Below are 112,265 nucleotides of genomic sequence, written 5' to 3' on the forward strand. Positions count from 1 at the left end.
TACTTCCTCTTTCCCTACAATTCTGTATGCATCATAGAGAGGAGGGATATTTTTCTGGAGTTAACACTGCTGTACTCAAAAACTAACAGCAGGTGGTGCAATATATAAGGTTCCTATTCGATCCTGTCAAGTTCATTGTGGCTGGGAGGGAAAGAGTACTTGAGTGCTCCAAACAGGCACAATGTTTCAGCAAGTTTTTTAAGGCTCCTTAAAAATACAGAATAGTCACCTGAGCATCGAACAGAGTTCAAGTACACCAATTATAGGCTTTGTACATGCAGGAGGTTGTCAACTGTGAGTAAAAGCAAAAGTTTAGAGACAGTTTCTAGTGTAATTTAAATAATACTGAAAATATTTCTTTGCAATGATAAGTTGCCCAGGTAATTCCACTAATGTTTTGTGCAAAAACTAGCTTTTAAGGGGGGTGAAGTGGGAGACAACTGGTTTTTCTGTATAGTTTCCTTATAGTTATGTAGAATTTTGTTTAGTTAATTGAAACTTGTGCTGCATTTAGGCAGCACAGATGGTGGTTCTCAATAACACGATCTCAACTCTTCAATTTTGCTGTATTTGCATGTAGAGCTGTGAAGTTATCTCCTTGTTGCAGCAGTTTGGGTAAGAGATCTCTGTGCACTCACCGTACTGACAGATAAAGTATTCTCAAGGCTGAAGGAAAGAGTACTTTGGTAAGCAATAAAATAATATTGTTATTAGCATGGGGACACACAGTGTATCTGCTTCTTGAATTTATGTAACAGCGACTGTAACAACAGCTTTTCCAAATGCAGGTAAGATGCTGCCTTCTCAGATTTCCTTCATGCACCCAAGAATTACAGCACAAATGTGCCTCCTCCAGGCATTGGTGTCACCAGCCGCAGCCAAGTAGGTGATTCTGCTTTTGTTACCTTTTGCATCCAGAACATCTATCTATTTGTTCATCTACCAATTGAAAGTCCTGATTTGTTATCATTTGAGTGTCAGCTGTTTCTGGGAGCACTCAAGTGCATAACAGATAACTGCAGTTAAATATTACTGCTACTATAATATAAATAATGTGGATGCAATGTTTGTGAGCCAGGTCCAGAAATGGAGCTGGTTTGTAAGACAGTTGTCTTGTTCTTGTTAGTCTCTGCTAGCTTTGGGAGAGATGGGGAATCAGCTCAGAACTTTGTTGCCATTGCTGGGCCTCTGCCTACCACATCAGCGCACAGATTGCATCTGCAGAGCCACATTCTACCCAAAGAAGCTTTGGACCCTACTGTGCCTGAAGCCCGTGATGACTTCTGTCAGCAAGATGCTGTGATTTCCCAACTGCCCCAGTACTTCTCCCACCTCCGTGAGATTGGGGTAACACATTACAAAGTCTTCCTGCCGTGGGCGCGCATCCTTCCTGACGGGGATGCCAAGAAGCCAGATGAAGCTCAAGTGCGATGCTACCAGGAGCTGCTCAAGATGCTGGTTGCTGCAGACCTCGGGCCAGTGGTCGTTCTCCATCACAGGGGTGTTCCTGATAGTGTGGCTGTGGGCAGGAAGGCGAGCTCTTTTGCTGACCTTTTTGTGGACTATGCAGAGTTCAGTTTCTATGTTTTTGGAGGCCTGGCTGATATGTGGCTCACCTTCAGTGACCTGCCTGAGCTCCTGGGAAGCCTGCCTTACAGTGACCTCCAGGCCCGTGTCCAGGCCCTGGCTGCTGCTCATGAAAGAGCTTACAGAGTTTACCATGAGAAATACTCTGTGTCAGGTAAGAACAGGGGGAGGGATTTTGTATATGACCTTCGCACAATTTGTTACGTGTGATCTCTGTGATTCTATCAGCAGAATTACTTAGAAATATTTGAGTAATGGATTTCTTCAAACACCTTATTTTCATAATTGTTCTTCAATTACTAGTAATGGCATTTTGCTTAAAATGACAGCCAAAGTAGTCAGGGAGAACATAGGTAAGTATCTCTGTGTGTATACTGACACGTATTCTTTTTAAGCATTAAGAAGGCTCAGGTTAATTTCAGCAGCAGAAACTGGTACTTTAAAAACAGATGTTACCATACTTGTACCTGCTTTGTCTCCGAAGGACTCATCTATGTGCTTATTGAGGGTCCTTATTAAAAGCCAGTTGGTACCCTGGAATAACAGTAGTCTTGTACTGCTTGTATATCAAACCTTAAATGTATTGTCTAGGAAAAATCCTTAATTCCTGATTAATCACCTCATTTTCAAAGTCTTCTTACATGTTTCAGTGTCACTGATTATTGAAATTGCAATTGCCACTGTTCCATTTTAGGGAGGGGAACATTTTGCCATCCATTTAAGTAGCTGTCTGTCTTCAGCATGATGGGAGTTGGCTTTTTCATTAAGATATTTCCCAAGGGATGCATCTTTAAAAGCCCAGATCTGAAGAATGTGGTCCAATTTATCTACCAGCTTTCTACCCAAGGGTGGAAAACTTTGAAAATGTACTTATAAAAGCCAGTGAAACAAACTGACTATGCTTTAAAATGGCATCTCTCATTTATTTCAAGTGAAATGTACTGACAAGATAAAAAAGAAAAAAAAAAAAAAGCATTTGTGAAGCAAGATGGTTACTTTTAAGATAAAGTATCTCGATAATAAAAAATGCTTTCAAATTATATGTCTTACTTGATTGTAAAATATCTACAGTGGTATTTTATTTCTATTTGCATTTCCTGCACTACTGATAGATCGTGCTTTTGTTTGGTTTGGTTTGGTTTCCCAAGGTGGAAAGCTGTCCATTGCTTTAGGAATGGATCTTCCCTTGGATAGGACTTCATCTGAGCTGCTTTCAGTTTCTCTTCAGGTAACACCTTAATGAGAATTATTTCCAATTTAAATTTGATTTTGTTGCACTTGATTTTTATGCAGAGGATTAAGTGATGTATTGCAAGCTATATACGAGTTTAGTTGTCCAATGTGGTACATTTTACTTTTTGATTTTCTCAATTATGTGAAGTTCTCTGATTTTAAGAATTACTTCAACATCCTTTCTTGGCTAGTAAGCACTGATTTAAAAACATGGAGGCATATTTTCTCTCATATATTTGGCAGTTTTAGCAGTATAGGTGCTTAAATACCAAGCTGTCTGCAAAAACTGTACCCACTGCTTTTTTATTTGCAGGTCTATTTAATGCACAACCAAATAAAAATTACTCCATTTAAAATAACTGCTATTTAAAAAAAAAATCTATTTAATGTGTTGAAGCACAGCCTGAGCTATGCTAAAAGTGGTCTAGAACCGAGATGGCGCAATGTGACTCATCTCCATAAAGGTGATGACATCCCTTCTTTGGTAAAGACCAAACCCCTCATTAGTAGTTCTTTTTGCCTAGAGCACGTTGATGTGGGATGCAGTGAACAAATGACAATGCAGGCATTTGGCTCGTCCTTCCAAATTTAATGATAGGACAAATAATGAGGAGAAATAGGTGTGACATTTCAAGGATATAGGCAAGGTGTGCTTCATAGGAGGAGGAAAGTTGTACTGAAGGAGCTGACTGAACTAGAAAAAACTCTTGGACTGAAAAATAAATGGAAGGCTTGTCAGTTTGTTTGTTCAATCCCAGCTTCAGCAACTGGTTGAATAAAAGAATGCTATCTATTCCTTTGAACTTGTGGACTTTTAGTAAAGTAACATCTGTAGTGTGCAATGACTAAAGATTTCTGAAATGGTCTTTCCCCAAAGGATTATTGATAAGGCCACCCTGAGTCATACGGCAACAAAGGTTTCTCTATCTGATTAATCAGAGACTCTTCAGTCTTGCCAATTTAAACAATCAATTGGAAATGAGGAATATTAAATGCATAAAATATTCTTACAATGATTTTTTAAACTCTAGTGCTTCTAAAATTTAGGTTTGTTTAGAAGGAAAGGCACAAAATGCATCTTCTCGTACAGCGTCCGCTTTGTACTCGTATTTTCCAGGGTTCTGTGTATCTTTCTGGCTTCTTACTCCAGCAGTGCCTGTATCAAACATCTAGCAACTTCTATATTTTGAAGAGAATGCCTGCAATAATTTTCCAATAGGATGATCATTTTCCCTTTCTTGTTTCCAGGATTCCGTGGACTTCCTGTCTCTTCGCCTTCAGTACAGGTGTGGAAATGAAACAGATTTCCACCTGAAAATGAGTGAATTCCAGGTAACATTATGCACAGTGTGAAAATGAACACTGAACTTCATGGATGTGGAGTTAAAACTCTAGTAATAGGGTAGAGCAGATAGGAGAAATCCATCATTGTTCTTACAGTTCTACTGAACTTTGCAAGCCATCTGTAACAGCTTATTTTGCAAAAAAGTAACTTAGAGGGGATCTCACGCTGAATTTGAAGTAATGGATAATTTGCAGTAGTAGACAACTAAGGTACTGTTGTAAGTCATTCAGCACCTAGGTGCACGTGTCTGCAGGGATGAGCACAGAGATGATCTGCCTTGCTCATGATTATGTAGCATATGCACTACCAGCCTGAGAAGGAGCATGTCAGGCTCTTTGTTAACAGTTTTGCTCTGTGTATCTGTAGCAGGACACTTATTCCCTATAAATCAGAGGGTGATGGCCTAGCCAGAAGTGAAGAGCAAGAAATGGAAACTTCCCACATGTCATCTTTGGAAAACCAATAAATATTTTTAAAAATAGAAATCTCTCTTTGAATTCTTGTTTTGCAGAAAGTCTGGAAGGACGTAGAAGTATTGCTTTTTAGTCTGAATTTCCTTGATTGTGATTCCTTGGAAGAGAATCCATTCGTACCAGTAGCTGCCATTGTCACTGGTAAGCGACATGGTTTAAGAAGTAGAAGAGTTCTGTAGCTGGGCTCTGAATGGAAAATTATGTAATTGTCCTTTCCAGACCATTGCTATTAAGTTAAATAATCTTACAGGTTTGTTTTGTTGTTGTTGTTGTTTTGGTTTTTTTGGGTTGTTTTTTTTTTTTTTTCCTGGCAAAAAACAACAAACAACACAACATACTAAATCTGAGAAAAACAGCTATTAGTTATTGGAAAAAAAAAAAAAAAAGCCTTGTTTCAAAAGATGTAATTGTATACACGAGTAATGTCATCCAGTCTGTGATATTTATCCATCTGTTGTTTGTTTTCAGCTATTAATAAAGAGAAGGCACGTACAATTGGATATGATGTGAATGAATTCTTGGACTTCTCATCTCATGCTTTAAGGTACCTAAAGTTCTTTTCCCTTAAATCACACACTGTAATACATTGGTATCCTTTAGAAGCAAGTGTGCTAGGCAGACAGAAGACGGTTGTAGTGGTAAAATCGCTGTCAGCTGCTTAAAGGAATGCAGGGGAAAGCCTTTGTGCCCAGTCCAGTCTCTTGCTGTTACAGGCCATCTTCTAACCTGCTATTTCAGGAAATGTAACTGTCTCTCCTTCATCCTTAGTTACCCAGATTGCACCTTCAAGACAGTAATAGCAGGCATATATTCCAAGCATACTGTTCTTTTTTCATCTACATAGTATATATGAATTTATATTATGTGTGTATATATATATATAAAATTAAATTAAAACCATAGAATAGTAACTGTCCTATGTGAGAAGCCAATTGTGCCTACAGAGTTGTAGGGAATGTCATTGCACAGGAAGAAGCTAGGGACCAGTGAGGCAGGATTGATTGGTTTTAGGTTATCCTGTGAAGACTTGTGAGCGTGTGAAATTGCTGCACACTGCAAGGATTTTGTTTGTGTCTTTGACCTAGTTTAATGAAATTTGAAAATCTATCTGCTGAGAAGTGCACGAGATACATAGCACTTGAGGTGCTCTGCAGGTAGTTTATTGCACTTCTCCTTCATCTGCCAGCTGGATGGCAGGAGGTTGGATTGGTTGGGTGACAAAGTGGCCGTTCCCTAACTGGCATATGTGAGCTGAATGAGAAGCCAACAATTATTTATGCTCCTTGTCTGCAAATTCTGTGGCACTGGCATCCACCTTGAGGTTGTAACTCTTTTTTATTCTATTTTCAGCAAAACATATACTCTACAAGAGAATGCAATTGCTGCCCCTCGCTCCTCCTATCAAACAATTTGGGAAATGTTTGCTAACCAGTCCGAATTGGAGAGGGATACTTTCCTGCAAGATGTTTTCCCAAGTGGTTTCCTCTGGGGCACGTCAACAGGTGCCTTTAATGTTGAAGGAGCCTGGGCAGAGGATGGGAAAGGAGAGAGCATCTGGGATCGGTTTGGGCACGAAGGTCATGTCTACATGAACCAAACAACAGATGTGGCATGTGACAGCTACCACAAAACTAGCTATGATGTTTATTTGCTTAGAGGTCTTCATCCCCAGCTGTACAAGTTTTCTATAGCCTGGCCTAGAATTTTCCCTGCTGGCACCAATGAAACCATCAGCATCAAGGGTGTGGATTATTACAACCAATTAATTGACAGGTTGCTAGAGGCTAACATTGAGCCCATGGTGACTCTTTTCCACTGGGACCTCCCCCAGGCTCTTCAGGTTCTTGGTGGCTGGCAGAATGACAGTATCATAGATGCTTTTGCAAGCTATGCAGACTTCTGCTTTGCCACTTTTGGGGATCGGGTCAAGTTTTGGGTTACGTTCCACGAGCCTTGGGTTATCAGCTATGCTGGCTATGGCACCGGAGAGCATCCTCCAGGAATCACCGATCCAGGAATAGCATCTTACAAGGTAGGGACATAGGATCCTACAGCTGCCGTCGTTGTGTTCCTCAGATTCTGCAAATTTTAACGATGCTTGAGCCTAATCTGAGACAGTTGTTTGCTTTCTGGACTTATGATGCTCCCAAGCAAACGCATTCCTTAATGTATTACTAATGGATGCTATGGATGTTATTTTCTGCTCTGAAATCAGCCAGATTCTTATACTTAATCCAAACCCTGCTGTACTCTCTGCCCACAATTATTTGTTTTGTCAAGTTCTCTTGTTTCACATGGGGATGTCTTTCTCACAAGGCAGTGTTAATGCAGTGTTGTGCAAAGCAGTGAGACACGTATTCCTCTGCTTTCTGCCCCCAGGTGGCTCACACAATTCTCAAGGCTCATGCTAAGGTCTGGCACCTGTATAATGACAGGCACCGTTCTCAGCAGCAGGGCAAGGTAGGGCTGGTGCTGAACTCGGATTGGGCTGAACCCCAGACTCCAACCAACTCTGAGGATGTGAAGGCATCAGAGAGGTACCTGCAGTTCACGCTTGGCTGGTTTGCTCACCCTGTATTTGTTGACGGTGACTACCCAGATATCCTGAAGGCTCAGATCCAGGAAGTAAACCAGCAGTGCTCCACCACAGTTGCGCAGCTGCCTGTGTTTACGGAGGAGGAGAAAACCTGGGTGAAAGGAACGGCAGACTTTTTTGGCCTTTCCCATTACACTTCCCACCTGGTTAGTGCTGTGGCTAGTGGTACCTGCACACCTGGATACGAAAGCATTGGGAACTTCTCTTTGCACGTAGATCCTTCGTGGCCAACGACTGCCTCTTCTTCAATCCATGTGGTCCCGTGGGGATTAAGAAGGCTGCTGAAGTTTGTGTCCCAGGAATATACAGGGGCAAAGGTCCCAATTTACATAGCAGGAAATGGTATGCCAACAGAAGCCACCGGGGACCTTATTAATGACACTCTGCGAGTGGATTATTTCCGCCGATACATCAATGAGGCTCTAAAAGGTATGCTTTTTGGTTTTCTTTTTTTTTTAAATTAAAATGTTGGCAACTAGTTATTCTGTCACTCCCACAGTGATTAGCTTTAAAACATCACCATTTGTATAGTAACCTGAGGTGGGCCACCTCTTATGTACAGTGTCATAAATTCCAGCCTATCCAGTGACCAGATATGGAGCTCTGTCTAGGTACTGGAAGAGGTTTTTCATAGGTACAAATACAACCTAAAGCCAGTCTCTCAGTGAAAACTGTTTACCTACTTCAGTACCTTTGAAAACAATTTGGCTCAAGGCAGGCTCTTACCTGCAGAGATCTCATAGATGGGACTGAATGATGTCTTTACTGATTCGGCAGATCTAACTGATAGCATCCTGCACCAGGGCAAGTTAGAATTTTTAGGGAGATACTTATATCTCAATTATTTTGGGAAAGATTCAGTCTATGCCTTTATCTTTGCAAACTGTGTATCAGCTTAACAAAAATTAATACTGGTAACTGAAGTCCTTTTCAAGTATAGAAATTTGAGATTTTGAATAGATATTTTAGTATGCTTTCTTCAGATACACAAATCAATAGCATTATATTGAATATAATGTATTCATTATGTTGATGATCACTGTACAGCTTTTGATCCTGTTGACCTAGTTCTCAGCATGCTGATAGAAGAGCTGCAGAAAACAGCATTTAGCATTGCTGTTTTGCCTCTGCAAAAGGAACATGGACTGCCTATGGAAAGTGAACTTTTCTGGAATAAGAAAGAGCGTGCTTTACTGTAGGCAGTATGAGGAAGGATGCTAGACTTGTCTCTGATGGTACTAAGTATTGTGTCCTGCAGAAATGAATTCCTGTGTGCCAAGGGAAGCTAGACAAGCACTACATACATATTATGTTTCAATTTAACTGCAGTGGTAAATATAAAAGAGCACTGTATACTTAAGCTGATGAGTTGTTCTTGAAAGCTAGAACATAGGGAAGGGAGTACTCATGGCACAAGTGGGCTTTACTCAAATACTTATTTTCTGGTATGTTTTTATCACGAAGTCTTTGACTGGCTCCTGATATAGTGATCATGGCTTTTCTTGCCAAATACTCTAATTGTTTTGTTTTCTTTTACCCGAACACAATTCGTAGATGTTTGGCTGTCACCCTGTTGTTATCCTCAGCTGTGTGCTTGTGTTCTGCTCTGCTGCATTCAGAGAGCGTTCGAGTGATTAACAGAGTCTTGTACTGTTTCTATGACAGCGGTAAAACTGGATGCAGTTGATGTTCAGTCATACATTGCTCGATCCCTGGTTGATGGCTTTGAAGGCCCAGAGGGCTACAGCCTAAAATTTGGGCTACATCACGTGAATTTTGAAGATAGCAACAGACCAAGGACTCCCAGGGCAAGTGCTTATTTCTATTCCACTGTTATTGAAAACAATGGTTTCCCGTCCCAAGCCTCAGACAGAAGTTCTGCATCGGTGGTATTTGGCCTACCCACACCATCAAAGTTGCCGAGTCTACCAGCATCAGAAGTTCCCTCCAAGTCAAAGGTTGTCTGGGAGAAGTTTTCATCCCAAACAGACTTTGAAAGAGACATGTACTTTTATGGGACGTTCCCAGAGGACTTCACATGGGGTGTGTCGTCTTCTGCATACCAGATTGAGGGAGGTTGGGATGCGGATGGCAAAGGACCCAGTGTTTGGGATAACTTCACCCATGTCCCAGGAAACATAAAAAACAATGACACTGGAGATATAGCTTGTAATAGCTACAACAAGGTAGAGGAAGACATTTACCTGCTGAGAGCCTTGGGGGTAAAGAACTATCGTTTCTCTCTGTCCTGGCCTCGAATCTTCCCCAACGGAAGGAACAATTCAGTAAACAGCCATGGTGTTGATTACTATAACCGTCTCATTGACGGGCTGGTGGCAAACAACATCACTCCAATCGTCACGCTGTACCACTGGGACCTGCCACAAGCTCTCCAGGACATTGGTGGCTGGGAGAGCAGTGAGCTCATTGAACTGTTTGACAGTTTTGCAGACTTCTGTTTCCAGACCTTTGGGGACAGGGTGAAGTTCTGGCTTACTTTCAACGAACCCCAAGTTATTGCTTGGGTTAGCTATGGGACGGGGGAATTCCCACCCAGTGTCAATAATCCTGGTGATGCTCCCTACGAAGTGGCACACACCTTACTGAAAGCCCACGCCAGAGTCTACCACACGTACGATGACAAATACAGAGCGAGTCAGGGAGGAATCATTTCTCTGTGTCTCAATATAGATTGGATTGAGCCAAAGACACCCAGCAACCCCAGGGACTTAGAAGCTGCAGACAGGTACATGCAGTTTTTGGCGGGGTGGTTTGCACATCCAGTTTTCAAAAATGGGGACTACCCTGAGGTCATGAAATGGAAAGTTGGAAACAGGAGTGAGCTCCAAAACCTGCCATCATCCCGCCTACCAGTTTTCACAGCTGAAGAGCGTGAGTACATCAGGGGCACAGCGGATGTTTTCTGTTTCAACACCTACACTGCCAAACTTGTAACCCATGCAACAACCCGCCTGAATCCCTTCTCTTATGAGTACGACCAGGAAATATCAACAGATGTTGACAGCTCCTGGCCTACGTCAGCTCTTGATGGCCATCGGGCTGTGGCCTGGGGGCTGAGGAGGCTGCTGAACTGGATCAAGGAAGAGTATGGCAATCCCCCAATGTACATCATTGAGAACGGAGTGGGGCTAAAGACCGAATCGGATGTTGATGACCAAACCAGGATACTTTACTACAAAACATACATAGATGAAGCTTTAAAAGGTACAAATGTTTGCTTTTATTTTGTGTTGTGTATCTCCCCTCTAGATTCCTGTCACAATTTTCCTCTGAGGTGTCGTTTTTAAAAGCATCTTCTGCTGTTCTTTTAATATTCTGAGTGCAATATAAACGTAGTGGGTTTTTTTATGATCTCCTTTGTGTAGCCATTTGTATTCTGTATCCTCCAGATGTGAAGTCTGTTGTGGTCCTTTTTGTTCAGAGATAGCTTGATGAAGCTGAAAGTGTGTATGTGTTTGCAAGTGAATTCCTTGTGGTTTGTTATATGTGTGAAACATCACTGATGTTCTCCCATTGTTTCTGGTCTTTCAGCTTACAAACTGGACGGTGTTAATCTGAGAGGATACAATGCGTGGTCTTTTATGGATTTCTTTGAATGGTTGAATGGTTATGAGCCAAGATTTGGATTGCACGAGGTTGATTTTGATGATCCCAACAGGCCGAGAACCCCAAGGCGCTCGGCTGTGTACTACGCAGAAATCATCCGCAACAATGGTATCCCATTGCCAAAAGAAGATGAATTCTTATATGGAGAGTTTCCAAAGAACTTTTTCTGGGGTGTAGCAACATCTGCATATCAGGTTAGGAAACAAAGACTGACTCTTCAGACACTCATGGACAGTTAATTCGTTTTGGATGAGACACAGCTTCTACATTAGGTTTTATGGTGATTTGAGGGTTACTGTAACAACTGCCTTAAACATCTCAAAGTTTTCCCTTATAATGGCGTGGTTATCCCACGGAAATTGAGAAAGCAGCAGAGATTTCACAAGGGGAAGCAAACACCGAGCAGCAGGTTGAAGGGAAACAACACCTTTCCTTTGACATTGTACTTTGGTAATACTTCTGTGCCTTGAGGCCCAAGAGACCTTACCAGTTTAGTACAGCAAAAAATGATACTGTTTCAAGGCTTACACAGAAGCCAAAATGTTATGTGGTGCCGCAAAGTCTGACGGGCAGAATTCTTTCCTAGGCCAAGATGTCAATTTGGAGTTTACTGATGATTTCTCCCTTCCCTCCCCCATCTTCATTTACAGATTGAGGGAGCATGGAGAGCAGATGGGAAAGGACTTAGCATTTGGGACAAATACTCTCACACTCCTTTGAAAATCAGCAATGGTGACAATGGAGATGTAGCTTGTGACAGCTACCACAAGATTGAGGAGGATGTGGAAATGCTGAAACGCCTCAAGGTGTCTCACTATCGCTTTTCAATCTCCTGGTCACGTGTTCTCCCAGATGGGACCACCAGATACGTCAATGAAATGGGATTGAACTACTATGAAAGGCTAATTGATGCTCTTCTGGCAGCCAATATTACGCCTCAGGTAACTGTAAAAAAGGACTGGAAATCCAACAGAGTGCAGGAGCTGAGAATTATCCTGATGTTGAAAGATCAGATCTCCACTTTCAGACTTGCCTGTGTGGTTCCTGTGTTGAGATTACTCAGCACAGTTCTTTGAAAGTTCTTTGTCCTTATGAATTCCCAGGCTGTTCAAGATCCCTCAAGAGCAGGTGTTGTACTGCTCTGTGCTTCATTTGAGAATCAGTGTAGCTGCAGCTGTTCTTTACTGACTTGAATTCCTGCTGTCACATGATTATTGTGGGCTTTAGTATGACTGAAAGTGAGAGACTCATCTTGACAGCTGGGCAGGCCCTGAAGGTTGAGTCGTTCCCCCTCATACTAAAGGAACTGGAACACTGGCAGAGTGGCATTTATCAGAGTGTGCAAGTGATCGCTATGACCTCAAACGACTACAGGACAGAAGGCACTGGGGTTACTGCAGATTTGTATGTGCCTGTTAGAAAAATGCAGATGGAGTTGGGCTTATGCCTGCAAACAAGGCCGTTATCTTGTCCTTCGTTGTGAAAGTGAATCAATGACTGGCTGAGCCCTTTCTCTCATTGCCATTCCCTACAGGTCACTCTCTATCACTGGGACCTCCCGCAGGCACTGCAGGACAACGGTGGGTGGGAGAATGATACCATAGTTCAGAGCTTTAAGGAATATGCTGAGCTCCTTTTCCAGAGATTGGGAGACAAAGTGAAATTTTGGATAACCATCAATGAACCCTACAACACTGCATATCTTGGGTATGGCTTTGGCACAGCTGCTCCAGGTAAGATTACTGAGCACAATTTTTGAGAAGGGAAGGGTTGGGATCTGGCCTGAACACACAGCTTTCTGCTCTCTGTGCTGACAGCAGAGCATGGGCAGGGGGGTGATGTGGGTTCCCCACAGCCTGTGCATGACAGCTGTGCCTTCAGCAGACCTGCTGTCACATACATCTCAGCCCATGGCTGGGCTCAAAGGCACCAGGTACTGCATGCTTGTTCATTTACTGGTGGGCAGCTCTGCATGTCCTGGGTGTTAAGCTGGGAAGCAGCAGATTGGAACTAGGAATTGCTGCTGCAGTGTCTGTGCTGTTCCTGCAGGCATCTCTGTTAGGCCTGGGCGAGCCCCCTATGTGGTGGGGCACAACCTAATCAAGGCCCATGCAGAAGCCTGGCACCTCTACAATGAGACTTACCGCGCAAAACAAGGAGGGCTGATCTCTATCACCATCAACTCTGACTGGGCTGAGCCAAGGAACCCCCACAAACAGGAGGATTTTGATGCTGCCAGACAATACTTACAGGTAGAGAAGAATCTGGTCACAGCTCTCTAGGCTGCTCGTTAAGTTTGCTGCCGTAATACAGGCATTCCTGCGTATCTCTGCTCATTATAGGGCCAGCTACTATACATAATGCAGCCTATGGAGAGGAACAGTTAAATCCTAGTTTTATCCCGTAGTTTATCCTTCTCCCTTATTTCCTGGGTTAGTTCCTTATAGGTTGGTTTGCTCATCCCATTTTCAAAAACGGCGATTACAATGAAGTGATGAAGACGAGGATTCGGGAACGCAGCCTGGCCCAGGGTCTGAGCAGCTCCCGGTAAGAGTGCAGGCACAAGCTTGCTTTGCTTCTACTTGCTGAGCTAAAACCTGCTTTTCTGATAAGAAGGAAGTATTCTGTTGAAAATGGCACTATAAAAATCTTAGCGCAGTCTCACAGAAAAACCAATTGTATATTTTTTCTCTCTTTACCTTTCTTGCAAATTAAGTTTACTAATATAAAAGAGATTTCTCCAAGCTTCTACCCTGGGGGTGGGCAGCATGTTGGCAGTTCAGAGTGATATAATAAATGTAATGCACTATATGTAGTGCTTTGCCTGCCTGGGGCAAATATATTTTAGTTGTTCTTAAAATGATGTACTACTGAACTCAAGCACTGAGCCTCATTCACACCTCTGAATTATATTTATTTGTCTTTCTCATTACTTTTAAATCTATCACATTGCCAGTGTTCTGCTAAGAATATTCTTCCTTTTTTCTTTCTTTCTAGACACATATAAGGAAAGGAAAGCTTGTGTTTTACCCTGTCTGTGCTTTAATAACAAATGGATGGGATTTTTCTGATGTTCCTCTAGAAAGATCGCAGTACCTTCTTTTGTGCTTATTGCATTTTGATGGCCTTATGCCTTTTTGTTTTCTGTTGCAGACTTCCAGAATTTACAGAAAGTGAAAAGCAAAGAATTAAAGGCACATATGACTACTTTGGTCTAAATCATTATACTACAGTTTTAACATACAAGTTTGAGTATTCTACTGCTATTCTATCGTATGATTCTGACAGGTAAGATGACTGTAAATTGTTGGTCAAGTAAAATATGCACATTTGGAAGCCTATGCCAACTGAGCAATGTACACTAATAGAAAATAAAGCCATGAGACATTCATATTAAGCTGTTACAACCAGCATTAGGGAAAATAGCCCCAGACAGTACTTGTGATACCGTGTTCAGAGTGGGCCAGCTACTTTGTTATGACCTGACTAAAAAATGAATTGTTAAGACGGAGCAAGGAAAACTTGAGCATCTAAAAATGAAGGAATCAGTCTCATAAGCATTTGGTATCAGCTGCATTTATCATTTTTCCTGCATTCATTCCCCAGTTTGAAATGGGAAAGTGGCCTGGTTTACAGATACTACTACTCCATTTGCTGTGTAAACGGTTGTTGGTTCCCTCCCCACACAGAGTAAACTTCATTAAGTTTAAAGCCAAACAGCTAAATGTAAATTTAACCGTGAAGTGATTAAGTGAAGCTTTTTATCTACAGGCAGAATATAACTTTAAAACAAAATATCAGAAGTGTTTTCTGGGGGCTTGTGAACACCAGCACTCTTCACCTCCCCCCAGCTCGGTGCTTTTCACAGCTTGCACCTGGGTGCACTTTTCTGTAGAGCTTGGTGTCAGATTTCCCAGCTGAGCAGTAATGCAGGGCCAGGCTTGGGGCTGTGCTGTGCTCAGTGTGTGCTCTTCTGCAGGGGTGTTGCTTCAGTAACCGACCGCAGCTGGCTGAACTCTGGCTCCTTCTGGCTAAAGGTGGTGCCCTTTGGCTTCCGAAAGCTCCTGAGGTGGATAAAGGAGGAGTACAACAACCCTCCTATCTATGTGACTGAAAATGGGATATCAGAGAGAGGAGCCATAGATCTCAATGACACTTGGCGAATGCATTACTATCAGAACTACATTAACGAAGCGCTGAAAGGTAAGATTGCTCATTTAAAGCTGCACGTCAGTCTTGTTGGGAGATGCTGCTGAGCAAAGCAACTTGTAAGGAGCTGACAGATCCCTGGCACCGGGTTTGTAAATTATACACAGGTTTATGCTGCAGCCATGTTGAAAGCCTTTGGGTTTTAGCAGAAACTGATCATTGCTGGCCAAGACTTTTTGCAGGGAACAGTGATCCAAAGGAAGAACAAACCACGGGTTTAACAGAAGTAAGATAAAGGCAGCTTCCATATTTAGCTGCATCTGACAAGAGAGGGTTCCATTACTTGACGGGTTAGTGGTTAAACTAGATAGTCCTAACTACTGCTGTTTCTAAAAACTGTACCTTGTTCACAACAGATGCACAGAAAAACCCTTGTTTTGCTTAAAGCAGTGGTTAAGCTTGTTTGTCTGCCTTAGAGGGAGCTGACTGCCAGCTGTTCAACTCCTTGTTACTTTGAGCAGCACAGATCCCCCCCCCCCCCCTAAACACATTTAAATACTCATCATTCTGTTAAACCTTCACTTCTTGAATGAAAGCTCTGACTTTTGGAGCCAACAGAAGCAGTCTTCATGGGCTGGCTGAGCTGCCCTGGCTCGTTACTAGCTGTAGCAACACACACCTGGTAGGGACAGGGAGATGGTGAGACAAACGTGGCAGTAACTGCACTGCACTCAGTGTGCCCTTCTGTAGTGCCCTGTTTGCACCACTGCTGGCGACTCCTGTCACCTGACTGCTCAACTAACCTGCTGTGCCTGCTCCTGCTAACAGCTCTCGTGCTTGATGGTGTTGACCTGCGTGGCTACACGGCATGGTCACTGATGGACAACTTTGAGTGGGCAGTAGGCTTTGATGAAAGGTTTGGGTTCTACTATGTGAATCACACGGATCCCACATTGCCACGGCTCCCCAAGGCCTCTGCCAGGTACTACTCACAGATCATCAGCTGCAATGGCTTTCCAGATCCTGCAGCAGGCCCACATCCCTGTCTGGAAACGGAGTCTGAAGGTAAGTGGTGCAGCAGAAATTGCACTTCCATGATGTGTCATCCTAAAAGACTATTTTCTGCGGTATTCTTTTAAAGAGCTGGGGTAGTAAACTGCCTAATCACCAGCCTTTATTAATGAAGACGTTCATGCGGAACATACTGTCATTTCTGTTTCCAAAACAGAATGTTATGTTAGCATAAAATCCAACACCTAGCTAAGCATCTGTCCTCAAAACAGACAAAAAAAGTTATTGCATTCTATTACGTTTTCCACATCCCACCCATTCAGCACTCCTGCACTGCATTTTTCTTAGAAATGATTTTGACTACTCTCTAAGAAGACTTTGGTAATATTCTTTTTTGTCTTGTGATCTCTGGACTAAGTATATTATTAACTGAGCCACAACCACTTCAGTTTGGGTGTTTAAAAGGAGGTTTTCTATCAGCATTTCTATCAGGAATTACTTGTGTCTCCTTCAGCCCCAGCAGCTCACTATAAGCCCTCAGCTGTACCATTACTCTGAGCTAGAGCTGTGTCAATTGCTGATCCCTGAGACCCACAGCTACTGCCAGAGCACTGAAGAGCCACGCTACAAAGCCGTGCAGAGTGAGGAAGAAGTGATGCACCTGTACACAGGAAAATGCTCCTGACAAGCCATGTACTAACTACTTCTTATTGTTTTCTCATGAACAGCGATACCAGACACCACACCAGGACTGGCTGCCAGTGTGCGCTTTCTGGGATTAGATTTAACATCACACAGTGCAGAAACAGCACTGTATGTGCTTTTTGCTCTTTCCGGAATTGGAGCACTGGGCCTGGCACTTATTTCATATAAATATGGAACATTATCCAAAAGATCTCATAAGCAATCATCCATAGAACTTACTAAAATGTAAAATGTAATTCATTTGAATATGTGGAACGGATTGAAACAGTATCTCTACTTGCTAAAATGCTTTTTTTTTTTCTTAACAAAGAATGCCTACAGAACTGTACTCTGTAGTACTGAAAGAGATACCTGGGGCTTATACTGCTGCACCTCAGTATCTTGCCTTGGAGGTGATTTCCAATCTTGCTGTTGGCTTAAAATATGAAGTAAAAAACACTGACTTTTTTTCCAGCTACTATTGATAATTTTTTTCAAGTCAAAATTGACTGTTCCAAGTTGTGTAAGGATTCTGAGCGTAAACCTTCATCTGCCCTCCTTCATGATCTTCCCTTGGATCCTTCTTGTCTTTCCAAGGGATCTGAGAGCATCCCACGAAGCTCTGCTGCTGCTTAATCTTTCGAAGACAAGCTAGTGCCAACACTGGCACAAACAGGGATAGCAGAATGTACTGTTCTATTGCAGCTACTGTGCAATAGTACATTCCCCCCCCCATTCCTTCATTTTATGGATAGTATTTTCTCAATTTTGTCATGAATTATTTTTTAACAAAAGCAAAAGCACTAAGCCTTTACATTTGAACAGTGCAATACTTACTGAAGTTCCTTTACAAAGAAGTCTGCAGCAGCACTGAACACCTGTAACTGTAAAAAATATAAATGCTCAATACCTGGGGAGGAAGACAAGTCAGCATTCTTCATATGTGAAAGCCATGTCCTCACCTTCAAAATAAAAGTTTCTGCGCTCTTGTATTGCAGTCTCTCTTCTCAACGTTTCCACTTCATGTGGCAAAGAAATGGGTTTTGTCCCACACCACCTTTTCAGACACTAAAAACTTTCATAGTGCTTTTACCAGATTTCAACAGGAACTCCCAAGCAAGGTCATGTAAACTGAAACAACTGTGACTTGTATTTTAAATATCAGCCTGTAAGTCTAGCCGCTTGCTTCTTTGTGACTATGTACCTCAGAGGAATGTTACAAGAAAAGACAGCCATGTTTTCTGGAAAATAGTTTATTGAGTGCTTGGGGAATTAAAAACTACAAGGTTTTGCTTGCAGTTGCAGAAGCAAGAAAAAAGTTAAACATAAATTAGTTACCTGATTTGCTACTTATAGTGCTTCTGACACCCTCATTTTAAATCAGTCATTCCCTACTATGGCCTTTATATTAATACCTGGTGCTTAAATTTAGGTAGCAGAATATTTAAAGATTAAAAAGTGCCTTACTAATGGCAGTAGGGAAATGATTATGAAAGCTGATGGAGATTTTCAATCTTTTCAACTCTTGACTTCTTAAGCCACAGCTATACCCACTTGATTGTTCTGAAATAATAGGCAACTTTATTCCATACTCCACTGTAGGAATAAGAATTAAGTAATTCAGTTGGTGAGAAAGAAGCCCCACTTCTCCAGAAGCTTTAGATGACTTCAATCAAATAAGGAAAAAAAAAAGAGCCTGACTCATTACTGCAATTACTCAAAACTACATTTGTTGTGTAGAATTTCCATTCCAAGTATTATTTTCATCTTCTCCATCATCTTGAGTCCTCAGTCTATATATTTTGCCTTCTTTTTTGAAGTCTTCCCCTCGTTTTTCTGTTACTCTTTTCCTGACAGTTTGCCTAGGGTACAAAAGGCAGTGTGTAAGTAGAGCATCCTTCCTTCTCTTATCCCCAAAAATAGGCTTCCTCAGCCCTTTCTTTCCCTGGGGAATGGTACCCAGCTACAAATATGGCATTTAGTGGTCAAACAGAACTTTGGTTCTCCTGGCACTGAGGTGATACGTGCCTACTTCGTGTGAAATAGCTCCGGTATAAGAGATTTTTCTTCCAACACAAAACCTCAACTCTCTCGTCGACTTCAGTTGCTCGTGTTCCTTATGTAACTACACCATAAGAGAACTTTACATCTTCAAAATTTACATTTTGAACATTTTTATCTTCCAAACAGTATCAGCTCAAGTGAAACCCATATTCATAGTTACAGCTGAATTCTGTGTTCATTACTGGCTGCAAAACTATGTTTTTTTTCTTGCTTTTTTTTTTTTTCCTACACTGTAGTTGGAAACTGAGGCAAGCAGTAAAGGGCTTGCTTAATCACACAAGTACAACCAGGATAGGCTTAATCAGGGCTGAGATGCAGTTTGCCTGCCCCCAGTTTGTCCTTCAGCCACACAGAAGGGTGGTTGCCCAAAACTGCAAGGACAGAGCAACGAGTATAAAAGAACAGATACGGTTCAGTTCAATAATATAAGACTGAGACAATTCTAGCAAGTGCTCAGAGACAGCTCCCGTAAGCAGCTTTGATTACCTGCTTTGCTCAACATTGTTAGAGTTTGAGGGATTCGAATGCTCTTGCTGATGGACTGTTCTCACAGTAGATTCTGAGGGGGGTGGACTCGTAAACAGAAAGTTGCTAATAAATCTCCACACTGCGAGGAGGGGATAAAGTATCGTGCCCAAGAACTTCCACAGGTCACCGCCTGAAGCCTGAACAACAGAAGTAGCAGGTCGTCCCGCCTGGATGCGAACACCAAAAGCAAACTTGTCAGGTATTCAAGCTGTATCCATTTAGGCAGAGTATTTCACACGTAATTTAGAAGCAGCTCAAGAGACACTAGAAAAGACCACATTTGGTTCCACGATAAACAAATATCTCTGTCAATCCCTTTCCTAATTAGTCCAAACAGAAATTATACCAATTTTGCAATATGTCTTAGAGACAGTAAAGAACAGAATTCAAACAAGTTTTATAACGGCTGACCAGAAGCACCTGCCAACCCCAAAGCAACACCTACCGGCAGCAGCACTACAGAAGCACTTGGTGCTAACTCTAACTCCAGTAATTTCTTTCCATAATCTTCTTTGGTAAATTCCCTTCTGGGAAACATTGTCGCCAGAGAAAAATTGCCATAAGCATTACCAACCGTCTGTGAAAACACAAAGAAAACATTTTAGTTAAAACGAACTGCTCACTTTTCACTTTCTACTGCGGAGCTGCCAGCTGAGCACACATTGCCTTACTGCCCAAGAGTTCTTATCAGAATTACAATCATCTTCATACGAAGAACAGCAGAACTTCTAATGTCCCTGACAAGTTCCATGCTGCAGCTGTATAAAGGCTGTTGGTGGTTCTGCTAACCAAAACTCACTTCGAATTAACACAAAGGAAAGCAGCTAACAACGATTCTGCCATGTTCAACTAGTTGCTGCTACATTAATCTGTAATTAGCACGTAGCTGAGAAAATGAAACACTGATTTACCTGTGCAGCAAACTGCCTCGCTTCTTCCAGCCGTGCTTCAGATGGGAACTGGTTAGTAAAGGAAGATCCATCTGGAAGGCGGAACTGAATCCTGGCTATTGCACTGCAGGACATTCACCATGGTCAGTTGGTTTATTAACAATCACAAACACTCGTGGGGCTTTAGCTTGGCAGTACTCAGGTGTGGAAGGGAGGGGCGGCCATCTTATTTATGGCAGTTCAGATAGCTTATGGATTTGGATTCGCAGTTGATAACCATCTTCTTTATATACCACCATGCATCTCTGCGTTTCACCAGACTCATCAGTATTCAAACAAGATGCTTGTATTAATCACACATAACAATGAATATCAGAAGGAAATATAAACCACACGCATTTTGTGTAGCCTGCATTACTTCTATTGGATTTTTTGGGAGTTATACTATGAGGGCACAGGTATTCACTCTAGCTTGGCAGGTAATGCTACATTCAGCTATCTAACAGGTTGCTCCTGCACTGTGCCCTTTCTTCCGGGGTTTTGATTCACAGTGGTTCAGTAACTATTTAAGGCCTCCATAAGTTAGGATATTTTCTGAAACAATAGCATCAGGCAGGACAGACGCCACGTCTGACTCTAATGCTGATGTGCATAAACAAGCCTTGCTGAATCCAAGCCAGCTGTGCACCCAGAGAAACAGCTGGGTCAGCAGCACACTCTCCACCGTAGTTCTGACACAGCCACCTCATCTAGTTCCCTACCTAGCCCCATCATACCTGGTATTCAAATCAAAGATCAGGAAGCAAATGTATCATTGTCAGGAATGTCTAAAGGATGGAAGTTCTCTGAGAACATAACATTAATGGAAATGGCCATGAGTTAATATCACAAAAGAAAGCTAATTTTTATGTCAGTATTCAAACACACCAGCGTAGCATCAATTAATAGGTTAGGACATACTATGAAATTTCTTAATGCTTACGCAAAGATTTTTTTAACCTTTCTTCCCGTGAGGACACATTTCTGCTTTCTCTAAAACTACCCACCTTCGCTCCTTTTGAGATGCTTCTTTTCTGGCTTCCATTTCAGCCTGTTTAGCCTGAAGAGCTGCAGCTTTTGCAGCTTCTGCTTCTTCCTTCGATTTCGCAAAGCGAGCTGCTCTCTCAGCACGATCCTTAGGAAAGGCCAAACATAAACCTTCATTTTCACTATGCACCTTAACTTAATACTCAAAAACCTCAGTCTGTACTGAGAACCCAACCGCTCTAAGTAAGTGGCACAGAGGAAAGGCAGCGGTGCTGCAAAGCTGTATTCACTGTCAAATAGGACTGTCTCTTGTCCCTAGGAAACATAAAATACACTTTTCACTGAGTTACTTCATCCAAGTAATCAGATAGCCTTCCATGATAGTGTAACTTCCCAGTGAAGAGAAAGGGAAAAATCTATGACAAGTCACACTGCTGTAGTTCTACATGTTCTAGGCAAAATTTGGAAACAAAGAGGAATTTCAGCTGTGAACTGTTCATATGCATACATAAACACCTATATATACAAACTTAAAAAAAAAAAAAAACAAACCTCCATTTTCAAACAATGAAGTATTTCCTGGGCTTCCCTTTCAGATCTCAGTTTGAATTGCAATTTTTTCAAGTTTAATTATAATTCATCACTGGGCTCAAGCTACATAGGAAAAAAAGCTAATGTATTAATTCTCACAGTCATCATCGTGATGCATATCAAAGTAGAAGCTTCACAGCAAATGCTACTAAAATGCGTAAGTTGTCACCATGCAAAGCCACAGAGGCTCCAAACAGAAAAACTGAAGATTTTTCAACATTTTACCAAATGAGAAAATGTATCCTGTTTGTACTAGCAGCCCTTGCAAGAAAGAAGCAGCAGGCTGTCATTCCAAATGAAGAAATTACCAATGCAATCTGTTGCCTGATACGCTCTCTAGCTGCCTTCTCTTCTGCTTTCTCTCTGTTCCTTTCCTCTAACATTCGTTTTGTCAGTTCTTCTTCCTGACGTCTTTTGTACTCCAACATTTCTTTACCAGTTTTTCTCCTTTCTATTTCTTTCTTAATTTCTTTCTGAGTAAACAAGAGAGACAATAAAAATGAGACCATAAAATTGCCTTGGGTAAGTGGTACAAGGCTGAAGTATATTCGTTTAAAAAGCAATTAAGCATTTATTCAAATGTGGGTGTCTAAAGAAATACTGCAAGCAGTTCCACATTTTCGCTTTACCTGTTCTTCTTCTTTCCTTTTCTCCTCTCGTCTTTCTTCAAGCTTTTTTGTGATTCTAAATTTAAAAGCAAAGGAAAAAAGTCTTAAAATGGCATTATCTACTATTAACATTTTTACTTTTAACGAAGCATTTCCCAGCACAGAAGCATAAAGCACATGAAAGAGAAGAGGAACTGTAACACACTGCTAACAGCTAATGTAAGAGTAACGATTCACTCACGTGTGGCTGTACCATCCATCACAACACGAGGTAGTGATTCAGCACCTAGCCTGCAGTTTTTAATGGTAGTTTTAACATATTCTGTTCTTTTCTGTTGACTAAATAAAGAGCCATAGATATTCTTGTTTGACATCTTGTAAGACATACAATAAGCAATACTATTTGTAAACTATGGTAACAGAAACACTAATCTCAACCTGTTCTCAACTATTTAAGCCATCTGGTTTCTTCTGCACATCACTTCCTAAAATGGAAAACAAACAAAATATAGCAAGTGCTGATATAGACACACATGTGTTTGTCCCACTGATCCAGACAGGTGCCTTAGAATAAGGACCAATGCACAAAATTTGCAATGTATTTTTAAGTCTGGGAAGAGGGCAGACATGACCAAATGCCACACATGGTCAGACAGGAGGAACTTTTTGTTTTTGTACAGTAGCTGCTGTTATACTTTTTAAAAGAGAAGCGCTACGTACCACATGGCTTTGCCTCCTTTTTTTTTCCCTGATAGAAAATACGTTGTACTTTATGCAAATATGGTGCAATTTAAGATTCACATGTATTTTATAAATGAATTTTATATCTACATTAACATCGTGACTTTGTCTTTTTAATACCATACTTTTTAGTCATGGAACTAGCATTGCTTACTGGTCTTGCTACAGTTCATTGATCAAATGAAAAGCAGAAGAGTCACAAAATAGAATTCCTCTGCCTTTTACAACATGCCTGGACTGCAGCCACCAAACAGACAAGAAAATGAGAGGACATCTCTCATAGGAAAGGAAGGTTTCGTAGGAAACCTAGGGTAGCATTACTAAACTAGTTTCAATGCTTGCAGTACAGTATTTTAACTCCTTCAAAATCTTTGCAGAAAGCATACTGTCTGAAAGAGACCAAAATAATGACATCGTATCAAAGTAATGACAATCTTCTTAATTTTCCAGATGACCTCTTTATCTCAGGGTATGGGAAAAATTAATTAAAAAGCTGATTTTTGTGTTCCTCCTAGTATTAATCTCAGACATCCAAACAAAAATAAGCCCACATGAAACGTCTGCCAGATGACAACAGAATCAGCACCAAAACCCTGTAATTCAGCCTGTCTGATTAAAATAAAATAAAATAGAACTACATCCTGAGAAACAAACAGAATACATTAGATAGACTACAAAGAAGAGTTACCTTTCTACTTTAAGAGCAAGATCATTCACAGGCTGAGCATTGCTCGCTTGCTCATCTGAAGACTGAGTTGCTTCCTGGCTTGCCTGACTTGAATTTGCTCCATCTGCAAGCGATTTACAAGAAAATAACGCATGAGAGAAAAGTTAAAGGTATATTTCTTCATACAAAAATATCAACCGTTTACTATTAGCCATAACTGGCAGGAACTAGGATATCTCTAGAAGAATCACAGAGTCAATCATAGAATCGCTCAGGTTGGAAAAGACCTTAAAGATCACAGAGTCCAACCACGACCTAACCACACTGCCCTAACAACCCTGCACTAAGTCATGTCCCTGAGCACCACATCCAAAGGGATTTTAAACACATCCAGGGATGGTGACTCAACCACCTCCCTGGGGAGCCGATCCCAGTGCTTAACAACCCTTTCAGTACAGAAGGTTTTCCTGATATCCAACCTAAACTTATCCTGGAAAAAAGAAAGGAGGTCCTGCTATTCAAACTTTTTATTTCCCCCTTTCCCCCTGCTTGATTTCAGGTTACTAATCCAGAGGAGCCTTTTCAGCTGAATCTTTAACACTGCTTTTTTTTTTGTATTACAAACCATGTATTTCTCACATTAGAACAGCACAGAATGACAAGATCTGCAAGAAGCATCTGGTATGTTCAAGTTTTTCAACAACTCCACTCAATATACAATCTTTTATGTAATATTACATAGCAATTAAGACAATTATTTAAAAGCACATCAGCTAGCATTTGTGTTAACATATTGGCCATTACCATCAGAAGGTCTTGTTTCAGACACAACAGGCTCAGGAGAGCCACAAGGACCTGCTGCTGCGCACTGAATGTTTTCTGGAGCACCATCGGATGGAGACGAGGGGCACGGAGCAGAGGACTGACATGGATTTTCCAGAGATTGCCCTTTTTCTGCGTGCATCTAAGAAATTGGGGGGAACAAGTGAGAGTATGATGTTTTCCTCATGTTCAAACATCAAGGCTACTGAACTGGTTTTGGAGACTTGGTCCTATTTAAAACATAAAACTAAAATTATCCCATGCTGTTGAATCTGACACAACCACATATATAACTTTTTTCTTAATTATAATCTTACACTCACATTCCCAGTGATAAAACTATGCTTATATTATATATAACCATATTTTTTTTTTATAAACCCACATCATAAAACAGTATTACAAAATCACATACAAATTACTGAAAGAGTAGTTGGTGTATCATTCAAGTTAAGGCTTCTTGACATGCCTCCTTTCTGTGGGGGTTACACAAGTGATTAAACAATCTGTGAAACAAAAGACAGCACAGCCTTTCTGCACAGGACTTTCACACCCATTCAACAGTATGTATTGAACTTAAACTTGCTGATTTTGTTGATGGAGGGAGATAAACACAATTATTCACATTTCTCCAAGGACTACGTTAAGGGCCTGTCTTAAGCATGCGAGCACACCTGTCCCAGTCTGAAAGATCCACCTGTCACAAGCATTACCTGTTTCACTTTATGGATTCTGGTAACAAGCTCCTCAGCAGAAACGCTGCCAGCAATTACTTCCAAAGGGATTCCATTGTCTCCTATAAAAAAACTGGATGGAACGCACACTACAGGATCTGCACAGCAGCAGTTAAGGGCAATGCCTGACAACAAATTCATAAAGTATCGTTATAAAGAAAAGAAATCTTTGGTGCTGAATATCTCCACTCAATATTCTATCTCCACCTGGTAACTAGTTGAATATATCAGGGGAGGAAGAAAAACAAAGCTACCAAATACGCTGGAAAACATCCCATACAACTGGTAAGTATTTCACCTTCTCCTTGAAATTGTTTGAGCCAAAGTTTTTTTCTCAGACAGACATACCCAACTACCAATTCCTCTTTGATTTGAAAGACTTCATGTTTGTGCAAGATGACTTCCTAAGTAGGTAATACTGAATGCTTTACAGCACTGCGAAAATCCAAGGACCAAGTTCTTTTTCAGCATCAGACAGAATTCCTGAGCTATAAGCAACAACCTACTTAAGGCAGGGGAAGCTTACCTAACCTCATGCCTGTGCTTCTGGCAAACCCAACTCAACTATTTGTCCCTCCTCCTCTCTAATTCTGAGCTTCAGATAACAGTTTAGAGGTTTTTTTGTTGTTGTTGTTTGTTTGTTTCTTAATGCTGATTAGCACCAATGAGTTATTCTGTTACATAAAGCTCTGGGTAACTTTCTATTGAGAGAACTGCACAGCACTAACATTAAACAAACTTGCTCACTTTCTTTAAGAACTAACGGTAAGCTGAATATGTAATGATACAATTTAATAACAGCTTATTATTTATTTCTGTGCAGTAAGATAGATTTTTTAATAATATTGTTTATATTTAAGAGCAGCCTTAACTTGTAGAGAGAAATTACCTGTAATCACAACATAGCTAAACTGTTTTCAAAGGATACAAATTTGAGAAAACTGCAGGCAGGCTTCACTGGGAAAAGAAAGAATCCATGTTGAGGAAGAGCAATCACTTTGCAACAACTTTAGATTAAGCCTTTGATCATAAAAATAACTGTTCTACCACCACACACGGAACTATTTAAATACTTGAGAGAACACTACAAGGAAACTCACATTGCATCTTCTCATTATAATTTTGCATAAGTGTTATCAATCCCTGCTGATCACAGTTGACTGCAGTAGATTATTTATGGAAGCAGTGCTAAGAAGCAATTGAGGAAAGAGACATCTAACCCACTGAGTGCAAACAATGCAGCATGTCTTCTAAAAGGTCTGCAGAGCCTTTTAAAATAACGCAACTTCTGGAAACGTCAACGCACTCTGCTCACTGGAACTGAAGTTCTTATTCTAACAAAATTGAGTAGTTTATCCAGAAGCCTCAACGCTTCTGTGCTGTGTGTTACAAAGGAGAGAATTTCTCTGGGGCCTTACAGACCTATCCTACTGAACAAAGGATTGCCTCGAGTGTACTTGCATCTTGATTCCACGTTATTTTTACTTGGCCTTTTTTGCATTTTCTTCTCTTGAAAGAGGACATCCTCAAGCATTCTTTTACTAATGCTGAAACCAGTAGGAAACATGCAAAAAAATATTTAGCACAACACTGCAGTACATTTGCAAATTTTCAGTTTTCTCAGATTCCAGTGGCTTTAGCAGTACTGATCTCACTTATGTTCTCAAACACTGCGTTCAGAATACCTCCAGAGCAGGGAGAGGACTTCCCTTGCCTCATACTTCCATCATCGTCAGTGAAAGATCGTGCAAGAGACAGAATTAGAGTTGAATCAAACCTTTTGGTGTCGATTTTAATAGCAACAAAGCCATCGGAGGCAGCCTCGGTCACCTGAGCGTCCTCCCACCTTGCAGCCATCTCAGCAGACTGTTCATCCTCACCTGCAAACACAACATGCATGAAGCTGAACAATCCGCTTCTGACTTCAGCTCTGCTTCAGCTGCTTGAAATTGTTGATGAAAGAGACTCTCTCAATTATTTTCAAATCAGTTAATCTTCTTTTCTTTCCTATAATCTGGAGGTAATTCACTCCAGCTGATTCATCTCGCTAACATGCCAAAAAAAGGCAAATATACCAAAAATCCTTCCAAGACAGCAAGCACGTAGCTTGCACACTCATTCAGCTGCATGGCAAGTTAGTCCAGGGAGCAGACGGGACTGGACCATACAGATGGAACAGGGATAAAGGAGCAGGAACTGATGGCAGCCTGGGGATTGGCTTGATTGCATCATCTCATTGCACAACTGCCCATGGGCCGCATTTTCACGTTACAGGGAGCATGTTTACGCTTTCGTGTCCTGTTTGCTATGCTCTTGTAATCTGCAAGGAGATCCCACAGCAGTTGGAATGAACCACTGCTTCTCCCTGCCTTTGGGCTTGATCTGCTATCCACTGCTTGTCCTTCCTAATAAATTTAAGTACATAGTAGTACTAAGTACAGCAGCTGCTAACGCAGGTAAAACTACACTTTTCATCTCTTAGAAATTCAGTACACAAGGCTTCAGAATTTGATAATTTAAAAAAAGCCTTGTTCACAGATTTATCACTTTTGTGTTCCAATTCTTGACATGAACAGTAACAGTGGGAATGGACGAAAAGGAGTCAGGAGCACCCAGGAACAGAAGAGCAGCTATGTCAGTAAAGGAAACTGAAGAAGGGCCACAAATTCACAACTGTTATTTTAATCACTTTTGTATTCTAAAGCACCAGTTTAGTGGGAATTTGGGTTAATCAATAAGCTCAGGTGAACGTTAATCAGTTTTCCACAAGTGCACCGGCCTACAAGTATTTGTTTATCTTTAATTTCTATTATTTCCTAGCAGCTTGGAACTGACTGCACTCTCGATGAAGAGTCACATACTGGCTTCCTAGTACAGAAGCCCCTTATTCAACAACAAACTGTTTCATGCCAGTCACTGTTTCACACAGTATCTTTTACTCGCGAATGACCAGGAGCACCCCTGCGAAGCCTTGCTCCCTTAAGGTAGGGACAGGTTGCAATGCTGCTCAGAAGGAAACCAATACAAAACACGCTGCTTTTCGAGAAGTGTTTTCCATCTGTACGTATTGATTTTTCCCTAGAAGCGCTAATCTCTGTTCCTGTCAGCCTATATACTCAAAGTTCACATTCAGGATATTTTTAGGGAACCAAGTGCAGCGGGTGGCCGCAGCTGTTCTGCCCAGTGGTGCAGCCTCTCCCCCCCAACACGCTCGGATGGAGCCGCTGTGCTGCACACACTTTCACATGTGCTCATCCGATTAGGCTACTAAAAATACCTCAAGACTTGCCTAATGGTAACTTTTCCAGACAAACAACTGCTGCAGTTGGCAAAAGAATGCTGAAGGACAAAAACAGGTCAGGTTATTCACCGTGCAGTCTCCAAGAGCTGTGATCCAGGAAGGAAAATGCTGATAAATCACCTTCTGTGAAACTGTACCTCATGAAGCACTTTAGCATAGGAACTACCCACAGAATAGCTACTTGGGTATCTTTTTGTTAATAACCCTCTCCCACTTGGGAGCTCATGTTCATTTATCCCAGTATCTGTATCCTGAAAACGAAATGTGAAAGGCATGGAGAAAGCTGAGAGGCCGCAATCAATGTTACTGGCAGAATTCAGATCTCAGCAAAACACCGAGTTATTACAAACTGCCTCGGATCTCTCGTTCCCAAGACCCTCAGATTTCCCACACTTAACTTGACTTCACTTAGCAGCAATCTACGAGCTGCACACAACTCTCAGTCACACGTGCCAATCTCTTCACTGTGGTCAGGTCAAGTGAGAGCTCCACACAGGGACAGGTATCCATCACCTCCCACTTGGTTCAGATCACTGAAAAGACTTCATCTGCAATGACCGAGTTCCTGTAAGAGGAATCTATTCAAAACCACCCCAGGTTGCCAAAGGACTTAATTCCCCTGTTCCTCAGTCCTAAAATAAAACCGACAAATCAAAATTTCAAAGCTTGTTCAGCACGCAGCCATCAGGGACAAATGTCTCCCTTACAGAAGAAGCTGGCTGGCTGCTGCTCATCAACCTGCATTTCCTAACTCCTCAGTGAGGGCAAGGACTGCCCATTCTGGAAATGACAGCAAGCTGGAATATGGGTCTGCTCACCTCCGCCTCATGTTACTTCACGTGTTTAACTTGAAAAGGGCTTGGATACAGCTTAGCAGGAAAGCACTAACAAATAACCAGCTGACTGCAAATCGCTTTTTTGTTAAAGAACAAAAAATCCTAAAAATAAAAGTTATAATCAAAGGGCTGTTCCTACAAATGTTTCTAAACAGAAACACAAACACTTTAGCTGGAAGTGTTTTTTTCTCTACCCCACAGCCCCTGCTTTTGCACTCCTGAAAAGGCACCTCTTAAAACACAGCCTGGTATTTTCGTATTAGAACACACCTAACATCTGGAAAGAAATAATCTTACCCACCCCAACCAGAACAGAGGAGGCATCCAAGGAAGTTTCACGTGGAAACAAACTATTAACTTAAGATTAAATATCTCAAAAACATTAAATGTTCATCCATACAGGATGGAAAGCCATCTACAGAACTCTACCAAGAAGATAGCAGAGACATCCATGAGATATGCCAGTGCATGTAAGATCCTAACTAAAACTATGCTAGGAAGGTTTAAAACTACACTACGAAGTCCATGAACAGAAATGCTGGAAAAAAAAAAAGCTGGTTGAACAACACGCAACTTCAGCTGCAAACACTGCCTCATTGTTAAGCTAAGCAGCCACATTACAGCTTGCCTGTAGGAAACAGAGTCAGAGGGAATAATCCAGTTCTTCATTCCAGGTGCTTGTCCAGAGAAGCAGCAAACTGGAAGAGACGGACAGGCAGATGGTAGTAGGAACCAAACAAAAAGCAATGAACCAAGCAGACTTCAATTATTTTCGTCAAGACTGAATCTAGTAGCTAGCTGTCCTTCACAGCGCTTGTACTACAATCACAGTTGATTTGCATTTACTATTTATCATTTTTCCATTTAATTGATGTTTTGTCCCCCATAGATCACTGAGCAAAGTGTACAAAGCACCTCCAAGGAACACTTCTGAAAGCACCTCTTCCTGCTCAGGCAGCTGAATTAGGAACGCTTGTCCTATGGGCCAGTCTGCAGCACGAAGATTCAACATCACCACCACGCAAGTGTTACAGTATCAAAGCAAGTCTACATCCCTGCAGTCACACACTTATCGCCAGCCTGAGTCACAGGTTCTGAACGCGACTAAAAATCTTTAAGAATGTGAGACATTCGAGAAATCCAACAGAACATGTCTAACCCTGGAGATGTGGAGCATCGCAGAGCAGCTGCCTTCCTCCTGCTTACCACCCGGCTTTGCACGTAGTTACATACAACCCGTCGGTAACGTCAATTCTGAAAGCAAACACGCTGAAGAATGCTTAAGGAAAAGACAGAGAAACGAACAGAACTAATAACGGCGAGTTAAAAGCCGTTCGGCACAGATGCCATCACGTTATCAGGGCTTTCAGACGCCGCCCGGAAGCTCGCAGCCCGCGTCCCCAGTCGGGCTGACAGCGCTCCGCAGCACGGCGAGCAGCACGGGACAGCCGCACTGCAGCGGCTCCTCCTCTCTCCTCTGCACCGAGACAGCGCGAGTTCACTTCCTCCAACGTGTCGGTTACGCGACTAACGGCACGGAGAGCCCAAAAGGGAAAGCTGGCGGATCGAGCGCGGCGCTCCACGGGATCAGCGGCGCCCCGCGCTGCCCGGCCCGGAGGCACGGCGCGCCGCCACGGCCCGCGCTGACACAGCACGGATGAGCGCCCGCCGCGGGGCGCAGCGCAGCTGGCGGAGGAGCGGCCGAGGAGAGGAGCGCGCGGGGCCGCGGACACGCCGGGCCGGGCTCGTCCCGCGCTTCGGTTCGGTTCGGCGGCCCCGTGAGGACGGCACCGGACCGGACCAGCTCCGCCCGCCGCTCGCGGGCCCGCAGGGCAGGGCAGGGCCCGGCGGCCGCGGGCGTCGTGTCAGCGCAGGGGAGGCCGAGACCCGGCGCTCGGCGCCGCCGCCCCGCTCCGACCGGCCGTACCTGACACAAACACGACGAAGACCGAACTCCGCTGCTTGGCGGCGGCGATGGCGGCCGGGATGGAGCCCCCGAACCACATCATGGTGACCGCCGGGCTCCGGAGCCGCGACAGCCGCCGTGCGCATGCGCCGCTACCTCCGTTCTGCTGCGCCGACCCCTCGTCACGCGCCTGCGCCGGGGGCCCGAGCCCCGCCTTCTGATTGGTGCCCGCCCTGGGTCGCGCGCTCGATGGCGGCAGATTCGCCTTGGTCTGTAGGGACGATGGGCGCCATGTTTGGCGCTTCGCGCGTCCCCTTCGGGCGGTTTGTACGCTCTGTCCCGGCGCTCGAGGCGGCTCTGGAGCTTTTCTGCTCTGTGGCTGCGGCAAGGAAAAGGGCCTGCGCACACGTGGTGTGTGGTACGGGGCTGTGCGGGCAGGGAGATGCAGCTCAGCCGGGAAGGCCAAGGGTGCGTGAGGGGGAACTGACAGAAAGCGGTGCTCAGTATGTGGAAAAGAACCGAGCGAGGCTCGCTGTGAGAAGGCGAGCGCAGCCGAGCCGTGAGGGAGCAGCGCTGCTCAGGGATGTGCCTTGGAAAGCGCGATTTTCTACAGTTCCTACACAGACAAAACAGAATTTTGTTGATGCATACCAAGGGAAGGGCCCGCGGATCATCTGGTAAGGGTTACATCTGGACATCAACAGGAATTATTGATGTTACGTTCTCAAGTAGGTACAACTTAACAAGTCTAACTGTCTAACCACAGGGTCGCCGAGCTGCTGCAGTTGCGACTATGCTGCCGTTAATCTGAGAGCTCCTGGAGCAACGGCCGTGTGAAGCTGCAAACACAGGGAGCATTTGTAGTGCAGGACAGGGATCAGGCTGGGCTGGTTGCACAGTGAAGGACCCCAGAGGGCAGAAAGCTGCACGTGGATTAAGGTACCTTCCAGAGCTTTGCTCTAAAAAGATTTTAAAGGGTTCTCTCATGTCCAAACAGTTTCCCAAGTTGCTTATGTATGTAATGTTGCGTAAGGTGTAAGGAAGCTTTGCAGCCCACCTCCAGAGCATTTGCTGCTGCAAGTCTAAGACTTCTGAGAACATACGGAGCCACATTTGATTGAAATTCCATCTGTCACTCTTGTGGAAATTTTAGCCAGTATCAGATAAACACACAAAATTGAATTTGGCAATCAATATGGAGGATAATGCAAGAAAGCTGTTTACATTTTAGGACATTGGTGATTCACACCTTCCCTCTCAAAAAACTCAACAAATCAGTGTAGATTCAGTTGGATTGTAAAGGAAAGTATTTTCACGAGTGAATTTCTTTTAATTGCACTGTTACTGAATTCTAATCAATGGTCTGTTAACAAATTAAAGTATCAGCTCCAGTTAAAAAGGATTTGAATTAACATGGAGACAAGCTGTGGTGTTTCCTAGCATCTGTAAATCAGTGCTGTGGATTATCCTAGCATTATTCTAGTGCTATTTCTTACAGTAACTAGTTTGGAAACTGTACAAACAGCAAGGCTGTGCTGCATACCAATTTCTCCAATTAATCTTATGACCACTGCAAGGAAGAATTACAAGGTAGGTGTTAGAAAGGTCTTCAAGTTCTGTAAGTTGAGTTTGATGTAATGCAACACTGCTTTTCTTCATTTTCTTTTTTAGTATAGTTTCTTTAAGTTAGCTATCAAGTACTGTTTGCAAACATTGGGAAATGTTGAAGCTAGTATGTAGCACCTTGTAGCATTTCTGTGCCTGAAAATTTTCGCTGCTCTCAGCATGATATATCATCATCAGTCCTTAGTCTAATTCAGATTCAAAGTCAACTGGGACATGGGAACTGAATTAAGAATGAACTTCACTGGTGAGCATTATATGCAGTAGTGGAGTTTATTTTTCTACCTGATAGCAGTTTTAATGCAAACAATTATCAGCAAGATAAAAGTTTTTCCTATATGGCTCTTTGGTTTACAGCACTAGTCTTTCTGACATCACATATCTCTTCAGAAGTGCAGAAACAATTCATTTTGCATGCATCCCACAGAATGACTGCTCTGTGCTTTACTGGTAAGACTGACAAAATAAAACAGCACATGTTAATGTGTTTGTGTCTTGTACCAATTTTAATGCTTCTTCATCTCTTATGCAAGATTCACTTTTACTTGACAAATTTTGACAGTCAGCAAACATTGCAAAGAAGTCAAGTAGTTACAAGCAGGAAAAAAAATAAGCTTTGCTAAAGAGGGCCCATCAGATAGGTCCAAACTCCAGTCCTACAAGTCTAAACATATGAGGCCGTCATTGAACGAAGGGGAGGTTCACACATCTCAGGTTAAGAACGTGACTGCATAATTTTCAAGTCAGCCAAGAGACACCTTCATTTACGTTGGACCTCACGTCTACAATTTTCAGGTGTGAATAATGGCTTTTCTCTTAATTTTCAAATAAAAGCACTAAAGGGGGATAACTTTCAAAAGGTTTTGGAAATTAGGACCTTTTAAGAGTTCTGGTTTACATGTGAGAATTAAGACTTCTAAAATGAAGTCACTTTAATGTTGTGCACTGTTTAATTTTATTTTATTGACATCAATAGCCAAAAATACCCAAACTGCAGGAGCAGGAATTTGAATAGAGGCAGCACATCAATATTCATGAAGACTGGACTGTAGAAACACCAAAGGGGACTGAAGTCAGTCCTTTCTGCACTGGTCATTTTTGATGACATTAAATTTAGAGGTGCTTTGATCAGTTTTCTCCAAAGCTTCATATAAGCATTCTTTGCCTCAGGGCTAAATATGGGAAATTACAACCAGCACCAATTTTCTAGGGAAGCTAGCTAAAAACAGATCTTTACAAACATTAGTCGTAATTTTAATTAAAACTCTTTTCACATTCAAACAAGCTACTATGAGAAGATAAGCTAGCAAACATCTAATGTGAAGTTTTAAGGCACGAACAAGTTTGTGTAAACATGAGAATAGAACTTCATTCCACCTTGAGAACAAAATGGCTTGTGTCACTAGATAGGAAAAGGAGCTGTTGGAATGACAGCAAAATTGGTCTTACAGAGGGTGCGAGTAGATTCTCAGGTGTGCTGTTATGTTTACCTGAACCCAGGCACACGCCTGTGGGTTTTTCAGTGCTCCCCAGGAATGGGGCTTGTTTGTTTTCTTCATTACAAACATTTGTTTTCAGTGTACAGTCACAACAGTGAATGTGTTCACAGTTCAGGGATGCATTCTGTACAGTAATATTACTGCATTAACTAAAAATTGAACTCAAGTAGTAGCCTTGGGTGGAGTAGATAATAGATTCACCCAAGCTTTCTAGTTATTCTTGATTGCTGTTTCCTCAGCCTTAGCAGTTACATGCTCCCAACCCAATTAAATGTATTGAATCACTGCAGTATAATTTGTGTCCTTACTTAATTCCTTTTGCCATTAATTACTTTTAAAATGGCTCCAACATGGAATGGCAAGAAACTCAAATAAATTAATTTTAGGTTGGTGAGAGCATTTGAGAAAACTGATTATCCGTACAGTGCCTGTTCTCAGCTGGGAAATAAATCCAGTTCCAGGGTCTCTGTATACAGACCCAAGTTGTGCCTTTTTACGAACCAAAAGGGACAGAAGTGTAAAAGTCGGGGAAGTACAGCTGGTCTTATCTTTCTGAAACTTGAAGTTTGAAGGCTAACGTCTGATGAGCCCTCTCATAGGGACACTGTGAAGTGGCACAAAACGTGAACAAAGCACTGTAAAGCAGAAGTATTTTTTTAACTCTGAATCTAAAATGGGTACAGAAGCCTCTGACACTTACTGGGTCCTGTTCATAATCATCAGTGAGACACCTATCAGCCTATCCAGGCAAAAAATGTAACTGCTCCTGCTCAACAGAAAAAGGTGCTCAGAAAGGGCGATGTGCCTGTAGTAATAGTAGGAAGGAGTCATATTCTGGATTAGCATACATGACTTATTAATTGCTTTGGAATGGCTAGGTTGGATGTTGTATTTAGTACTGTTCTTTGGTCATTCAGAATGGATGGTAACTCAGTTATTCACTTTTCTTCTACATCTTGCCCTAGAATTCTCTTTTTTTACCCAGAGGCGGCAACTGCCTCTCTGAGTTGTGGCACCTGTCATTATAAACTTCTGACTTACAGGATTAAAACCACAATCCTAAACTAGTTCTGGTTATTAGCTGGAAGCAGTGATGCAGCTTGTGCATTGGTCACACTATCATCCGTGCTGTCCAGGAGTGAAATACTGTAACTTAGATCACCTGGAGTTACATTTTCTTTGGTTTCTTTGGCGATTCCAGCTCAGGATGAAAACAGATATCCTCTCAGGTATGACTTAATTCAGCAGATGTACTTGAATGCCAAGAATCCATCCTTTGAGCAAAGTGGTCCTACTATTAAGTAGATGTGTATTTTGGCTAGGGGCTTAAAGTTGACCTTTCTCCGGCTGTAGGAGACATGCAGAGGGGAGGTTTACCTTTAGTCATGTAAATACGTGTCATTACAGCCTCTGGCAGAACCAGGTCCCCCCATGCTCAATTCATCACGCTGTCTCATCCCCAGACAGACCGATTTTCTTCTGCATACTTCGATTAATCACACAAATGATTTAGAAACTAAACATGCAAAAGACAGTTCTTGCTGCTTCACATGTTGATGTTTAGTTGTTCAGTAGTAGAATTTTTGAAACGAGAAAATTAGGCACCAAAATTATTTACTTAACCACTGCAAAATGTTTTTAAATACAACATTTACATTGATTTTCCACTTAGAGGAATTAAAAATGCATGTTTTACAAAGCTGTGACCTTAAAGGAAAGGAACTGGTTGTTATTTATCTACACAGCAAGTCAGCACCTGTGCTAAAACAAGAAAAAAAACTACTAAACAGGGGCAGCCCTTATAGTCTGATCTATTCTCTCTTTTCACTTGTATGGGGAAAATGTTAAAAAAAAAAAAATGGAGAAGATGGTGTAAATGAATGCTTTAAGAAGAGGAAGAGATGGTGGTTTAAAAAAAAAATTACAGTAGTAGTTATTTTCAAGTTATTTTCTCACATTTATAGGGATCCAAACCATCAGCATATTCATCCGGGTTTCAGAAGACTCCTAGAAGTTTAAACAAATGCACCACAAAAGTTTGTGTTTGTAAACATTTATTTTCTTGAACTGAAAAAGGCTTGCATCAGCACACATTGTACAGCCTTGCAAATTACACAAATTGAAAAAAAGTTTGTTTCATTTTTATGTGCAATGAGTCTTTTGATGTCCAGTGAGTATCTGCAAATGATGAAAACTTAAACCATTTAAAAAGTTTCCAGCTCTTATCAAACGCAATTATCTTAGCGTGAAAAGAAAGAGAAAGAGATTCATACTGGTGGGAACACAATTAAAGTGCAAACATTTTGTCACCTGTGAAGATCCATTTTAGTTTCTTCACTTTTTTTGCTAAAAAGAAATATTAAAATGTGATTCAGTGAACATTCTTCGTAATCTATTCATATTCCCCTTTAAATACTTCTTCAACTCATTGGATCAAAGCGAATCCTTCCAGGGTACAATGAACTTGTAATTTCTTTTGACATCGCTTGAATGAATCTCAAAAGAAACCAACCATCTAAGGAATTAACTAGTTACTAAAATTATATATTTCTTTTCTTTAAAAAACAAAAGAAATGCAAGGGACAGGGAACAGGTTAATCTGAATACTTTGGGCAGTTCACTACAAAATGAGCGTAATTCCTTGAAAATGGTTCTCTTTCCCCCTGTACCAATCCTCAGGTTCCTGCTTTGGAATGGACAGCTGTGTGCTGGCAGTGAACAGGGATTATAAAATACAAATCTGAACATGGGCTTTTATGAACATTTGCTGTACAATAGAACTTTGGATCTGATACAAGAAGTCAAAAATACAAAACAAAACTATTATAAAAGTTGGGGGGGGCATTTCAATGGCATTCTGTATAGAAAGCTGCCTTTCCCAAAGATGATTTCTTGCTCTTGTCTGGAATTAACTTTTTCATCGTGCTGGATCACTGGGTTATTCTTCAATGGCTAATGTCACTTATGACAAAACATCCCAGGAATCTCTGTGAAAAGAACAGAAACCCCACAACATTAAGCCGATCAAGGAGAGAAGGACATGGAAGTAGTAAAGGCTGAGTGTCCATCGATGTAACTGCTACTGAGAACTAGCCCTTTCAAGGATATGAAAGTCGTAGTGCTTCTTGCTTGTTCTCAGCCTGAACTTGTTAACTGAGGTACTACTTTGTTTCTTCAATGCGTTCTGAGCAGCCGACATTGTAGGGAACATAGCTAGAACCGTGTAAGTGGAGGCCAAGTCAGTAGATTTGCATGGCTCAGTGTTCACATTACTATCTCCGCTGCCACAGTACCGCCGGTGGTGCTGCTGTGTTTGTAGACACTGTGAATCCCTCAGCCACCGGATCTTGGCACCGACTTTTAAAAGTTCTCCAAATAGTTTTTCTGCTTCCATACGAGTTATACCTTCTGGCAGCTCTGTTATTTCTAGAACTTTTCCCACAGCTGAAACAAGAAAAACATCAAATCAAAATTCGTTCTTGTACTTAAAGATTAAGTAGATAAGTAGATAAAGACAGTAGAGAATGAGTTATTTCATCCTCGTATCTCCAGTTGGCTGATATTACAGGCTATTACAAAAGCATTCTGTTGCTGGTAGAGGGCAATGCTTCTTTCACATTTAATGCTGCTTACAGCTGCAAGTGTACAAATAAAAGCTGAGATTACAAATAGGCTCCTTAAAAGAGCAAGGCAGGGAGTCAATGCTGAATTTTGCAGTAGATTTGTGAACTGACTGTACCATCTGACTTGCTTTGCCCTTATACACCATGTGGCTAGTTCTATACCTGGCTCTCCTGCACCGAGATCTGCTGAAGCAGCCTTCTTTGCTGGTTTCTTTCCCCTGTTTCCATGTCTGTTTCCAGGCTGACACTAGAGAGATGAATATAAATGGTGTACTTCAATGACAAGGCATCGTATCTTAAAAGTTCTGCATTACCTCAGTGTAAATCCCTTGACTTCAGAAGAAAGGAAGGAAACGATGAAAAGAATCACCTTAAAACTTCTCAGAAAAAAAATAAACCACCTCCCCTCAAACCCATCACATCTTCTGGCTGATCTCTGGTAGAATTGAGCAAGGTAGGGGAGAAGGGTTTAAGTCTCCAGCAGTAAATACAGTTTTGCTAACACTACTTTCTTTTCTTGTAAGAAACAAAACCACTTTTTGCTTAGGAATACCTTTATTTCCTATTTTTAAAAAATTCTTACTCAAAATTCTTTTAAGCAAATTTTTTTTATTACTCATTTTTAGAACTGCTGCCTATCTGCTTCTGGGAGAGTCCATATTCTACACTGTGCCTTGCACCTTCTTTCACAGGTTGAAATTTCAGGTCAAAAGACAAGTTTACATTTCAGGATAATGCTTCTCATTACTTTTACCATAAGAACAGCGGAAGTATCAACAAAGAATGAAACAGTTATTAGAAAGCAAGTGCTTTCCAATCCATTATTTTTCCAATGCAGTAATTTAAGTTTCTATCACAGTTATTATAATTGCAGTCCTAAATTGCTTTCTTCTGTGTTGCCAGGAGAGTGTTCTCTTTACCTGTTGGCTTGCTACTTGTCCACGTAATAAAGATGGTGGATTGTATTGCAGGGGCTGGCCAAGCAATGGGTATCTGGCATCTCCTTAAAGAGAAAGGTAATTAGAAGGGTCCCCCCCACCCCCAGAACATAGTAACAGAATTTGGAGGTTTTGTGTTTATCTTTTGTAGGAGAAAGCAGAATGAGTATGCACAATGCAGTGTATCTGGCTAAGCCAGGAAAATAAGATTTGTGTGATGAAGTCAGATACTGATCACAGGGTGAAAAGGTTCAAGCCCAAGGCTTTCTTGCATTTAAGAGTTACGCTGAAAAATGCAATAACGTTATTTACTGTGGCGTCACCTGAAAATGACCTTAATAAAGGACTTCTCAGTGTACTAATTTAACCATTGCCATGGTTGCATCCCTGGTGAGTCTTCATACTCCTATGTGCTCTGAGGACTACCAGACGGAATTCTTTTAACAATCACAGAAGATTAAAAAAGTTGTGAGATGTGGTTTGCAACAGGCAACTTGGAATTTTTACAACAACGATGGAATACGAAGCATGTAAAGGTTGTGCAGCACAGGACAAACAAAATAAGTTTCTCCTATCAATAAGGAAGACACAGCAGCATTTTCTCTAAGTCTTGCTTTACTAACGTAATTTTTGTACAAAATAGATCCACTGATTTTAGTTTTGGAACTACACACCAGGACATCTTTGGTCACTGCCAAAGGACTTCTTGTTTGTTTTCAAACTTCCACATCATAATGAAAATTCCTTATTTTCTGTTTTTTTTTTTTTGTTTGTTTTGTTTTGTTTTTTTGTTTTTTTTTGTGTGTGTTTTTTTTTTTTTTTTCTTCCTGATAACATGGCAGAAGAGGAATTCAATTATTCTCTAAGAGACTTTTTCTGCTATCATACCAGTTTTTCTAAAAGGAATGAAGAATTCACACTTAGCAGTGGTTTGATTCAATGCATTCATCAATGAAGAAAAGGGTTTTGGCAGAACATTCATCTTAAAATTACAGTTCTATCCCTGAAAGATAACATCATAACCATAGAATGCATTAAGATGAGCTAGTGGATAGCTTTGTTGATCTTCCTTCAGTAAGATTACTACTGCAGTGAGTCACAGTTTGTCAGAAAATCCTTATGTCTTTTAAGATGCATTTAAAACAAAACAAAAACAACACACACAAATTTTAGTTAACCAAAAATATACCTTGTCCAGGGATGAAAGGTCTAGAAAACTGGGGCACAATAGAAAGAGGTGTTAACGTGGGACGGATGTTCTTGAGGTTTGACAGCTGAGCTGGTGCTGGTGACTGGGCTGGCGAGGTGACAGGACTACCTAGTTGAGGACTATGCTGCAACTGGATAAACAACAAGTGTGTATTTAAAAAGGTATCCAGTTGAACAAGCTAAATTACAAGCATTCCAACGCTGGAAGCAAAAGTACTATATTAAGTACTATCAGAACAGACTTCATTCCAAAAAAGAACTTTTGGGAAAAAAAAAAACAAAAAACCCAACAACAAGCCAAAGCAAAAATGCAGCTTATGCAAATAAGTCATGCTGGAAAATAAAACAGAACTCATACCTGTGCAGCACTGTCTAAAGTGCTAAGTTCTGTGGACTTCTGCCCCCTTTGCTGATCACAGTAATATTTATTCTGTTTCCACTGTGGAGGTGAATGGTTCCGAGGCTGAGGGTTGTTGGGTATATTTAGCTGCATCATTACTACTCCTCCACCCGGTGGTGCTGCTACTGCTACATGGCAAGAAAGGACAGGATGCAGTTGGTTCATCATCAGTTTCAATTTTAATTTTAGTAGAAAAGACATGAATTAAAACAAAAGAAAATGCTTACAACATCCTGCTAAATAAGCTGCTCATTTCTAGAGAACTGGGACAGGATATTCTGTACAATTGTATTTCCACTATCAAATAAATCTGCACTAGATTAGCTTAAGAGAAGGCTTCCCAGAACTGCAGAAGATAAACGGAACCACTGAAACTCATTAGCGGGAATATTTTTTAAAAGAAATTCTATTTAGCAATAGTTAGAAGTATTCTACATTTACTGTAGTTATTGTCAGAGTAAAGTTCTCTTTGATATGGTGCCATACATTAGAAAGATCTGAAATGGGTCTTTAGTCCAAAGCAACATTTTATTCATTCACAGATTTTATAACTATCCTACAAGTCTGGGGTTGCTTTTCTGAGCAGGGAACATAGTTTGTTCCATGCAGCCAGCACCACTTAGCTGCTGTGGTTGCTGCAGAAATTCCAGTTAGGGGAGAACAGCCAAACAGCCAATGCTGTTCCATATGGTTTTGTGTAAAGAGCTGTGATGAGAGTTTTTCTGAGAGATTGGTTGTTATCCCCCATCCCAGGTAATTTATATAATGTCCTATTTACTTGGAAATGGTTGTTTGCAATTTCCTTCTTTCTTCTATGTTATGTTTACATAATTTCTCAGAAACCATGATTAAAATACACTGTTTGAACACCATTTAATCATCCAACTTCACTCCCTTCAAACAGAGAGTCCACAATCTTCTCAATTCATTACCTACATCATACCACCAATTAGGAAAAGTCGATCAGATTACAGAATGCATTGCTCCTATATCTTCTTAAAATGGGCTATTGTATTCACTACCCCTGCATTGCAAAAAGAAACAATCTGATTCCTTGGAAACGCAAATCATACGATTTTATTAAGAGCAACAGGCTCTTAATATTAGAACTGTGTTAGCCTTTCTAAACTGTACTGTGAAATATTTACTGTATTGATGTTTATCAAAACAATGTGATAACAACAATTTTTTTTTCCTAATTGTTTTAAATGGCAAAAAGTTCTACCTATGTGCTACAGATTGAAATGTAATCATCAGATTACCTTGCCAACTTTAGTGGAGGGTATCAATTTGAGCATCCCTGCTCAGTCCTTGTAAAAGTCACACGGTGAATATTTCTATTCTGTTGTGCAGCAAAATAAAGCAGACTTCTGCTTATGGACTGCTGCTATTAATCTGAGTAACACACAGCAAGTTGCCAAGTGGCAAGGCCTCTGTAATCTCTATGCACAGACTCGAGGAAAAGAGGCAAAAACCAATATACACACTACCTTTCACACAAGATTGGTTTCATTTTATTAATCATGCACATATGTATATATAAATATTATAAATGTTAGATTTACATTTTACTGCTTTATAATTTCCACAGTGCTTGGCACATAACTTTTGTCATCTCTGTTCTATGAGAACAGAGCTAGAACTCCCAAGGAAATAACCTGCAGCATTACTGCTTGATAGACGCCACACGCTGAAAAGTTCTATGTAAACCACAAAAGAAAACTGTAGATCCCCAAGTGCTGTTTCTCTTTACTTCTACTATAAGTTCCACAGCATTTGAGTAAGTGAGAATAAATGGAACTCTTTTCCTATAACAAGCGTGCTTGAAATCAAGTGTCATAGAAGGCATAAGTCAGATGCAGATATTCAGCTATCAAAAAGCATGGCAAGAAGAACCCGGGAGAAATCCTTGAAAGGCTCCCAGACTGAGTGTGCTCCCCTTCAAATTTTTCAGGAGGAGAAACACCACTCAGCTGCATGCCTATGTATGTCCCGTGTCCTTACCTCGAGATGATTCCTCAAGGTATCATCTCACTATTGCTGTTGCTCAAGTGCGTGGTTTTTTTATTCTCTCAATATTTAGAAGGCTTTTACCTTCCCCAACCTTGTTTAAATGACAGTTTAACAGGTTTGAATCAAAACAGCATAAAACTAGAACTAGAACAGGGTAAGGGTAGAACAAACCAATTCTAGACCAATTTTGGATGCCTGGAAATGGCCATCTTTAAGATTTACATCCCAAAAGAAAGAAAACTAAAAATGCCTGTGAACTAAAATACACTGCTGATCCAGCTATCATGCCACCTAACTGTATGTTACCTATTTACTAATGAACAGCCTCTAAAAATATCTTAAAAGATAACAGGTCATGAGAGACTCCACATCTCATCTCCACTGGAATCTAGGTCATTGACCTAGTTGCTTCAGCTATTGCTTGCAAAATACTGATAACAATGGTAGAAATTACACCCCCCTTTTCTTTTTGTTGCCAGTGAAACCTCTCCTGCATCAAATTCTCTTTCATTAAAATAAGGGCAGTAGTACTGACTATGATTAAAAGATTGATCTATAAATCTCTAGTTTGGAGGCTAACCCCAATGCCCTTAGTTTCCTGACCAGCTCATCAAATTTTATAATTGTGGTTGGAAATGCAGAGATTTAAAGTGTCTGGATATCAATACTTACAAACGTTTCAAGGACAAGACAAGCTCTATGTCACTACTGTTTTCATACTGCATTGAAGCTGCTATATAGAGGCCTTAAAAAAAATTATCTTAATATTTTATAGAGCAAAACATTCCAAAACTGATTTAAGTACTTCTGCTAAGCAACACTGTTCTCTGTTGAAGAAGGCTGCCTCCAGGCTGCTCATGTAAAGTTGGCTGTTGTTTCATTTAGTTCAATGCGGTCATTTTTAAAGTTACAATGACAGTAATTCAGATGAAGAATTCTGAAAAAGTATTTGCAGAGACAGCATTCAAATCACAATTGTTCTCACAAGTAGCCATGAAATCAACCTGATAATTTCTAGACAGAATGGCTTAGATGAAAATCCCAATAAAATATACCTTTTATTGGCTGCATGATGGAAAGACCAGTGGGTGAACTTTTACATGAGGGTGGAGACACTATGCTGTAGTGCAAAATGGAAGCAGCCTGTGGCAGCTTTGACTTTGATGAAGGTGACAATAATGTAGGAGGTGATGGCTTCTGACTTGAATGGTTGTTATAAACTATGGAAGTAAAGGCAGTAAATAAGGCTACCAGAAGAAACAAACATGAGAACAGAATACTTCAGAGTATTTAATTTCCCTTTCAACATTTGGAAAGACTACCTCTCTCCTCTCTATCCAAGCCCAGTAGCCACTGAGGAAAAGATTAAAGTCATTTGGCTGCGAATGCATTGTTCCCAAGTCTGACTCAATTCAAAAGCAGACATGCAAGGCATTGTGGTGTCCAATACTGAATTCTGGCAAAGTAATGAGAGCTTTCAATGATAAAAAAATTAAGATGTAAAGTTAACCTGTATGCAATCTAACTTCAAATACAGAATACAGAAGGAAATTAAAAAATACTTAATTCTGAATCAAACCCTTAATAACAAATACAAACACTCTACATAACAATGGCTAAAAACTTGCTCCAAAAAAGCTTTAGTCCCCCAACCTGCACATTGCTGTCCTTGAAGCTGCTGTGAGTTACAGGGTGATGATGTTCTAGGAAACTGTATCTGCTCTGATCCAGGAGGCTGCAAATATCCTACTGATGAACTGTAATAATAATAAAGAGAAAAGAACATGACTAACAGAAGTTTGTCACATTTAATCCTAACCACTGCATTTGTTGCCTACAGACACCACAAATTACTGGGATTTCACTAATTTCAATCAGTAATATTCCCACCTACCCACTGCCCAGGAATCTTTTCTTCAGAAGACAGTGGTTTCAAGTCCGTTCATTGGCCATAACTTATGACCTGTGTATACCAAGAAGCTGTCGTGATTTATTTTGGTATGTGTGCAAATAGACGGTAAAAAAGATGTACAGAATTAATTAACCATAATTAGGTCTCAGTTAAAAAGCCACCACAGAACCCACCACAAGGATTTCATATGCTGTTTTCTCAGCTGGAGGCTGGCCCCAAGCAGCTGAGTCAGCTTATTCAGCACATGGAATGAGCATACTCATCCACTTCAGAGCACGGTAAGGCAGCTTAGACAGATACCTACAGAGGTTGCCTTAGCATGGCTTTACCAAACAGGAGATTGGGAAAAAGTACCCAGGCATGGAAGAAGACAAAGAAATAGCCTTTCATTTTTCTGTAATACATACAAAAAGAATAATTTTGGAAGTTTATTTATGCCAGCTAATTTTCAAGACATTCAAGTCAAAACAGTTGAGGAACCGACAACACAACCAAACTCTGTCATAACACAGAACATCTGTCGGGTTGGAGGACTGCAAACTGAGAGTGGTCGTGTCAGTACTGACAGAAAGTGAATATCCTTTAAAAAGATGAGATCTTTTTAAACACCTTCAAACAATAGAATAAAGGAAGCGTGATCCTGTTGAGCCTCCACTAGAAATCCATTTTCACGTATGACTTCACCTAAATTTTTTTTGCATCCTTTGTCCCCAAGATCAAGTATTTGATTATAAATTAAAAGTGCTCGTATTTTGAAAAAGGCAAAACTCAGTGGAAACTAAAACAAATTGCTTCCTATCTGCATAGGATGTACTCTTTCACACAGCTTCTTATCTTCCTATTATTTTAGTCTACACTAATGACCTGTGGGTTTGAGTCCACTCAGTTCCTGCAGAACAGTATTCTGTGTTCTTTGTTAAAGTGTTGCAACACATCTATTTTGATAAAAGCAAGATGCTGTCCTAATGTCCAAGATGCTAGTCTGCTCTGAATACCAAATAAAAGTTACCCTGCTTGAAAGAGATGGCCATTGCAAATGACAGAAGAGATCAAGCAACAAAGCTTATTATAAAAAAACGTCTATGATGATGTCTACCTGTGATTCCACTGAATCTCAAACATAACCAAAGAAGAAAAAGGTTAAAAAGAACCTTATGGTACACAGAACAAGAATTCAGATTCATTTAATTTGATGAAGCCGTGTAGCAATAACATAAATACTGAAATCTGTGCTCACAGATGGATGAAGCAAGCTTCATACCACTGCTGCTTGGTTAAAAGCTGCAAGCCAAGTATTTTGAAACACAACATGTAACAAGCATTAATTGTAGTGAATTCTTTTAGGTATTCAATTATCTGTTCTATCATGAGTACTCAACATTATTTATCAAACAAGACCTGAACATCCAAGGAAGTTCCTATATTCATTTCATAGCCAATGTTGTGCTAACAGGCTTTGTTAGTTATGTGCACAAAAGGAAGTTGAGTAATCTGTTTCAGAGATTCAAAATAAAGAGAATAAAGATAACTGCAAAAAGGTATTGCTACTGGACATCCTCGTGTTTCACGTGTAAAAAAAGGAACACTGAAAACTACAATGTAGAACTTACAAGTAAAAGATTGCTGATAGCAACATAAAAACAGTATATTTCCAGTCCAACAAGCAGTACTGGTTGTTTCAGTTAACTGCATAAGAGTAAAAAGAAACAGCTAACAAAATATTTGCAAGTCTGCCTATAAAATACATCTCAATACATGGAGTAATATAGCAGATATTGTCCGTTTCTACAGGGCAATTAAACCTTGTTGCTGGGAAATCAAATAACTAAGTTAAACTTACCTTAAATTATTCTGCTGACTTGATGGAATGACACTGTAGTAAACTGGCATTCCTGCTGTGGGCAATCCTTGATTTGACTGACCAGGAATTATTACAGGCTGTTGATATGTCTGCTGGGGCACTGCCTGGGAACCTTGAGGCACCGAAACCTAAAAATTGAGAACACATTAAGACTTCCTTGTGCAGACAATGTTTCATTCTGCCCCTTGTTTAAAACTTCTGCTTCACATTCCAGTTGTTTTTGTTTACTGTTACTACTTTCTCAAATTTCTATCCATGTCCCTTTGAAACATACTTGCAGATTTCATCCATTTACAAAACAATTGTAAAAAAATTTAAAATAGATCACTCTGAATGCACAGATTGGAAAGTTCTGAGTAAATTACCCACCTGATAAGATGGCACTGAAGGATATGGAACAATCACACCTTGAATTTGATTCCCAACGTTGTTGTGTTGGCCACTGACTAGACTTTGATTCTGAGACTGTTGAACTCCAACTAAACCCTGGTAGTTTTGCTGCTGGTTAGGCAAAACTTGGTAACCTGAAATTATACATTTGAATGTTATTTTGAAATAATTACATATGAACAAATTTTATGCACAGTTGCCAATATGAAGAGGTATGTGTGGCATTTTCCAATGGCTTTCTACATCTGGCAGCTTTGTAGGAGTTGAACTCATCACACACATAAAAAGAAGCCAACATTAGAAATTAACAGATTTATTTGTTTGCATCCATCTGGCATCAGCATTAAATACTTCACATCCTATCTGCAGTGCTGCTCTCACATGCTTGCAGTGTTTATACTCTAGTGAGTTACATGTGTTAACACCTTGATTTGTCTGGTGAAAGCAGAAGGCATTTGCACAAGGCATGCCAGATAACATTAAGAGAGAATCAGTTGTCAGTTTTAATAAATAATGCTGTTTGAGGTACACCGGCTTTGAAATTCCGGTGATAACTTCTGCCAGCATCTCAGGTGCCCCAGAGATAGAAGTAGCAGCAATTCAGGGCTGAAGCACACCGTGCAAGGCATACATGCAAGTCCTTTTCAAAAGGGCCATTTCTAAACTGAAGTATGGGATACTAAAACAATTAGGAACTGAGAGAAATCTTCCAGGTAAAAGCCACATTCATATACAATGGAGACATTTTATACTTAACTTTACCTCGTGGGGAAAAAAAAGGAAAAAACCTGACCTCGATATCCACCCCCATGTTGTGATTCTACAACCATTTATTATTGCTTAACTGGGACCCTCTATTATCTTCCAAAAGTGTCCTAGACAAATAAGTAAATAAATAAACCCACAGGTCTGAGTGCCAAACAGGAAACAGCATCTGTGCATTTACTGTGCTCCAGCCCCACATTTTTTTGTAAATGCATATAGGAGATAACTTCTACCATGATGAAAATACATGCAGAACAAAAATGAAATTCTTTTTCCCCCCTACTCCACCTTATAGGCTATGTGCTTAATTACTTACCATACAGCAAAACCCCCTAGCTATTAGTGTGGCTGAGACAATGCCAGAGACTACAAGAAAGTAACAAAATGGGGCTTGTCCAGATGAACTGATGGCAAAAAGAGTCTGTATTTAACTCTGATGCATTCACATCTAACAAATTTGGCATTCCCCATGCTCCCTGGCTTGATATGGAACTATAATTAATACAGCAAATAGAGCCACAAAAACTCACTTGGATTTTGTGTCTGCGTGTTTAAAAAATTGCTTGGTCTATTTTGTAAATAATTATTCAGTTAACACAAAACAAAACCCAGGGATGTTCATTCATTACATACGTTCAGGGTACAACAAACGTTGTGAATTAAGTCTCAGCTTTTACAGAGATTGCAACAATGGAGACTGACAGACTGGTAACATCATCAAATATTATTTGAGAAAATTAAAGGGAAGAAGGTTCAGTTAATTATGAGTGCTGTTCATTAGAAACACAGAATACACTACGTGCTTTCAGAGTACTATACAATTCAGAACAATGCATGCTTGAATGAAGACGAGTAATTACAGTTTTTAATAGCTAAGCTTGAACTGCACACAAAAATCTCTCATATCTGCAAAAAACAAAACGCTTCAGTGTATTTTGTTGCAGAATGATCTACAGCCCCTAAAAAGCAACAGAATGCAAAGCTGCATATGATAGATACAGTCAATAATACATCTGCAATCTAAAGCCCTCACTTCCTAGGCTCTGTAATGTAGCTGTGAACATTTGTCACTTTTTTTCTAGCATTTCCAGTGACAGATGTAATCAGTTTTGCCAAGTGGAGAGAACTGGAACAATAGAAATTGACTGCCAAAAAGGTTTTCCACTGCATTCCAAAGAATATTCTATTTTTAGCACCACAGTTTCACCTCTGCATTGAAAACGGTATGACAGAAATGCAGCACTCAGCAGAAAAAGAAAACTCACACCTGCCATAGTGGACTGCCTCCTAACAGAGAAATACTCCAAAGCAGTAGTTCCTGGAAGAAGCATTTCTTGATATTTACATAATTTAAAATGAATCACTTAATATAAGTTAGCAGACAGAGTATAGAAATACATCTTCTGAATGATACACTGAGAGTGAGAAATGGCTTTTAGTCAAGAACACAGCAGTACAATAACCTGGTTAGCAAGTGATGACTACAGCTTGATACCAACTACTGCATCGACAGCTGTAGGAGCTTTATCACTGGCCATTTTGTAGCAGAAGCCAGTTGAGCTTCAGTTGATGTTCCAAACAGTAATTGCAGTCCAGTTTGGATTTTTAATCAACCTGTGGTTAGGTCTCATGGTAACGTGACCCTCACAATTAGGAGGACATGAGATGCTACTTTCTTAAAGAGTGTTTCCTCCTATTTACATATTTGGACAAACAAAGCATTTAAAATAGAAGCGAAAAACCTAACACCTGAAACCCCTTTAAAAAGGAAGCCAGGAAGCAGCTGAAAAAGAGACCGGTTCACTGTGAGAAATACAAACCTCTCAGACAGTGTTACGGCCCCGAATTCAACAGCTCAAAGTCAGGCCATCCCATAATGTTAAACCAAACGTGGTTTCAGTTGCCATGCTCTCAGAAGCTGTCATCTTTTATCCACATTTGTTTGGAAAATAATTTCATAGTTAGTAAGCACTTTATAAAATGAATAAACCCCCGTAAGACACGATCTGCTCACTCTTGTTCTTGACCAGATACAGACTCACAGAACATCTGGAGCTGGAAGGGACCCAGCCTGAGGGACTCACTGCTGCATTGGCCAAGCAGCACGTTGCTTTTCACCTCAAACACAGCCACTGATACTGAGCCCCAACCATTTCAGATGTAGCTTTAGGTCTTACTGCATGTACTGGTCAATATCCAGATACCGTTAGTCGATGGCCAGAAAAATGATTTATTGTATATTGTATTAAACCGCAATTTAAACACTAAAACTATCTTTTGTTTGGAACTTAGAGCAGTTAAGACACATCTCTCTGATTTTACATCATTTCAAGTTATTAATTCATCTTATTTTACAGGCAACTAATTTTTTTTAGTAACTAAGTTACCCGTCTTTTGCTTTGTCTTATAACTTATTCAGTTTTAGACTAAAAAATTCTCCTGTAACGTAGTAGCATGGGCCACTCGCAGTAATGGCTCAGATCTCAAGTTTCCTGAACAACTGACTCAAATTGTTCTGCTTCAGTTGCACACTGCGTCCAATATGTGAACTTTTACTTGAAATCATAAGGCAAAATAATTCTAAAAGCAGAGAACAAAATGTATGTAGGGTATTCTAATGAAATGCTGAGTAACTTCAACAAACCTGTCTGCTGTCCAGGCTGTGCCAATGGTTGGTTTTGCTGTGTGTTGTAATGGACAGAAACAGGTCGATATTGTTGACTGGAGTGTGGATACTGACTGGGGGTACAATAACAGGCCGGCATCTAGGGACAAACAACAGTTAAAGAGTTTCAGTAGCAAGTTTATAGAAGGCAGACACATAAATAGAAGAAGAATGCAGGTTAAAATAAAGATAGATGCAAAACTTCAATGATGCTTTAGCAACTTTTTTACATATAAAGCGTCTTTTTAATGGCTGATTTCTTGGACTTCCAATGTAGAAAGGAAAATTCCAGAATATTACATTTTCCTATGTAGGCACTGATTTAATGAACTGCTTTTAGCAGGCTTTCGTGACTATGCATGCCATTTCAGCCAATGCCAGAAGAAAGCAACCCCGTTACTTTTAAAATGCAGCACCATTGGTGAAACCATGGAGAAGGATGGAGGGAAGCTGATTTAGTATCTCAGGACCAATTTGCACTTGAAGTTTTAAAATGTTTCTATCAATAACAAAGTGTATGTTTTTGGTGGTTTTTTTTTTGTTTGTTTTTTAAATCAGCTGCACATGAATAGGCAGACTTTACAGAAAGCTCACTGATGAAAATGCACAATTAGCTTATAAACACAGCTTTCAGTAGAATGGAAACAAAGCCCTTGTACCTGTGGCACAGGTTGCTGCATATATCCCTGCTGTGGGAGGACCTGCTGGCTGACAGGGTGGCTGGATGGAGAGTAGCCCGGAGCAGAAACCGGCTGGCCAGAAGGTGGTGGAGGTGGAGCGGCTGCTATGATATAACCAGACTGCTGCGGGGGCTGCAGGACAACAGTGGACTGGAACATAGTGGTGTGAGGTTCAGCTGGATCAGCAGGTGGCTGACGGGCAAGACTCATATGGCTAAACTGTGATCCTAGGTTGTCTTGCTGCAATAATTAAAAAAAAAGTTACATTCGGAAATACTTAAAAAAAAAAAGTAGGTAAATATCTTAAACAAAAGGTTTCAGATAGGAGTGTCTTAAATTACTGCACAATAGCAACATCAGCCAAAGAAGAACAGGAAAGAACATGATGAGAACACAGTAGTGAACTGTCTTCAGTGCTGACAGGGGAAAGTACATCCACACTCAGAGACTCCACTCACTTCACATACTCGAATTTTTTGGATTACGTCTGCCTCATTCTACTTACTGCAAGAATTCAATTGTCAAAAATACATTCTTCTGATTGGACTTCAAATTCTGCATGAAAACACAGAACCCCAGCTAGAACAGTAAAAGGCTGTATTGACGAAACAACTTTTGGTTTTAAGAGCTTAAGTTAATGAGGCTTTAATCCTGGATAACAAGGTGCATTTGTAAAAGGCGGTGTTGTACTATGCACTTGATTTCATGCTAAAAAATGAATCATTGCAACAGCTGCAAAAAAACATTCTAGAAATTACTTATTATCTCTGTTTTATTTACATCTGAAACCATGGTATGATGGCACTGGACACTGCACAAGTCCTGTGATGTTTGAAAACTTCTACTGTAACTAAGCCTAAGCACTTGTTCTTTACAACATCAACATCAAACAAATTACCAGCATCCCAGAAATTAAAAGTTATCACTAGTATTGCCTTGGTTAGTAAACATGAAATTTCACATTTCAAAAAGCAGTCTCTTTAACTGTGAAAAAACTCTCAAAACCTTTAAAAGCACCTGATCCTCTCTCACATCATCCTGAAGATAAGAGGTAATCAAGAAAGACTAAGTTCAATTTCTGTCTTTTACAGATCATCTATATTCATATTTTATGATGACATTTTACACTTTTAGCCTTGGAATTATTCATCTGATACATGAATTTGCACATGAAACATTATTTGGAATACTTCTGAATTTAGAACCATCTCTGTTTTCATTCTATCAACAATTTACATTTCCCTATGGCACTTCTGGAATGAGGCCTATTAACACAATCATAACGCTTTTCTGCATTGAACTTTCCATACTGCTTCTCACAACATCCAGGTTAGAAAGGATACTGATATTTCATTATGACATAATATTAACTCCCAAAACATCTAAAGGACAAAAACCAGCAACACACATTGTACTAACAATACAAGTAAATCATCATCTGGTCAGTTATTCCTGCAGTGACACGTACAGTACGTATTGTCAACGCATGGATAAACCCAACCTTCCTGCTACTAACTACGGGTGATAATTCATTTAGATTATGAACCAGAGTCGATTAATCCTTTTCACTACATTACATAAGTTGCCATCAGTAGAAACACATTTTTGAAACTGATAGCACAATTAGTATTCAAACTCACTTCCTGAATATGAAATGGCTTGAAACCATCATAAACCTGGAAGGAGTTTCATTCTTTGTTTTAGCAAGCATATGCCTAAACAATGATTGCAGACTGTAGCACAAAACTAGCTCCTGAATGAGCTGCTGCTGGAAGCAATGCATCACATGGGTTAAATAACCATTCTCATTTAATTAACTGAGAAGTTATATACATTGCAGTTTACACGTGCTCAAACTCTAAAATAACATGAGAAACAATGTTGCTGAAAAGAAAGCACCCCTAATGCAGTGCAGTTCCTTTTAGAATTGCACACCTAAAGTACAGACAATGGTTATAATATCATCTTAATTAAGTGCAGGCTACTGAATTCAGATTAATGAGCATCTGTTGTCATATGACATGATTTATGTTGCAAGCAATAGCAAAACACAAACTTCAAATTCATCATAAAATATCTATTGTACAACAGGTAGAGCAGTTTGGGGAGTTGGAAAGCCTCAATTTTTGACCTGGGCCCTAGTTCACATTCTGCTTTGGACAACATTTCTCCTTCAATAGGCCTCACTTTGCCTCAGCAATAAGACTCTTAAATAATACCATTTCTACAAGAGACTAATGGATTTCATTTCCAGCTTCTATCTATTAAGAACAAGGGATGCTGTGAACTGTTTAAGAGTTCTGACAAAGAGGCTTCAAAAAGTTACCTCAATAAAACCCAGCACAGCTGACCCTTGGAAAGCAATTAGGGGTCAGCTGAAGAAAGAGCAGACAGAAAGCAACAAGGATGGAAAGGATGGATAGAAAGACATTAGTCAAAAGACACAAGGTATTGACTGGCCAACAAAACTTGGAAAAAGTTGTTTCTTAGTTAAGAAAAAATTATATATCATTATATACAGATAAATAGAATAGCCTTAAATGTATGCATTTCTCTTGAACTTGAAATTAACAGGGAACTATTTTCCACTGCTCAGGTGATATTTTAGTGCGACTGAAAAGCTAGCCAGTCATTATACCGCTATCACACATCACTTACAAACAACCCAGGCAAAGGTCAGCTTCCACTAATGATTAACCCACGCAAAAAGGAAATGAACAGAAGATATAATACCACAGAATATTGCTGGGTAGAGGAGACTGGCAGGAGCGGGGGTGGATAAGAGACTGCAGAGTACTGAACAGGCTGGGAAGAAGGCTGTAGAGGTCGGATAGGCTGAAGAAATAACAGGTTTATAAACATGGTTAACATAAGAGAAGTGAAAACAGTTTTTGTAACAGGACAAAAAAGCAACTGTGTTCCAGTTGTTACCAGAAAGGGAAGGGATAGGTTTTTGGATTTTTTTTTTTCTTTTAATTAAGCTGAAAGACTGCATAGAATTAAAAGTAATTTTCAATATGGCATTTGTTTTGTTACACATTGTATTGGCTATAAACTAAGTCAGAAGATTGCTTTTGTTTAACATTTGCCATGTCTTTCAGAGAGAGATTGTTTTGAAATTATAAAATAAGAACTAGACTTGCATTCTAAACAGAAGTTGTTTCAAAGTAGCTGAAGACGGATTCAATCCATTAGCAACCACAGATTAAAACATATTGCTTTTATTTATTCCCCAATACTGAAATATTTTATGTGCACTCTGGTTAACCATTTAAACACAGAGAGCTAGCCCATCCTTCAGCACGCACCACTGTAAGCAGGACAAACCTAAGAGGCGTTCACACCTAGCAGCTCTCAGCTACCTCTTTGGTGCCAGCAGTACAACCTGACAGCACAGCCCAAGAACTTCTGACTGAAAAGTAAGCTTCATGAAAAAATACTTCAACTGGACTAAGTGCCTGCCTTGCTGACCAAGGTTTTGTGTGTGGGTGTGAGTACATGAGCGAGTACAGGATGAAGACAGAACCCTTTTTTCTTTTTTCTATAATCTTGATACTATAACATTTTCAGTACATCATTTTGTGTATTTTTAAGAAAAGACTGTTTACCCTGCTCAGTTATTAGGAAAACTGACAGTTCTGAGAACTATGGGGAAAAATTCCATATACTCCTATCTGTGCAGCTATTCCTGCTTCTACAGCATGTGTCAACAGAGCAAACCTGCTAATCCCTTGTAAGACAGCAGTATGGCAGTATCGACCATCAGTGCAAGCAGCATACATTTGACATGTGCACCTGTGAGAGGATGTGATTAGCTGCTGGCTGTTGCTGATGTGGGGGAAGAGGTGGCTGTTGTGCAGGTCCAGGCACTTGGGTCCTAACAGGTTGCTGAGGCATAGGAGGATTGTACACAACTGGAGTGCCATCTGGATTAAGGAATGGCTGACCTGAATGGTTGAAAAAGAACAAAGACAGACAGTTCTATTATCCGAGTTTGGAGAAAATTAAGATAATTAATAATAATTAATTAATATATTTATATATTTACAGCAGACAAAATGAATTAATAACAGTTAGAAAGAAAGTCATACTGTTTCATATCAAATTTATGCCAAATCCCCACAACTACATTTACAATGGCCATAACTAAAAGTGAGTCAACTGGCAAATTATATGCTGCTAAAACATGCAAATGAACATTTAAATTAGACAAAGAAACTCAGCACTGACTTAATGAACACATAAGCATTTACCATACCCTGACAGTCCAGACAACTTATTTTTATTAAGTGAACTGAAAAAGGGCAGAAGCAGTAAAGGACAACTCTACTAAAACAGTATTTTAAGGGCCTTTTAGAAGGCAATTAAATAAATAACTCCAATTGTTTTGAACATCAACTGAAACATAAGACAGAGTAAAGGCAAATACCTGTACAAAATAGACAAAATAGAAGCAGCAATTATATTCCCATAACAGCTAACAAGGTTGAAATACTTCTATTCACAGATTAATTCCTTCAGCTTTCCACTGAAATAATGTAATACTATTCTCCTATTTAATAATTTGCAGCTTCAATATTGAAGCACCCCAATAATGCCATTAAAAAAAAAAAATTAAAAGTAAATTCTAAATAAACAGTAACTTGTTTTGTTGCCTAGGTTGGGGAAAGAAAAAAAACAAACAAGAAAACCCAACAGAACAGCAGATCAGCAAGAGCCCACATTTAAGTTAGAATCATAACTTGAGTTTTAATTAACATCAAACATCAATTATAGAATTCTGTTGCTTTTCTGGGGTGAGCGCGAGTAAAAATGCTTACGACATGAAAAACTGTTTCACAATCCATTCTTTCTTTGCCCTTTCCTGCTGCTATGTGGAAGTCTCACCAAAGCTACTGGGAAATGACCAACTGTACAGGAGGAACAAAGTGAATCTAATCACATGCAAAATGCTGACACAGACATCAGTGAAATGAAGATGACTTAAAGGCCACTACTTAAACTGTATCATGTTTCAGATGACACTATTTGCAAACTGATGGTAGCCTTCCAATGTCTGCAGTTATCTGTTTTGTTTACAGCAACTCCAAAGATTTTAGTATGGTCACGCTATAAACTCATAATATGAAAAATGAGCCAATACCCTTCATATTTACTGCAGGGCACAGAGCACACGAATGCCTACAAATGCTAGAAAGTTCTGCTTTCCTAGCAAAATTTGATCACAAATTGCCACACTTGCGCTCAGATGGCCAACGTCACAGTGTAAGATTCACATGTAAGATGTGCAGTGGTCCCATTATGCCTAGAAGCAAAGTCAGTGCTATGTCCAGAACCTATACCTGAGATAGCAAGCAGTTCCTCCTCGAAATGCAATGGCTGCCTAGAAAAATTAGCTGCTACAGTCAGCTGTAACCAAATTCTATTAGGACCAGCGTTGGCCATTCTTTAGAGGGATTTAGTTAAGAGAAGCTTTAGGTGGCATGTCAATATGTAGATTCATTAATCAAATAGCTTTCTACTTTGGATACAAGAATAGCAACTGATTTATATTAAAGAAAAAGAAAATTATCTACGGGAGAGAAATAATTTAGTAAGTGATTACTTTAACAACAGCAATCAGAAAAAATCAGTTTTACAAAAGTACATGCAATTATATTCAAGTATAATTAAGTCTGTCTAGAGGATGATGAGAAATGCATCCTGAAGAATTTCCTCATCTAGAAAGGAAACAAATCTGTATACTAAATGTAAAATACAATCTGTGTTGCATAGAATAGGTAAAATCAAATCTTCAGTGTTCCTTAGCTTCCACAAGCAAGTACAAGGTTGAATTTTTTTTTTTTTTTAAATCAGGCAAGAAGTTACACATCTCTGCATTTACATTATGAAGTTTCATCCTCCTACTTATTAAAAATATTAATATTGGCCAAATACACCAACACTGACTTAATCTTGTTTTAAACTAAACAGAGGTTTAAAAATAGCATATAATCCATCCTTATTTCTGTCATGAGTTTACAGAAATGTTTGTCGTGATGTGCAAAACAAAGGATAATGAATTCTTTCAAGTCAGTGTGAATATTTGCTCAGGAGCACTTCCTTCAGTGAAACTGTTTTATATTAGCATTCAAAAACACTCTTTCCTCTCTCCCCTTATTCTGTATTCTAGATAATAAATGACCCATTATTTTGTCCTAGTCACTGTTACAATACGTTAAACCTATAAATTAAAACCTGTAGCAAAATCCAAAGTGAGTTTACTTACCCCTTTTATATAGAAGTCATGCTTTTTAAATTACGTGTACGGAACAAATATAAACACCAAAAAATAAAAAGAAAGAACAGTACTGAAATTAACTCGTATATAAACACTTGCACATTTTTGTCTGAGTTCTCAACTGCAACAAGAACACCCACGAGCAGATACCAACCTGTTTGAGGGTTGATCAGAATACTGCCAGGTGGAATGCCTGTCGCTTCCAAGGGAAGCAAAAAGAAGCTAGTGCTAGTAGGTGCCACTTGCCCATTTATGCCACCATCAAAGGAAAGAGAGTTACTAGTGCTGACAGTTGGATAGACGGCAGGCGTGCCATGAGAAGGCTGGCTTAGAGCTGGCACTGGAAGAGGCTGCTGGGTGTGAGAAAGAGAACCCGTGGATGACCCTACACTACTAGAAGACTCTGAACCTAGGAAAGGAGTAATGAGAAATTGTTTTTACCTAAAGACAGAAACATCATGCTCACTTTATATATATATACATATATACACACACACACACACACCTTTCAAATGCTTACCCTTAAAGCTAAGCATAAGCACATAATTAAACAGTGGCCTTGCCAACAAAACGTTCATTCATCTCCCCTGGAATACCATTATAAGATTCTTTCGGTAAACCAGGGGTCAATTCAGCACTGCTTTGCACTCCAACCGTCTCTAGATCTGATTTCTGGTCAGAAAATACATCTGTGTACATGCACATGCACTACAGTGCAGTTCTTCCAGTTCTAATAACTGATTGCTGACACATTCCAAAAAGATGCATGCAGACATATTGATGTACTCAAGGGTTTACGTACACCACTTGTGCACACACAGATGACAGCTATCGTATACATGCAGGCCATTGGATAACTCAGATCCATTCAGCCAGACATCCCTTCAGATACACTTACATTACATGCTCTATAGACAGCCTACATGCAAGGAACGACTTTTTTGTGCCTACTACACATCTGAGATCTGTCTCACCTGATGGACAAATTGCAGAATACTAAAATTCCCAACACACTCTTCCCAACCTCCCCTCTCCCCTGGCAATTTTAAGGCTGAAATAAAAATTGCAGCTAGAAGAAAAATGAGGTAATACGGTATTTTAAACCTGAATTAGTCTTATTTGAAGTTCAAGAAGAATACAAAATTGCTTAGAGAAAGCAGTTATTTTACAATTGTGAATGGCTATAAACATTGCAAGGCAGTGGAGAACCAGACCCCGAGCTTTCTGAAAGGTAATGCATGCTGACAAGAGCAATTTTCCCAGAAGTCCAATAGGGAATGGTCAACAGAATTGCACAGTTTCCTAGAGACCTCTAGGTGTACAATCCAGCACACTTTTAATTAAGTGTTCGCTATGACACTTGCAGGACTTAGAGTATAGAAGTTTAAATGTAGTAACTCTTATTAGCAGTCTCTATACAATCTAGAAGACTAGAGTAAAACATATTTACCATTTTAAGTCACCTTACTGTCCTTCAGAAAACATTCTAATTGCAAGCTTTTCATTTGTTAGTATGAAAAATTAGTACAGCTGCAAGCATTTGCTGATGCTGATAGCTTTTTTTTTTTTGCTATTGCTAAAGTGAAATACAAAGCTAGAATTTGTACATTGTGCAAAATAATTTATGTCAGCTTCAGAAAACACTCCTGTTTTTACCAGTTACTTTGTTTAGATTTTTTAACAAAGGTAGCTACTTCTAGATTATGTAGAGAAATGAGACTGAAGTCAAAGTTAAAGCCAGTTACATCCTTAATCAAAAAATGAATGTTTTTTCTTTCAATGTTTTTTAAAAAAGGTTTCTGAGAATGTACATGATTCCATGATTGATGAATGTACAAGATGTACATGATTCCACGGTTTCAAAACAAATGTAGAAGTACTACTTGGAACTTTTTTTTTTTTTTTTTTTTTTTTTAAACACATAATGGAAAAAAAATCTATTTACTGCATTAAAGGTGTGGCAGTATACCTACAATGTAGTGGAAGTTTCAGAGAAAAGTAAAAAAAATTCACAAATTCTCAGAAACATGTGTTGTAAGTGACAGGAAGGCCAACTACAATACAGATAAGCAGTAACATTCCTCTTTTCTGATTTCTACTTCTAACTTTGAAGTAGCACATCTGTAACTCACCCACCTACTTCAAGACTCAAAATTCTGCACATCTAAGATTATCTCTTATATCAAATTTATTTACCGTTTAGAATAGAAATATTTACTAAATGTCACTTTTTATTCACAGAAGATTTATATCCTTATTTTCTGAGATTTTGGTTTGACATTAGTTACACATGAGCACACCTTTGAAACCCAAAGTCTTAAAAAACTTAGTATTCTTTTTCCCAGAATTTCTGAAGCTTACAATTAAACACTTTGTTCCATTCTTCTGTTTTTTTTTCAGTAATCTAAAGATCAAGTGAACTTTTTAAGCATTTAAATCCTGGCAATGGTACTGATCAGAACAAACAATGATTTATAGGTTTTTATGCTATATTACCCTAGCAGGATAACAGCTCAGATTCTTAAGACTGCACAAAGCAGCTTTGCTGTGATGAAGGTAGAGCTGAACTCCAAATACATTTTGATTTGGTATTAAGTACATATGTTGATAAATATCCTAAAATTCTTTGTAATTTTGTAATGCATTTAATTTAAAGACACCAGTAATTAAGTTTTAAGTTCTACTTCCTAAGTCAAAAGCCTTCATTTTATTTGCAATTCTAGTTCTCCAAGGCACTTACACACTTAAGGCCTGGGTCAGTAGTCATTCTATGCATGCAGCATCCACTGAGACCAGAGGGAGCTGTATGCACAGAACACCTACAAGACCAAGGCCTCTACTCAGCACACATTCACAATATGCGTCAAACATCAACCAGTAAGTACTTCACTGCTAGGTAACTATGTACAGATTCCATAATACCTGTCTCAGATAGCCTGCCTGTGCTTTTGCTGCTTCCAGAGCTATCTCCTCTTGTCAGAACTGAGATCCCACTGAAGCTGCTGGCCTTTGTTACAGCAGGCTTCAGGCTGCGGATGGAACTATCGGAGTCGGTGCTGCTCCAGGGCCGGGGCTCGCAATACTTCAGCTCGTTCTCAGTACTGCTCTGATGGCTGTTGGCTGATCTCCCTGATGTTTCTTTATTGATTCTGCAAGTTATAAACTAAAAGTTTAGCACAAGCATCAATTGCAAAATAAAGGAAAAGAAGAAAAGAAAAAGGTGAAACGCATGCAGAATACTTGGGGATATATATATATATTTTTTTAGAGAATGCATCAAATACCTAAATATCTGTCGTCTTTGTTGTGTACTATTAGTTTCTTCCTCCTGGATTCTGTTGGCATTTTAATAAGATAGCTTAATATTTATTAAGAAAATAGAAAAGTGAGACAGAGTTGAAATGCAAATTTACTTACCTTTTATCGGTGAAATAATTCTCTTGGGAACACAGGGACTGAGTGGCAAAAAAAAGTGTAGAAATAAGCATTAATGGCATCAAGCCCCTATTATGGCACAGTAACAAAACAAATTGCAATTTGAAGTATTTTCTGTTAGCTATGAACTTGATAGCTTTCTTCATATATAAAACTGCCTGTTTTTTATATAAAACTGCCATGAAAACGTAACCTCTTTGGTGAATAATTCCCATGTTATGGGGGGAGAAGAAGAGCCAGTACAAAAAGGCCTATCTGTAGGAAGTTAACTTTAACTGTAGAATAGGGCTGATCAATTCATTTATATCAGCATTTTCTCTGAAGCTGCAATTCCTTGAATTAGGCCTTTCCTCCATGCAACATCCAGCTGATGTGACTTTGCAGGTCTGTTAGCAAGATCTTGGTTGCCTTATCCTCTGCTTGAAAGTGTATAGTAATAACACTGGCTACTGCAATAACTGTACTGAATTCATCAGATATAGGCACACATACAGTAAAAAGCAAAAAGGGCTATTAACAACTTTAATTATATTGTCCTCAACAAGGACTTCTAACTTCTGGTACAAAGCTTTCTAAGGGTATGATACATGGTATGCAAAAAGAAAAGGGTAATTAAGACTCCCCACTTTTTGCTTGCAACTAGGGTGAACAAAATGATTTTTGGAAAACATGGATACAGCAAATTAGCCTCTCAGAGCTCATTACACCTATAGAATAAGAATATTACGAATGTGTGAGAGCTACAGATAAATGGCAGAAAACCTGGTTAATGGAATCAACTTTGCAAGACAACATTTACTTCTAATAATATTGAATGAAACAGAAACTCTACTTGAAAAAATGCAAGGCTGAACAACAATTTACTAAGTGGCACTATATGATGCTCTGGAACAAGTTAATGGATTTGTATGGCTCACATACTATCATTAACACCACAAACCTATTAATTAAACTAGAGCGGCAGAATTTTCATCCCACTCAAGAGACCAGACGTCCAGACTTCTGACTCATTTAGCACATGTGGAAATTCAAATTCTTTTATTTTTACTGGTCATAAGATGCATTTGAAATAAATAGGTTTTTCTCACCTATGTCTAAGAGCACACAAATGAAAATGATAATTATTGCTCTTAGTAACACTTGTAATGTCTACAGTACCAAAAATCAAACCTAAGTTTCATTAAGAAGCAAAATAATGCATTGAAAGCAGTAATGCTAAAGAATATATAAAAATGTTCTTGATGTTACTGTGGGCTTCATGCAGTAACAACAAGAGAAAAATCAATAACTTCCCAGAAACTGCAGTATCATTTAAAAATTGACTTCAAGCCACACTAATGGTGATCTGCTCAGTACTCTTCTGATATAGAAAGCTTCCTGAAAAGAAACGTCTCTTAACGAGCACACACATGTCCGTGAAGTGTTCACACAAAAGACAGCATGCTTTCCTTTGATACGTACGTCTTGTGCAAATATCCTCTCTCTAGCTCTCTGATACTCTTCTTCACGTTCTTCTATGGATTTACTTCTTCTGTCATCTTTTAATCGTATTCTCATCTAAATTAAGTGATAAAGTGTCAACTTACACATGAAAGTAGTACAGATACATCGGCCAATACAACAAACAGAAGTGGAAAGTAATATTTATTCACCTGGTTGTCATCTCTGTCTAAACTAGAGTTATCTCTTTTAAGGATGTACCGCTTCTGAAAGTCATCACTCTTCTCATCCTTTATATGCTCACAAAACTTTTGGTCAGGTCTATGAAAAGTTGTTAAAAAGAAAAGTTTATGGACTTGTAAAATACATTATGCACGTGGAACCAACTGAAATGTGTACAATATATTTAATAGTCTAACATAAGTGATGTGTACAATATATTTCATAGTCTAACAGATATGACAGATTGTGGCTGCCTGGGCAATGGGAAAAATATCAAAAACGTGTACTGCTGTGTACACCTGGCAACTCCTGTTCCTGATGCATGACAAACCTGCTCTCAAAATCGCTTCCTCCTTCAAAGCATTTGCTTCGGTTTCCAACTAAGGTGGGAAGCAACCTCTTCCCCAAGGGCATGTGAAGTGCTCTTGAATCCACACAGGTGCCATGCAATGGGTATTGGGCATGCACGGAAGTGAAGATAGGTGCTTTCTGCTAGAGCTGTAATATACCTCAGAGTTCATTTGAAGGGAAAATGTATGATAAGGAGATATAGAGAGAGGAGAAAGCATTGACACTTACAAGCTTCTAAAACATAATTAAGTAGAAATAAACAAGAGAAGAAAAATGACACAACAGTGCAGGCAAGCAAGAGCTTCATGAGATCAAAGTGAGAGGAAGAAACAGTATATATTCTTTGGTACTTTATCTACTTTGTGAGAGGAAGTGAAATATTTTGCAAACTTTTTTCTTTCTTGAATAAAAAATGGATACCAACTACCTAGACAATGAAACTGCTACTACTACAGTAAGATTTTCTCAGACAATCAGGAAGAATTTGCCTATTGAAAGGAAAAATGTATATGTACTCTTCTCTGTATCTTTACTTGTTACTCAGGGCATTTATATAAAATCAGGAGATCTTTTTCTGTAAAACAGTCAAGCCTAACTGTTAGTTACTGGATGCCCAAATATAATTAGCAGGCATTTCAGAGAACCTTTAGACTGTCTTACCTCTTTCTTTTTAAGGTCCCTGAATTTACTGCCCTGCAATCACCAACTTCCCACTCCACTGAGACGTCCCAGTATGCACTGGGTTGTTGATGTCAGTAACATCACTGATCGGCGCTGGAGCCGGGAATCTGCCTATGAGGAAAAGGTAAGTTTGATTTTATTCAACATGGAGCAGATCTCCAAGGTTTTCTTTCTAAATTCTTATTTTATATCTGAAGTGATTTAAAATAAGAATACTGAAAACATTAAGACTCTTCTTGTCTGCAGGTTGGATGAAATGCCTGCTAATTAGTAACTACACCTACATGGGGCTTCCAGAGGCCAGTTAAAAAAAAAAAAAAAGCAATAATAATAAATTAAAAAATAACAACAAGAAATCATACTTCAAAAGTTCTTATTCCACACTTGTATGTGTGAAGCTTCAGCCTAGGCATGCCGGTAGATGCAAAGACAACAGATTTGAAATGTATGCCTTTGTAATTAATTTCTGATAAAGTATGTAGAGCCAAACCAAAAACAAATACAAAAAGACTGAAGTTTATCTAACATATATTTAGGCCCTATATAATTTTCTAATAATTAATTCTGATAGGGAAGCTATCTGCTAAAGTAAAATTTCAGTATGGTATGTTGTTTCAGTTCTGCTGACTCTTAAATTAGGATGGATAATAAGATTTTATTCCTTCAAAGCTGCAGAGAGTCTATGATGACGATGCAGGAGCTGTGAACTCCTATCTTCATGCTCATATCAGAGTACTTCAAGAAAAAAAGTGTCATGCAAATTTATTAAGTTAAAGCTAGAAACTAGGTACACAAAACTTAGATATAGTCAACACATTACCCCTTCATCTTTCTGTAGTGACAGAAGGAGGAGACAGAGCAAGTGCAGAATACAGAATAGCTGGGTCCTGAGAACAGAAGTGTCAACTACACGTGGAATTTGGAGATGCTCTGATTCCAATGCTAGCATTTTGTAAGTTTTCTTCAAGAACTCCCCAGCCATCACAATAAAGTAATGTGCAGAGTTGTTAACCTGGTTGACACTTCCACTGTTTGCCCTTCTCGTTACATTTACTTTGTGAGGTTGTGAGATTTGCAGGCAGCGTTATTCCAGCAACAGATTTCAAAGCCTGAATTTTTGCAGTAGATTTTTACAGTACAAAAATCAAAGCTCAGTAAGTCTTTTCCCCTCTGTTCACCCTATCTGAACACAGCTGTGGTAAGATAAGGGCTGGTCCTGCTTTGATCCGAACAAAAGCAGGTACTTGAAGCTGGTATCAATCTTTAAACATAATAAGATAATCATGATAATAATAAGATATCATATAAAGATAATAGTAGATGTAAGTTCATATTTTATGGAAACAGCATACTTGTTCATTGCTAAATCTTTAAACATGCAACAGATCACACTATTACGTAACACCCAGAACACCTCTCCTTGCTGCATGTTACCTAATGAACAGACAAACCCCTATGCTGCAGATGCAGCATCGTTATATCTCAAGAGTTAAATGTATGTACCATAAAGTTTTTCCAAGACTTTTACACTTACATTCTTGTATTGCTAGTTTTATTTACTATGACTGACTTCCCACTCTGGTCCACGTTGTGCTCTAATCCAAAGTAAGCAGCTACCCTGTGCAACAGCATTCTATGATAAGATGTCATTGGGGGAAACTTTTTTCTTGGAGCTCTGGAAGAAAGGAATAGTAGCTTTATTAAATAAACAGGAACAGTCTTGAATTTTTTTTTCCTATAAGAGTACAGTACTTACTCATTATTACCAATGAAATCTAAAATTTCCTGTTCTAATTTCAGCAGCATCATTCTGTCCCTGAAAATAAAAACACAGCAACTCACATATGAGACACTCCAATAACTCCAACTGTATTCATCTTAAGAATACACAGATAGTATCTATGATCAAGGAATGATGGAAGACTATAAACAGGACCATTAAGTGTCTAATACAGTATTTATTTATTTTTTGGAGAAAGTACTCATTTTCCACTAAGCCATATTTTATTGAACCCCCCACTGTTCTCATCTCAGAAATCACAGTACAAAAAGCCTGCAAGTAATCTCTTCCTGGTACTATCAACAGAAAGTACAGTCATCAAGAAGGCTCAAAAGGGGAAAGAGTGACTGGGTTGGTTCTTGTTGGTCAGCACGGGCAGCAAGATTTGTAGAGACCTCAACTGCCCCCTGAATTGTGAATCACAGGATCACAGAGAAACAGATTGAGTAGGTGCTGGTAACAGAAGGCATTCCTGCAACATACTTACAGCTGAGTAGTTAAAAGCTGGCACACACTGCAATGTGGTAAGATGTTAAGAGAATATAAAAAACTAAAAGTGAAGATGACTGAAATGAGTATCAGCTGAAACACCATAAAATAATCTTAAAAATGTATATGCCAATTTCAATATCTCATTAGCATATAATGAAACTAACTGTCAAAAGGTCACTGTTTGCACACATCAGTTGATATGATAGCAGGTAAACCCCCAGCAGGCCTTTGCCTATAAACTTCTTGTTTTCACTAGGATGATTTATGACTTCCAGTAGGGCTGAAGTAAGAGACTTCTGAGGCCAATGCATTCTAATTTTTCTAATGTCTTCTATATAGGGCAAAATGTGTTGGTCCATTATGATAATCTTCTCTTTTCTGTTCTCTCCCCGACTCCTCCAATAACATGGACTACCCATATATTATCACACTGTAAATCATAACTATAATCTGATCAACTAACAAATAACAGGAATATCTTTCACAAGAGCAGCACAATTCCACTAAGCTCATTTCTTGCCTTGTATGTTACGCCACAGATCTAGTATTAAACTGTTGAGGGAAAGAACAAACCAGACAGACAGTGTACTGCAAATTTCAAAGCAACAGAATCACACCAACTTTTCCTAACAAATGATGGACTTGGATTAGGTCAGATTTGGTTTCTGATGTGTAGATTGAAGATACATATGCCTATGATTTATATACTACATAGTAAAAGAAGCTGTCTATAAATTCAGTACAAGACAGGTTAAAGTGAAAGAAGGCAATCTGGAATCTAACAAGAAGATGCTAACTGAGTACAGATTTTAAAGAGTATTAGAGTCTCTTCAGATAGAGCTGCACACAGACAGAACTCATTATTTGCTCATTAAACAGGAAAAGCATTTACAACAGGTCAGGGTCCTGAGCCTGTGTTCATATAACACACAGACTACAGTAGATTGGTGTTTCAGATAGTTTTCACAACAGAATCTCATCCTAAATAACTGATGTAATGGTAAACATTTAAGAGGAAGAAAATAAAATAATGATAATAATAATGAAAACCAAAACAAACACACACCAACAAAACATGGTGCTACGCCAAAGACAGAAAAACTGCAAGTTGATTTTGCTAATGCTTACCTGGGATTGTTTTTTAATGTATTTACTAAAAATTCATGAAGATCTATACCAGTGGAATCTGTGTACTCTTGGCTGGAATCTAAAAGTAGGGTGGAAGAAAGCAGAATTACATTTTGAAAAAAACAATAAACAAAAAACCACCAAACCTATCTTTTTCCTAATTATTGATGAGCATTGTCTTTATGGATCAATACTGTTTAACTAGTAGACATGTTGCAACACTTGCAATTTCCAGAGAAAAGGTTTGAAGGAAAAAAAAAACCCCACAAGCTGAAAAACCCTGTTTCTCTCAATTCTCCAATTCAAGCACAGCACAAGAGGCAAAAGCTTCAGTAACTCTGTCAGTCTTATTAACAAACTGCTTACATTTTGAAGGGGTATTTTATCATCTTCACTCATCTCATTTCCATCCACCCTCCAAGTTTTCTCCAACATACCATACCACACTGCTGTATACACTTTCACGGACCAGTAGCTCGTATACACAAAGACTGGATGTTGCCCAAAGAAATACTGTAATTCAGTATGTTACACTTTAGCCTTCACTATTGTTATTCTGTAGTATTAAGAACCTTCATTTTATTGGTCTTGCTTTCCACAACATCACTTTCAGGAATTTCCTACAGCCTTCTGTCTTGTACTGGTCTCAGAACAAGAATAAACTATTTCCTAATAACAATTTGTGTCACTGAAATACTTTAACAACAAACCTTCCCTTTCACCAGCACATTCCAGAGTTACAGATCTCAGATTTATAAGCTACAGATGGCTTAATAATGTTGGAACTAGATTTCTTTCAAGAACTACGTAAGTGTCAGCCTATGCCCAAGGTGGGCACAGCTCAAACTTAGGTGCCTCAGCCCTTGCTGTTTTAAGCCTTTTTGTGCTTAGCTTAGAATGGAGCACAGTCCTGGCAAATTAGCTTCTACTAGCAACAGGGGAGGGGACTACTGCACTAAGGAGCACAAAATTCATCGGACACAGAATATAAGCAGGCCTTTTTTTTTTTTTTAAAAAAAAAAGGAAACAAAAGGAAACAACAGCACAATTTTTTAGTTTTAATTTTTAGAAGGTGGGCACACATACAGAGGTTGAGCAAGATGGCTCTAACACAACGCATTTGTTTCTTAAAGCATCATTTTGAAGACTGACATTTATAAATGCAGCCAAGTTCTGCACCCTGGTGCTTTTTGTTTCGTGAATGCCTGGTTGCCAGCTGGGACAAGATGTACAGAAACGTCACATGAAGAAGGCCTCGTGGAATTGAGAAAGAGACAGGACAGACAAGTGCTAGCAGTCTCATGAAAAGGATTACTAGGTTTAAAGATATTTCCTACATACTGGTTGATACAAGATTCCTAGATATGACTTCTGTCTCCTTTATTTAAACCAAGAGCTGCTCGGTGAATTTCCAACTTACATACAATGAACATGGCAAAAGATAGCATGGACAGAGACAGTGATGATCAATTTCTGCAGTTCTGTTCCAAGTAGAATAGGCCTTCAATCCAGACTGCAGGAATATTAACATGCATGCATCATACTTGTCATTCTAACTTATCAAGTTCAATCCGTACTCCAAAGGATTTTTATAGTCTAGATGCTACCAAAAGTATGAGTGTGAATGACCATATAGTCAGGTGAACAAGAGACAATGAAATATTAATCATCAACATGTGCAACAATCCCTTGTGGTTCATGCAAACAGAGCATTCTTAGACAGTGGAACGCTGAAGAAACACTTTCAGTCATAAGAAAGCAATGTCTTTTTTTACATTTAAAAAACTCTTCCATAAGACTTCCCATCAAAGTCAGACAAGATCATTAATAAATTCTGAAAAGTGATTAAAAATACAAATTAAAAGCAGAATGACAGATAGCAAACCTCTTGATAACATTTTTCTGTGCAATTTATCACTGGACTTCTCCTTTTCTGTTTCATCTTTTGCAGGCTTTTCTTCTTTTTCACAACACTGTGACAACTGGATTTGAATTTTCTCCTGTCAAAAGTAAAAGCCAGTCATCATGAAAATTATTTCAAACAACGTGCATCTGCAGCAGAACTTTCTCCACTATGTCACCTGCAAAAATTAAGTAGTAACAAGGAAAGTAACTGTCTTCATTTTCTTTCTGCTCACACATATACTCTAGCCAAACAACATGAAGTTACTTACTAGCAAATCAAAAACTATTGAGAAGACATAGAAATTAATATATATTTTAGAATTTTGACATATTTCCTGGCTCTGAATGGTATCAAAGTGAATCTAAAGTATCTCGAGATATAAAGAAAATATTCCAGTTTTCAGACAAATTTTATATACTGTGTTTTTATGCAGTGTGTCCATCGTCTACATTTCCCCCTCCATTACAGAATAAAACAAATGCTTCAATCTCTACGACAGACCAGCATTACCAGATTCACACACACAAAGATAAATATTTAGAGTAGAAAATACCCAGGCTGAATTTGCAAATCTTAATGCAATCAAGGCCTCAATTCCTTTTGTGTATCCTGACAAAGTAGCTTTGTGTGCAGTCATCTCAGAAACCCATGTTTCTATACAATATAGGGGAACTATCATGAAACCTGTTTCCCAGATAAAGCAAAATAGAGCTTTCCTTTTGTGACATAACAGTTCCCTAACTATTGAACAAACAACATCTTGTTCTTTGTGCCTCTTCTTGTCTTTAGCTAAACTACTAATGAAGGACTATCATGTCTCAGACAGCAAAAACACAGTAAGATGAGAAATGGAGACAAATTCTTTATTGGAGTGGTCCCAAGAGGTGGACCACTGATCCTGACCTGTAATAGCACCGTGCCATTCCTTTTACCTGGAAGCTTCTCAAACATCTGCTTCGCTTCCCCAGAGATAACTGAGTTTATGCTGCCACCCATCCCATTGTAGAAGACCCAATTCTTCCCAGCCCAGCTCACAGAGCTGCCCCACAACTATTTGCCTACCACTCTTCCATCCTGCAAACATAATCACAACTTATCAAGGCTAAAGACTGTTTCACATGCAAACACCTCTTTGCACAACCTCCAACAACACAAATTATTTGTCACTACAAAGTTAACAGTGACTGTTCACCCAGCAGCTATGCAGCTGCTACTTTAAAAAAAGCATGGTGATTGTCAGATGAAGAGATTAATTGTGCCTCAGATGTACCAACAACATGTTAGTCTCCATTTTACAACAGTACACTGCAAAATTAAGTAAATTAAGATTTTTCATAGTCTCACTTTCTCTCATTAAAATATTGATTGGATAGGTTTAGAGTATATAGGCAAAGTTAAAAAAATATATATCATATAGCAGTAGTTCAGTCAAAGGATTTCAGAGTAAGTAATCATTTTTATGCTCCTTTCTGCAACAAGAGCTAAACAAGGAGAGCCGTCTGAACAGCCAATTCCACTGCCACCAATTCTACTTCAAAGTGTGACAATGAACTGTGTACCAAAGGGCATTTTCTTGTGATTTCATGCTTCAAAACCTGTAGCACCTAATTAAGCATGACCTACTTCATGGGAAAGCCACTGAAAAATATTTTATCTTCTGTTCCTTAGAATTTTCATTTAATTCCACTATAGTGATAGCTGGCCTCTGTCAGTATACTGATTTCACAGGCTCTTTATTGTAAAGCAAATGACTTTCCAATCTCAAATCCTCATTGCAGCAGCATGAATTATCAGCAAATTTTGACTTAAAAAAAAAAAAACCAACCCCAAACCAAACCCATCAAAATCTGAAAAATTTCTCCAGCTTAATACACTTGAATAAAGAGATAAGAGTCAAGAAGCATTACAGAGCAGTTACTCAAAGGATCTACATTCTGGGTTCTCAACTTTCATCGGCACTCTCTAAAATCAGCTTGATCTGAATTTACACGAATCAATTTAAACCATCACTACAGACTGTTTGTTGTCACCTTTTGTTTTCATTTTTCCCACTTTGGGTTGTTCCATTCTGTTACAAAAGTTCTATTTGCTCATTACCTATATCAGTATCAGGGACACAAAACCAGCTTAGTCTTATTAAGAGCCAAAATTAATCATTCTGAACTAGTATTCGTACTTCATATATCAGTGTACAGAATCAGAACAACCCCAGCAGCTAAACTTAGACAAAGAATGGCAAAAGAATAAAGAATCAGTGTATTACAAAGGTAAAATAAGCTGCAGGTATTGCAGAGTGCTAAGGAGAGATTCCCACAAGGCACTGCAATAAATGTCACTTGCAGAAAATGCTTTCTATGAGAGCCCGTGATTTTAAAGCATTAAATATAGGGTGTCATATAATGCAAGAGTTCTAAAACAATCCTGATGACTTACATTTGAAATATGCTGTGGATGAACAGCTCATCAAATGAGGATTCTCTTCTCCTGGAATAAGATGCAGTGACACAGCTAAGCCCTACTGCTTCAACCCTGATCTGATCTCCTAGTCAGTGTTGGTAGCCTTACAGGAAACATTACAGGATTATAAATCACAGTACAAGGCATCAATTTTTCTGTTGTCTTTTTATCTCTTACTCCACATGCTGTACTGCTGTTCCTAAGAATTGCGATTTTTTATTACATTAGCTGGCCCAGTTTCAAAATTCCTCCAGTAAAATAAACTCTTCAAGTACATTATGGAAGGAATTATGAAGGGAAAAACACTCTTTTCTCAGTTCCAAGAACAAAACCTAAACAGAGACTTTGTGGCTCATTCTTACGATGTTTAATTAGTTTGAGTTCTCGCATTCTTTCACTCTCCAAAACTGGAATGGATCTCCAACAGCAACAAATTCTCCCCCGCTCCTACTGGTTCCCTTTGCTTATTACAGAAAGTAAGACTTTTCACAGAAAGATAGTAAATATGCTTTATGAGGAAGACATGAAGAATCATTTAACTTTTGTTAGGAGAGAAAACAAGAGCAGCACAAAAATCATTTCAGTGCCCATCTTCCATACCTAAACTAGAACTGGTAATAGCATTGCCTCTAAGGATACAGGTAAAGGCAGAGAAGTTGGACTTCAAAGCATTTTATATATTTTGTCCAGTGTTTAGGATTTTCTTTGAGTATATATTAAGAAATTAGTCTTCAGCAATACCTCAGGCATGCATTAAGAGAACCACCAGCAATTATTAATAACATGCATAAATTCACTCAAAACACCAAAATTTAAAACTGCTTACATCATCTAAATGGAAAGCTGTTAAGTTACGCTGCGTATCAACCAGTTTTTCTGCTGTCTTAATGAAGGCACACAGCATTAGCTACCGCACACTGTAATGCAGAAAGCTGAAAGAACTAGCAAAGCCTCTTTGCGTTCCCTGATACCAGTCACTGGAGTTCAGAAGAGTCAGAAGCAGCAGATTCTTTACCAGGTATCACCATCCCTATTAAAGCTGTACTGGTTTTTTTAAATTAAATATGGTATCTACATATTTAAAGAGCACCCAGAAGACTTTTTTTTGAATAGCAAGTTACTTCAAATTGTTTCAGAAACTTCAGTAATGCGACTTTTACCTGGAGGTCCTGTGATATTTCAGCTGTAGGAGGTGGTGGATACTCTTCACATACAGCAAGGCTCCGAACTAACTTTAACTTTGTGTTTGACTAAAGGAAAGTATGTAAAATTAAAAACTATGGCTTATCAAAGTTCTACAAAGATACCACAAGCTGTTATTTTTTCCATTCAAGTTATGTAAAACAAACTGGCTGAGAACAGCATTTTTAATATTTTGAATAAATTACTTCCTTTAGGAAGAAAATACCAAAGCAATCACAGTTTTGAAGGCACTATCAAGCACAACAGAGCACATCTAATGGGAAGTAAATTAAATCTTTGGGAAAGTATTTCTGTCCATAACAATAAAAAGCCACCAAAAATATAAAGGCAAACCACAGAAGCAGACAACTAGGCAAGACAAAAAAATCCAACAAAATAAAACAAAGCTTCATTGCCAGAAAAGAAAGGGCAAAACTAAAGGCACTGTTCACAACGTAACAAGGCTTCATATCAAGCACGGAGGGCTTCCTCAGCATGCCAGCACACAAGTCTACTGTACCTTCGACCTTTTTGCTGTCTGTCCAAAAGCCTGCACTGGCCGCTGAACGATAGGCACAACAGAAAAGGTTTTATTAAACTTAATAGTTCAACTTATTCATGAAAAAGTCTGCATAACAGAGAAAGCTTTAACAGTTATTACTGATGTGACGGTCAAGACTATGAAAGCAACAGCAGGTGCTTTTGGCTGAAGGACTGTATGCTTTCTCTTCTTCATTGTGCTTATTCTCAAGTTCCCTTTCCCCTTTTTTAACAGAAGATACTTATAAAAAAAGATGTAACAAAAGAAATCTAACAAATAGTAAGTATTAATCTCACTCACTAAGATCCAAGTAGTTAAAACTCCCTGCTATCTCCTGCATTTAAAATTCTCATGTCCCAATTTCCTTGGTAATATGAGTTTGTTTTGATAAATTTTCCTCCTATTCCTGAAACCCATCTGGAAAATGATGGTATGGAAGAAGAAGGAAGAAGAAAAAAAGCCCCTATAAGGCAATTAATATATGTTCTAACTATTATTTCATGTTTTATAGATAATTAAAAGATTGGGAGCTATAAAGAACTTTAAAATGGGTTGCTGACCAGAAGTTTTGCTTTAGATAAGTAGTTTACTACCCATGAATGCTCTCTCTTCTGAGATTCCTTCTCCTATTAATAGTTCCTTTTAAAATAAGAACATTACCACCGTTTTAGGACAGCATGCATCACTGAAATGTACATTCAAAGCCAAGAAGCGTTTGACAGGTTTTTAACAGCAGAGTTTGAACAAACTCCAATGATAGCTATGCAGGCACAGAGGCACTCACAGTGCTGTAACATAGTTTAAGCACTGGTTTCACTCTGGAACTCAAACTGATGAATATACAAGCCTTTAATAGAATTGGTTTCACTAAGAGTAAGCCTAATATTTGTATGTGAAAAATAACATCCATAACACCATTTCAGATCTTGTTTAACGGACAATATTCCGTTTTATGAAAAGCTATGAAAGAAGAACAGCTATTTTCTGTCACTTTCCTCAAGTATCAAGTGTCTTTCTTGCCCCAGCTTCAGTGAAGAGCAGAAGGGCTGCTCATTTAAATATTGCTCATTTACTGTGTAAAGGACTTTAAATAGCTGCACTGAAAGCAAACTGAACTGCTACCTCTTTAAAAGAAAAAAAAGAGCTTGCTGAGATTCTGAGCAAAGACAGTTCAGCTTTTCCTATACCTTCAACAATAGAGACAGCCTTGTTGGTGTCTGAAAAACATTCTGTCCTTCTATCAGCTCTGCTAAAAGTATGCATAGTTTACTGAAAGCTGGCACTTTGTGTATCCCAAGCAAAGTTTGCATCATATCAAGCTACTGAGCTCTAAGAATGGGATGATTTCCCAACCTTTACCAATTAATCCCACACTAATTACCCTAGGTGAGATCAAGTATAAGGTACTGAGTGTAGTAAATGAAAGTATTTGAATACTTTGCTGCTTGGCTTCATGAGCACATGACAATTTTTAGGGACCAATCCAGTAGCAGCCACACTGGGGAGAGCTGGGGATAGGGGAGAGGGAGACCCTCTCATGCCTGAAATGAATCCAACCTCAGAGTTGCACATGAGATGAATGTCATTCAACCCATCATATTAAGACCTGTTATCTGGCAACCAAATCTTTTTATGCCCTGTAAAACAATTCTTTAACAGGCCTCAACTCCTTGCTTTCCTGTATAATTTCAAGAATATCAAAACCTGAAGTACAAGCCCCCATGTCCAGCTGTAACTGTGAGGGATAAGTGCCGGACTAGATTTGGTATGGCTGGATTGCACGGACAACTCATGTGAGAAGAAGTCTATGCTGCAAGGTCTCTGCCTGGAAATACAAAACCAAAAGTCCTGGGACATGAACAGTAACTTCACTCATGAAACTCTAAGATGATTGGACCCAGATCCTTACTTGTACAAAACTGGAGCAGCGGAGAATAATCACATCTCCATTGGAGTTCCAGGACAGGAACATGTTGTAGCTCCATGAATTTTCAGTTCTGCTCCAATTCCTGTATTTCCTAAGTTTTGCTCCTATACTGCATCTTTACATTCTCATTTGTGAAAACCAAACGTTTTTTAGCTGCTTTAGAGTATCTAATTCATAGTGAGTTAGGCAACTTTATATCTGCAGCTCTGAAAGAGTTTTACCAACCTGAGAAAGCACTGTGTTAATGAAAGATTAAAAATATATTTATGCCCCATAATTAGTAATTTTGGACAGGACATCAAGACAATTTAAAAGCAAGTGTTACAAAAAAAAATTGCATAATGAAAACATTGATCAGGTTTTTGTCTTAAAGAAGAAAACTGTTGAGATGAAGTACTATGCTTCATTTCCAACTAATTAACACAGTGCAATTAGCAAAGTAAAAACAGAAGTTAAGATCGCTTACCAAACACATACAGTCAAATACAACCAGGGGCTTTCAGAGGAAGTAGCTGACAATTTTTTCCTAACTACCCCACACCAAATACAAAGTAAAGGTCTGGCACATTAACATGCCTTCCTCTGTCATTCTGTGCTATAAAGAAACTGGATAAAATCACGTCAGGCACAAGAAGGCAAACACAGGAGTGTGAAGAATCTTGAGAAAAGGTCTGTGTATTTCTGATTTACTGCTTGGACATTTCAGAGGACTGACTCAACGCGTGGCAGACCTGAACAAAAGAGGTTTTTACCTTTCTACTAAACTGACTTTAAAACCACTTAAGTGTTAGAGTCCTACCTAACGACTGTACATAGCTTTGCAATGACAGAAAAAACAGCATGATCTATGGTTACTTGCTGTCCTGTACTGGTGAGTTCTGACAGCAATTTTCCATGACACAGGAGAAGGTGACTAATGATCAAAATTGGAAAAATAGTTTCACCATTGGCTACAGAAGCATTTTCAACTGTTCAAAAGCTGAACAGAGTCTATCCAATCATGGGCCTATTAAAAATCAGTAAGTCACATTCTGGAAACAAAGACAGGTTAAAATCTGAAGAGACCAAGACAGCTGAGAATGAGGCAAAGAAAGACTTCAGAGAACTCAGCTGAGGAACAGAGAAACAAAAGGTCTGTGCCACTCTTACACTACTTAAAGAGATTGGGAAAGATACCCCTGTACTCCAATGAGACACTTTTCACATTCCCATTGTACATGACAGCAAATTGGTTACTAGTGCACAACATCTCAAAAGTCTAGAATTTAGTCAAAGCTGTTTGTCAAAATATAATGGCCTGTTACTCAAACTACAGAGACCCAGAAGCATACAAACTGTGATAGGTTTAGGAACAATCGTAGCTAGTTTCTTACTTGATTGTAAATAAATTAAATTGCAACTTAGAACGCAAATGTGTAACATACATATTTGCACTATCAGCTACCATAGCACAAGTGACATTAACTTTTATAGACTGCAGTTACACACAGTTGTGAAGCCCTACACTCACTAGGCTCCAGTCACAACTGACTGTGTCCCTACTACTCCTGAAATCAGTGCTCTCAGACAACTAGCTTGATTTTTAATTACACCATTCATGTAATGGCAATGTTCTGGTTCTGATGGAGACTCCTGGACACAACACCCACATTAATACTAAGTGAAAGATAGCAGAACTGTCTGCATCAAAAAGATGTTTTCTTTACATAACTGTAGAGTTCCTGGTGTGTATGCTATGCGCAGGCTACATAATTATTTCTGCCACCCAAGAACAAAACCAACCAACCAAAACCTCTGCCAAAGAAGCCAGAGGTAAAAGCAAAGCTCGTAACCATGGACAGTTTCATTTCTCTGTGCAGGAATGCCTGTTTGCAGAAAGACAATCTGCCACTTGAGCCTCATAAGCTTCTACACTACTTGTTGAATGAGAAAATGTGAATGAGATTCTTCCAAGTTACTGAACTGTGTGGAAATCACACACATTCATTTTTCGTGATGACTACTGGAACGTTCCATTGATTAAAGAGATTACCAGCTTTAATATCTTCCCATGTTTCAGTAGTTGCTTCTCATATGTTACAGGCAAAGTACTTCATTTTAAGGACTTCATTTTTCCATAAAGCTATCTGTTTACACTGATACCAGCTTTAATAAAGTCAGGAGATATTAAAGAGTAGAACTGTGTTATTACAGTAGTTGACAAGATTCATTTGGAAGCAAATAAAACTAGCAGATAAGGCTTACTTCACTCAGCAGAATATTGAATTGCTAGTCATGAACAAAGCTAGTCCCAAAAGAAAGTTTTATTCATTCTCAGTAACAGGAATCTAATAAGCCACTCTCCTGTTTTTGCAGCCCACAGAAGAATACTGGCATACTCCATACCCTCATCACCATTTTTATCGTAATTTTTTTTTTTTTTTTTTTTTTTTATTAACCACCCACAGATGGAAGAATTCTTATAGAAAGTTAATTTCTTCTCAAACACAAGCTTCTATGTCTTCTTAGAAATCTGACTTTCTCTAGGCCTCAGCCAGGAGTCAGCCAGTTTGTCCCATGCGACAGTCCCATCTTTTGAGGCTCCTGAGCTTACACAGTACGAATCTCAGAGGTATCAAATACGCTGCCACACATCCTTAACTGGTGCTAACACTGGTGTGTTCGCTTTCTTAATACAAGATGATTTCACAGTATTCACCTCCTGTACATCTTACTCAAAATTTGATGCCACAAGTTTCTGTAGGTGTATCTCCTACCTTGCAAAGATCATATATTTATACATACCTACTTTCCTGTTAGGACAACCTAACCTTTCCAACCTGACAGCTTGCTGTCATGGTTCTATGTTTTTGTTTTTGTTTTGTTTTTTATGGTTTCAGTATTCCACATCAAAACATCATGTAGTGTACGGGGCATTAAAGTGTCACTGCCCCAATCCCAGCTACCTATCCCTGTACATTACAGCAGTCACGGGATCTGACCCTTCCGGGTGGGGGGGGGGCGTTCTCTTGCTGCCTGGCAGTGGGTGCTGGAGGGTGCTTTCCTAGCCGTTCCAAGCTTTTCAGGTTTGAATCGGTCCCGGGAACTCTCTCTCTCATCTTGTCTGATTTATTAATCTCAATTTCAATTAAATTGTATTATACTGTGTTATTTTGTATTCCAATATTATAGTAAAACAAGTTTTCCTCCATAGATTGTTGGCGCTGCTCTTTTCCTCCCTTCCTTCCTTCCCATTTTTTGTGGGACTGGGGTGGGGGGGGAGGGCAGAGGCCTGTTGCCCCTGTCACGGACACAGATTGATCTGGTCAACTCCGTGACAGATTTTTGGCGCCCAACGTGGGGCACGACTGCTTTTTAGCTTTTAGAACGAATCTCTTTTTCTCTCTGCTCTTAGAGAGCTTCGTTAGGGAGCATTATCAGTAGTTCAAGTTTCTGTGCTGGAAAACCTGACCTTGAAAGATTAGGCGTACTGCCAGTGTTCTGGGATATTTGTAAACTTTGAGCACTACTTAGTCTGGGTAGTGCCTTTTTTTCTTTTTTCCTTTTTTTTTTTTTTTTTTTTTTCCCCTCCTCTTGTTAGCTTCAATTCATTAACCCCTTTTTAGCAAGCACCAGTGATGAACCCACTCGTTATTGTGGGGGTGCTGGGTAAAGGATTTAAAGCAATGGTGTTACTCACAACCTACTGGCCAATAATCCATCTCACACTTACGTGTTGTGGAATTGCATTCATATATAACTACCTAAGGGCACTGATGGAGACACCTATGTTTTACCTACTTGCAATGTGGTATGATTTGAATTTTGACATTTACATCCCAGAAGGAATGGCTAATTTCACAAACAACTACATCCCAAATGGAATGGCTAATTTCACAAACAGCTACATCCCAAATGGAATAACTAATTTTACAAACAATACAATGTTCAGACCAGTCTCCAGGTTTTCTTCTCGGTTTATCAAACGTTTTACGAATCTTGAATTAATACTCATGTTGTTGTTGCTGTTCGTGTCATCAATTCTCCTGAATGTACTCCAACGCATTCGTAATAAGGAGTCACCTCCAAAACTAGAGAATGATGACTGGCAGGGAATATGGAGAGGTTTAGGAAAGGTCTTAGAAGCATGGGGACCCGCAGTGTCATGGGATTTTACTCTTGAACACCTGTGGGACCCTGAGAAACTAAGCCAGTTTTTGAGTCAGGGACTATGCGACTTACATAAATCTAAGGAGGTACAACTTATTTGGGGTTTGGCTTGTGCTTACCGTGCCCTATATAATACCATTCTGAAGAGAGAGAGTTTCCGAGCTGAGGTTCAAGCCAAAGGGGAAAATCCCCAAGTCAAATCTAATCAATCACAGGAGACACCAGTAACAATACCAGTTGCTCCTGTGGAGGGCAAGAAATGGAAACGAGTGTCTTCGCATCTTGAACGAAAAAGAGAAGAGGAGGAGGAGGAGGCAGAGGAAGATCCAGGCGAGGGGCCCTCCTCAGAACCACCACCATCGCGAAAGGCAAAAGGGAAAACTAAGAGACATGCAGAAGAGAGTGATGAAGAGGAAATCTCTATTACTACTCGCCGGCCTCTAAAGATGACTGAAATCCAAGGTTCAAGAAAGGAGTTTACACGGCACCCGAATGAAAGTCTTGTTTCCTGGTTGGTTCGCTGTTGGGACAGTGGGGCCCATAGCTTATCTCTGGATGGTAATGAAGCTCGCCAGCTAGGCGCCATTGCCAGAGATCCAGCTATTGATAGAGGAATTAGTCGGTGTTCGGATGAAACTGCCTCCCTCTGGGAACGAGTGTTAATAGCCGTGAAGGAAAAGTATCCCTTCAAAAACGGTTTGAAGATTGCGATGAAAAAATGGGATACAGTTGAAAAGGGTATCCAGTATTTGAGGGAAATAGGCGTGGTGGAAATGTTGTATGACCCTAACTTTGTTCCTAACCTACCACAACAAAACCGCGACCCTGAAAGAGTGAGGACAACACCTGAGATATGGCAGAAACTCGTGACAACAGCGCCGGACAAATATGCCTCTACACTAATGTCAGCGTGTGACAGATACAACGAACAACAGAGAACGCCCTTAATTTATGAATTAATTCTTACGCTCCAAAACTATCAACAGTTGCTATCCCCCATTCATGCTGCTGTAGCTGCTATCTCAAAAGTGACGGACCAACTGAATGAAACGCGGCAGCAAATGTCTCAACTGATTAACCGTGACAAACCTGTAGCAGTATCAGAGACACTTGATGAAGACCAGGATAATCAAAAGAGTCTAATGAAGGAGATCAAGGAGATGAAGGAGATGATGCGAGCCCACCTAATTAAAGACGATGAACCTTCCTTCTCACGTGCACCATCAAAAATCTCAGCTGTTAGAGGCAGACGCTCTCCAGCTCAAGTAAGGGGTAATACACCGCGAATTGTCTTATGGTATTACCTACGTGACCATGGAGAAGACATGAAGAAGTGGCACGGTCAACCTACTCCTGTACTACGAGCCCGGGTGAAAGAATTACAAGGCAGATCAACCACCAGTGCAGTTGCTCCAGTTACCACAGGTAATGAATAGAGGGGCCCTGCCCTCAGTCGGGGGGGGAAAGGGATAATAGAGTATATTGGACTGTGTGGATTCGATGGCCTGGCACATCAGAACCACTGAAATATAAGGCCCTGGTGGACACTGGTGCACAGTGCACTCTGATGCCCTCGAGTCATGAAGGGACAGAATCAATCCATATTTCTGGAGTGACCGGGGGCTCTCAAGAATTGACTGTGTTGGAGGCTGAGATAAGCCTCACTGGTAAGGACTGGCAGAAACATCCTATTGTGACGGGCCCAGGGGCTCCATGTATACTAGGTATTGATTACCTCAGAAGGGGGCATTTCAAGGATCCTAAGGGGTATCGATGGGCGTTTGGAATAGCTGCTGTGGACACAGACAACATTAAGCAGCTGTCTGTTTTGCCTGGCCTGTCAGAAGATCCGTCTGTTGTGGGGCTGCTGCAAGTAAAAGAGCAACACGTACCGATTGCTACAAAAACGGTGCACAGGCGGCAGTACCGCACCAACAGGGATTCCTTGCTCCCCATTCATAAGTTGATTCGTCAATTGGAGAGCCAGGGAGTGATCAGCAAAACTCACTCACCTTTTAACAGCCCCATATGGCCAGTGCGTAAAGCCAGTGGAGAATGGAGGCTGACGGTAGACTACCGTGGCCTGAATGAAGTCACACCCCCACTGAGTGCTGCTGTGCCGGACATGTTAGAACTCCAATATGAACTGGAGTCAAAAGCGGCCAAATGGCATGCCACCATTGACATTGCTAATGCCTTCTTTTCCATTCCTTTGGCCAAAGAATGTAAGCCACAGTTTGCTTTCACCTGGAGGGGCGTTCAGTATACCTGGAACCGTTTGCCCCAGGGGTGGAAACACAGCCCAACCATTTGCCATGGGTTGATCCAAACCGTATTGGAACAGGGCAGTGCTCCTGAGCACCTGCAGTACATTGATGACATCATTGTGTGGGGCGATACAGCAGAAGAAGCCTTCATAAAAGGAGAGCGAATAATCCAAATTCTTCTGAGTGCTGGTTTTGCTATTAAGCGAAGCAAAGTGAAAGGACCTGCCCAGGAGATTCAGTTCCTAGGCATAAAGTGGCAAGATGGCCGTCGTCACATCCCGACAGATGTGATCGACAAAATCACTGCTATGTCTCCACCCACTAGCAAAAGAGAGACACAATCTTTTCTGGGTGCAGTGGGTTTTTGGAGAATGCATGTTCCAAACTACAGCCTCATTGTAAGCCCCCTTTATTATGTGACGCGAATGAGAAATGAGTTTACATGGGGCCCTGAGCAGCAGCAGGCTTTTGAACAGATTAAACAGGAGATAGCCCGTGCCGTGGCTCTAGGGCCAGTACGGACAGGACAGGGTATAAAGAACATCCTCTACACTGCTGCTGGAGAGAACGGTCCCACTTGGAGTTTGTGGCAAAGAGCATCAGGAGAGACCCGAGGCCGACCCCTGGGATTCTGGAGTCGGGCGTACAGGGGGTCGGAAGAGGGCTACACTCCAACTGAGAAGGAGATCTTAGCCGCTTATGAGGGGGTTCGGGCTGCTTCTGAAGTAGTCGGTACTGAAACACAGCTCCTTCTGGCACCTCGACTGCCAGTGCTGAACTGGATGTTTAAAGGAAAGGTTCCCTCCACCCATCATGCTACTGATGCCACTTGGAGTAAGTGGATTGCACTGATTACACAACGGGCACGGATGGGGAACCTCAGCCGTCCAGGAATCCTAGAGGTCATCATGGACTGGCCTGAAGGTAAAAAGTTTGGAACACCACCAGGAGAAGAAGTAGCTCGTGCTAAAGAGGCCCCACCATACAATGAACTACCAGAGAATGAAAAGAAATATGCCCTGTTCACAGATGGCTCGTGTCGTATTGTGGGGAAGCATCGCAGATGGAAATCTGCTGTGTGGAGCCCCACACGACAAGTTGCAGAGGCCACTGAAGGGAAAGGCGAATCAAGCCAATTTGCAGAGGTAAAGGCTGTCCAACTGGCCTTAGATGTCGCTGAACGGGAGAGGTGGCCAATGCTCTATCTCTACACTGACTCATGGATGGTGGCAAATGCCTTATGGGGGTGGTTACAGCAATGGGAGCAAAATAACTGGCAAAGAAGGGGTAAACCTATTTGGGCTGCTGAACTGTGGAAAGACATTGCTGCCCGAACAAAGAATATGGTTGTGAAGGTGCGCCATGTAGATGCTCATGTGCCCAAGAGTCGGGCTACTGAAGAACAGCAAAACAACCATCAGGTAGACCGAGCTGCCAAAATTGAGGTGGCTCAAATAGACCTGGACTGGCAGAACAAGGGTGAATTATTTCTAGCTCGGTGGGCCCATGAGACCTCAGGTCATCAAGGGAGAGATGCAACATACAAATGGGCCAGAGACCGAGGGGTGGACTTAACTATGGATGCCATTGCACAGGTTATTCATAACTGTGAAACATGTGCCATCATCAAACAAGCCAGGAGGATGAAACCTCTCTGGGAGGAAGGGCGATGGCAAAAGTACAAATATGGGGAGGTATGGCAGGTTGATTATATCACCTTGCCACGATCTCGCAATGGTAAGCATTATGTGCTTACTATGGTGGAGGCAACCACTGGGTGGCTCGAAACATATGCAGTACCCCATGCTACTGCCCGAAACACCATACTGGGTCTCGAGAAACAAGTCCTGTGGCGACATGGCACCCCAGAAAGGATTGAGTCAGATAATGGGACTCATTTCAAAAATTCTCTTGTAAATACTTGGGCCAAAGATCATGGCATTGAGTGGATTTACCATATTCCCTATCATGCACCAGCCTCTGGCAAAATTGAACGATACAATGGGTTGTTAAAAACGATGCTAAAAGCACTGGGTGGCGGAACATTTAAGCACTGGGAGAAGCATTTGGCAGAAGCCACCTGGTTAGTTAATACCAGAGGATCTATCAATCGTGATGGTCCTAACCAATCCAGTTCCCTACATACCATAAAGGGAGATAAAGTCCCTGTTGTACATGTAAAGAACATGTTAGGAAAGGCAGTTTGGGTTCTTCCAGCTTCTGGGAAGGGCAAACCTCTCTGTGGTACAGTTTTTGCCCAGGGACCAGGATCCACTTGGTGGGTAATGCAGAAGAATGGGGATGTCCAATGTGTACCACAAGGAAACTTGATGCCGGGGGAGCGCAGTTAGTAATTCTATGTATATATGTATATCCATGTGTGTGTAATGCATTTTAATCATTTTTTGTTTGTTTGTATATATATATATGTGTATATATTTTAAGCATGATGTAACGATGTAGAATAAGGGGTGGAATGTCATGGTTCTATGTTTTTGTTTTTGTTTTGTTTTTTATGGTTTCAGTATTCCACATCAAAACATCATGTAGTGTACGGGGCATTAAAGTGTCACTGCCCCAGTCCCAGCTACCTATCCCTGTACATTACAGCAGTCACGGGATCTGACCCTTCCGGGTGGGGGGGGGGCATTCTCTTGCTGCCTGGCAGTGGGTGCTGGAGGGTGCTTTCCTAGCCGTTCCAAGCTTTTCAGGTTTGAATCGGTCCCGGGAACTCTCTCTCTCATCTTGTCTGATTTATTAATCTCAATTTCAATTAAATTGTATTATACTGTGTTATTTTGTATTCCAATATTATAGTAAAACAAGTTTTCCTCCATAGATTGTTGGCGCTGCTCTTTTCCTCCCTTCCTTCCTTCCCATTTTTTGTGGGACTGGGGTGGGGGGGGAGGGCAGAGGCCTGTCGCCCCTGTCACGGACACAGATTGATCTGGTCAACTCCGTGACACTTGCACACCACAGCTGTCAAGTGGGGGAATACTGAGGAAAAGGGAAGGTGCATAAGTACTGGCTGCGTCCAAGATGGGATGAAAACTCACTGTTTCCCTCCCCACTGATGCAGGGAGAATAGCTGGACCCAGATTGCTGATTTGATTCCTCTAATATCCAGGACTTGGATCACTGACATCTGATTACTTCAGCCTCATGCAGGACAGCTATTCTGTAAGAGTTAAACCTGAGCCACCCATAGCTCAGAATCCCTGGGTTGGTCACTCCTATTCAGGGTAGGCATGCTGAGCTGTTCTGTAGTGCTTTATCCATACTACCAACACTCAATATTTCAGTGTCTTGAACAAATCCTATTAGTCTATATAGTGTATTCTCAATACAGCAAATTCTCTGAAATACAGACAATACAGAAACAGCTGAAGATGTTTGAACTGCCAAGTTTTCCTCTTGTTCTGCTATAATAGAAAAGCCTTGACTTAGCTTCACATGTGCACTCATAAAAACATAAATAACAGACAACCTGTCTGGTTCCTTTGAAAACCACTTATCCAAATCAATCAAAAATGACTGACCTTTATATATATATATATATATATAAACATAAACAAAGAAGTGAATAAAAGTTCTACTGATCTATGTCAAAGCAACATGTAAGGAGATCACGACAAAAATGAGAACACAATTAGAAAGACTCATTTAACACAATACATCAATGAAAAATAAAGAGAAAAAGCTTCTTACCGGCATATTGTTTTTGCTATCAGGGCAATTTTCATCCTTTTCCACTTCAATCTGCTCTTGACTTCCTGATTTTATAAGGTTTTCAACTGGATCTGTATCTTTAAATTCAGCTTCTGAACCCTTCATTGCATCAGTTTCATCTTTTACAGTAAGAATATCAGACATCCTCATTAGAAAAGATTATTTTAAAATTCTACAAGAAACACGGAACCTTCAGGACAAAGAAAAAGTGAATCACTAAGTAGTTTTTTTTTTTAAAGAAATACACATACCTAAGCAGCTATCCAAAATAAAGTTATTTTGCTGTGAAGATTTGCTTTCCTATTACATTCTTCTTGTCTCATATCAGAAGCAAGGAGTGATCATTTTTCATTTTACCACTTCTACCAGAAGCATATCATGCCACACTTTCTATATGAGAGAACTAAGCACCACACTGTTGGATGACACTTGCAGATTTTCCTTTCTGTATTTTAAAAACAAATTTCTTAAGCATTCCAATGCTCCAAATCAAGTTAGGTTCCAATAGAAACAAGGAGAGATTTACTGATTTGAAAGGAAGAAAGAATTACACATAAAGAGTTGAGAGTAAGTAGATAAATTACAATGAACCAAGCGTGCAAACACAGATGAGTTTCATTAAAATTTTAAGCTTTCTAATTGTCAGTAAACAATGGGACAGGTTCCAAATGCAGGAGCTCTCTTACACATTACATGCAGTGAAAATAGCCTTGATATTAAATTAAGCACTCTCTCAGAAGTAAAGATAGACAGAAACAGCAATTACTATGAAAATTATCAACAGTTATTAGTAACAATCAATTATATAAAGAGAACTCTAATGATTAGAGCCAATAATGGAACCACTCTAATTTTCCCAACGAAATACTAAATATAATTTATTACCATTACTTAATTGGAGTAGAAGATGTAAAACCAAGAATATTCAATTTCTTTAAGAAAACAAAGACTACGTTCTACACGCTTCATGCCTTCAAGTAACATACAGAAAAATCTAAGTAAGTATTTGGATTTATTACCTGATGTGTCCTACAGTTTGGGGATTGTGGTTTCCCACAAAAATAAAATAGAATAATCCAAAGTTCCTTTTCACAGTTGTCAACGAAGATGTCAGTTGTAATGAACCATCTGGAATCTGGCAGGAGTCCCATGTCCTTATCCCCAGTGTAAAGTCCCGGACAGAACGATGTTGTCTTGAATCAGCAAGAACATCCCTTTCAAACGCCTAAATAAATAAACACATTAAAAATATTGACAACTGAAACACACGATAATTTTATTTGGGGGTAGGGAGGGGTGTGACCAATCCAAAACCTTGATTATCCATTTAAAGAAAAAAAGCACATTTCTCACATGTATTCATGCTACTTGCTTTGCCTGTAGCAGCAGTAATAGTTTTCATCAGACTTGCATTTCAGTGCTGCAGAGATACAAAGTAGTCATAATAAGCTTTCTGTTGGCATCCCAGTGAAACTATTCCTATAAAGAAGGTATCCTCCCAAAGTCTGAAAAAGACAGTAAACAAGAAGCCCAGCAGGTGTGGAGGAGCAACAGGCCGTGAAAGCTCAGAAAACCTTCTAAGTATAAGCAATTCTCTCTTCATTGTTGTTAATCTACAAGCACAATACATAATCTATATTTCAGGCATCTGGAATTGTAGAAGATACTTTTATTCAACTCAAGTACGTGCCCTTGATCAGGTTTTACAAATTTCTAGAACACCGACAAAGTTCCATCTTCCTTCTTTGCAGATTTGCTTTCCTGAGAAATAAATAATGCCACCACCCACAAGGGTGTGTGTTTGAAGGGGCAGGCAACAACGGCTATCGAATACCAAACAAAATGTATCCCAGGGACGTGGCAGAAATATCCCAAAGCCAAGAACTGCAGCTCAACTCTGAAAGACATGTTGAAATAAAGCTTACCAGGATCTCTGTACTGTGTTCCCCAAACACATATCTCACAACTATTCCGGGGCTTATCATAAAAGCAGTACAAATGACAGTGAACACCAAGAATACCTTCTGTTACCCCAGCTGAACTACTCAATTTCCGTGTGAGTAACAGGATAATTAGAACAGTTTCAGGAAAACAAACCAACAAGTGAAAAACATCCAAATGTTTAAAGTGAAATGAGAAACAAATGAGCCATTTCTTCTGTGGTTATGAAGAATTTCAACCAATGTAAGTACAGAATCCACACTAAGCCATTCCCTTTCAACACGAGGAGCTGCAGTACATGCAGGAAGATGGGGCCAAAAGACATATCCTGAAAGATCTTCAGTGCCTCCCACATGCTGCATCTTAGCTCAAAGGGATGTGAAAAACGTGTGCTACGAGCTTGCTAGAATGAGATTAATAGCAATCTTCTGTGGCCATGTGACAGTGCCCAGCCTTTCAGCAGTTCGACTGCTTTGTCAATATCACCATTCTGCAAATGGTTTCACATAAATTGATGTCACGGAAGCTAGCTAAATACAGAACTCTACGTTACAAGAGAAAAAGCCATATCCTGTTTCAACAACTACCTACAGAACTGAAGTTGGCAAGTAGGATTTACAACGAAACAAAAGAAAGCAAACACTTCACATTCCACAACAGTAAGTCTCACCAGCTTGTAAACAAATTGCTTTGTATATAAGATATTAAATCCTTATCCTGGAAAACGGTGACTGTAAAAACAGCCCAAGGCAGCACTTCACAATATACAAGCATGAAATGAAAAACTGTATTCCTGGCCTCCTCACCACCCCCCAAAAAGAACCAAAAGCCATTACCTTGCAAAAGAGATTTGGCGAGGAAAGATTTTAAGTGATCATTTAAACAGCATTTGACATTTCACTTCTCCTCCTTAACTGCTAAGGGATGGATCTTAATCCACACTCACTCATCGCTCGAGTATCCGAGCTGCACTTGTGCCCCAGCACCACTGAGGGGATGGCAGCAGTGTGCAGAGCGAGGCAACACACAGACCGTGTTCCCCAGCCACAGATCAGTTTCAGATCTCAAGCAACAGAGTTTGATAAATACAAGATACTACAGATGCTTGGGCTTAAGGAAGCATGGAAAATAAAGAGGCCTGGCCGTGTTTTCAAAACATCAAATCGTTAATGGAGGGGAAAGGATTAGAGATGAAAGAACAAGCTGGAAACAAACGATGACAGAAATGCAGGGAAGGATAAGCGGAGCTGTTCAGTTGCTGAGTTTGTTTTCCAGACAATCCAGATGGTGATTTAAGACTTAGGAAGGCGCTCACACAAACCTTCAACATTTACACAATTTGAATACAGATGCTTTTCAGTTTAACTGACAGCATTTAAATCACATTTAGAAAAAGTGTTTTAAAAGATTTCAGGCTGAAGAAAAAAAGATTATGTCCAGTTGCACATATAATCCCAGAAATTAAAATCTAATTTACCTCCTACACACTACCCGGGTCACAAGTGCAATGACAGTCATCAGTACTGCCTCCACACATATTGAAAGTTCTTTATTTCTTTATTTTTCCCAAATCCACTTTGGTCTCTTTGCAACACCATTTTAAAAACATATACCAAAAAGGGTTACCAGCGTTCACCTCAGTGCAACTCATACTGCAAAGATCTATGCACTTGCTTTTGGCAATCCAGAAGATTAGTACATAAAAAATCCTTGTTTTCTAAAGCAACCTAACTGCAAATAATCCTATCAATTGCTATGAACAGATTTATCAACTGCAGACAGATTTAAAGCCTGCCAATTTAGCCTCTGATTCAGATTAACAGCAACAGATACAAACAGAAAACTGAATCATGGCCTACCTAATTTTTCCTTAAAAAAAACCCCAAACAAACAAAAAACCCACCAGAGATTCACTGACATTCATAGGGCAATCTTGTGATTTGTGAGCCACAAGAGTGAGTTACTTGGATAGCATCCCACCACCAAAGTTCCTTATAATTCAGACAAATTCATAGCTGAGATCATTCAATTCTAGTTTCTATTATTACACAGGTTGGATTAAACAGACTTAAGTATTTTTATGCGCTGCAACAGACCACAGACACCCTTCTGAACAGTCCAGACAACATATAAGTTGAAATGCACACTCTTCCCCTTCTTCATCATCTAGATAACAGTATACCACAGATCACCCTAAATTCTTTCATTTCTCCTTCTGAAAAGCAGTAATCACTTAGTCCAGACAATTGTTCTGAACGTGCCCCTTTTCAGAGGGAAAATTGCCGTTATAAGTTGTGAGATGAAAGCCTTGTGCAAGGAAGGCATACACTTTTCAGTAAGAAAAATAAAAAAAAAATCAATGCTGTGCTTTTACTGCCTTCTTTTCTGTAATCCAAAGTGCAAGTGACTAAAAAAGACATCAAAAGAAGTCATTAAGCAAAACTACTGAATTTTATGACAGAATCATGACACACATAAAACCACTGGATCTTTTGTTTCAGTTTCTGACTTGAAAACCATCATTTGCAAAGTGCTAAATTGACTTGTAATGAGTGAGGATATTTCTGGGAACAGGATCTACTCAACTTAATCCAATTTCTGTAATAGGCATCAAGACTCCTATCTGCTCCTTGTTAGGCAATGAAGATAAAGATAGGAAGCTTTGCTCTGCCCAGGATGGAAGAAATTGATTCTTTTGAAAAGAAGATGAAGAGAAAAGGTGATTTTCCATTCCTCTTGGAAGCAATTATTGATATCATGATGGTGAAAAAACCAAAAACACATCAAAAATAAACAACAATACAGCACAGCTGACAAAATAACTGGTATCCATCAAATACAGGGCAGGAAATTGGATTAGAAGTGTGGGGGGTTGAAATCTACATTCAACACACAAAGCAGATACACTGCCAGTAAAATGGGCAAATGAAAATTTACTTCTTAAATAAGCTTATGCTCTTCAGCTATTTCAACAAGTCTAAAGAATATCTGCTGCTGTGTACAATATCTATCTCATTTTTATTAGTTTTAAGTAGTTTATCCCCTAATCTGATAGTCAAAATCACAGTCAGCACTAAATTCCCAGTTAGGATTGCTGCAAGTGATTCGGAAATCTCCAAACAGCGTGCAATTGTTTGCCTTGTCTCAGTGCCCAACAGTTGCTCTAGTTAATACAGTTACATTTCTCCCCAGGAGTCAGAAGTTGCTTTAACTGTATTATCTGAGTAGAAAAGGCTGGAACTCAGTTACCTGTGTGTTGTATCCCTTAAGACAGACACTCAAGTTCATGTTAAACAGTATGGAGGAAAAAAAAAGTAGAAAAGAGCATATTAGAGTCTGAGGCAGGAATGGCTGGGAGCTTCTGACCATCCTAGACTAGCTCGCAGTCCTAGGAAAGACAGGTGAGATACAACACCGATAGCAGCTGGGCAGAAGTAATTGCAAACATTCAGGCACAGAGACAGGCAGGAAGCTAGTCCGGTTATTTGCCCCAGCTTTTCATGTATATGTTGAAAGTGTATTCCTTTGCTACACAGTTGCTGTGCATTTTCCACATACAAACAGAAATTAATTTTCCCTGGTATGTCTGCATTTCCTGTAAGTGCTCAGAGAACACTTCATAATTCCAAAGACTCCACGGCTTTCAGAAGAAGAAACCCGGGTAAGATGAACATACAGAATTTTGCTGATCAGCAATCGGGACTCCTCCCATCACTGCTATGAGAACCATCTTCACCATCAGATGAAGTAAAGAGACAGAGAATAGAAGACTTGCCATACAACAAGAGCTTTTCCAGATATTTTTCATCTCAATTATTTTAGGCAAAATTTAAATACAATATAAACATATTTAAGTTAGCATCATAACCTCAGGGTTTGTATGAGTAGAAGAAACATCCGTCTGCCTGACTAACCAAAAACACAAAGAACTCACTAATGTTTCTTTGTTAGAATGAAAGGGAAAAATGTTTATGCCTTAAGCAAAAAGATATTGATCAAAATTATCTCATTCTTATGAGAATACAAATTACAGCTATAACTGAAAGAATTATTGCGTCTAGCTACTGCTTAGATCTCTGAAGTTGTTGGACAAATTCAAAATGGAACTACTTAATTTTAGCCAGTAAGACTAATACTTTGGGCAGGTAAATCATCAAATAAACTCAGTGGTGCTACCAAGGGAAGGCCGTCTTTTTTCCATTCTCTCCCTGTACTTCTGCCCATGCTGCTGGGGCACAGTTCCACCTTTACACCAACTCCCATGTCTGCTAAACTTTTCCATGCTGTGATTCAACAGCAAGTGACTGAAAACCATCAAGCTCTTTTGCTAGGGTAAGATTTTGCTGGCTACTGAGTTACAGTGGTGCACAGAGGAGTTGTTACTTGTGCTAGTCAGCATCACGTTAGCAACAAAAGGAACAGAGAGAGAACTGCTCCTCCCTCCTTTTATAGAGGCAAGTTTTGTGTCAGCAGTACCGCAGTGGTCAATTAAGGACACTGTTCAATAGCATCAGTGCAATTATCTATGTGGAGATGTAGATTAATATTCTTGGATAAAAACAAAACAAACCATCTATTAACCAACAGTCAGTTGATGATTCCCAAGACAAAGAACGGGCAAGATGACTGGCACCTGCCTTAGGAGCAGACTAAGTCCCTTCTGGGAAATTCTCCCTAGGAGAGGGGCAGAAAGCAGAAAGGAGAACAGAAGGAGTAAAGGGAAAGGAAAATAATCAAAAAGATATAATCCTGAAACTCCCAACTTGGAGAGTAAAGGATTGCAGTGGGAGCCACAATTCTCCCTCCTGCCAACAGGGCAGGCAACGCTCACAGATGCTCTGAGAGTAACAAGGCAGGCTCTGCGATCCATGTTTTGCTCTCCTTCTCTCACAGCTTTACCACTGCAGTCCATGGGTTCAAAAGCTTTTTGAATTCACTATACAGATTTTATGAAGACACAGCAGTTGACCTAATAACTAACATTTAGCATAAAATTCAAAGCAAATGTGTACAATTATCAAATAAAGAAATTGGAATTGTTGACAGCCAGCTGCTCCCATCTTCCAGACAGCCAACAAGTAATTCTGCACATACTTTCTACATGATCTCCTATGTTCTAAGGTCGAGAACCATCAAATGATTTAAAAAGGAGCAAGGAATGTTGGGTTCCTTATTCAACAATGATATGCAGAAATGACTAATAGTGCAGCACTTGAATAAGAACATTCTCCATTTTTTTGAAAGTGTGAATCAAAAAGCAAGTTGATTGTTTATATTTGTGTACTAAAAAAATGCTGTAGAAATGAATCCATGATTCACTGACCTTAATACATACGATTGACAGATAAATACTTTTCCCAATACTACACTCTACAGTTTGCTTTTTTAAAACTTGTACAGAGTTAACATTGGAATGCTATTTATTGCATTAGCATTAGAAGACGCTAATTGAATCAAATAAGAAGTAAGCTACTTACTAATCAGATTTTCCAAAAAACAGCAAGATGATGGATGGGAATATAAAAGAATGACATGGAGTTACTCTGCCTCTTCAAAATTAACCTCTGCTAGAAGGGTGCTAATACAGCAGCAAAAGCTGGAAGAAGAGAATGTTTTTACATCTTAAATATGCCTCCTCAGTGGTGTCAAAGCTCACACAGACCTTCAGTGGCTCCACTATTGACTTTTTTGTAATTATTATTCTGAGTAATACTGAACAACAGCTGGCTGACAGTGGTAAAAGAATGTCAAGTTGAGGAATATAGATGTGTACAGGAGAATAAGGAATTTAGCAACTGGCAAGGCTAATGTGACCTTTTCTTTCACTTACAAACTTAAAAATTCTGTCCTAGAACAAGACTGACAGTCTGCAAAGACTGGCACCATACAGTACTGCAGTTATCTTGAGCACTGGATCCTCAGCAGTAAGCCAGAGTGAGATCCCTCTGCATGCAGCACTGCTGTTCTCTTATTAGTTCTCTTCTTGGACTTCATTTTGTCTGGGTTCCTCATGGTGTGGGAAACAGTCCTCATAATTCAAGCACCGCTACAGCATAAGGCAACAAAAAGGTTCTGCCAGGCAGCTTCTAAATCCAGCAGGCTTTAGGTGTTTTTGCACGGTGTGAAAACATGCATTTTTAATAGAAGTAATTCTGACCATCAAAATCATTTTTGAAAAAGAAAGAAGGAGAGGGCGTACCATGATACTGCCTGACCAAAATTCAGTCCATGTGTTTAGAGCTCCTTACAAAATTACAATTCTAGCTTTGAACAATCTATGTTGGATGAAAATGTGTTACAAAACAACTCAGTGGCTGGTCCACTCTAACGGCAGCAGTAATATTAAGCAACCTATCCCAGATACTTAAAATTGTAACAACATCAGGAACTGTTCTGCTCCCACCTTTACTTTTGGGCTGAAGAGGGAGACAGAGGGAAAGAAACATTTTTGGAAACAGCCTTCAAGCCAGATACCGAAACTGTTTTTGCTATCATTGTCTCACAGGAAAACAACTGCAAAGGTCAGCTTAGAGTAGCAGACAAAAGCCATTTTAGCCTGAACATTATAGAATTAACCTCTCAAAAACCATATATTTCAGAAATAGAAAAGCATTAGGCCAGAGGAAAATAAGCACTGAATAACTAAGCCTCTTGCTGAACAGCATGCTTGTCTCAAGAGGAAAAAGCTACTAGAAATGCTTGCGAAAGGCAACTAAATTGCCTTTAATTTTGCTAACATTGTTCTGTTGGCCTGCGAGGTGAAATGAAAGCCCTTCTCACATGACATTGCTGTACCAGCAAAATCTCTACAGATACAACTATGCTGACAAAGATTTGGCTGGCTTAGCAAACATCGTTCGGAGACCTAACTGACAGCACATGCCACCTCCTGGCTCTTACACTGCTTCTACTCTGGGAGCTCCACTGCAGAGGTGTTCACAGCTCTGTACCCATACCCCACACCAACATCAAGCCATCTCCTGCTGAAAACAAACCCCAGCCCCTCACTTTCTATCCCTCTTCTGTTTCAACACATAACATCGACTTCAATATTTTTTGGATTGATATTTTTCAACAATATTTCGATAAAGGTAATTTAAATAAATAAGCCAAAGCATTGCTACTTTCAACAGATATCCTTCAAACAGCAGCTCTCTTGAAAGATGCAAACCTTCAGAAAGATACAAACGTTCGGAAAACAGGCATCCAAACTGAACACAGCGGCTCCCAATTTAAATACGGAATTAAGTTATATACTTGGAATATGTAAGTTCACATTTTTTCCTTTGGTATTTATAGATATAAGAACAGAGAATAAAAAGGGCCTCTGCAAGAGTCACAAGTTTCAACAGAAGACAGCGGAAGCAGCGGACTCCAAGTTCATAGGCCAGAACGACTCTGCTTAGGGCCAGGGATGCTACAGATTACAAAAGGAGTTTGGTAATCCAGCAAGCTATGAAGCTCCCAATAGCAGGCATTTTCCACCTCCCACCAGAACAAGAGTCACAGACACTGTGAATTACCACCATGGCCTATTCTCACAAAGTGTAGAAGGAAGATTTAGAAAACAAAAGAAAAAGCACACAAAACCCAACAGCAAACAACAGAGTGCCATTAAATTTCCCACAGGCGAATACCAACATGCTCATCTATGCAATGGTTCCTTTCCTACACAAAATCAGGGATACACGTGTTATTTGACAGCTTAAAAGATCTGCTCACTACAAATGCCAGTCAGTAACAAATCAAAGTTTTAAAACTGCCCACCTCATAAACATTAATCCTTTAGCAGTGCATTCAATAACATATAGAGGTAGGACAAATCATTAATTTAGAAAATCATACTAGGAAACAACATAATAAAGCTGCCTACCTTTAAAACCACATTCATCTAAACAAAAACGAAAACTTAAAAAGATAGGAACACATCAACACAATGTGACAATTGGTACAATATTCCCCAAAACTGTCTGTAGCGAGTTTCCATTAGATGCAACCTACTAAGAGGTCTCTTTCTCGTGTTGTAATGAAAACAAACTGATGGGAATGTCAACTAAAAAAATACATTTTGTTTATTGAAATTTCAAAATGGGTGAAAAGAGGCATAAACTACATTAAGTAGGAGTAAAATGTTAGCTTAATATTCAGGATTTTTTCTAATTCATTGTTGTACAAGAGTGAATTTGAGTCCCTTCTTGTTCAGCTTCCCTCCAGGTCACACTTCCCCTTGCAGTCGCTGCTCCATACAGACTGGCGTGGGATCTGTAGCTTCAGTCGTCCATTTCATGGAAGTGGGAGATTGGATAAGGCTGCTGAAGAGTGGGAAAGGAAGAAAGAGTGCGGAAAAATAGAAAAAAAAGAAAAACAGAGGCAGTCTATGGCGGAAGATGCCAAAACACAGGTGTCATAATGTTATTATAACTGCCAATGGACAACATTTTTAATCCCTTCGGAGAGATTCCTTCACAGACACTACGTTAAAACCACAAGAAAATGAGAAATGCCTACAACAATTCAAGTTGTCCTTAAAAGATGAGAAATAATTTTTAGCTTGGTATTGAAATAGTCTTCAGGGCATCTCTGCTTCTTATTAAAATAGAAACGAGGATTTGGAGAAGGAACAATAACTACCCAAAATAGTCCTGCCTAAGAAATGTACTGTATAGATGCTCATTTGTTGTTGTGTCTACAGCTCTATGAATGTCTCTTACAGAGATTATGCCAAATACAACTGCATGTAAAAGAATACAGAAATAACTCATTAATGTGAAGTGGGAAAATAATTTGAAGTGAATGTGTTAATGTTTCTCTCAAACAAGAAAAGATACTGAAGCAATACACTTAGATTAAGTAACAACTCACATCCTGGAAAGAGGTACTGGAGCACAGGGCTAGTTTACAGGAACATCAGAAACTTAACTTAACTGATCTTCAACTTTATCTGTTGTCAAACGCACATAATTACATTTGCAGAAAACTATCTAACAGAATAAGCACAGAAAGAGATATGCGAATATAAAGTTTCAATTCAATTTAAATTTCAAAGCAATACCACACATCAAACACACAGGAGAGATATTTGAGAGATAAATGAAAGGCTGACTAGAAAGCAATCACATACTTAATGAAGAAGGAATGAGTCTCTAGGCTTGCCCAAGAGCAAAAGATACACTACACAGAGAGCCACTTCAGAATCATTCTCCTGACAAATGAAATACTCCCTAGGTTGGCTGTACTATTGTCAGGGGAAATTATTATTAATTATTGGTTTTTATTTGTATACTCACAAAAAATTATATAATTCCATTCTGCACAAATGCAGAAGGACTCTACCTCTGCTTTCCTGCAAAACGCTCGCAGAAAGATCTCTACGCCTTTACATTTTCAGGACAGAAAAGGAGAGGAGCAAAGTCCTGGAGAAAGAGACACATGGCTAACAAACTGCAGAGCTTTAACTGGATGTGATGTTTGCTTTTAGCAACAAGAATGAATGAAAGGGAAAATGAGGTCTTTATATATGCAGTGTGGGGTACACAGCTGCTGTGTATTACTTAATCCTTCATGTTGCCCCCGGCTTTTCCCATTACTGAACATTCTCATTCATTGTGTTACTCCCAAAAAAGGATATAACCCTTTCACAGCCTTCATGCTTGCTCTACAAAATGCCTGCCCAACATATTGCATTGCTGATGGTGTGAGTGGAGGGGGGGGAATATCGAGGAGAGTGAGTACAGGGAGGGAAACCATTATTAAGCTACAAATAAAACTATGGATTTACCCTTTCTACTGAAAAGATACAATGACCAGCAGTTTTGTGAAGACTGAAGAAGTAAACATAGAGACCTATGAGAAGTTGCTAATTCTAAATCAGTGTTATCTTCTGCAAAGGGAGAGCTGAAACAGAAGTTCCCAAATAACAACATTTACCCGTGAAACATCAAAAACCAAACCATAAGCCCGCTCTCATATCTGCAGAAAAACAAAGATGTTTGGAAAGCTCAGGTTAAGCTGCTGTGTTATCGCCCCTAAAGAATTCTAAACACCTGTGAACACAGAAACAGAGATTCAATGCCAGGTGCCTAACACTAGGAAAGGGGAGGCTGCAGCTAAGATGAGGAAAAGCAGCTTACTTCTCATCAGCCTCCACCCCTTAAGTGCTTCGGAGGGAAAACACTATGAAATGCGTTCATTTAAACTGAGGCCTTTATGTCAGGGCAAATCCTATTTTTCTGAAGTGCTAATTTAGTACAAGTCCTCTTTGCTGTCAGATCTTAGAATGCGCAAATCGATAGGTCAGATAAACCAAGAATGAAAATTCCTTTCAGAGAAGGTACAGATTCCTTTCTGCAGATTCAGAACCGAATGAGCAACTGAGGAGTTGAACCAAATAAGTCCAATACAACATGCAACAAAGATCTGAACTGCAAATAAAAGTTGGGGGAAAGATGGCAGCTTTCTTTTGCTTTGCGCCAAGGGAGAGGATTCGGAAAGTTGGGTGTTTCTAATATTGTTTCAATTTATTTTTCCTTTCAAGAAAAACAAAAACAAAACCATCAAATATCTCAGCTCTGCCCCTTCGTTTGCTCCAGGAGATTCTGTGGGTATATCTTGTGAGAGAAGGGAGCATATTTCACTCGAAACAGCGAGAGCAAGTTGAGATAAGTTCCTTTAGTCACAACAGCGGATTCACGGATTGTACTATAAACACCACCACCTCTTGATCCATGCTCCACGTTCAGCTACTGTTAAGTTCATGAGCACAAATCTATCTTTTTATGTCGCAGAGCACTCAAGGTTAAACAAGTTCTGACTTCACATGTAGAAGTCAAGAGACAGAGGGAAGAAAAAGCAGGAGAGAAGAGGGAATGAAGGACCCTGGGAAGAACACCAGCAGTCAACACAGGATTGTTACTTTCTTGCATATCTATAAAGGAAAGCATCTCTAGTCAATTGAATCATGCAAAAGCATTATCAGACACTAAGGAGACTAACATAAATCACCATATTTAATATCTATGGTTAAAAAAAACAACATAAACAAACAATCTTCAATTAATGCCACATAAGAGATTATTTTTTTAAACAACCGGGGCTGAGGCCTGGAGTATCCACTTGAGAAGCATCCTGCAATATTACAGATTGGATGGTGGGCTTTGCTAGATAAACAAAAGCTTTCTCATAGATGCAGTACTAATTTTCAGAATGTTGCTAGGGCAACAGCAGGCTATAATGAGAATTCTGAATAATGAGCAGGTGGCAATATATGAAGATCTTAGGCTCCCGACTGAATTATTCATATGTACTCCTGAATACTGAGATTTATAAAAGCAATAGCCTTATTTCATCACCACAACTGCAAATACTATATACCATGTCTAGTGTATTTATTGGAGTCCTAAACATGCTTCTTGTTATGATATGCAAGGCAAGATCACTAGGCTGAACAAAAAAGACCCATGGTTGTAGCATAAAAAGACACGAGCACACTTTTGCACAAAATCCTGAAATACACAACAGAAAACTGTTGTTAGTTTTGGCTTAAACAATCTGAATCTAGTTTTCTGTCAAAGACCATCCTTGTACTGATGAATGAGTAATTCCAGAGGGACAGGAACAAACAAAACAGTAATGACCTATGGAACAGACCGAGAAGAACTGGACATATTCTATCCATCATGCACTAGCATAGCACTATGCATATGGAAAAATTCCTGCTCTGGCATGGGAATCCTTATGCACTGTCTCCAGATACTCTGTTATCACACTTGAAAAGCAACGGCAGCAAGATTTGGCAGGATTTTGTCAATTTAAAACCTTTATTCAACTCCAGCAGCTCAGTGCCCTACTAGAACTTCAGAACTAATTTAAACTCCTTCACTTAGTTTTTCAGCAAAGCCTCTGATCAACTGGCCAGCAATAATCTGAGTATCTGGACACGGTCAGCTGTGACTATTCATTTGCTCAGTATGACAGAAGGTAAGCTATTTTACTTATTTTAGAACTGAGCTGATACTTCCTGCAAGTTCAGTGAGTTCAGAAGCTGTAATGCAATATGCAAACACAAAAAACCCCCCATCCTTTTTGTCAAATATCTCAGATCTCCATTTTAAACACCAATGAAATAGTAAGGAGCACTTTAATCTATGTTCTCAATATCTGGAGATTAACATAGTTTATGCACTGAGATGTAAATTCATGCAGTACATGATGACTGCACATAAATGTTTGTAAGTACAAAGCTGCTTTACAAAGCTGATGTGATGAAAAAGTGTTCCAGAAGAACAGTATAGGTACATAATAAAATTATTCAGAATCATTTAGATGAACTGAGAATTCCATTATCCATGAAGTGTATCTATTTACATAAAGTACAACTGTTTTGGTTTAGCAGATTTTCAATTAATACCCACTAATTTCAGGTCAAGCTCCAGAACACCGCACATTAAACTGTCACATTATCACATGCAACAGCCATCCAGGCCTGAATACTCCACAGAGCTAGGAATGGTTTTCAAACTGGAGTTTATTCAGTGAAATCTCACCAGAAAAAGCTGATATCAAAGCTGGTATCTGGCCAAATCTTATCAGCCATGCTTCTGAGCCAGCAAACCTTCTTGAACTCTGTTATAGCCAAACCATTTTCCTGCAGAAACCACAACTGAAGATCATTCTGTAGAGTCAGTTCAATTTGCAGAGGATTACACTATTTGACTCTTATAGTTAGTCCTTCTGAATTGTTTATAAATGAGCTACTGTGCTCTGCAGCAGCTTTTCTAAATGGGTTTAAGATCCAGTGTTAAGCAGTGCCCTGCATTGCAGTTTCATTCTGTAAATTCCTTTGTTCGACTTTCTCATCAGAGGGAGGGCAGAAGACAATTGCCTCACTGATACGACAGCCTGACTCAACAGCTGTTTAGGCATGATTCTGTATTGCTAAACTGAAAAGCCTGGTCACACAGGAAAGCAGAGAAAAATCAGCATCCCGCTGCTTCTTAATGAACACTTTTGAAAGCATATCATTAGAAGAGCAGCCTAATTGCTCAGACCCAAGCACAAGGGAGATGGAAAGCTAATTCCTCCTTTCCCCTGACTGAAAAAAAAAGGAAATAACACACACAGAGCATCAATTTCTGCCATCCTGGTACCCAGAGCTTTCAAGGATATTTCATTTTCTTAAGGAGCAGAGAGTTCTGTCAAGGAAGCAATGCAAATTTTAGCACCATGTGCCAAACCTCCTCCCTCATAGCGCTATCACTGAAGCAAATGGCCACACACCAAGGAAACCTACTGGGATCAAACACCGCATAAGCATCTCCCTCTTTAGAAGGGACGTAATATCTACGAGTAAACATAATGAAGGTTTCAAGTGTGATAATTTTCTTTTGCAGAGTGTGAACACAGGACAAAGACTGCCACCCATAAATCTATATTCTGAAGGACCTTGAACTCCTACCATTTAATGTCTAATTAAGAAATGAACACAGCACTCTGGAACTTGATGAAGTTATCTGAAAATTTTCTGGACAACTAGTTTGGAGAAGTAAAATTGCATGAAGGAAACAACAAAAAAAAGGCCTGTATTCCCACAGCCAGTGGGAACACACCAGAAAGCTCTCAGACATTCTCAGTGATACCAAATGTGGGGTAAGGAAAAAGCTTAAGAGACAGCGACATTACAACTGAATCCTTAAGAGTCACATTTGTATTTTCAGAATATTCAAGAAAAGCAGTATTGCCAGTTAACAGAATAGCTAACAGTGAGCATTAGAAGCCTGTGTTTCTCTGACCAAATGGCTTTACCTTTACAGACAGTCCAGGTCAGAAACTTTGATACAGCCTCAGAGTGCAACAGTCCAGGGCTTGAAGATAATCACACTGTCCCTGATGTATCGTTTCCTTACATAGATACACCAGTTAAAATAATATACATGAAAAATTGCAATTTTATGTTTTCTACTTTAGAGTTACTTAAGGATTCTTCATTAGAATACTTATGGAACTTACCTGCATCACAGATTCCCTAAAGCAAAGGGATAAGAGGCTGGAAGGAAAGAGATCCCTTTAAAAGAAAATGCTACAAGTTCAGCTGCATGAAAAGGAAAAAATACACAAATAATAATTTAACAAAACAGACTGAGCAACAAAAAGTAACATGAGTCAGAACTTGCTAACAAAAGTTTTGTGTTCCATATAAATAGAAGAACAGGAGAAAAACTCTATGGGCACATCTGAAATTGAAGTTGAAAAGTACATTCAAAGCAAAACCAAGATTCACAATATAAGTGCTGAAAACAGCATAACCAATAACTACAGAAAATTAGAACTGTCTCGTGAGATTAATTTGACCTCAAAGCAGAGAAATTTTTTTTTGTATAGTACAAAAGATATGACAGTATCATTTGATGTTAGTAAAACAAGCACAGAACTAAACGTAAGGAAAAAATAACTGTATGTCTGGGTTTTCAGCATATTTTAAAGGAAAGCATGAATCAAAGGCAACAAAGTCAACAGAAAATGAGTTGAGAGAAGAACGTGTGCAACACAGAGATTATGCCAAGCTACTCTATTTAATAAAGAAGTATTTCTTAGGAAAAAAAAAAGGAGTAGGCATTCTCTAATTGAATTACATGTGGTATCACACAGGAAATAAAGCAGAAACAAAGAATACAGAAATAACTGTAGGTAATTAGAAAGCTTACTAAAAAAAGGTATTATAAAAAGCAGTAGATTAATGGAGGGGGCAAACGGATGAAAGGTTTAAAACTACGAGCCTGAGACCAGCTTTGCTTCATTTCAGTCCTGTAACTAACACCCATGGATCATAAACATGGGAAGTGCCACCCAGAGAGGAAAAAGATTATCCTGAGGATGCTGTTAATGGAAAACTGACTTAACGCATTCTTTAATGTGAGAGAAATTCCCTACAGAAGCATAAGTGTCATTTCAGTGAAGCCCTAGTGAAACTTTAGATAGAAAAATGGCATCTGCACTGGTAAAAACTTACATGAAAAGCACCACTGCATTCTAAAAATAAGGTAGCTGAAGAAGAGACTGAAAAAGAGCATTTAGTCAAAACACAGACTGAAGAGCAATTAGTCTCTATTAAATGGCACATGTGGCTGCAGGAGACAACAGGTGGGCAGAAGAGCTACTTTAGAGGAAAATGTCAAAACCACGTGCTATGAACTCACCACAGCCAGCCATGCTGGAGGCCAGAAGACATTACAGAAACAAAGTAAATAAATACTATCTGTCAGGAAAGGAGACAGTCAGCAATCCAATTAATGTTTATATTTGAGACAGTTAAGAATCGATTCTTTCCTGCACCCAGAGTCTCTCAGTTTTCAGACACATTCATGCAATGCAGAGTGCATTATGTTTCATACCTGTCCACACACATTCCGTTATTTGGCTGATAATTAGTACTATTTAAAATACAAGTACCTGGATAGACTATTCTCTGGGAACTGAGTATCTGCCCAGCTTTATTTTTAATTAGCCTAGTAAAAACTCTTTCTTAGTGTCAGCCACAAATTTTCCTTCTGATTAGAAGACACTGGAGAAATTCCACTTAAAAAAAAAAATCCTAGTTATATGCTGAATGCATCCTTTGATTTTTGTTATATTTCTAAACATTTCAAAGAACAGTTTAAGATCAATGTTATGTCCTCCAGCACGGTCTGTGGAAGTCTATCATTGATCATCAAACACCCAAGGGAACGCAGCCTCCTTACAGTAGCCATGCCTACACTCAACCTGTTTTCAGTACATACACAGCCTCAACTCAACATCAGTTTCAACATTTTAAAATCTCAGCAATTATAACCACATACTTGCAGCACTTGCAGGCATGAGTGAAAAATGGATACAGAAAACTACTGATACTGCAAACATAAATATGCTGAGGTTAATAAGTTATAAGCAGTACTGAAGTCAAACTTCTGTTGACTTCAAGCTGAAGGAAATTCTTCTTGTTATATCAAGAGGAAGCGCCCTTGCACTTGCTCAGATACAGGCATGTGGTGTGGTCAGATCCAGCACACCTACAGGACACCACCACAGTGGAGGAGCAGAACAGGGATACAAGATATTTAGGGCAGCTCTAGACAACTAAGAACTCCATCAGATCACTGCGGTCTCAGCTAAGCAACACATTCTGGAATTGTCATCAATAATCTAAAACACTCCTCTGAATCACAGGCATGCTGTCAGACACACAGTCTGATCAGAGTTGAAAAATTTTTTCAAGGTTCCCCACACCCAATTATTCCAATGTCAGAAATGGGCTGAGCTGTTTTTTGCTTAAAATGAGCCTATATTGCACTCCATGTTGAAAGGCAGGACAAGAGAGACACTGAGAATACCTGGACATTTACATTTCCTGATCTTCATGGAACATATTAAGTTTAAGCTTTCAAAATGTTATGACCAAAGAAGATAGGAACACAAATCCAATCTAACACTGTCCGACAATTCAACAAGAAAGGCCAGAAAATAAAAGCTGATTGTATTCTGAGCTAGGACAGCCCTACTGCTGTTGTGATATGCAAGTCTTACTCAAGACTACTGCTCTTTGTGCTCTGCAAATTAAACTTTACTGTGTCAGTAAAATACAAGATTAGATAGAAACCGCTAGGATGTCACGACAGCTACATAAACAACCTACCACTGGAATATCATGCATTGCAATAGTAGGATTATCCTAGTAACAACATTCATTCTGTTCCTCTTACTGCTCCAAGAGTTTAGCCTAAAAGTAGCTTTCTGAGCTCAGAAACCTCAGCCAATACATGATCTTAATTCAAGATGCCAGATGAAAGCTTTGCTCTATTTAAATCATTACTAGCTAGGCTTCTTCTGGACTCAGATGCTTCTCCCCATAACAAGAAGATCCTACAGCCACAGATACATTGCTTTTGTAGCCATTACTTGAAAAGGGTAGAAAAAAGGACCAGAGTAGTCTTACTATACAAAGCATTAGGATCAAAGAAAACAAGGATTTTTTTTATGAAGGAGTGTAAGTGGTGAAAGATTAATATCTGTTTCCTATCCACTAGTCTAGCCAGAAGGCATTAACATTCCTATGGCTGCCTCCATCGAGTCACCAAGTAGCTGTGCACAGCCTGCTGCTCCTCCCAGCCCGTACCACAGGGGTGACACTGCAGAGCAGTACCCGGACTGGCTTCTGGTACAGCTTCACACCTTGAAAGAGGAACTTTATTTCCATGAAAATAATGTAACGTGCCACGAAACACGGGCCTAGAATCCTTTTCAGGCAATATTTGCAATGAAAATGCACTAAACATTACTTTGAGGTGCTTGAGGAAAAAAAAAACAACACACCACCAGAGCTAGGAGACTAATAATTTGCTATCTTCGTTACAAATTAAAAAAAAAATAATAAAAATAAAAAATCAATGCCTTATTACTGCTAATTCTAAAAACAGAATTACTATCAGTAGATACTATCAATATCTAATTATCCATTTTACAACAGTTTCTCCCATTGAAGTGTATGCAAATAGTCATTAACTCAAGAAAATTAGTAAGAAAATTAGTCAGCTTCCTTAAGTCAGAAGGAAAGTCCTTAGGCAAAAAGTTCTTGTTTGGGAATAGTCTGACTTCCAAGGTTAAAAAAGATAAGGATGCATCAACTTAAGAACCCAAGCCAAGTTTTATTTTGAGGCAAGGTACTATCACTCTAGGTAGCTGTGTTAGGCAATCAAGCCAGTTCAAAGTCAGAAACTGGCAAGGGTTTGGTTCTTGCTTTAAAGTTCTGAAAAAGATTCCATAGATTAAGAAAGAAAATGAGAACAAGATATTCCAGGCATCATGTCTTATTCTTTAAAGACCAACAAACTCCTACACCAAATCTGAAATATATCTCTCTTCATGGTGATTTCAAGGAAACAAGCCTTTACTGTACCTTTCATTGAAATACTCCATAGAACTCCTTGAAAATACAGACAAGAAATTCCCACAAATTGATGTGCTAATTTTCTGATTTTCTCTACTGAATCACTTGGGTGCAAAAAAAATTGAACACTTGATCAAAGTCTGAAATACATAAAGCTCAATAATTTTCCAGTGACCTTAAGAACTCCTAATGTATCTCTGCAACAACACACCAAATAATTCTGAACTCACTTAAAATATGAAAACAAATGAAAATAATCTTGCAGATCCAGCATGCTGGTCAGTGACTCCCGGCTACTCACCATCAGCAGCACACCCAGAGCTCTGGCATCAAAAAGGACTCTAAGAACACTCCTCAATGTGTTACTGGCAAAAGCACTTGAGTTAGTTCAAAATTCCCTCACCAGCTGCACACCAAACAGCCTAGATTCAGATTTCTAGATTCAGCTGCACCAGGGAAAGAAGTCACTGATCTCACTTCCAAGTCACCATTTCCTCCATCTGCCAGCTAAACTGTTCCTGAGAGCTTTCCTAGATGTGTTTAAATTAGAATTAAAAAAGAGCCCTGCATCCTACATAGTCTAAAGTGAAATGTTCAAAAACTACTCACTATAACAGCTCAATTAACAGATCAGAGGGGGTGATAAGAGGCTGTCCACAAAAAGCTAATATGACAGATTCCTGCATGCAGACAGGTATCTGCAAGGAGCACATCTGTTTATATCTTGTTCTACTGTAACATGAAGTAAAATGGCTTAGTTGGAACTTCACATGAATAGAAAATCGTTACACTTCTCTTAGCAGAAAGTGTACTTTTCCAAAGCAAGTATGGCAATTCAACAGTTAGCTATCGTACCATACTTTTCTCTTAGTCTGAAATTCAACACTGGATCTTTGCTTAGAATACGCAGCTTTATCAAACCCAGCAATAACAGTTTCTGTATTTGTACCTTTTAGAGATTATTTTTTACCCTGGTCATATGAGCTATATGCTCATATATCAAAATCAAAGATAAAAAAATCAAAATAAAAGATATATGCTCATATATCAAAACCTATACTTTTGCAATGAAGGAACAATTATGCTATGCTATTCAGCCATATCTTTAATGACAGGCATTTGCTACAATAAGTTTCAGCCATCAGACCATTCTGTACACCACTGGACAAAGACCTTCCATAAATGGCAGTAGGAGCTTGGTAGCAAACAAAACTGGTGAGGGAGCTGAGAAGAGAGCTGAGAATGTTAAAGGACAAAACTCCACTTTATACAGAAAATGCTCTGAGTTACAGATTGAACAATAAGAATTCATGTTAGGAAAGGGCTAAAAGAACAGAAAAACTTAGCATATAAACAAGGACATAAAAACTATGCAGCATATACATATTTAATCAGAAAGCAGCGACTGCAGAGAGAAAGTGTCCTATTGCCTTCCAAGGGGAATCAAAGATGAAGAACAGAAAAGAAACCCTCTATTAAGCATCTCTTAGCCGCGCTCTTCAAATCTACAGCTTGCTTCACCAGCCTGGATACAAGCAGAAAATAACAGTATGCTTGGAAACATAAATGTTCCGTATTGGAAAATAATTCATATCACAAAGTGACACAGTGACAGAATTCTCATAATGCCTGCATTAAACTGGAGGCTAACTTCTGCACAGCTCTAGCAGTGCTGGCTTTTCTGTAATTAAGGTTGCTGAGCTTCCGTAAATCTGGTTACAGATATTATTTCCTCTGCAGGACTCCTTCAAAAGTCTTGAAATCAAATTAGGCTTACAGGTAGGCTGACAGCACAATCTTCCCAGCCACATTTAATCAGAACCTATTGCTGATTTATGATCTCCTAGAAATAGCTTTTCAATACCACTTTCAGAAAACCTCTTAACATAACACTGTTACACAGTGCATCAGTCTACCACCTCAAAGCAAAACTAACAGAGAAACTCAAAGAAAAAGCATACTTGAAGGGCTTGCATAAGTGCTACCAATCATCCTGAATAAAGCACCAAATTAAGGCATTCTCATAGAATCTTCTTTCCTTAAAAGTGTGAATGGCCTTATTGTGCATATCCTACAGAGCCAAACAACTCATCTTTCCATTATTAAAAGGCTCGATTTGAAATGCACTTTTTAACAAAAGCCCCTGGGTCATTTCTATCTAACCATCCCTACACGGAACGTAGGTGGGAAAACTGCCACTAAGAGATTAACCGGGCTCCCAAACCCAAACATCTCTGCAGTGCTCCCAGTCTAACAGCACCGGCTTTACAGAATGCTCCACCGCCTCCGTGAAAGCTCCTTAGATGTTACACCCAATAACAACATTTTGCATTTACTAGCTATTGCTTAACTCTGAAATATAAGAGGAACTAGAATAAACTGGAAAAGTTCACAGTCAGCTACTTTGTAGTGATTATAGTGGCTAACACAAATCAGAATATCCAAAGTTACTGCTGTTTTTTTACAAGTAGTAAAGTTACAGCACAGTTATCTAGCTCACCAAACTGAACGCTGCTATCAACATATGCAAAAGTTTTTAGAAAACTCATCTATACTGTGTTGCAAAGTTCCTTTTGCTCCACGATCATTACCTGAAAACTCATTTGGAATACAAGTTGAACAGACCTCAGAGACCAAAAAAACCCAATTGTATCGACTGCTTTTAAAAGCCTAGAACAGAGTGCCTCGAAATTTAAAAAGTATCCTATTTAAGGACATGGCACTGCAAACTAACTGAGAAGTAAATGACTTGAAGACTTGAAGAATGGGGGTTGGACTCGATGATCTCTGGAGGTCCCTTCCAACCCCTACAATTCTGTGATCCTATGATTCTGTGAAGTAGTGATGCAAGGACACGTGAACTGAAGTTAACCCACTGGACAAAGCTGGCAGCCCCTTTCAAGAACGATCCTTTTGCATCCAGAGCCACATCTAAAGCATTTCACCTGCTGCATCCAGCTGGCTGGAAGCAGTTACACAGACAGGCTTTAAGTAAGTATTACAAAATAAGAAAGAATGATGTGAGGTAACTATAATGAAACATAAGCAGCAATGAATGCCAAACTTCTACAATATAACAGAACAGAGAAAAAAGTATAAGATGCAATTCTGTGTTACGTATAAATATAAATCTATGTTTAAGAAGAGAAATAGGAAGGTAATAATATCCACCTCCTCAACGCTGTGTGTGTACACCCCTTAGTCGTACCCACGTTCGCTCCTGAGAAAAGCAGCAGTTGATCTCAACAGCGATTAGTTTTGTAAAACAAAAAGTAAAATTGACTTATACAGTTAGTTCTGACCTCCCATGATTTAAGACACAACAAGTCCTAATGTTATCTTTTCCACTGCTTTTTTTTTTAATTATAGAGAACAAACTCTGACTTACAGATTTTCTACAAAATGCTCCAACCCTGAAGACCACAGTATTTATCAAAAGAAATTAAAAAAAAAAAAAAAAAAAAAAAGGCTTAATATCATGCTTGGTGATAACACTTGTAACTAAAGGAAGACTATCCAATAAGTATGTTATCACTGCTGTTTCTTCCTCCTCAGAGGCAAACCGGTCAAATAACACCTTTTTAAAAAAAAAAAAAAAAAAATTACTGTAAGAGCAAAATTTTATTTTTGTTGCTTTCACTTAAACATTTCTAACCTAAAATTCCCAACACGACTGCCAACGTCGTATCTTCTGCTAAGCATTCAACCAAAAAGCAAGTCCCAAATGCAGTACATTTCTCCCTGTAGAAGACGTAAGGAAATAACCTGGGTGAAAATTCCAAGTTAATGCCTCAGTCAGAAAGCAACATCATCACAAAAGAAAAAATTGAAAAACCTCATCTAAAACATCGTGTAGAAGTAAAAGCAACAACAAAAACCGCAGTATATCCCTTAGTTACCTCAAGGGCAGAAGAAAATCTTGCTATCGTTTCAGGTTATTGACAAGAAGGCATCACTGGGAAAAACCAACAGAAAAGACAGACAGAAAGCCCAAGAGTCAGCGCACACTTGTGGATTCTGCCGCCAAACAATGCACCTGAATGAAGGTATCCGTAACTCCTGTATTCCCCCCCTTCCCGCACGGCTTTCTACGGCGCTCAGAGAAGCACGAGGGCAGCAGGCAGACCCAGCAGGCGCAGCTCACACCGTAGGTTCAGCGAGGACAGCATCTGGGCAAACCTTTCAGTGCAGATAACCCCAAATCACCTCAGTCTGGAAGAAGCTGCCGCACTGCACTTCTCTGCCCATCTCATTTCTAGACAACGAAAAACCATTCTTCAGCGCCGAAACCTGATTTTAAAACGTCATCCAGAGAACCTGCAGCAATCAGGCTGTGACACAGTTTTCACCTCACTCACACGGTTAGACACGTTTCCACGCATATTAACCGTCCTGCAGCAAAACCGCAACGGGACGGCCCCCCACTGGGACCGCAGCCCGAGCACATCCCCACCCACAGCCGCACGGAGCCGGGCCGCTCGCAGCCCGCCGGGCTCAGCCCGGCACACGCAGCCCGCCGAAGGGCCGCGGCCGGCTTTCCCGGCGAAGCCCTCAGGCAGGTAACGGCGGCCGGCCCGGAGCCGCTGCCCAGCCGCCCCGCGGATCGCTCGGCCCCGGGGCCGCCGTGCCCCGCTCGGTGCTGGCCCTGCCTATATTAGGTTAGAGAAGTGGGGCCGTGCCGCCCCGCGGTCCCCCGGCCGCGCCAAGCAGGTGCCGCCAACCACCCCAACGGCCGCGCCGCCCGCCCCTCCCCCCTCCAACGGCCTCCCTCCCGCAGCGGCTGCCCCCTGCTCTCCGCACTGCGGGCGCGGCCGACCGCCCCCCCCCCCCCCACTCTCTCCCCTCCTCCTGCTTTCTCGGCCTCCTCCTTTCCCGCTCTCCTCAGCTCCGCCGCCCGACCGGGAGCCGCCTCAGGCTCCTTACCGCGGCGGCGGCTGCGCGGCCGGCGGACTCGGGCCGGCGCGGCGGCGGCGGGCTCACGCACGAGGGGCGCTTAGCCCCATCGCTAGCCTCGATAGCCGCCTGGGTTCCTCCTGCTGCCGCGGCGGGGAGAGAGGCCCGCCCCTCCGCCGCTCCGCTGCCAATAGGGGCATGGAACGTTCCTGAGTTACGGCCGAGCCGTCCAATCAGCGGCGCGCCGCCCGCCCTCAAAGCTGCCGGCGAGTGGCGCCCCTCAACGCCTAGGCGGGCACAGGCCCATCTAGAAGATAACGACCAATCGGAGGTGCCACTGCGCTGACAGACGGCCGCGATCACCAATAAGAACCCCATTCGGCGGGCAGACCGGCACGGCAGCGCCCACCCCCTGTGGGCAGCCAGCGACCATTAGCACAGCGCGGCGGTGCGCAGACTGCGGCCGCGGCTAACGGCAGTTAGGGAGCATGGCTGTTCACTCGGGCTTGGCGGTGAACTGTGCCTAGATCGCAGCCACGGAAAACTCGGCCGGAGCAAGTTAGGAACTGTAATCCCAGCTCGGCCTCTCAGCCTGGCCCCAGCCAGCGGCCCGACCACAGCACAACGCCACAGTGCTCCCCACCCCGGAAGCGCGTCGGGAAGCCCGCGGCTTCCTGCCTGCGCGTGCGCGCTGCCGGTTTTACGTCACTTCCGCCGGCGGCGTTTGAGTACAGAGCGCGCCAAGGCGTAAGGTGCTGAGCTGGGCCTCTGCAAGGTGAGGGTTGGGTGTCTGCGGGCTTCTCTGCCTCAGTCTGTGTTTGCAGTAGAAAGACTCGCTCTGCTCCCCCCAACGCTGGGGTGTTGCCGCATGTGTGTAAGTTCAGGACAATCCACAAAAACCTTTGCCCCTGCGCAGAGGCGGAGGTGTCTATTTTCCCTGATAGCCTGTGGTAAAATCGTGATGTGATGTGTGGCGCTGCGATCGCTGTCCTTTGTTCTAACTGATCGTTCTTCTAAGTTTCTTTGTTTCAATATCTTAAGTCGCTTTAAGATCTTCTTATTGGTAGAAGAATGGATTCTGTGATTTTCTTAAAGCTTTGTGTTTCCTATTAAGCCTCATGGAAAATACAGTCATAGGGCAGTGAGGAACATCAAAAGGAATATGATTCTGTGGTTCTGTGAAACAAGCTAAATGTGTGGTGGAAACACCCATTTGTTTTGGGGGTCTGCTGTGAGCTGCATGGAAATACTTTCTTAATGAGCAGCCTATGAAATAAATGGTTTGTGTAATGACCACTGCTTGTGATAGCAAGCAGCTGTCTTGGAACTCAGATCTCCCACTGGGCCCTGAAGTTCTCATCAGTCATCTGACTTTCCAGTACTTGAGTTTATGTGTCTTAAACAGCTTGTGTCTTGTGTCACTGGAAGGAAGAATGTCTGTAGTAAAACAAGCAGCAATGACAGAACTCCAGAGTTGTTTTTGTTTGTTTTTTGTTATGTTTAATTTTCCTTTTATTAATATTTATGCTCCTCCTACCCCTCAGTACTTGCTTTTCCAAGAGATTTATGAATTCAGTGAATGCAGTAGATGCTAGAACAGATTTTGAAATACTGCTTATTTCACGTCTTGTGTATGAGCAGAACTTGTATTCTAAGAACAAGAGAAGAAGGTTGCAGCGCTATCATCTTCCTGTTTTGGTGTTGTGTTTTTGTTTTTTTTTTTTTTTCTTTGCAGTCCAGTTTCCTTAAAAGTTTGAGAGATTTTTCATCTCAGATTCTTTCCTGGAAATCATAAGTACTGTATGAATATAGTAATAAAATTTACTCTGTTGTTAACTTTCAAAAAGTGGAAACTGAACTGCATCAGCCAGTTTGTATGTACATTCTTGGATGCTTTCCCCCTTTGAAAATCTTTTAGTAGACCTGAAAGATAAGATTTACCTTACAAAAGGTAAAGGTACCTGTACAAAAGGTTCTTCCTTAGACATAAGGAAGAACTTTTTCTCTCAGAGAGTGGTCAGGCACTGGAATGGCCTGCCTAGAGAGGTGGTGGAGTTGCCGTCCCTGGCATCTGGAGGCATCTGGATGATGTGCTGCGTGATGTGGTTTAGTGCTAGTGGTGGTAATGGTGATGAGGAGATGGTTGGACTAGATGATCTTGTAGGTCATTTCCAACCTTGTGATTCTATGATTCTATGAAACGACATGTTGATACCCTGTGCACAGACGTGTTTACCCTGTTGTTTGTAAGTTCTATGCTTCATCATTTTTACTCGCTTTTTTCCCCAGAAATGAATAATGTAATACCACAGATATTCACTATCCCTGCTTTTAAGAAGTGCAGTCACTTTCCACTCTCTACTCCTGAGATTCTACAGCGATTTCAGACAAATAGATGCTATTATTTTAGTAACCCTGTTATTTCATCCCTGTGGCCCTTTAGAAAGCTTGGGAGAATACCATGTGCATTTTCATTTATTTTGTTTTTGTGGCTTTGTTTTGTTAGTCATGAGAATTCTGTCACTGCTGTTTACTCAATGAAGCCCTGAA

The 112,265-nt window shown here is 39.9% G+C and overlaps 3 protein-coding genes across 4 annotated transcripts; 1 reads left to right on the plus strand and 2 right to left on the minus strand.

The window, feature by feature from the left end:
* Positions 1 to 1,086: 1,086 nt before the first annotated feature.
* Positions 1,087 to 16,955, plus strand: LOC306949398 (lactase/phlorizin hydrolase-like; the record flags this gene model as incomplete). Its single annotated transcript, XM_079539266.1, has 17 exons — positions 1,087 to 1,741; positions 2,736 to 2,815; positions 4,069 to 4,152; positions 4,677 to 4,779; positions 5,107 to 5,182; positions 5,989 to 6,670; positions 7,018 to 7,663; positions 8,900 to 10,459; positions 10,787 to 11,055; positions 11,512 to 11,802; positions 12,396 to 12,594; positions 12,911 to 13,113; positions 13,299 to 13,408; positions 14,015 to 14,149; positions 14,841 to 15,064; positions 15,839 to 16,075; positions 16,750 to 16,955. 17 exons carry the CDS (start codon positions 1,087 to 1,089, stop codon positions 16,953 to 16,955), a joined length of 5,760 nt encoding a protein of 1,919 aa, XP_079395392.1.
* Positions 16,956 to 18,428: 1,473 nt separating this feature from the next.
* Positions 18,429 to 31,522, minus strand: LOC306949491 (UBX domain-containing protein 4-like; the record flags this gene model as incomplete). The annotated part of the gene is made up of 13 exons (XM_079539401.1): positions 18,429 to 18,567; positions 19,256 to 19,464; positions 19,743 to 19,874; positions 20,209 to 20,311; positions 21,234 to 21,361; positions 22,113 to 22,277; positions 22,434 to 22,488; positions 23,842 to 23,944; positions 24,625 to 24,784; positions 25,356 to 25,474; positions 26,305 to 26,333; positions 27,154 to 27,256; positions 31,441 to 31,522. 13 exons carry the CDS (start codon positions 31,520 to 31,522, stop codon positions 18,429 to 18,431), a joined length of 1,527 nt encoding a protein of 508 aa, XP_079395527.1.
* Positions 31,523 to 37,620: 6,098 nt separating this feature from the next.
* R3HDM1 (R3H domain containing 1) lies at positions 37,621 to 86,115 on the minus strand (the record flags this gene model as incomplete). 2 transcript variants are annotated; one of them, XM_079538809.1, is made up of 25 exons in its annotated part: positions 37,621 to 37,985; positions 38,327 to 38,411; positions 39,085 to 39,167; positions 40,292 to 40,436; positions 40,670 to 40,839; positions 44,384 to 44,481; positions 46,477 to 46,625; positions 46,867 to 47,021; positions 50,297 to 50,417; positions 50,977 to 51,237; positions 53,731 to 53,832; positions 54,793 to 54,944; positions 57,432 to 57,686; positions 60,200 to 60,426; positions 60,562 to 60,612; positions 60,695 to 60,732; positions 62,174 to 62,269; positions 62,365 to 62,473; positions 64,941 to 65,081; positions 65,163 to 65,222; positions 66,807 to 66,885; positions 68,692 to 68,806; positions 72,330 to 72,419; positions 72,872 to 72,913; positions 84,944 to 85,114. In XM_079538809.1, 25 exons carry the CDS (start codon positions 85,112 to 85,114, stop codon positions 37,621 to 37,623), a joined length of 3,360 nt encoding a protein of 1,119 aa, XP_079394935.1. The 2 variants fall into 2 exon arrangements, with proteins under 2 accessions (XP_079394935.1, XP_079394936.1); XM_079538810.1 differs by lacking the exons at positions 53,731 to 53,832; positions 72,330 to 72,419; positions 72,872 to 72,913; positions 84,944 to 85,114 and adding an exon at positions 85,984 to 86,115.
* Positions 86,116 to 112,265: the final 26,150 nt, after the last annotated feature.

This window comes from Tetrao urogallus (genome assembly GCF_951394365.1).
Source record: "Tetrao urogallus genome assembly, chromosome: 8".
NCBI lineage: Eukaryota > Metazoa > Chordata > Aves > Galliformes > Phasianidae > Tetrao > Tetrao urogallus.